Here is a 144,179-nt window from a genome sequence, read left to right as displayed (position 1 = left end):
AGAGTCACCCAAGAAGTCCCACCAAACCAGATAGAATCTGGAATTTACTCAAGATTCTTTTTAGTGCCAAAAAAAAAAAGAAAAGAAAAGAAAACAAGGGCATGGAGACCAATTTTGGATCTGAGTGATTTGAACAAATGAGTTTGTCACACAAAGTTTTGAATGGTCATGGTTCAGTCCATTCTGCCCTTTTTGGGCAAGGATGACTGGATGTGCTCGATAGACCTCCAGGATGCATACTATCATAAAAATGAACCGGCAGTTTAGAAGGTACTTGCGCTTCTGGCTGGGAGCCAGTCACTACCAGTCCAGAGCACTGTCCTTTGGCTTCACCACAGCCCCCAGGGTGTTCACCAAATGCATGGCAGTGGTAGCAACTCACTTGAGACTGCAGGGATTCTGGGTGATGCTATACTTACACAACTGGCTCATTACCACTCCGACAAGGCATCAACTAATAAGAGCAAGAGGTCAGGTATTCCAGATTTGCTGCCATCTGGGGATTACCATAAATTAGAACAAGTCTCACTTAATCCAACTCAAACATTCAAATTCACAGAAGCGGTTTGCAACACAGTATCAGTGACAGCTTCTCTTCCTCTCTCAGGTGTGCAAACTACCAGATTCCAGGTCAGGAAAATAGTTCACAGTACCAAGATTTCAGCCCAGCTGAATCTTCAAGCCTTGGGGTCAATGCCAGCTGTCATAACTTTAGTTCCTCTAACAAGATTTCATGTGAGAATTCTTCAGTGGATGCTAGCAACACGGTGGTTGATTTGTTTCAATGCATGTCAGCCCAATTAAAAATCACTCAGGTATGCAAGAAATACCTTTGGTGGTGGATTCAGTCAGATCAACTTTTACAAGGTCATCCTTTCATTCAGATTAGGTGGGGGGGGGTACTTCCTGGGGAAGATAGTCCAAGGTACTTGGTTCCCCAAGAGGCCAACACACGTAAACTGAGAGCAGTGCTGCTAGCGTTGCATGCCTTCCAAGACTCTATTTTGGGACAATTGCGATTCAGACAGACAGACAATATGTCAGTAGTTTGGTACATCAACAAACAAGGATGAACCAGGCCTTACTCCTTGTGTCGAGAAGCACTCAGTCTGGCAATGGGGAATCTCAGCCAATCACTTTCTGATAGCAAAGCACATTCTGGGGGAAGTCCAGTGTAATAGCAAACAAATTGAGCAGGTCCATTCTAATGCTCACCGGTGGTCTCTCAACATGAAAGTTTCAGAAATGATTTTCCATCAAAGGGACAAGCCTTGCTGTGATCTTTTTTCTTCTGTCCTAAACAATAAATGCAGCAGGTTCTTTGCCCTGATCCCCCCACTGGGGGAATCACCAAGGGATGCTCTACTCCACAATTAGCCCCCTGGTCTCCTCTATACCTACCCCCCCAACTCCCCTAATTCCCAAATTTCTACAGAAAGCTGCCTCGTTGAAGAGCAAAGTTATCCTCGTTGCACCTTAATGGCTTTGACAGATATGATTCCACTTCCTTTGGCCTCATCTACTTTACCCACCTTGGATTGTGGATCCAATTCAAGACCTCCTTTCTCACCCAACAGGTGTGATACATCCAGATTTCAAGCTAATAAGGGGGTTTCTCCAATTCCTTTAATAGCCAGACAGCCTATGCTATCTTCTCCTGTCTGTCATATACTTTTATCTTCCCATAAGGATTCTACAAGAAAACTTTACAGAAGTAAATGGAAAAGATTTGTATCTGATGTCTTTTTTCATTCCTCCTCACTGATGGGTCACAGGTCTGAAATTCGGATCCGTCTCGGCCACATTTTCCAGACTTCAGATCCTAGTCTTGAGTCCCTCCCTGTTCTAATAATGCACTACGCTACCTCTAACTCCTCAGATCTAGTTTGCCAATAAATGTGATAAGATGGAAGATTCTGAAATCTCAAGCTTTAAGGTGTTTATTTTTTTATATACTTTTTTCTGTTTATATAGTTTGGTTATTTGTTGATCATCCCTCTTGGCGGTTTATCCTGTAGTTTGTGGTTTTCGTTAACTTTCTTGTCTCTTCTATCTTGTTGGTTTCTTTCTGGCTGCTACATAGTACCTTGACAATTTGCAGCTTCTTTGCTTGCAATTGTTGGTTATGGATTCCTTTGTATCCACATTCATTCCTCGCTGTTGGTTCTTCACTGTTTGTGTGGTCTGGTTATCCAGTTCTCTCTGTGGGACAGTTAAAACTTTTTTGCCTGTCAGTAGGGGCTTCTCCCTATTGTTTTGTCTGAGAGTGCAGCTTGCTTTATTACTGTACCAGCGGTGTTTTCTCGGTCCAGGTGCTTCTTTCGGTCTGCCTCCTTGCCTTTGCAACCCTGGGACAATGAACTGTGTGTGACTTGTTTGAAACATATTCCTTTTCATGTTCATGTTTTATTAGCAGGTTTACATGCCTAGCTGACCAATGTGAACAGCTTTCACTAGTGATCTCCTCAGGCATTTCACTCTGTAAACAGCCCTCAACTTGGCCTTGGTGAGACGGTCTTTCCTTTTTTTCATAGAGTGCCTTGTATTTTGCTGCTGCTTACTAGAATGCTATTTGTTGGGACTCCTTTCCTTTTGGGGTGTATCATGCACAGCTGTATATTATGGACAGCTGACAAGCAGTTGGTCTTGTTCAGCCGTTGCAGTCATGGCTGGATAATGATTAGTGTTTACCGTGGAGACACAAGGTGCAGTGTTTAAGTCTCACTTGCCCTGTAAAAGCGTTCTTGATGTATTTAGTCATAACTTTGTTTTGGAGTTGTCCTTCTAATCCTACAAGTTCTTGTGTGTAATGCTATGTGAGGCAAACCTTGTGAATATTTTACTCATCAGAGAAGCACTGCTGTGCCTCAGTTATGGTTCCTTTAGGGTCTAAACCCCCCTTTTTCAAAAAGAAAAAATCAGAACTATCATTCTATTTCAGATCCCACTCCCCTTGGATCTGAAGTGCCTAGCACTACCTTCAGATCCCAAGTTCTCCTCAGATCTGAAAGGTAGGCCCATTAAACTTCCACTTCCCTCATCAGATCCTAGGTCTCTGGATCCGACTGGCTGAAGTCCTTCTCTGGAGGCATATATCTTAGACTGCTTTATCGGATCAGAATCCCTGCTTCTTACTTTCAGATCCAGTCAGTTCCAATATTCCTCTTCTCAATTCCATTCCCGGAGCTCTTAGGTGAATGGTACTCTTCTTGGATCCAAATATCTCAGATCCAATATGTGGCAGGCCAACTAGAAACAGCTAAGCTGTTCTCAGATACAGTGCCATCGAATCCAGAGCTGTTTTGGTGAATGGATCTGTTGTTGTCCTTTTCATTCTTCCTCACTGATGGGTTACAGATCCAATCCTCAGATCCGTCTCAGCAGCACTTTCCAGACTTCAGACCCTAGTCTTGAGCTCCTCCATCTTCCCATAATACACTACTCTATCTCTAATTCCTCAGATCTATTTTGCTGCCATAAGTGGCAAGACAGAAGAATCCAAAATCTTGAGCTGTAAAGACCTTAGCTTTGCTATATTTATTCTTTTATTTAGAGTTAGTTATTCCTTGATAGCCTCTTCCTCCCTATTGGTTATTTAACCATAGTTTGTCGGATGTCATTAATTTTTCTTTCTTATCCTCTTCCTAGTCTTTTGTTTTCAGGGCTGTTGGTTTTCCACTCTGGGTGTCGTGGTTGCTGACTTGGTTGGTTCTTCTGTCCAGTTTTCTCTGTGTGGCTTTGGAGGTTTCCCTTTCTGGCTCTCATCAGTATTTCTCCATCTACCTCTGTACAGCTTGTTTCCCTCTTGTTTTCCTGTGATGGCTTCCCAGTCTAGGTGCTTCTGCGGGCTTCCCCTTCCTATTTGGCAGATGATTGCTTTATGCTCAGAATGGGATATAAAATATAATTATGGTGTGATCTCCTTTGGCCATTTCTTTAGCAGATGCTTGTTCAGATTCTTCTGAGTTCAGAGTGCTACCTCGTGGTGCCACAGACAGCTGACGGGTGTGGATGGTTTGACTGGTAACTTCCATCTTCACTCTCTCTACCCTCTCTTAGAATCGTACTCAGATGGAGTTATGCGGCGAGTCTTCCCTGCTTGCCTCCATAGTGTTTTGGTTGGCCTGCCGAGCTTGGGAGCCGTGAAACATGTGAACCAGATGAAACTCTATCCACTGCAGAGCCCTTCTGTTTTGGATATATCACTGGATTCCCTTTGCCATACGTCTCAACCTCTAAGAGCAAGAAATTTAGACTAACACTCAAAACAGGGACAATTTTTAAATATTGCTCTTACAAACTTAGAAATTTGGTAGAATAACAGGTTTCACATTAGCACAAACTGTCTGAAGGAGTCTGCGGGTCAGAGTTTTGCCATTAATTTTTCAGACTCCACTTATCAATGACTTCCCGATGATTTGCCATAAAACTATGATTTTGTAAGAAAGGGGCCAGAAATATGACTCAGAAGCCTGGACATTATGAGAAAATCTGGACAGTTAAAAGCTATGCCCTTTGCCCATTGTGCTGCAATATAGCAATTCATTAGGGTTTGCCGTGCACACTCAGGGTACGGAATCTCTGAATCTTGCAGGCCCTGTTAAATCTCATCTTTGCCTTTCTTTGGAGACTTGGTGTTCTAGCTGTATTCTTGGGTGTTGATGTAAAAAAAGAAAATTCTCCGAGTGATGTAAATCTGAAACTCAGGTGATTAGTCTCTGACTTGCCAGAAAAACATATTTTCGGGACAGGTGGACGAGGAATGTGAAAGTAGGCATGTCACATTCTGCTAAAATCTGTGCAGCTGGAAAGTTGGTGTACCTCATGAATGGTTTCTTTAGGGATTCAACACTCCTTTCAAAAAAAAAAAAAGAGAGAGAGAGAGAGAATGGAATCACCATTTAGATTTTTTTTCGTATCTCTTTCCCTCAGATCCATAGTTCAGGCTCTACCTTGTAGATCTCCAGTTCCTCTCAGATCTGAAAAGTAGGTATAATTAGGTGCCCAACTTCTTATCTCCATCATTGGATCCTAGGCCTTCTGATCTGAATGAATGGAGTTCTTCTTGGGAGTATATACTGTGAACTGCCTTTCTCATATGGATCCCATGCCTATGGATCTGGAGCTGCAATGGGAATTTTTTTCCCTCGGATCCCAAGATCTTGGATCTGATGTATGGTACGTTATCAGGAAACTGCTGAGCTGCTCCCAGATTGGAACCCTTTGGATCCGTAGCCACTGGGCTAATAAATCTTTCCTCAGACCAGAGAAAAGAGTATCTAACAGGTAGCAGGTCAAGTTAGTCAGAAAATCCTATGACAGGAATTTTTTTTCCCCCTCAGATCCGAAGATCTTGCAGGTTAGGTTATCAAGAAACAGCTGAGTTGTCCTCAGATCTGAAGCCTTTGGATCAGTATCCACTGGGATAATAAATCTCTCCTCAGACCCAAGATTAAAGTATCTGATGTGTGTGTGTGTGTGTGTGTGTGTGTGTGTGTGTGTGTGTGTGTGTGTGTATATAAGGGTTAACATCATTTTCTTACCTGAAACTAAGTAGACAAGTAGGAAAAATAGAATAACTGTATATGTTTGGCATCCATACTGTGTAATAATTGTTCCATGACTAGTATAGCTGCAAGGAGAACTGCAGATAAGGATAAATTCCTGCCTAGTACAGCTGCAAGGGTGACTGGAGATGGGAACAACTCTCTAAACCTTAAAGAATGTCACATAAAGTACTTTGAAACAAAACAAAAATCAGCTTATCAGCAGACTGCATGGCATCAGGCAAATACCAAAGGGTATCATAAACAGAATCCAAATGGTACCAGAAAGTAGATAAAAAGACATGTAACTAAATGTTGTAGCTGGGTATTTTGTAGGAACACATCAGTTCCAAGGTAAATGGAGAATCATCATCTGTATCGAAAAGAAACCTTGACAGTAAAAGCTGTAAGCTGTAATGTATAGTACGTGTCATCTGTTATTTAGAAACGTTATTTTATTAGTAACTGTGCTCAAGTTGACTTCAGTAAAGTACAGTGCTGAAAAATATATATATTTTTTAAATTTATCAAGTCAGTAAATCCTTTGACAGACAACTAATTGTACTGAGGTAAAGTTTTTTGTTGCAAGACAGTTCCAATATCTCGATCTCCATACAGTATTTCTATTCCCCATCTTATATCCTCTATTCACTTTTAAAGAGCTGACAGGTTGAGTGGTTGGTCTCCCCCCACTTTTCTCTTCCCAGTAAGCATGATAACATAATTGCATAGTCTGTGCTATAAACTCCAAGGTCACAGTTAGTGAGCTGTCCTCCAATCACTGTCGGTGAGATGGCTGTTTCCATTAGATGAGGATATAAAGACCACTCTGTTAAGGCCCCATAGGATTGCTCCCTGAAGTTGGTTTCTGCCTTTATAGCTCATAATACAAGTTTGCTTCAGAGATTTGCCCTCAGCCCTACTTGCAATCCTCTACATGGTTCCACAGTGGAGTCTGTCTTTCTCCATCTGGTGTTATGAACAAGATGTAACCTGTTTTTTTCTCCTATCCACCTTAGCACTTTATTTTCTTCTCTCTCTCTCTTCCAGGACAACATGGATGGAAGAAAGCATTCCAGCTCCCACATTAGACCTCTCAAGCAGGGGGGAGGGACTCTCATTTTTTTCCAGCAGTATCCCCTTCCTTGTCCCCCATGGAATGCAACAGTCTAGCTGGATGTTAGCAATCGATCTCACAGCATGAAAGATGATGATTAATCCCAGCTGTCCTTCCCTAATCCTCATGTTGAGGACTATGATGTTCCTCTTTGGGACTACACAAATCTCTCTAAAGATACTCCTGTGCTGTGTTTACCAACTACTCTTTTTTTAATGCGTAGAATATTTTGAAATAAAACTATTATAAGACTGCCCCCTATGACATCTGTTATATAGAAGACTCCTTCAACCGCTTAGCCCTGACTAAATCGTGTTTCCCGATATTTTTGCATGACAATATTATACTTCAAACTGCTTGGCTTAATGTCCCTGTTAATGACTCCTCCTTGTTTAGAGCATCACTGATTATCCGATCAACAGCAACTACTAAAAACAATGGAGCAAGACCATGAATACCACCAGAATTAAAAATTTACAACTTCCATTCATGTATTTTTCCAGCAAGGATATATGAATATATGCCTAGAAAGGAGTAGTCCACAAAAAAAAGTTTGTAAGTACTTCTTTGTTACATCCCATCAGTGTCCTGATACACCTCTCAGGCAGCCATCCTCTTTAAAATGTTTAGAGGTCATGTTTTTCTCCCCATCTGGATGCCTATACTAACTTCAAACAATTATTGCAGTCTTAAAAATAGGTAGCTACATGTATCTCTTCCCTTTTATTCATAACAAAAGACTCAGTGGGTCCTGAGATCTATCTAATTATGGTAAACCTTAAGATAACCTATTTAATTTGAAGATGCTTTACAATTCAGTCCATTCTGTCTATCCCACACAAACTTTAATCAAGGTGTCCGTTCACCTCCAAGATGCATAATACCACATTAAAATAGATTAGCATTCTAGAACATCTAGAGCTAGTCATTATCCTTTTAGTTACTTCTTTACCCTCATCGTGGCCTTCAGGGACTTTACTTAATGCGGAGCAGTCAGCATAGCTCAGGGCACTAAAAATGCTACTACTGTGTTCATATACTAATGGTTACATTTTTTAGTTGTCTGACCTGATATCAGCCTTCTCTAATCAGGGCTTACTTATAGTTTGTACATTCCTAAATCGCCGGGCTTTTAGAACATATAGCCAAATCAAAACCTACACAGTCAAAGTTAAGCTAACTCCTGCACAGAACTGAATTTGTTTATTAGGAACTCAGTTGCTTACTTGTCAGTTATGACTTTCAGTTGAGAATCCAAGCTTAAAACCTTTATTTTTTCTTGCGTCTCCTTCAAAAACAAGCTGCAATTGTTAGACACTGTGTGTCAGTCTTCACTAATTTAACTCTCTAGCTACAATTTTTCACGTGATCCATTTCTTTAGACATGAAGATATAATGTTCTACTCTTTACCAGCCTGTATCTTCCCTTCAACATACATCGATCTGGCTGACGTTGTATTTGTTAACAACTATAGTTCATATGCTGGGACAGACCATTCTCTGTATTCCCCCCATTAATCACAGTATTTTCCAGTGCTATCCATTATGATAGGGGTACAAATTAAGTGGATGATGGTCCATCCTTACGACTCCCCCTGGAAAAATAATGGGATCATCACTCTTCCAGACATAACACCGGCTCTTCTAACATTGCAAGGCTCTCCAGAAACATTTCCCTTAAGAACTTCTTTTTGCAGAACATTCACCTCACTCAGACCCCAGTGAGAATATGGCTCCCACATCTATCCCCATCTACAATAGAACTAGAACTTTCTGCACAAGCCATCAGGATAATAAAAGAGAAGAATGAAACTCCATTAACATGCTTGGCACCTTCTGACATCACATTATTAAGAAATAGTGTGTGGGACTCACTGTCACTTCTGTCCCCCTCCAGCAAGATTAATTCTGCAAACTCATGGTTCTATGTTTTTTTCAGCCTCTATCTGTTCCTATAAAAAACAATTTACAAATGTCATCTTCACTGTTGGAACCAGTCAGACGACCTGTCCTAAGCAGATGGTTTCTTCTACCCCCCCAGCTGCAGTAACCACATACGCTTCCCATCCGGAGTGGGGAGAAATTTCAAGTGAAAGATGGTCCAAAGTACATGGTCTCCCCTGGAGACCAGGTTGCATACGAACAACCTAGAGTTGAGAGGTATCCTATTCATGTTACAAACCTTTCAGGATGTTATCCCTTTGGGGACTATCGCAATGCACACAGACATGTCAGTAGTTTAGTACATCAAACAAGGAGGAACCCATTCTTACCCCTTGTTCAGACAGGCCATGAGGGTTTGGGAATAGGCTATTTCTTCAGACCGCTTGCTAATTTTAACACATATACTGTGAAAATTCAGCATTCTTACAAACAGATTCAGTGGTCTAGTCCAAGGCCTCATGAGTGGTTCTTTAATCAGTTGCAAACCTGGTTTTTAGCCGTTGGGGCCAACCCTGTTATGGCTTTCTTGCCTTCCCCCCAAACAACAATTAGAGCAGATAGTTTGCTCTAATTCATCCTCTGAAGAATCCCCAAGGAATGCTTTGGTTCACAATCAGCCCCCCCAGTCTCCTATATGGTTATCCCCCTCTACCATTGATCTCAACTTTTCTACAAAAAATCCACAGGTTGAAGAATATCATCCTCATTCTCCTTTTTTTGGCCTCATCATGTGTGATTCCCCCTCTCTCAATTCTCATCTGAAATATCCTCCGTGGATTTTGGAGCCCATTTAGGATCTCTTATCTTACCCTTCAGAAATCCAGTATCCCGATCTCAGCTCCTATAAACTGACAATATATATTTTTTCTATTTCCAGTGATTATAAGACACACTTCCCTTGTTCGTGACATTAGCCAGCAGGTTCAGGACTTCTGCTATATCATTGCTTATCCTGACATACCATTCGTTTCTAATCTCTCTCTCTCCTTTCTGAACTTTTGAGAAGTTTATTGTAAAATGTTGACTGCCATGATTATGTTTACAATGTCAAATAAATAAATTACAGATATGAGCTTCCATTTCGAGCATTAAACCTTTGTCATCTACTATTCCTTTCCCATTCTTGCTAACCCTTTTAAGGAAAGGGCAATTTTTTCTCTACTATTAAACGTCAGTTAACTATATCGATTTCTATTTTTCACTATGGATACAAAGTCTTTGCCTTGACTGCTTCCAGATAATATTAAGTTTTTCCTCCTGAATGATCAGTTTTCTACTTCGGATCTCATAGTCATTCTTCAGAAGCTGACACAGGAATCCTTGAACAGGCAAGCAAATCTGATATGAAATTTCTTTCAAAACCCTTTTTTTTTGGTCATCTTACATGGGCAAAACAAATTTTCAGAGAATCAGACCTTAATTGCCAAGCCTCTTGTTTTTTGTCCATAAGATGGGGTGCCCCTCTGGACCAATCCCTAGAAACAGTCACAGAAACCAGTTTTTCTAATTATGGCTAACATGTTTCACCTGCTGGATATTCATAGACAATTATGTTTATTTTTTTTTCATGGGACCAAACAGTACAGAAAATCTGACCAGCTGTTTATCTTTTTTTCCTTCTAACCATTTAGGTTAAGCAGTGCCATATATTATCCTGGCCAAATAGATTATTGACCATTTTTTTCACAGATTTATTCCCAAAATGGTTTAGAATTGCCTTGTCATCCTAGAGTAATTCTACCAAATCTATGACTACCTTATCAGCCTTTCTACCACAGTTTCTTTTGATGATACTAATAATACAGGCACCTGTTTTACAAATCATAACCTTGTGATGCATTACAAACTGGGTATGTCTCCAGAAACAGACCCTCCTTTGGTTTGACAGTGCTCTGGCATATCCTTCCTTGAGGACCTCCCATGAATTATGTAGCTAACAACACTAACCCATCAATGAGGAAGAACAAAAAGGACAAAACAAATTTAGGAGTTATGTACTTACCATAACTTGGTATCTGTGTTGTCCATTTTCATTCCTCCTAACCTTCACTGCCAGCCTTATCTTTCTAGCAGGATTTTGGATATTACACAAATGTTTAGTTCCACATTTGAGTTGTATTTCTTACTTTTCTGTCCTGTCTCTATAATTCTATAGACATGGGCAGCAAACTTGACCTTAGGAGTTAGAGGTAGCATAATGCATTATGGGAAAAGGAGGAGCTCAAAACTAGGATCCGAAGTCTAGAAAATGCAGCTGAGACAGATCCGAGGATCAAAATCATAACCCTCAGTGAGGAAGAATGAAAATGGGCAACACAGATACAAAGTTTTTGAACATCTAAGGACAAAGAAGAAATACACCTTTAATGTCAAAGCCACTTGTATAACCCCCAGTGTGGTGTACATGGCTACCTGTAAACTATGCCCTGCATTCTATGTAGGAAAAACTAATCAGATGTTTAAAAATCGCATTTTGAGACATCAAAGAGACATTACCAATAAAGATCCACATAATGCTTTAGCAACGCATGCTGAAAGAAATGTCGGTCATTCTTTCACTTATAAGGTGATAGAGAATGTATATAGTGGAACGAGGAAAGGTGACATTGAAAATATTACTGAATGCAGGGAGAGTAAGTGGAGTGTGAACCTCCATGCTGATATTGAGTCAGGCTTGAACAACATCATTCCACTGAAACCTATACTAAAAGCTAGAAGACCAACTATCAGCTAACATGGAGGTGTGTCTGGCTTAATAATTCATGACTGGTCGCACCCCTCATAAACAAAAGGTATAGGAAATGGAGAGGAAAGAGGATTGGTGCATTCAAACAGCTGATTGACAGTGTGATGATTGAATGATTGTCTCAACAGTAACGGAAGCAAGCACTATAAAAAGAAACTTCCAGTCCCAATCTCTATGACCTGAAGAAGATACCGAAATCGCTTATCATTTGGAATACATAGGGACTGTTTTATTCTACATCAAGATTTTAACTTTTCCTACAATAAAAGGATTTTAACTGCCATTAAAGCTAGAAGCTTTTATTTGATCTGTTAGACTGGTTAAGCTGTTATCACAGTTCATCACAGTCACATAGCAGCTACTACATCTTCAGTGTGGATACTTTGTATATCAGACCAAAAAGATTGGATACTTTGAAGCCATCATAAGACTGGATACTTTGGAGCCATCATTTCGCTATGGTATAACTGCACTCACAGCGTGAATATCTTGTAAGTGTATTTAATTTAAGTAGTGGAAATGTATGCAAGTTTTTTGCTATATATGTTGCACTTTTAAGTTTTATATCATTTAACCACACTACCTATTCTCCAAGAGAACTTTACTTCATTGGCCATTGTTGTACAGCGTTTCATTTTGAATACTGCAGATACAAAGTTATGGTAAGTACATAACTCCTAATGTTTGGGCACATCAGAAACACACCTCATATATGCTTTGTAAGAGGAGGCTTTAACAGCCACTGAAAAAATGGTTTTGAGAGGCACTCTCCTGCTGAGACCTCCCTAAAAAGATTCTACTCCACCATGGGTTTAAATTTGGTACTTCAGGCCTTAATCCATTCCCCCTTTGAACCAGGAACAAAATGTGCTCAAATTCCTGACCTGGAAGAGCATTTTTCTAATGGCTATTACCTGTGCTAGAAGAATTTCAGAACTTCAAGCATTGTCCTCTGATCCTCCTTACTTGATTTTTCATAGAGAGTAACATTACATACCAACCCTTCTTAAGGTTGTATCATAATCCAGTATCAACCAATTCATTAATTTTCAAGTCTTCTTTCCTACATTTGCAACCAAAGGTGAATATATGTTGCATTTGTTGGCTGTCCATAGACAATTACATTTTACTTGCATAGGACAAAAGGAATTAGGAAGACAAATCAATTATTTGTCTCTTTTGCATATTCTAAATTGGTCAAACCAGTTGCAAAGGTGACTTTAGCCATATGGATGATGAATTGCATATCATTTATTTACAACAAATTGGATGGCATATGTGCAGCTGCAACTTGGCCTAATCTTCATACCTTTATTACTCATTACAAACTGGATCTTGGCTCAACTGGGCTCAGGAATATCCTTCCTTAGAGTCCACGCAGGAATTTAGGTAGCTGGGGACTCTGTCCCAACAGATGAGAATAGAATGAAAATTTACATCATCAGATAAAGTTATGTACTTACTATAACATTCCGCCTGTGTTGTCCATTTTCGTTTAACTCCCCACCCACCAACCTCCAACCTTTATCACAACTGATTTCTAGAAGAATGAGAATTTATAAGGACACCACTGTCCTTCATATTGAGCTCCAGGTATGCCTTCTTCTGACAGGAATTATATATTAGTACTTCCTACTGTATGGTAAACAGCAAACAAGATCTAAAGTATGTTAGGGGGTTGATGCATTATGGGTAAGGGAGGAGCAAGAGAGCTTTTTGATATCCACAAGCTAAAGTAACAGCCGAGTTAGATCAGAGCCCAACAGTTGAGGAAGAATGAAAATGGACAACACAGATGGAATATTATGTTGAGTACAGAACTTCTTTTTCTCACCAACACCCTGTACACATAAACATAACAAGTAGATGACTCCACACTCGTATGCACATCAGACAATCTGTCAAATCTCCACTAAATTAATCAGGAAGCTTTAACAGCCACTGAAACATGGTTTTCTGATTCATAATTCATCCTCAAAAAACAGAACTACTTGCATAAGTTATGAACAAACACAATTTAAAATACTTTTTCTTAATAATACAATCATTAAAGGCACTTCTCATGGAAAATTATTAGGATGAAAGGGGATAATACTCTTAAAAAAATTCAACCTCCATATACAAAAAAGAAACTCACTAAATTCAAGTGATGCTTCACAGAATCTAAAACTACACTTGCTTCCTCCCCTCACTGTTTTATGCCTCTACCATCCTTTCTAACCACCAGGCATCACAAAAAGCAGAACTTAAACATTGCAATAAAAGTGGCTAAATGTGCAGCAAATAACCTGTTCAGAACATACTTCCTAATAAACTACCCAGGCTCCATCCCAGGATCACAACTGATTAACTTATTTGTGAACAACCTAAAAACAGCAATCAGCCAAAGAGGCCAGCCCAGCATAGTACAATATGCTGAGGATTCCACTCTAATATGTGCTGTTAGGACACCACCCATTCTCCACTCACTGACCCAGAAACCTTCTCCTCCATAGAGGCTTGAGTCTAACTCAACTCATCTTGAATTAAAAAAAAAAACTATTGCTGTTCATCCTCAATTCTTCCTCCTCCCAAAAAAAATACCTTTAATATAGTGTCATCCAACAAAACCATTATAAACCTGGTATCCCCCACAAATCTACTAGGTGTGATTGTAAGTCACTTGAAATTTGATCTCCACCTTCAGCTAGTCATAAATAGGACACTAAAAGCTAGATTCTACAGAGTAACACTAGCTTGCTGGACAAAACATAACCACTTCTTCTCTGCTCCCCCACCATATTATATGCCTCTTCTATCTTACCTAAGTTCAACTCCTTGTCTTAACCAAACTAGAACAATGCTACAGTGACATAGCCAATTTCACAACCAAACAATATAAATCCCATAACTGCCTTACTCCAATTCAACTAGTGGCTCAAACTAAAATTTTCTATTGTACGTATAATTACAACCTTCAATCTATTGCACAACCCTGAAATTACCATCTGTTCACTCCATCATTCAACCTTGCACTACTAAGAAACCTCTCTGCTCCACTGACAAATCATTACTCTCTATAACTAAACCTAACAGTGCAGGATACTCCCTGTATTCAAATTGCACTGCTAATGGATGAAATACCATCCCACTCCACTTAAAAGGATAGTCTGTAGCCTGAAAGACTTTAAATGCCAACTGAAGCAACACGTGATAAATGACTCTGAACCTGCACCACCCATCATTAAACTGATGCCAATATAACGACTGGAATTTGCACCATAACTCTCTGCTGTTCCAAACTTCTTGTGCTGTTATCACAACTATACCCTCATCTTTAATGTCCTCTCCTTCATTTTCCTGGTGACTCCATCGTTCTTTCGTGTTGGCTGCTATATAATTCTCTCTTACCTTCCTGTATTCTAGGCTTTGAGCAAGTCTTCATAACAACAAATATTTATGCATAAAACCTGACGTCTGCCTACTGATTATATATTGCATTGCATTGTCAGAACATATTTAAGAGGTTTGTCATTGAAAGGGGGGAACTATGGTTTTATATTTCCTTTGTCTATTAAAAAAATTATATATTTCGCATACAACCCATGCAACCATTAAAACGGTTTGTAAACAACACTATCAAGGATGTTTGAATAATGGAACTGTTACTCACAAATGAAACTGACTGTTAGTGATGAAACAATGCAAATGACATCCATAATGTGTACATAATGGATCTTTCTCCCCACTAGCCACCACTGAAAAAGGGCACTGCTCGGTCAGACTTTCCCAGTAAACAAATGCCAATAAATAAACATTGTCCACAATACTACTACAGCTTAAGATTTCATTGCCAATCTTGTTGGCATGTTTTTTTATTGGACTTTGTCTCCCATTCCTATCCTTTGTTATACAGATACTGTATTGTATTTATGTATCTCATAACTTCACTTCCCCTTTTTGAGGTGGCATTCTTGCGACAGTGGCATTAAGATATTTCACCTATATTTTCTTTTTTCACTAATCTGCTCAAGTATGGAACTTTTCCAGTCATACCTTTGGGGGGGATTAGCCAGGAAATGGGCTGGTTCCTCTGCTCTTAAATAAATGCCATGGGAATCATAACTCTGTGAACTACCAGCCACTCTGACAGATTAGACTTCAGTTTTCCCTTTCAACCAATGAAAAATAGCCCCACTTCCTCATATGCCACCCTTTAAAAAATAAATAAAATCTGCATGCCAGGTATTTAGGATCATCTTCCAGTACTACTGTGTATTCATTTTGATTTAGGTTCATCTTCCAGTACTACTATGTATTCATTTTGCCCAGAGTGGGAATTCAGAATTTTTTGAATGTGAACAAACACAGACAGCATGGACTTAGTGCCATGTAGCAGCCAGGAACACCACTCCCAGAGTAAGTGATTCAAAAATCAGAGGCTGCAAGAAAGCTTTATATAAAGCATGAATCATATCTGCATATGTATAAAAATGTGTACAGCCAACAATCTATTCACGTTCATCTATGTAGTGTTAGGCAAACAGAGGAAATCACACTACAGTACATTAGAAGGATGACCTGGCCACATACATAACAGATTTCAGGTTGCCATGGTTAAGTCTACCCTAACACTTAATGATGTATCCATGTCACTGGGTCTGCTAACACCATGCCAAGTTTACAAGGAACAGTGCTCACCAGGGCAGCTGTCTGTGCACCTGCAGAGCCTATTGTCCATTCCTGTGCTATAGTGAGACCAAGTCCACAGTGACCAATAATTTTTCATAACTAGATGCGATCTAACAGAGATGCCCCATTTTATGGCCAAAGTGTACTGCATGGCACAATCTTTGTACTTCATTATGGGGACAAACGGAAGACAGGTGTGGTATTCACAGGGATTATGACAGCATTGCTGCTTATATATATATATATATATATATGTGTGTGTGTGTCTATAGGATCCATTATTTCCACAGGAATGCTCGTGGTTCCTTTTAAAAGGAGTGTGTGTCCTCAGAATATATTTAAGAGGTTTGTTATTGCGGGGGGACTATGGTTTTATATTTCTTTTGTCTAAGAACCTGTCTGTTATATATGTTTTTGCAAGGCAGGGTGTTGGTCTTGCATGTATAGTATTGTATACAATAAACACATCATGTACACCCACATTAGCCAGTGTTGCCAATGGACTGTTGACGTGTCTGAGTACCTGCTGTACACAGTTTAACATTATTAGCATGGTAACTGCCTATTTTAGTACAGGCACAGTTGTTATCAACAGCCCTGCTAAACAAGGCAGTTAATATATGCTGCACAAATCAGCAAGAGCTGCCAAGATAATGACTGAAAAGAAATACATTTTGTAAACCCATTAGGCAGCAAATGCCTCTTTTCCACTAAGTTGTATTAAGTGACTTTCTCAGTTTGACAAAATACAAGGTGATGCTGAGAGAATCAAACCTGGACTATGGGATAAGGCTTTTTCACAGTGGCCTTCACTGTCTGTACTATAATGCCAGATAATCAAACTGGTGTCATTTACAGATAGTCTAGCAGTATTAAAAAAAATGACAGCATATAGAGCACTGTTGCCAAACACTTGCTGGTAAAATGATATGGCAGGGCTGATACACTAGTATACCTTGGCCATCATGTCCACAGAACAAACACACTGCCAGTATTTGGATTAGGCTCTGAAGTTGAGTAATTTATTGTATCTAGTAGTCTGTGGCCTTTGCTCAGGCTTCAGCCAAGATGACAATCCCACACCTCACCCTAAAGCAGCTGCTTGTTCATTCCTCTCCCCACAGCCAACCCACCGAGCTCAGACCTCAGCAGTGCCAGTGAATCCTGTACCCAGAGGATCAGCACTTCTGGCAGGAAATAGGAGGTAAGAGAGTATTGTAGGATGATGTGGTGAGTAAATAAAGTTGATTGGAAGGGGGGCAGAGAGACTTGCTGGGGCTCCTCAGCAATTAGTTCTGTACAAAGAAGCAGACAGGATAGTTTCGGAACAATGGATACTAGGGTGTTGAGGGGAGGGTCATGCAAAATAGAAAAGATAAGAGACAGGGTGACATTACCCTCGAGCTGAGACACTAAAAGGTACAGTCTTTAGCTGCATCTAGGCCTGGAATTCACATAATTAGGAGGATATGGAGGTAGGAATGCAGTTACAAATGGGATGCAATTTGCATGATTCCCTATATGGGACACTAGCAAAGTGCTTGTTCCAGAACTTATCCTGTACTGTGGCCTAAGCTGTTGCTGCATGCTGCCTCCTGTGTACTTCAGGAATTACCCAGTAGGTGCATGGATGCTTAATGGTGAAGATAATGGCAGCATAGGTAAAAGGGTACCATTATCCTCAGTTCATGACAATAAGGTATAGTCCCTTACCAGTTTTTTTTCCTGCTGTAAGTTCACAATCATGCTTGTGTGTGAACAGTATCCATACTTGGATTCTCTGTTCTGCTAAAGGGCTTGACATTAAAAAAAACAATGGCGGAGAGTGAAGGCATCTTAGAAGGCCTAAGGGAGACATGCCAGGATAAGTATCCAAGAATAACAGAGGTAGTAGAGGCCCTTTTAAGAGAGCCACTTCAGTACATATATGAAGAACAGAGCTGAAATCTTAAGAAAAGGGCAACAGTCAGCAGTAGTTATGGGAAGCAGATATGCAGAGCAGGAGGTGAAAGTCTACCACCCTTCAATGCAGCTGCGGACGACAAAACTAGTACTATAATTGCAGTGGCTAGATTTGCTGTCTGGCAGCAGGGATTCACAAAAAGATCTGCATTTGTTACTTGTGGCCAGTAAAAAGGGAGCACTATGAAAACTATCTGTTCTCACACTACAGGTATTCACACAGGTCATTTCCAGGGATTGCTACATGCTCACCATTCTGCACAGGAAGACCTATCCCTTGGGAAGAATCCAGGTATCACTCTACTAACCCAGCCCCCAAAATCATGGCTACTGTTCACAAAGCTTCACAATGACAATCAGCCATTAAGACACAGGTCCAATGTTGGGGAGGGCTGAGTACTACATTGGTACAGTTATAGATGTAGTAGGATCTCCACTGTAGCAGACAGTAACATGGTATGGGCTATGATAGTAGAGAATAGGTTCATAGGTGTGCAATAGGCTAATGGCCCTGGGGCCTTTACAAGCCTAACCATAGGATTACCCTGGCATCGTGCCACCCAACCTTAGTTCCCAGTGCCTCTGTCGAGTAGAGGCACTGGGGTTATCCCCAGGGTGAATTTCCCATCCACTCACCAAGATTCCTCTTGAAGAGGATCAGCAAGGTGCTCTGCTTGACATGTGTGGGAAGTCTGTTCCATAGGTTGGGAAGTCTCTGGGTTATGAACCTGTCCCTCCAGCATGTTCTGTTAATTGTGGTAATGAGGTTGAGGTCACTGGAACGTGTGGTGCGGAGGGACTGGGATTTCTTTAGATGTAGCACTTCTAACAGAGCTGGGTCAGACATGGCTTTGTAAGTCAAGCAGAGATCACATCTAAGTAGGCGATATGAGACAGAGAATAGTTGGAGTTTTTTGAGCCTGTCCATATAGGACAAGTGTTTAAGGCCTAGGATCCACTTTGTGAGGTACTTTTGCAACCTTTCCAGTTGTTGCAGGTGTCTAGTGAGGTACATGACAAATGGGGCATTGTACACAATGACTGGCCTAATGAGGGAAGAGTAGAGGGAGACAATGACCTCTTTCTTCCTGGATTCAAAACCCTTAGTAATAAGATGTGCCACATAGGACTTTCTGACCACAGTGACAATGTGCTGATCAAAAGAGAGGTTGCTGTCAACCTGTGTTCCCAGATCTCTTACAACACCTTCTGCATTCAGTGGACTACCATCAATGTGGTAATTCATGGGAACCAAGTTTTTCCCAAAGGGGATAACATTTTTTGGCATCAAGCTTAAGGCCATGGTTCTGACACCAGTCATTGGTCTCAGTGAGGCCATTCTGTAGGATGTCAACATCACTTGGGGAGTTAATATCACCCAACTTGCAATCATCTGCAAACTTTGTCAGCCAGAGTCTCTTCGTGTTGGCCTGGACTTCAGAGAAGTAGATGCCAAACAGGAGAGGACCCAGGACCAAACCTTGTGGGACTCCACTCGTAACTAGTCGGCAGTCTGACTTGGGAGTCAGCTACTTTCACACTGTGGGTTCCATCTGTGAGCCAGTTTGCAACCAACCTAGTGAGTTAGGGGTTGATGCCTAGCTTAGTGAGTTTTTCTATGATTCCCAAGTGGGGAATGGTATCAAAGGCCTTGGCCAGCTTAAGGTAGGCTATATGAACCACCTTGCCTTCATCCACAGCTCTGGTGACCGACTCAAAGAAGTCACTCAAGTTGAGCAGGCATGATCTTCCCTTCACAAGAACAAACTGTGTGGGATCCAGAGTTTGGAGATTCCCTATATCCATGTTTATTAGGTCCATGATGATGCATTCCACAACTTTGCATAGCAGACTCATCAGGCTAATGGGGTGATAGTTCCCAGGGTCTGTAGTCACTCCTCCTTTGTGGAGAAGGATGACGGTAGCAATGTGCCATTCGGTAGGGACAAAGCCTGAGGTGAGGCTGTGATTGCCAGTTCACTCTGTAGTTCATGTAGAGCACAGCCAGGGATATTGTCAGGTCCCATAGAAGCTGTATTCTTGGCTTTGAACAGTGCTGTTTTAACCTGTGCCACAGTAATACTGGGTACCTGCAATCTACTGGTATTTTGATTGGTCCTTTGGGGGTGGCGGTAAAGTTGGCACTGAAACTGTTGGCCAGTATATTGACAATATCTGTTGGCTCAGTATAGGAGGTACCATTGTGCAGTAGCGCAAAGCAAATCCGGGCATTGCTGTGGATAACTATAGAAGGCCTTGTTGTTGTCTTTACTGTCTGCAGCAATTCTATTTTCATAGCTAGCTTTAGAGGATTTAATGAGGTATCTCAACTTTGTTGAGGCTACAAGGGAGTTTTTCTAGCCTTGGGACTTCACCTTATTCCGCATCAGTTTCCTCCTCCTGTTGTAGACTTTAGAGAAGCGGACTATTGCTGTAGAGCAACAGTAACCCACATTAGCAATGATCAGGTCAAGCATGTTGCTAGTCCATGGCATTGGAATTAATGAACTTCAGGAAATGTTGAGCAAGTGTATTGGTACACGAGTAGTTTTCCCAGTTAATGGAGGGGTGGTTGAAGTCACCTAGTACGAGACCGTTAGGTTGGAGCCTAATATTCTCCAGGGTGCTTAGGAACATGGACTGTGAGTCTTGGGACATGACTGGGGACCTATAGCAGGCTACAACCTGAATCACTGTCTTACCTAGTGTTAGCTGCACCTGAAGTATCTCTGATGCTTTATGTTGGGCTACCAGTCTAGAGGTGTGTGCATACATTATGAATATGGACCACCTTTGGAGCTTCGGTCCAAGTTCTGGAGTGGAAAGAGTTATAGCCTGGTAGTGTAGGGCTGCTTTCTGCTGCCTTGAACCAGGTCTCTGTTACAGCAAAAATGTCAATGTTCTCCATCTTAAGGAGTGCTTCAAGCAAGTCCATTTTGAGATTTAGACTTCTAGCACTGAGCAGCATCACCCTCAGATTGCATTTGTTTGTAGCTGTTACAGTGGTAATTTGGTCTTTGCAACACTGCCTAAAAAAAGGCACTATAGGGGGTGGCAATAGCCTTGGCCGGTATCCAGAAGCCCATTTCTGGCAAAGCATCGAGGTCTGTCGATCATGTCATCCGAGGCAAACAGATACTGAATCCCCTTAAGAGTGACACCAGAAACTTAGACAATTGTTGAAATCATTTTGCTTGTACTGTGGTATCATTCTGGGTGAAGGTAGGATGCTGCTCAGGGCTAGGGTCATACCCACCAGGGATACATTATCCAAGAGCTACTCCAGGTCTCTTTTCATGTAGTCCAGGGAGGTACAATTTCAGGTCATTCACACTCACATGTACAGTGACAGAGTCATATCTGTGCCTGTTGTTGAGGGACCTGAGTGCATGCATTATGTGGGACCAGACACACATGCAGCATATGACATTCATAAAAGGGTATGCAGCAGTATTGCAGTGATTTATCTTTAGGTAAATCAAAGCTGTGGTTTGATATAATCAACTCTTATTCATTTACTAAGCAAAGATGACTAAATCACTTAAAATGCATTATTGGTCTCCTCAGAAGTAGCTGGAATGCTCCAGCGAGAAGAACTTGTTACCATGAGAAAGATTTTACCATCTTGTTTTTTAAATGCCAAAATGGAGTGGAGTGTATGAAGGAAGAATCTATAGTGGGTGGAGTCAAAACATTACAAGAAGCTGCAATAAGGGCTAGATACACACTATGACTTGACAGATTCTTTGTTGCTCATCATCTTGGTATCTACCTATTCATTCTTTCCCAAGCTGCAGTATGCCAACAGTGCACAACAAAAACAGAGAGAGACTTGTGGATAAAGAAAACAAAATTACTAACAGGCTTCATGTTCAAGAAACTCCCTTCAACAGCAGTGGACAGAAAAAGACTAGTGATGAGTTGTGTTCTCACAGTGCATTCTTACTGATGTGTTCGGAACTGATCCTTGGCTCCATCTCAGACAACTGCAAAAGCTTGAGGTCTTCAACTAGCTCAAGGCCAACTCCCTACCCATGGTGCACCTTGTGCTTCCCTCAGATCTCATTTGACACTGCAACAGATCAGGAGTGTTTAGACAGCTCTGGCCATTGAAACTTTAATATTTCATTTAAAAAGAGATAGTTTAGCTTGGATAGTCAATTTTTAAGTTTTCTTTATCCTATTAACATAGCTAGTTAGGAATAAGTAGTGTGTGTTTTATTACTCACTGGTGGCCATTTTTTTTTTTTTTTTTTTTTTACGAGTAACAACCTGTATAATTTAGAGGGTTGTATGGATATTTCTTGCTCCCTATCCATAGTGTGTGTTAAGCCTGCTAGATTTTAGGCTAGTTGAACCTGGGCCCAAGTTTTAGGGCCAGTAGTTCCATATTTCTTAGTGTGTTTGCATATATTGTAGAAGTTAGAATATATAAGTCTGTGTGTTTTCCTTCTTTAACTAGTACATTCAAGAGTTCTATAGTGTTATTACAGTTTTAGGTTATACTTCATAGTTGGATACTTGATAGTTTGCCATGTCACAGCAAGAAAAGGCTAAGTCAGGATTTAAAAATGTCCCACATGTGGACAAAAAATGCCAACAGTCACACAGAGTGTGTCTATTGTTTTGGTGAAGTTCACTTACAGGAGAATTGTGGCATCTGTCTTTCATTTAGCTCTAGTGTTCTTCCTGAACACAAGAGTAAGCCGATAGCTAGCTAGATAGTTTCAGGAATCACTGGACAAGGCATCAAAATCTTCAAAGATCTTGTCTGTCTTCTTCTGGGTCAGAGCCAAAAAAGGGCTAATCGATCTCAAAACCAATTGAGACTCCTACCTCAGCTCCACTGCTTTTGGAACCAGAGGTTGTTAGTTTATAGGAGCCGGTCCCCAATACTGGAGCTGGCATCTCCTACTTTAAAGTTTAAGCCTTCAGTCAGTGGCCTCTTCCATAGCATCTTCCCAGTCCTCAAGCCTCTCGGATAAGGATGTGGATCATGTGGTGCAGAGACCCCCCCACACACACACACACACACACACCTGCACTTGCCAAACTTATCAGGGCTGATCCCTGGGACTACAGAACAGGCAAAATCCCCCCCACCATCTTCTGGTCCTCCTCCAGTCCATCTCAAAAGTTCAGATCTAGAGTGCTCAGAGTCAATGATTGTGGAGCCTTTGGCCCAGACACCTACTTCAGGCTCATCGGTCCTGACAACCCAGACATCTGCTGTGCTGACCGATGGGTCTAGGAGCAGACATTCGCCAGTCGGGTCCAGGGAGGATAGTCAGACTGATTTTTCAGTTCCAACTTTGCCTCTCAGGGCCTTGGCTCAGCTGAACTCTGCTCCAACCTCTGGCTCTGAGCCCTCTGTTTCATCACTGAGGGAATCTTCCATATCTTCAAAGCTGGGGGTTTATTCACATCAGGACCAAGGTGCCTTCAATGCTATGAGGAGTGTGTTGTCTGCACAGACAACCACACCATCAGAACCAGTAGCTCCTTCCCCCAGAGCATCAGTGTCTACCTATCACACATCCATCTAAAACGTAGAGACCCTGAGCCTCAGGAAGCCCCATTGGGCAAGCCCTGCTCTTCAGAGACCACTCCAGAAGCTCCCACGGGTTCCCAGGAAGAAACTCATCTGGACTCTTCCCACAGGAATCCATCACTTCAGACACTGACAGAGGAGTCAGAAGGGTCCCCCTCAGAGGATATCTCCTTTGCAGATGTCCTGGAAATTCTTAAGCAGAGAGAGGTGGAAGTCTTTTAACCTTACTGATGAGTCAGTGCTTATGAAGGAATTTGGGTCTCAGCCCTCCACCTCTTGGATGTTTCCACCCTTTTACGAGTTGATTAAGCTAATCTCTCAAAGGGGTTGGGAGTCCCTGGATACCATGGAGCCTGTCCCTAGGAGGCCTAATAAATTTATAACTTCCCCATGACAAGACCTTCCTGACAAAAGGAGTGCCCATTGATGCTATGGTGGTGACAGCAGCCACCAAGAAGAAACTCAGAAACTTCTAGGTCTGTCCATCCTAATAAGGATACTAGGATCATAGACAAATATGGTAAGTGCATGTTTAGCTCCGTGACTTTTGCTCTCTGATCACTGAACTATCTAATACACTTTACAAGGTTGCAAATGGATCTCCTGACAAAGTGTAGTTATGTATACTCACCATAAATGTAGTGGGTTCACTGCCGCAGTCCTAATCATTTTATCCATGTTGTGGTCACCCTCAGTCGGCCCAAATACCAGAATCAAGGTTTTGTGCATAGACTGCTGTCACTTGCTGAGTGATGTCAGGTCACCCAAGCTATAAAGGAGAGTAGGCAACACCATTACCTCAGTTTTTCTTGCCTTAACCAAAAGTTCAATGTTAATAATAATTAGTAGTCCTGGGGTCAGAGACCTCCATAGAAATGTCTCTCTAAGGAAAACGGATATCGGGGGGAAGGAGGGAGGGAAAGCATGACTGTAGCAGTGAATACACTAAGATCTACATTTATGGTGAGTGTACACAACTGTACTATGTTCTTCGTGTTTCACTGCTGCAGTCCTAACCATTGGGGAGATTCCCAAAGCTGAGCAGAAGGGTGGAAGGTTAATAGAAACTTAAGATTGGGTGAGCATGCCCTGCAGAATTGCAGAGGCTAAACCCACCCCTAGCTTTTGAGATTAGGTTCAGATGGTAATGTTTTGTAAAGGTGTGGGCTGAAGTCCATGCTTCCAGGATGTCCTTGGTGGGTACCCCTCTAAGGAAGGATGTGGAAGTAGAGGTTACCCTAGTGAAAAGGGTTCTGGATAGTCCTAGGGAGTGGTTTGCCATGCAAGAAGTAGCAAAATAGGCTGCCATGTGCTATCCAGTTGGAAATGGCCTGTTTGGATATTGGTTTGCCCTGTGCCCCTGTTTTAAAGCTGACCAAGAGTAGGTCAGTTTTCTTGAATATCTTTGTATGAGCCAGATAAAATCCGAACTGCCTGTGCACATCCAAAGAATGCAGTATACTTTCCCCCCTATTCTGAGGGTTAGGGAAGAAGGTGGGCAGGTGGATGGCCTGGTTGAGGGTAACATCCAAAACCACCTTTGGCATGAAGGAGGGATTGGTTCTCAGGGAGACCCTGTCTGCATGGAAGATAATAAATGGCTCAATGACCATTAAAGGCTTGAAGCTCTGACACTCTCCTGGCTGAAGTAATAGCCAGGAGAAAGGCAGTCTTCCAAGAGAGGCACTTTAGATCTGAGGATGCTGCAGGCTTGAAGGGAGGCAGAGTAAACTTTTTTAAAACATAGTTCAGGCCCCAGGCTGGGCGGGCTGTCTTCTGGGAGGCCTGATATTGGAGGCTCCTCTAAGGAATCGTTTAATAAGAGGGTGGGAGAACAATGGCTGTTCTATATCAAAGTGTGCCAAAATGGCAGAGGCACAGCTCTAACAGTCTGCATAGATTTTGCTTGGTCTTGCATCTTTTTAAGTACCTCTTCAGTTTTCGGTCTGAAAAAGTGGTCTTTGTCAAGAGGTACATCCTTGATTTTTAACTTTGACATAATCAGGGAGAGATTGTTCCCTTTAGCCATGCATGTCTTCTGATAGCAGATCATATCACTGCTACCCTGCTAGAAGCTTCTAGGGTGTCAAAACCACAGTGCAAGGAGTGCTTTGCCACCAGAGAAGAGTGCAGTAATTCTGCTATCTCCACTGTTGGTAAAACCTGTTAAAAGTAGAAATTTTCTGTTTTTAGAAGTTCCAGAGTGCGCTGTTGGTATTTTAACATATGAAACTGAGAGTTGAGAGGCTTATAGTTAAAGATGCAGAGGTATATAGTTTTTTTTACCCCATCTATCCAGGGCCCTGGATTTTTTGTCTGAGGGAGTAGGATTCTTTGCAGAGGTAGCCTTAACTCCCTTAGGTCCCCAAGTAATCACCTCTGGATCTGCTTTAGGATTGCTGTAGAGGAATTTGTGCGAGTCAGGTACCCTGTAGTACCAGTCAGGTTTTCTGGGAACAGGTGGAAGGGTGTCCGGGGTAAGGGTGGATTCTTGGTAAACCATCTACCACATCCAAGATGGGTGGGATGACCAGAGGCCTATGCTGGGGTAGGTCCAGAAATTCTTAGCCTTTTCTTGGACTGAGGGAAATCCGTTGATTTCCATTGGAAGTGTTTCCTGAGGGTATGGAGGGTTCCCCAAAGAAAAGTTCTCTGGAGGTGATGCAGAAGGACTAGATTATTCTGCATCTGAGTTTTCATAGGCAGCAAGAGGATTTTCCTCTTCAAAAACAGAGAAGTCATATCCCAGAGTTTAAATCCAATTGGATGTCTGGAGAAGGTCCCTTCTCCTTTGGCTGGAGTGGCGCGATTACTCAGGATGAAAGTGATGAGATCCTCCGCCATTTTAAGCATTCTAGTTTGAGGAGGGGGAGGAGTAGTGGAATGGAGACTTTTTGCTGTTTTCTTTGGAGTAGCTCTAAGTCTGGCCTGAAGAGTATCCCTCTGTGCTGTCGGTGTGCTAGTCAAAGAGAGGGTGAAGGCCCAAGTGAATTCCGAACTGCAAGCGGTCTCCTCAGAAGCCAGTGCCTGCATAGCGGTTCTGGACCCAAGAGGCAAAGACAGCCAAAGGCTCATTAGACGATGCAGTCATCTGTGGCATACAGGACTCCGAAAGGGTCTCAGTAGAGGCCTAAGTAATAGAGTTGGGCATCAGGGGCTGCGAAAGCACCTCACTGAATTCCAAAGTACTGACGACCCTTTTAGCGGTGGTGTCATCGGAAGGCTGGCCTTATGCGTTCTGTCTCTATCCTTATCTTTACATTTTTTTTTCAGAAGATCTGCAGTTTGCTGGCTGAAGAACACCATATTAGTAATTGGAGACAGAAGATGAAAATAACTGGCTACAAACAGAGCTCTACGATGAATAGGTCTAGCATTAAAGAGGGCACAGAACCAACAGCAGGGTACGTCATGATCTGGGCCTAAGCAAGTGACACAGTAAGAATGGAAGTCTTTGTGTGGTATTTGCTTTCCACAGGCAAGATAGTTATTGACTTTTGTCGGACATATGTTGGTGCAAGAAAAAGGAAGGATCCCCAACAGGATATTTTAGACGTTTTCAACTGAGGTTCGAAATCTGAAAACAGCCGACCGGCACTGTTGCAAATTCCTTCTGCTACAGGCTCCACGGCAAGAAAGACTGAGGTAATGGCATCGCCTGCTCTCCTTTATAGCTCTGACAATCTGATGTTACCCAGCAAGTGACAGCAGCCAACACACAAAACCTTGACCACAGCATGGATAACCCAATGGTTAGGGCTGCAGCAGTGAAACACTAAGAACATCTAGGAGATGCTCTAAAAAAGAGTCAGTAGCTGCAGGGGTCTCAGAGAAAGTAACTTCCCAGCTCACTACCCTAAATTCTCTTGTAAGCTTCTCAATGAGTCTAGTCTCCTATGCAGCTGATAGGATAAGTAGGGCAGTGGGGACAGGAATTGCTCTTGGGAGACATTCCTGGATGCACTTGTGTTCCTTTGTGTGGAGCCATTAAGTCATCCTTTATTAAACACCCCTTTTGATGGCTCATTCCTTTTTCGGCCCAAAGTGAAGGAAACCCTTACCAGGAGTTCAACAGGATGGAAAGACTGTCTGCCATCGGAGTCCACTTTTCCACCCCTACCAGACCTTACCCCAAAAGTAAGAATAGAGGGAAGATGTGGTTCTGTAAAACTCAGAGCTTTCCAGAACACTCATGGTCAAACTCCCCCCCCCCCCCAGAGACAGAGAAGGGGGGAACAATGGAAGACGCCACCCACGAGGCAGAGGGGTCCACAGAACCAGGGAGACAGAGACCAGTTCTTTGGCAAGCCCTATCAGCACTCCTGAGAGGAGGCCCGCCTGTCCATCTCCGGAGGCAGTCGGGGGGGATGCTTCTCTTTGTACCCAGATGCCTGGCTAAAAATAACAAGACAGCTGGATACAAAGCATCATACCCAGAGGATTCTCAATTCCCTTTGCCACCCCCCAATAAGGAAAATCCCAGACGTTCCACCCAGTCACAGGGAACAGGCAAGCCTTAGAGATTCAAGGGTTACTGGGAAAGAATCATCCAACCAGTCCCTTCAGACCAAAGAGGATCTGGAACTTCAAGGTTCTTTTTGGTTCCAAAGAAAACAGGGGACAGGAGGCCCACTTTGGATCTCCGCAGACTAAAAGTCGGTAAGAAGACAAAATTCCAGATGGTCACGCTAGTGTCAATTCTTCCCTTTTTAGGGAAAGGCCATTGGATGTGCTCGATTGCATCTACCACATAAAAACAGACAGGCCATCCAGAGTTCATCTGCACATCCAGCTGGGAGCCAGTCATTATCAATTTCGCACTCTGCCCTTTGGTCTCACTACAGCCCACAGTGCATTCACCAAATGCATGGCAGTAATCACGGCTCATCTGAGACATTTGGGATTCCAGGTGTTTCTGTACCTAGACGAATGGCTCCTCACTGCCACCACCAGGCATCAAGTCATACAAGCAAGGGACACAATTTTGAACCTCTGCAGTCAGTTGGGGATTACTATAAATTCAGGAAGATCTGGCTTGTCGCCATCGCAACATACCAGTTTTATAGGAGCAGAGCTAAATACCATTACTATGACCTTAAAACTCTGCCACCAAAAAGAATTTGTATTCTAGAAAATCAGGTTCTGGACCTGCTTCTTAGAGAAAAACCCCCTGTGTCAATGGTACTCAAATTGCTGGGGACAATGTCTGCAGCAATCATTGCGATTCCCTTGGGTCGGATGCATATGCGTGTACTACAATGGCTCTTGTTCATGCAATGGTCTTTTCAAGAACTCCCAATGTCACAAAATCCTGATAATGAATTCCTGCAAAAAGACCTTCAGTGGTGGCCGACATCTCACAAGTAACTCTAGGTCGCCCTTTTGTTCTGCCCACTCCCATAGCCACAGATGCCTCCCTGACAGGGTGGGGGGGTCATTATCAGGGAATAACAGCACAAGGCATGTGGAACAGATATGAGGCTCACCTGCATATCAATGTTCTGGAGATGAGAGTGGTACTTCTAGCATTGCAGTCCTTTCAAGACTCTCACTCTGGGAACTATTGCAGTTCAGACAGACAATAGGTCAGTGGTCTGGTACATAAACAAGGATGAACCAGATCTTAACCCGTGTGTCGAGAGGCTCTGAGAGTATGACAATGGGCAACTTCCACCCAGTGCTTTCCGATAGCAATGCACATCCTGGGGAGATCCAATGTGATAGACAAGCTGAGCAGGGTGATTCTACTGCCTCATGAGTGGTCCCCTAAAAGAACAAGTAGCGGAAAGGATATTCTGCAGATGGGGCCAGCCTTGCTGCAATCTCTTTGCAACACAAACACGAACTGCAGCAGCTACTTCACCCTAATCCCCCATCTGGGGGATGCCCCAAGGGATGCACTTGTACACAATTGGCCCATGGGTCTCCTGTATGCCTTCCCTACTTTTTCCTCCGATACCCAAAGTTTTACAGAAAGCCAATGCTCTGGGAAGGACCATCATTCTAATAGCCCCTTACTGGCCTCATCAAATTTGGTTCCCCTTCCTCCAGCTTCATCTATTGGAAGAACCTTGGATTCTGGACCCAGTGCCAGGTCTCCTGACTCATTCATCAGGGGCTCTCCTCCCTTCTCTTCAGTCCCTCAAACTGACAGCTTGGCTGCTCCAATTCCAAATATAGCCAGGATTCACAATCAGCTGTGGCTCAATATATTTTAACATCCTCTCATAAATAGTCTACCAGGAAGTTATGTCTTAGTAAATGGAAAAGGTTTTCTATATGGGCACTTCAGGACAATATTGATCCATACCTGGCTTCAATTTCATGAAGGGGCAGCAGCAACCATTAGTTCAATTGGCAGCGATTGCCAACTTTTATCTAGGTGACCAGGGATCACAGACTCTCCAAAGCCTTTCAAAAGGGTACTGTCCCATTTGAGACCATCCAAAGCTCCAGTTATGCCATGGAACCTAAATTTTGCTCTTTTCCATATACTCCTACCCCCCTTCAAACCAGCCCCATCTTGCGACTTATTTTAATAGCTATTACTTCTGCTCTGAGGGTTTCAAAGTTACAGGCCTTGTCCATTAAACCTCCTTATTTGATTTTCCATAATGACACTCTCACTCAGGACAAATCCTTTATTCTTACCTAAAGTTTGCTCAGAGAAATCTATTGAATTGCCCATAGTTTTCCCAAATACACTAACAAGATGGAGCTGTGCAAACTTGATGTTCACAGACCACTTCAATTCTATTTAGACAGGACCAAATATATCCGGAAAACAGATCAGCTCTTTGTTTCCTTTTCAGAGTCTAAAAAAGGCACTCCTGTGGTGAAAACCACTATCAAAATGGTTAGATTTTATATCCTTCAATTACAGTTCAGTGAATACACCCATTACAACAGAAAATAAAGGCCCACTCTACTAGAGCTGTATCTACTTCATTAGCCTTCACAGCTAAATCATTAGATACCATTTGTGCAGCAGCTACTTGGTCAAGGCCTCATACCTTCATCACTCATTAGAAAGTAGATAAGGCCTCCAGGGATAGGGCTTCCTTTGGTTCCACTGTCTTGAAGAACATTCTCCCGTGAGCCACCAGAGAAAGATGGTGCTTGGGACGCTACCCATCACTAAGAATGCATGGCGAGATAATAGAACAACTTCACATAAAGAAGTTGTGCGCTCACCACAACGTTCCATGTGAGTTATTCATCTCACCTTCATTCTTACGTCCCATCCTCCTACCCTCATCCAGTCTTCTTGAGGGCCAAGAACTCATTTATGTCATGATGTTATTGTCTCTTATCCAGTTTCCAATCTTAGCATATTATCTCTTATCCAGTTTCCAATCTTAGCATATTACTAGTAGTATGTAGCCTGTTGGCAGCAGACAAGATCAGAGAGAACCACAAGGTGCATCATGGGATAGGGAGTTGGCCTAGAGCTAGTTGAAGACCTCGAGCTTTTGCAGTTGGCTGATAATTGCCTCCGAACCCAATCAGTAAGAATGAAGGCAAGATGAACAACTTGCATGGAACATTATGGAGAGTACACAACAACTTTTTTTTACAATGATGCAGTACTTTCAAGGATAATTTAATGTAACCAAATTAATCTTAGCAATACATAAACTCTTCTGCGAGAGCAAGCTGGTTAGATTCACATAGAAAAATACATATATGTTACAAAATTAAACTATCACAGAAAAAAAGGGGGGCTGGTTTCATCTCACGTTCAGGTGAGACATTTTGTGATGCCACAAAAAACCCTCAGTTCCAATGCCATTTTGTTCCTGGATTCTGAAATTGCAATTAGTCTTGTACATCCATTTCCAGTGCAAGGTAAAACAACTAAGGGTATCTGTCATTTCTAGGCCCATCAGGTAGGCTGGAACGCAAGGCAATAATACAGGTTGCAGCACAGCATCCAATCAGAAGCATCGTACCAAGTAAGATGTACACAAGTGTGGTGGTCCAGAAAGCATACAGGTACAGAACCTTGTTGCAGTAATTTTTGGATGAAGCATCTTCATACTCTGGTTGAAAAATGGAGTAGATCCATACGTTACCTGAAACAAAAGAAATAAAAGTTTAATAAATTTAAAACATTGTACAAGTATTAAACATATGGATCTTATGTAAATTTTCATTCATTACTCAAACTAATGGGTTTGGATCCAATCCTCTGATCCGACTCTGCTGTTATAATAGTTCGTGACCTCAAAACTCTGGAGCTTCTTCTCTACCCATAATGCACCACCCCTAACATCTGTCAGCTCTCCTTTACCACTTAGCACCTAAATGTGGTAGTCCCAACTCTTGAGTTTTTTTCAGAGGGAGATTAGGTTTTGAAAGGTAATGTGAGAAAAGGACTTAAACATTAAATATTAAGGTAGTAGAGTAAACACTGGTTTGTAATAGTAATTTTTGTTCTTTCCTCTTTCCTCCTTACACAAGTACAACTCTCCTACCATCACTGGTAGGCCTAGTTCACCCTCACCTTACCTTTTTTTATACAATTCATATATCCTTCTTTAATCATCATAGTGGGTATTTTCCCTTTTTACAAGAAAATTGTAATTCATATAGTCGATATTGTTCCTCTTCACCCTCTCTCAAGGTAAAAGTTTTAGTTTAACTCTCTCAGATGTCAGAAAACCAGGATTAAAAAAAACATGAGAAGTATGGACATAAGCTGCCATTGTTAGCTGGCCAAACAATGTGTATTGTTTAGGTCTGGAACATCTACAACAGGACTGCTCTATTGTGGATTCAACCCATGCACTCTAGCAGACAGAGAGCATAAAAATTTTAAAAGAATTATTACCTTCTTTTTTCTGAAGCCATTGCTGAGGTTCAATCCCCCAAATACAAATCTAAAGACTACCAAGAGGTCGAAGTCTGCTCATCTCCCATCTTTTTCTGTGGAGCATATGAAGAAGCAGACGTTCGATCTAAAGTCTATTACAGTCCAGTCCTCATCAGATCTGGTTGAGCCAGTGTCTGATCAGATATCATTGGATAAGAAACCTTCGCCAAGTGTGGATCCAGTTGGATCCAGTTGCATCCAGAGTGCCCTCTCCCTTTCTGGAGAGGTGCTCTCTCTCTCTATCCCTAGCATCTTTGTCATTCCTCCAGGTCTCTCAGAAGCAGACATGGAGAGAATGATCAGGAAATTCTTCACTGAGTAATCTCAGAGTTTTCATGGTTCCTACCCCTTTGGGGAAGTCCAATTAATCATTAGTCCACCTATTACTGCTGCTTTTCTAACCCAGTCGGATTGTCCAGTACTCCACTTATTACTGCTCCTTCTCTAATCCAACCTATAGTTAGTCCTCAAATCGGATTCTTCAGGTCCATCTGGTTCGGATCTGAATACTACTGTGAGTGGACTGGCTCAGACATCCTTGGAGCTGAAGCATCCTTGTCAGTTCCAGGAGGATGGAGACAAGAGTGGTCTAAAAACATCCTCTCGGAGCTTCAGCACTGGATAACTCAGACTTCCACCTTGAGTGGATTGTTTCTGGAATGGAGAGAGGGGACAAGCCAGAAACTCTGTTTCTTGGCTCCATTGTTTTCCTTCTCATTGGAGCACCTGCTTTTGAGGTCAGGAAGATAGGTCCTACCCCCTCGGCTCCACCATCCACTTCTTAGACGACTCTGCATAGTGTTCAACATTCTACCCCACAGGGACAGCCAGCCCAAAGCTTCCAGCCTACCGAGCAGGGTATTATCTCTTATACTTCACTGGACTACCCCACCAATAAAGTCCCTAGGAAGAGGAAGTGTAAAAGGAGGCACTTGGACTCAAGAATCAATCACTGTGGATACGGATTTCAATGAAGGAGACGGGTCCATAAAAATCACCGGATGACGTCTCATTTGAAGACATTTTTGAGATCCTTAAGCAGAAGGGTGGCTGGTCTTCCCAAAGCCCTACTATTGAAGAATCAGTATTTCTGGAAGCATTTTGTACTAGCCCATCTACCTCCTGGGTACTCCCATCTGCCGAACGCATTGATTAGATTTCCAAGCAGGAGTGGAAGAAACCAAATATGATTGAGCCGATCCCCAAGGGATCAGACAGGATTCTGGCTCCACCAGAAGGCCGAGAACATTGCAGTAGACTGAAGTTCCCTACTAAAAATCAGCAAACTCTTAAAATAGAAAAACGCTGCTTAAAAATTGAATGTTTTTGTTCAAAACAGGGAAATCCTGAACGCACAGAACAGTGATTTTTTCCCCAGGGAAGAAAAAAAAAAAAAAATCACTGGGCACTTTTCAGGACTTTGCAATTTCCTCCACTATGGTGCAATCTTGAGTTAGTATATTTAAGTAGGGGCAGTCTGGGGGGGGGGGGGGCACAGCTCCCCACTTTATTTTTTTTAATGGAGCAGCAATTTTTTTCCCTGGGGGGGAAAATCACTGTTCCGTGCATTTGGCATTTTGTCGTTTTGACATTTTAAGGTCAATTATACAGCATTTGTTGTTAAAATATAGACCCTAGAAGGGACATGGTTGTGGCAGTGGCTAAAAAAAAAAAAAAAAAAAAAAAAAAAAAGGAACTTGCCAAACAGAGTTCCACTGCCCATACTCCTAATAGAGAGGATAGGGCAATTTATTTGGGAAACATGTTTATGCTTCAGCGACATTTGCACTCTTTGGCATGCAATCAAATCTCTGTCCAAACCTCTTTCTGCGACCAGAACTGCTGTGGTTCAATCTTTAGTGGTCTCTCAGCTAGCTACCCTACAGACTATACCCAATTTGTCCCAGAGGCTCATCTCACATGCTGCCATAGGTGCCTCTAGGCTGCAGGTTCAGGCATTTCCAGGCCTTCAAGTCATTGTTCAGTGTCCCTTTTGATCAGTCTTCTCTGTTTGGCACCAAAGTAAGTGACACTTTCCAGGTACGAGAAAGATGGAAAAACCCTTTCTGCAGTGGGCGTGCATTTTTTGATCCCTCAAAGGACCTGTTCCAGGAATGTCAAAAAATGTGGTTCAAGAAATCTCAGGGTCCTTTCCATGATACATGTGAAAGTAGCTCCCCTACAGGCAGGGGGGGGGGATAATGGCAGACAATGCCCTCGTGGCAGAGGGGGCCACAAAATGGGGGAGGTCTAGGATTCCTTTTCTGACAGACCCTTTCAACACTCCTGAATGGAGGCCAATTGCCTTCCTTTGGAGGCAGTAAGGGTTCAATTATCTCTGCACTGAACAGCATGGCTTCAGAGAATGAGAGAGAGCTGGGTGCAGAGAATCATTTCCAGATGTTCTACAATTCCCTTTGCCTTTCCTCCTCCCTTGGTAGAGAAAATTTCTCGATGTCCCACCTAAATCAGAAGGAAGTAGTAGTACTAGATTTAAAAGCTGCTAGAAAAAGTCAACCAAGAGTCCCACCAGAACAAACAGAATCCAGAACTTACTCAGGATTCTTTTTAGTGCCCAAGAAAATGGGGGACTGGAGACAAATTTTGAATCTCAGAGTACTGAACATATCGGTTCAGCTCACAAAGTTCCAGGTGGTCACAGCTGAAGTCCATTCTGCCCTTTCTAGGCAAGGATGACAATGTGCTCGACAGACTTCAGGGATGCTTACTGTCCCATAAAGATGAACAGACAATCCAGAAGGTATTTAGACTTAATGCTGGGAACCAGTCACCATTAGTTCAGAGCACTGCCGTTCGGTCTCACCACAGCCCCCAGGGTGTTGCATCCCAGTGATAGCAGCTCACTTGAGATTGCAAGGATTCCAAGTGTGTGTTTCCATATTTAGAGGACTGGCTCCTTACCGCCCCAACCAGGCATAAACTGATACTGACCTGTTCACCTCTCAGAATTACAAGAGTCTCTCACAACCGACCCAGACATTAGATTTCATAGGAGCAGTGTTCCCACAATTGATGGTAGCCACTCAAGAGTGCAAACTATAAGGATGCAGGTCAGGAATATAATTTGCTGTACCAGTATTTCAGCCCGTGTGGTTCTACAAGTCCTAGGGTTGATCTCAGGGACAGTAACTTAGCAACACTGATCAATGCTTACCTCAATTGATGTCAGCAAAGATGAGAATTACCCAGGCATGCAAGTGGTACCTATCAATGTTCTGGATACGAGAGCGGTGCTGTTAATGTTGCAGGCATTCCAGTACTCTCTTCCCCTCTTGGGACAGTACAGAGTGACATGTCAGGTACATGAACAAGCAAGGGGGAACCAGATCATATTCCTTGTGTCAAAAAGCCCTCAAGAGTGGCAATGGGCAATATCTTCCAACAGCTTTTTAATAGCAATGCACATTCCAGGGGAAGTCCACCATGATAGACAAACCAAGCAGGTCCATCTTGCTGCCTCACTAGTGGTCTCTCAATGACAAGGTGAGAGAAGGATTTTCACTCAGGGGGGCGAGCCTTGCTGCAATATTTTTGCATCTGCCCTAAACAATAAGTGCAGCAGCTTCTTTGCCCAGATTACTCTACGATTGGGACCCCCCAGTCTTCCTTACACTTATCCTCAAACTACCCTAATTCCCAAATTCCTTCTGCAAGCAGCCCAACTGAAGAGCAAAGTCATCCGCCCAATTCCAAAATTCCCTCTGAAAGCAGCCCAACTGAAGAGCAAAAATCATCCGCATTGCACCTTATTGGCCTCTACAAATCAGATTCCCATTCCTTTGGCCTCATCTAGGACACCAACTTTGGATTCCAGATCCATTTCCAGACCTTCTTTCTCCACAATACAGGCATGCTTCATGTAGATATCGCAAATCTGAAACAACAATGTAGTTTCTCCACTTCCGTTACTAGCCAGGCAACCAAAGCTTTCTTTTCCAGTTTGTTCAATACCCCTTCTCAGTTGCAATTCATTCTGTTCTTGAATTTTTAGTGAGTTTGTTTAATGAGGTTGCTAGTTCATCAACTATTAAAGTTCAGCTCACAGCAAATGTTTAAACTTATGAGGTGTCTTTCGGCTTTTCCCGGTTAGGGGTCACCACAGTGGAACTCCGGTCCGCTAATGATTGGTAGTTGATTTTTACGTGTCGAGTTACCAGCCCTGACGCATAACCTTCAATGAAGGTACGCCCATTCACGCAGGTCTTGTTTAAACTTTTGTAAGATTTCAAAATTCTGGTGTCCACTAAACTGTGCAAAGCCTTTTTTTTTTTTTTTTTTTTTTTTTTTAAAAAAAAGGTACCCTTTTGCTGAAACCCCCTTAAAAAGATCCCATTCCACCGTGGAATTTAAATTTGGTACTGCAAGCACTGGTACATTCTTCTTTTTGAAACAGCAGCTAAATGTAACTTCAAAGTTTTGTCTTGGAAAACTATCTTTTTAGTTGCAATTAAGTCTGCTAGAAGATGATTTTCAGAACTTCAAGCACCATCTTCCAAGCATCCATATTTGAATTTTCATAAGGACAGGGTCACATTACATAATAATGCTGCTTCCTTCCTAAAGGGGAGGTTATGATGTTTAGATTTAGTTCATAATTCACAATTTAGTAACCTTATTTATGTATAGGATGTATAGGATGTTTATCATCTTTATGAGTTTCAAGATCTTTAATTTTGTAGTTGTGTAGCTTATTTAAATTATATTAGGTGTACTTGTAATTTCCACAGGTATAAACTGTTTCAGTCTATAATTATTAGAATCATGAAAAGTGTAACATGATTTTTCATTAAATGTGAACTATATTCAGTAAAAAGCTAAAGAGTAATAGTTACAGTCACAGGGTTTATACCAAGAAACTTGCTTATTTATATTTCAGCAGTTAAGTATTCTTATATTTAATTATTTATATTCTCATATTATCTAGTGTTTAATTAAAATTTTAATATATATTTTATGTAATAATGTATATATTTAATACTATACATTCTTTGCTGAGAAATGTTCTTTGTTAAAGGCATGACAGTAATAGCAAATGCACTTTTAAGCTGATGGTTTAGCTTTTGCAGTCTATTCATGATGCGATTGAAAGAAGCTTCAAGCCTTTTGATTAGTTGATGATAGTAATTGATTTATTGAATTATGAAGTTGCTTTTAACTATATAACCTCATGGTTTCATTTCAATGTTCATGGTCTGAGGAAGCGTATCAGGAGATACGCGAAAGCGCTTACCGTTAAATAAAACGGTCAACAATTTTTCTAATATTGGTCGTGGTGAGTCCGAAGGAGGTCAGGCCATGCCTTTGCCCAATCTACCACTACAGTATTCATGCAGATCACCCCACTTAAGTTAGACACAAGTGCAAGAAATAAAGTGCAACTGTGTTTTTCACACAATTCCAAAAAGGTGCAAATCTGAGATTTCCCTTTACTCCTTGGTACAGCAATCTGAATTATTATATACAAAGTATAAATTATGTATATCTGCTCCATGCAGAGGAGTTCTTGTCAAAGTGGGAGTATCCCACTATTTCAAAGCATTACACAGCTGTATCTTATATGAGAAACTGTCACAGGAGCAGATCGACACGTTTATCTGATCAAGACAACCCCTACTATTAGTTATGCTTCCACAGAGATGGTAGTAAAATGGTCTGTATGTGCAGTAATTTAGCATTCTTTTATTAGTAAACTGGCAACTCTGGTTGTGAAAGCAAGTCTTCACATTACAATAAGACCAAATTCAGAGTCCGGGACTTCAAATAGCTTATTCATGTTAAGTTTCCATTCTGCAAATCTGCCATTTGGACTATTCAAAGCCCCTATAGCATTTATTAGCTATTTCACATCAGGTAATGTGTGTGCGCCTTAAAAAAAAAAAAAAAAAAATCACCATTTTTCCATACTTTGAAAAGTGGCTGCTAATAGCTCAGTCAGAATAACAGTTATATTACATGAGCCTAACCATTTCACTGATGCACCTTCTGAGGACTGACAATTTATGCAACATCAGAACAACTTTTTAGAATCAAAATAATGTTTGATAAGTTATGCCAGTCTCATGCTCAGTCAAGAATGTTTGTCCAGATGAATGTTCTCCCCCTCAGGACAAGCAAAAGATCCTTATTTTGATGTCAGATTTTCTGTAACAGATGCCTTTACAGTGAAGCAGGACCCAAAGGCTCTGCATTATGCATCTTGTATTCTTCTAGGTTTCTTACTCCAAGCTGCATAGCATGAGACCAGACTGTACTCAACATTTCAGACCAATTCTTAGATTTGCTGGAAACAGAGTTCCTACTGCCATGGCCAGTAGAAAATTAGTTTCGTCAGTGGATGCATCCATTCAGTGGATGCATCCATTCAGCATTTCCAAATGGATACTTTTCTTACTTTGATAGTACATTAGTGTCTTGGTAGGGGACATTCTAATGATGTTTGATAAACCTGTTCCAACAGTCAAATGAAATTGAAGTAATAGCTGTTCATGTCAGCCTGCAGGAAATGAGAGCTGTTTTACAGAGCATATACAGCCATTTAGGACATCGCAAGACAGTTACTTTCAAATCAGTGTACAATTATAATATAACACGAGAACAATATAACATGAGAAAAGGAGCACCAGATCATTCCATCTCTACAAGGAGGTTCTTAGATTTAGCACTAGGCTGCTCAGCACAACCATCTGATCTCAGCCAGGCGTACACAACCAAACTGACAGATTCTCTTGGCAAACTGTTAATTTACAGTGAAATGTAAACTTGATATTCATGGGAAATTACAGCCAGACATTCTAGAAAATTCCCATAACAATGGGGAATACTGCAGACCCCGCTTGCTACATTAAAATCTGCAAACAATTTTTCCAATATCCATCACAGGATAACAAAAATTGATGGCTTTCCATTTTCATAGACCAAGGCTATTTGTATGCCTTTCATCCTCTCTCATTAATTCTTGAATTACCTTTTAAAGAAAAAATGTGAAATAATTTTATTACCCTCTCTCTTGGTCAAAGCAGCCATAGGTTTTCTGTTTTAATTCAATTAAATCACTCTTTCCCATTATACCCCGGCCTCTAAAGAGACTACAAACTCAGAAGCAGGAAGAATTATACAGCCCATCCTCAGGGCCTCAGAATTTTAAATGTATTTGTATACCAGGGTAGTGCACTGATCATAATTGGACAGCTCCAGGCACAGCCCAGGTAAAAAACAAACATTCACAAACACAATGTAGTGGCAAATAAGGCAGTATAAATATATTCCAATGCAGTGAAAGTGCAGTATATCATATTACAATGCAACAACACAGGTGGTAGTATAAAAGGGGAAAAAATAAAAGGGAAAAAAAAATGAGGGAGAATGTTGAGTTTGTATGTATAAGGCAGTAATTAGTTTACCCATGTACAAAGTTAATGGTGAGTAGGCACATGGAGAAAGAAGGGTAAGGCTGAGAAGAGTGTTGACTTCTCACATTAGTTCTTTTTCAAGCAGGCATTAAATCAGATAAAAGCCAGTTAAATGAAATGGAAGAGAATTTTTGGCCATCCAAAGGTCTAACTTTAACCCGTTAGATGGCCAAGCAATTCTATAAAGTGACAGTTTTCAGTTGTGCTAGAATACTCAACCATTTCTAGGGTTTCTGCTTGTACTGCAGATTTCTCCTTGGATTGTACCAAACAATTCTTCTGCATTTACTTAAATTATCAGACATCTCACTCTCTTCCTTGTGTCTTGAGCTTTAACAATAGAAAAAGTTATAACTTTGCAGAGTTTGAACAAGCCAATTCAGTGGACATACCTTTTCTGGAAGATCCCTTTTACTAGTTGCAGCATACTGGAAGATCCCTTTTACTAGTTGCAGCATACTGGGGCAGAAGAGTCAAAGCCCTATTATGAAAGCCATGTTATACAGTATTCCATAATGATATGAAAGAACAACCAAAGATCAAGCCTTCCCCCTCCCTCCGTCCACGCTGAAAGTCTTTTCTATTGCCTCACCATAGCTATTCAGCTTCTAGGTTTTTCCAAACTGTCAGAATAAAGGCAAGCATCTAGTAGATACCAAAGATGTCCACAGGAAAACAAATTTCTTCAGGAAGACAAACTGCCTTCTCTCATTCAGGATAGGAAGGAAGGTTCATTTTTCCAACCAGTCCTTGTCCAGTTCATTAACTGACTGCATACTTGCCTTTGTTAGGCAACACTGAACGATCAAATTACACTAAACAGCTACTTTGGCAGCATATTTTAGAAATGTGTCTGCTGAAGAGAGAGTTCTTAGAAACTACAACACTGGCTACCATCCTCACTCTTACTTTCACCAGACATTACAGGGCACAAGACTCTCTCCATAGGCAGTACATGTTTTGCCAAATCTGTAGTAACTCACTGGGATTCCACCCAAAATGTAACTATTTACTATTCCAGTTACTGCCAAACAGGACAGTAGAGTTGGGAAAACATTTACCTCACAACAGTGACAGATCTGTTAGCTACTCGTGTACCAACACCTTTGCCCAACGGTTCTTGGAATTCATAAATTCCAATGCCCTGGATCAACTAATCCTTAGTACCACCAGGGGCTTCAATATCCTAGACCTGGTCATTACCAACATGATGCTCCACACCTATGGTCACCTCCTCATTGTTCTGGTTTGACCACAAGCTAATCACCCTTGGCTTTCTTACTGGGGGTGGGATGTGGAAACCTCCGTAAAACACTTCTCCAAAGCCAACTTCATGCTACTCAAGTCAGAAGTGACAAGCTTCATGACACCCATGCAGACGATAAAAGTTAGACTGCTGAATCCTATACTAAGGCACTGTACGAGCACATCCACTCATGCATGAATTGCGCCATCCCCAACAGAACAAAGACGCTATCCTCCCAAAAAAAAAAAGGAAGCCAATCTGGTGGTCCCTTGCCATAAACAAACTTTACAACAAAAGGAAGAAACTGTTGCAGAAGAGAGGAAAATCCCAAGTTGCAAAAAAAAACCCCTTACCAGCCTCGGTAGGAAGCGGAGATCCTGCATAAAATCCTCCAAATCTAGTTACAAAAATAAAATTGCCAAAGATTCCAAAGACAGCTATTTGTTGACTGGGAGAGTCCGACTGGACACAGGTCCATTTTCAGCAGAGGCCCGGGGAGAAGCTCCACATTAAGTATTACTTGCATTATACAGTTAAACATAGCATTACAAGGCATTCTATAGCTATGTCAAGAATCTAAATGGCAATGCTCAGATCTGCTCTGAGCTACAACAGAATGGCATTAAATATACCGATCCTAAGGATATTGCCAATATCCTGGCAGATTAATTCAGTGCAAACTTCACCCCCTCAAGGGCCCATCTCAATACCACACAATTGCCAAATTCCAATGGCCACTCAGGTAAAAAAAAATGCACTCTTCAAAGCTAATACAGCATCCATGGGACCAGATGACATCCCAGGCTGTGTACTACATGAACTACAAAATGAACTGGCACCTCAAAGTGTCATGTTTAAATCATAGACTCACCTCAGGCTTCGTGCCCACTGAGTGGCACACAGCTACAGTTATCCCACTCCACATGGGGGTGGGGGGGTCCACCTTGGATCCCAGGAACTACCATCCCATCAGTCTGACTAGCCTGATCTGCAAGGCCATGGAACGCATTATCATGGAACTTATAAACAAACAAACAAAGACATTGGCAACCTTAAACACTGGAACCCAGAGTTTGGGTTCATGAAGGGCCGATCTCATCTCCTGAACCTGACTGACTTATTTGAATCAGTCTCCAGAGCCATTGACAAGGGTAAGGTGGTCAGCCTATCTGGACCTCGCCAAGGCCTTAGACACCATCCCCCACTCTGGAATCATAGATAAAACTTACTAAGCTGGGAATTAATCCCTACGTCACTCGATGGGTTGCCAACTGGCTTACTGACAGAACCCACACTGTAAAAGTAACAGACTCCAAATCCAGCTTGTGACAAGTGGAGTGCCTCAGGGTTCAGTCCTGGGACCGCTCTTGTTTGGCCAACACTAAGGGACTCTGGCTAATAAAGTTAGCCTAGTTGGCCAAGCTTAAAATGGCTCACAAGGGCAGTTAGCCTAGTACTAACCAATGAACCTATGACTGCAAACTGGGAGCCATTATTGAATCCCCAAATGATGCGGATATTCTACAAAAAGGGCCTTATGCTTGGTGTCAGAGCCATGGGCTCAAGCTCAATGCCAAGAGATGTATAGTCATCCCCTTTGGGAAAAAAAATATGTACCTGTGAATTACCACATAGGTGGCAGTACACTAAACACCAAAAGTGTGATAAGACACTTAGATAACCACATCACCACAACAGTCAGGAAATCCTATGTGGCACACATCACCAAGGGCTTTTCATCCAGAAAAAAAGGAGGTCATTGTCCCACTGTACTCATCCCTCATTAGACCCATTATAGAATACAACACCCCGTTTGGTATGTACTTCTCAAGGCATCTGCAACAACTGGAAAGGCCACAGAAATACCTCATTAAAAGAATCACAGGCCTAAAGCAGATGACCTATGCTGACAGTCACACTATATATATATATATATATATATAAATAAATAAATAAATAAATAAATAAACACACACTCCATACTATACTGTCAGATAGGTCAATCAACCTACAAACAGCCGCTGACATGCCAAAATCCCAATCCCTCCACACTCCAGGGATCTAACCTTGTCATCACAATGAAAACATGCTGGAGGGATAGGTTCCTGAACCAGAGACTCCCCAAACTCTGGAATAGACTGCCCATACATGTCAAGCAGAGCACTTCTTTGGCCCTCTTCAAAAGGAACCTTGATGATTGGATGGGAGATAGGAAATTCAGCCCGGGGATCACGTCAGTCGCCCTGCTAGACAGGAGTCCAGGGAAGTAAATGCTGTTGGAAGAAATAGCTAGGGAAATGTTATGGCTAGGCTTGTACAGGCCCTAGGGCCAATAGTATGAACAGTATCCGTATCAACCTATGAATAGTAAACGTAAGAATATTTTTTATGCTTATGAAAACTTTCTAGGTGTATTTCTTTTGTAAGACATAAGATATCCATCTTAAATTGCTAATGAACTAGATAAAGAAAGCTGCATGCCATGTGATGCAACTTGCTTGGAGATTTTTCTAGAATGTAAACCTCTGTGAGGTTAGACTACACATTCAGCATTTTTCTTACAATCCAGACACCACAAAAACATCGATACTGGAAAAGTCTGACTGGGGTCCTAGGACCCAATTTTCAGCAAAGGCCCAGGGAGAAGGTACATGGTATTTAATAAAACTTTAAAGATTCAAATGGACATTCCCACTAGGGGTGACAATATCCTGGACATGGTTTATACAAACTTAGAAAACCTACAAGGCAGTGCAACTTCCACAAATGGGAAGCTGACCATTATACCATCTTCCTATCACCAGCCTACAAACCGATACTGATTAGAGAGAAATCCACAAACAAATAAATCGGAGTCTTGCCAAAAGGAGCCATGGAGGCCCTCCAAGACTGCTTTGAAAGAAAAACATATCTTCAAGGAGGCAGCCACAGCAAATCAGCATCTGAACACTGATGAATACACAGGGTTGTGATGTCATACATTTCAAAACTGCGATGAAGTAACAAGCACCAAGAGCATCATTATGAGCACTAACCAAAAGCCACAGCTCACCCCAAAGCATACAAGCTTCTGAAGGTGAAAAATGCAGCTTACAGGGCTAAGGACAAAGCAGCCCTAAGGGAAGCAAGGGGCAATCAGAAGAGAGTTATAAAGGGGACAAAGCAGCCCTAAGGGAAGCAAGGGGCAATCAGAGGAGAGTTATAAAGGAGCCAAAGCAGGAGTATGGCAGAAAGGTGAAGAGCCACTTTGACGACATGAGGGATGCAAGGAGATTATGGGCAAGGCATGCAGGAGATCACCGACTACAAAAAAAAAAATCAGGTCAGCAGTGTGAAGACAGCACTGAATTCCTGGACAGTTTGAATACCTAAAACAGGCTGGCACTAAAGCTACCCACTGATGAAAAGGATGCAGTCCTCAAACTCGGTACACAGGTGGTGAGAAGAGAGCTAAGGAAGGTGAATCCCAGGAAGGCTGCTGCCCAGACAACATACTGGGCAAGGTGTTAAAATGCTGTGCTGATCAACTGTGCACAGTACTCCGATATTGAACACCCCTCTTGCTATGGCAAAAGTACCCTCATGCTACAAGGAAACAGTCATTCCATTGCCCAAGAAAACCTCCATCTCCAGCCTTAATAAATTACAGACCAGTTGCTCCGACATCCACTGTTATGAAATGTTTTGACTGGCTAATCAAAAAGCATTTGTCAGTGGGCCTACCTCCCGATTTTGACCCTCTGCAGTTTGCTTACATAGCCAACAGATCCATGGCCAACACCATATCATTAGCACTACACAGCTCTCAAACATCTTGAGGGCAATGACAACTATGGGAGGATGCTGTTCATAGATTTCGGCTCAGCATTTAATATGGTGGTACTAATGCAGCTGACAGAAAACTGGCACATATAGGAGTCAGTAAACAAGTCTAACTGGATCCTGGACTTCTGACTGAGGGGTGAGTTTGGGTAAGAGCACAAAGTGCATCAGGATTAATACCACTGCTCCACAAGGATTTGTTCAGTCCACTGTTATTCACCATCCTGACTCACTACTGCTAAGTCCAAACGTATCAAGTTTGCTGATGATACAACTCAGGTGGGGCTTCACAAAAAAAGGGGGATGAAAGAGCATTCAGAGAGGAGCTGACATCTATGATCAGTTGATGTGAGGGGAACAATCTTGACCTGAATGTAAGCAAGACCAGTGAGATCATCTTGGATCTAGGAAAAAACATCCAGTGCTCATGATCAATGGTGAGTGCACAGAATAAAGTGTACGAAATTTCTAGACGTACACAGAGGATCTCTCATGGTCAAGAAACACCAGCCAGCTGGTCACGAAAGTGCACCAATGACTTCATTTTTAGACAAGGCTGAAGAAGCTAAGATCCCGCCTCATGACCTTCTACAGAGGTACCATTGAGGGTATCAGTATCCTTGCCAGCAACTTCAGAGTGGTTTGGAAGTTGTACATCTACAGAAGCCACTACAGAGTGGTGAGGGTTGCAGACAAGTAACATAATACAACAACTTTACTCTGCAAGAAACATCAGAAGGGCCACCAAAATAATACAATATACCACGCTTCCAAAGCGCAGACTGTTTAATCTGGCATCGGGTAGAAGATAATCACAGCATCCACTGCTGGACTACCAGATTCAACTAGTTTCTACCAAACAGTGGTCAGACTTCTGAACTCGGGCATAAGTCCCAGAGAACTGTACATTAAATCAGCTTTTTTTTTTCTTCCACAAATAGTCTGTTGTACAACATATACCACACAAATTCCAAGTCAGTCAAATATTTAATCTGATGTCAGCCTTCACAAATCCTTGACTGTGGGCTCAGTTGTTTCGAGCACCTGAACCAATTCAGCAGTTTATTTCAGCTTGCACCTTCCAAAGTCTCGAGCTAAGCTTTACCCATAATGCTCCTCTTTACCTCAGATCTCATTTGCTGCTTTGTGTGTCAGACGCATACAAAAGCTCTCAAGCTTTGGCTTATAATTTTTTTCCTTAAAAATCTCTCTCATAAATCTTCCTTCAACCTCTAGTGTCTTACTTCTCTACCCACTCCTCTAGTTATAGCTTTAACGTGTGTGGGCCTCCCTTACTCTCCTTTTACTACCATTGGTAGTGCTTTCCTTCATACAATTGTTGATACTTTTTTGTACCTATTTAGGTATCGTCTTGAATATCATGTTTTGGTCATCTTCCTTTCTTTTCTCGGTTAAAAAAATTTTTCACTGTTCTTTGGGTGGCAGGTGTGTGTTTGCTTTCATTATGGCATTCAAATGCAGATCTCCCCAGCAAAGTCATCCAAAGGCACCTCAGGGTTCAAAATGTGCCAAAAGTGTGAAGAGGAAAATGCCCAACTCAAGACAGGATTGTGTGGTGTGGTTATTGCCTGGGTAAAGTTCACCTGTAGGAAGACTGTTCACTATGTCGTGTTTTCTGCACCAGGACACTCACAGAATGGAGAAATAAACAAACATTCTTAAAAGGACGGTTAAAAGGTGACTCTAAAGAGGCCATTTCTGGGTCCAAGACAGAAGTCAGTTAATCTTCCTCTTCTGGGAAGTGAACTTGGTTCCAAGCACTTCTGAACCACAAAGATTTCTAAACAGTTTGCGTCAACAGCTCTATCGGCACCAAATGGCAAAAAAGATTTGGCACCTACCAAGACTTGAGTCAACTTCAGCTGCCTCAACACCAAGAGAATCATATGTAGCAGAGCAGTCAGATGGTATTTTTGTATCTAGATATTCTCCTTCTATAGATCACTTAGAGGATAGACCACTGGGGCCCCTTTACCCATGTCTAAACTTAAAACCTGTGTGTCTTTTATGAAGAGAAAGGTCTTTGGCTAGTGCATTATTTTTACACCCAGAGCGGTTTTCTGACAGATGACATGAAACCCTACGCTTAAAGTTAATTTACAGTCTTTCCCACATAGAATGCATCAAATTCATTGCACTGTGCCCTGTAAAATTATGTTTGTAGTGTTACAGTCACCTCCTGCACTGGTCTTAAGTTTTTATTGCCCTTATTTAAAGAAAATCATTATCACCTTGCTGTATAATTAGCTTCACATCTTTTAGGGTCTCTCTCGCTCTTATATGATCTAGGTTTAAATTCAACAAAACTTCTATGTTCCTGGCCTTCCTATAAACAAAGGATGGAGCTTCACCTAAGATGTTAATCAAAAAAGTGTTTCCTGTGACAATGGCCCAGTTAACATTTTTGATACTGTGATAATCCAAAGTGCATGTCAGGATGCAGCTATTTTTGCATTGGTTATTCTCTGTGGAATTTAACATTGGCCTACTGGGGAGGTTGAGTGAAGGTGCTTCCGTCCTTTTCAGTTCTATAATGGGTTCCAGGAGCTTTTTTTTAACATCCGACTTTCATAGCCTCTCACTAGAAAATCATGCTCGAAGTTATTCAGGTTTCTCAAAAATGGTTCCATCTCTGTGGTAATTCTAGCTATCTATAGCCCTGGGACTTCACTACATTATACTTGTTTTTTGTAGGATGTAGATTTTTACTGTGGAGTAATAAGTTAACCCTCATTGGTTTTCTGAATAGATCAGTGGCAATTCGGTTATTGTTGGTGTCCTTGGAAATCTGCACATCTAAGAAAGTGGTTGAAGTATAGGTATGGGAAGAGGTAAACTTCAGGAAGGGGGTTGTTTTATTGAGGTAAGTGATAAATCTCCAAGCTGCAAGGTGTCAACTTTCCACACAATCAAGATGTCATCAATAAAAAGTAAATAGCATGCGATATACTGCATGCTGTGTTTAACCCAGAGTCCTCCTCCCACTTGCCCAGGGCTATGTTAGCTATGCTGGTAGCCATGGCAGCCCCCATTGCTGTACCAGTTTTTTTGTTTGTAGTGTTTGCCATTGAAAGTAAAGAAATTGAAGTCCAATACAAGATTAATGAGCTTGCTTAACTTTTGCAGTTGTGCCCATGTACCTTGTTTAATGTTGTTTGAGACTTCGGGGATACCACAGAGATTACTCTTTAACCATAATGACTGGGTCAACAATCTACCAGGCTTCAATTTCTCTGTTTCTGAGGCAGAATCTCTGTAGCCCCCACCAAGATTTAACACCACAATTGAAACTGGAGAAATCTGCTAATGCCTGCAGATCGTAGTGGTAGGGAATTTGGGAGAAGTATAGAGCATAATCATAGAAATGGTACCTGGCATCATTGCTTGTGTTGGGGCAATGTATTAAGGGGCAGGCACAGGTTTAGGGTTACACTACAGCTTCACCAACACTGTAAGAAAATGGAAATAGGATGCAGGCCTTGGTGGAAGCAGCCCTGTGTTACTGGATACAGGGGTGCAGCCAGGCATACTCTGTACTCTACCAAGTACACCCCCAAAGCTAGAATCAGAGGGCTGCAGCCCACAGGCATAGAGTGTCAGGTGTAGTTTATGACAGAATACCAAAGAAGCTGAAAAGTAAGGTGTACAAGACAGTGGTGCAATCAGTACTACTGTAGGGTTGAGAAACCTGGGCAGTAAAGGCAAAGCAGATGAAGAAGCTAGAGGCGATGGAAATGAAGTGCCTGGGACAGATAAAGAAATGAGGACATAAGAGCAGAAGCCAAAGTAGCTCCAACTGCAGAAAAGATCAAATAAAATGGATGGTTTGGACATGTGCAGGAAAACATAAGACAATCTGAAGACTTGAGGACATTCCGCAAAGAGGTAGATTGATTGTGTGAAAGATCTGCGAGTCAGCCATGAGTGTGGCACTTAGAGAGACACGGTGACAGCCAACACAATTCCCTGACCCCATGTAGAAAATGGGAATGATGATTCTTTAATGAATTATAAGGATATATGAGCATTTTGCACCCCTTTTGAGCCTCATGAATCCTAGCATACAGTCATCTATATTTACATAATTAAATTATCCCATCAGCTGTTTGTTGCGTCCCCAGTGGATGGAACACACTAGGACCAAAAATAAACCTTAATACCATTTTGTAGAAAGCAATGTTTTTGTTACAGCTCTGAGGCAAGTCTTTTAAGCCAAGATGTGGAGGCTTTAGTACCATCATCTTCCAAACTGGCAAAGACCTTCACCCAACTATTGCATGTTAAAAGTTTAGAAATATTTTCTTAAAACTACTATGAGGACAAGGGACACAGAGTACTCAAGCATATCAGAAAACGCAGGCAGGCTGTTTTTCTAGTACAATGTCACCACATCCTTATTTACATTTTTCAAAATTGGCTTGGGATGAGTGCAGTTTTGAGAAAGGCTGGCTAGACATAAAAACAACTTTAGAATTCTACTACTTTGTTATGCTCAACATAAAAACCATTCTATCCCACCTTCATGAGACGAGATATAATGTACTTGCAAGGTAAGACATGCCACTTTTGGCAAATATTTGTGGCAGAATGCCTATAACTCTGAAGTACTCAACCTGGACTGTAAGTGGGGAGCCCTTTCTAACATTCCATTTTATTTTCCCCACCCCCTCAAACTTGTATCCTCTCTAAGGTAGTCTGGTCTTCCTTGCCCACGGTCTTCCTTGCCCACCATTGATTGACAAATGAAGCCACTACAAAAGGTGTCCGCTGCTGTGCAGTACTCAAAACTGCGATAACAGCCATCATAAGCACCGAATTACTTGTATAAGAAGGGTTCCATCATCTAGCATTGAACTGCTGAGGTTTCTGTCCAGGAATCCTATTGCTGACACACACACAAAATATACATGTCTACTTCTGTTGATCAAAAGCAATTTTTTCCGAATAACAGAAGTACAACCCCACTTCAGTAAAAGTGCACTTGGAGCACTTTTGCAAACATGACTGGTCTGTTAATGCTGGATATGAGTCAATATTTTTCTGTCAAGTTCCCAGTCATTCCCATTTTGCACAGGCACAAAAACCCTGTGGATCCACCTATGCGACCCATATTGTCTAGTCGTGAATGGGCAACTGAACCTTTGTCTAGAGACAAAAAAAGAAAGGATATAGATATATAAAAATTATACTTTGTATAATTGGGAACAGTTGGGTGAAGATATACTTCTTGTTACCCTGGACCTAGTGTCTTTTTTCACCATAATTCCTAATGAATTTGGCATAGATAAGGATGAGCTCCAGGCAGTATGACCAGATAAATACGCTCTGACCCGAGAATAATATAAATCATTTTCAATGACAAATATATCTCCAATGTGTTGGAGTGTCTATGGACACGACCTGTGCCAATATATGCTAATCTTGTCCTAGCCTGTGCCAATATATGATAATCTTGTCCTTGCCCAGTAGGAACATTAACATGTTTTTAGAGGCAAATCATTTATGTCTTATTTCAGATGTTTTGTTGATGACATTTTTCTGGTGTGGAAGGGTACCAGTGAATATTTGATGTCTTTTGTGAATTACTTACATACCACCACTTTTTTTTTTTTTTTTGCACTTTACCCGTTAATTATTCAAGAGAATCGACTTGCATTCCTCGATGTTACTGTGAGTATAGTTATGTTACTACCAGGATTTATAAGAAACCACGTAAAGGAAATCATATTCTTCAAAGGACTAGTATGTATCCTAGGAATATCAGTAAAAACAAAACGCCAGATGCTTAGAACTATGAGATTACATAATGAGGACAGTCATGCACTAGAGGCAGTGAATACGTTAACTAATGATTTTTGTGGCCAAAAGTTACTTTGATGAAGTCAAGACAGCAGTTTGTGAAGTCACATCACTTAGAATAGATTTTTTGCCCCCAAGGTTCAGAAAAATCACTTTAAAATGTAGTTTTAGAAGTGCTTGATGTTATTAGGGGAGGTGATTTGATTAATAGGACTTTGTGTACTTTAAAGCAGATACTTTTCCAGGTCAAGTCACGTCATTGGATACATTAATTTCATTGGCTGACAATGAGATTGTTTTGAAAGCCTTCCTTGCCAAAGCAAAGAAACGTTGGGTAGATTTGCTTGAATGCAGTTTAATAATCTGTTCACCTGTTCTCCAGAATGAATATCATATCTCTCCCAAAAATAACCAAACTGGTATATTATGATAGGGACAGAGCAAACCTTATTATGAGGGCATTTTAGTTGACTGAAGGTTATAGTATTCTACTTAAAATGAAGCTTCATAAAACCTTTACACCATACTGCTGCATAAATCACTTCAGATCCAAATAAGCTTCCAAGAATAGCTTAGCTGTCATTTGCCAAATGCTGACCTTTGTTATGTTTGGAAGGGTTGAACTTCCTCATGCTCAAAATTATGCAGAAAAGAAATTTGACTAAGCCTTTAATGCAAAAATTTTTAGGACTTTTAAGACATGCTCAGCCAAGCCAGACCTCAGACATAAGAGTCAGCTCATTCAGAAGGTAGTATGGCCCTTATAAAAAAAAAATCAGATTAAAAGTGCTGAAAGCCACTGGAGATAATTAATGTAGCACTTGTGATATTGAGTTTTACATTTTCAGATACACCATGTACAATTTACGTCCTGATATTTTCTGCCTCCCATCACAAGTGGGTTACATACTGTTCAAAATGACTGCCTCCTACCTAGAAGACATCATTTAACCAATCATTAGGAATGCAACAGGCAGTTGAGCTCTTCCATTATGTTTCACCACTTCCCCCTTCTTCCTGAGGATTTTAAACACGTTGGTTTAACAAGTCTCCAGAACAAACAGCTATATTTTTTTGAATCAGGTTAAAATACACTCACCTGCAATAAACCATGCCAACTGCAGCAACAAAGGAAAGGACCGGCAACCCCATCTGTATTTGTAGCCTTGCTCGTTTTCGCTCCAACAGACTCCCAAAATACAGGAACAGCCAAGGAATGTAATATACACTCCCCCAGAAACAATGAGATATATTGGTATCATAAACTGCTTTGGACAAGAATCTAAATAAATGATACCTGTCGTAAAAAAAAGACAAGAGAAATAATCAGCAGATAGCAAGCAAGAAGGCAGGTTATAGACTTTACATCACAAGCCTAAAACATTTCTCATTTCAAGCAGAAGGGATATGGTCTTGTTAGCACACTAAAACTGGAGTGCTGGTAGGACATTACCAACAGCAGCAGGTACAGCACTAAAGAGGGGTAGCAATAAAGCAGTAATATTAATGCAATGGGAACACAGTGATCCTCAACCTCTGTCTTTTCCTGGTTATTGGTTTTGCTTTCACAACAGTGTAGGTTTTCTTGGGCTCAAAAGCAATGGGAACATTATAACTGTATTGACAACCACATTAGTACCTACACAATTTCTTCAACGTTTACGACTGCAGAACAACCAGTGGAAAACAGAAATAGCACAGTCAGCAGTAGAAACAATATTAATTGCGACAGCTATTCTAGAGACAGAGACAGAGACAGAGACAGAGACAGAGACAGAGACAGAGACAGAGACAGAGACAGAGACAGAGACAGAGACAGAGACAGAGACAGAGACAGAGACAGAGACAGAGACAGAGACAGAGACAGAGACAGAGACAGAGACAGAGACAGAGACAGAGACAGAGACAGAGACAGAGACAGAGACAGAGACAGAGACAGAGACAGAGACAGAGACATTTATCACAAACAATAGTTGGGAATTAGAGCAACATATGGAAAAATAATAAAGAGGAGAAAATAGCGGCCATTTTCAGAAACTGGAGCCCCCCCAAAAAAAAAAAAAGGTTGTGTAACTCATTCACACCTACACCACTTTTTCTTTTTTTGGCACTTGTTTGTGCGGGCACAACACACACACTCAATATGGTATAAAAGTCTTGTTAATATTTTAATTTGTTGGTCAGGAAGGCTCACTGGACACAAATACCCCTTTTCAGGAGCGATCCTGAATATTTGTCTGCTAAAGTTAAAATTTCTTGCTCAGAGTCAAATGGAATCAAACCCTGTGCCATTTCACACAGGAAGCACGCAACAGCTCTGGGCCTTAATCTTTTCTACTAACTGCCAAATATTGGATAAATAGGAATAAAAAATGTTTAAATTGAACAACTAAGACAAACAAATTAATTTACATTCACTATAAAAATATTTTCATGCATTAAAAATTTACTATAATTCAGAGTTCAGAGAAATTGATGACTAAGTTTGCCAGCAGGCAGATGTCTTCTTTACGGACTTCCATCAAGTGTGCATGAGGTAATGGAAATGATACGTCTTGACACTGGAGAGTTTTCTTTTGGTAGGATGACCTATGCAATCTCCAACCCAATGGCTGCTGCAGGATAAACCTTTTAGCCACAGTGGTTAGAAAAATGGACTAAGAAGCTGTTCCTTCAGCAGCAAAAAGATCCCTGTAAATTGTACCAACCCGAATGTAGAAAATGGCACTTGCACAGACCCTGTAAATATGTGCTTCCAGGAATATGAAAACTGGCTCCATTGTCAAAAGTGGAGGCATAAACATGGTGTTCTGTACTACTGAGAAACAATTACCAACAGGCCAAACAAGTACTACAAAAGCTCTCTTATACAGAAGATGCAGCGAAAACAGAACTCCTAACCCAATATCTACCCATGCAGAAGAGTTTGCCGCTTGCTTAGTTGTGAATTCTGTTCGAAGAGAGGAAAACACAAGAAACTGCTTGGCCTGGAGCAACATGAGCTGGCTTTTATGTTAACTGCTGCAAAAAAAAACACAAGCATAGTACGCAGGTTTTGAAACCCATGAAGTGCAGTTTCTTATGCCTAGGTACATTTCCCCACCAAGTGCTTTATGTTCATGTCTGCAGTCCTTTCCAACTCTCAGGGTTCTGAACCAGTTTCAGTACCACTCCTTCAGGCTGCATTCAGAAGGCTTCCCAGTTTTCTAGAACCATGATCCAAATATGGATTCTGAAAAGGATGCAGTCTTCATCTAGTCTGCTAGTTGCACTCAAGATGGAGGTAGTCGAGTAGACCAGGTTCTCATCTTGCCCTAATTTAACTTATTTTCCTCGCTAGTTAGATGTGGAATCCATATTTCAAGGCATTTAGGGTTAGGATAATAGTGTCCCCTCAAACAAGGGTGCTAGGATGTCACCTGGATGGGCACTTGTGCTTCAGCTGCATAAATGCCTGCAAAGAGCTTCCTTATCCAAAATTTGATCCAGCCCGGAGAGGTATACAACACAATGCCTATGCAGCGGCCTCCTCCCCCTCCTCCTTTCCAGGGAGCAGAAATAGGAGGTCAGCATATAACCACGTACCCCACCTATATACCTGACCCTCTACTATTATTACCATGAGGCACAAATTCCATTATGGAGACACTATCAAAAGGCAAAACTGGAATGATCAGGCTCTTACCTAGTATCAGACTCGTCACTGGGATTGCTGTAGTCAGGACCTTTCCAAGAGCTAGTAAAAGAGAAAGAAAAACAACATTATGAAAATGTTATGGTATTCAAAGATACACACACACACACACACACACACACACACACACACACACACACACACACACACACACACACACAGAGTTTGAATGCATAAGCAATCTCTTCAGGGCATGAATGCATGTAGCCCCTAACCCTAACTCAGGGTGTACCAAATATGACTGACACAGAATGTGACACCAATAAAGTGGTAGCCTCCTGCATCCTTCTGACATAGGGATGTACCCTCATACTACTGCACAGTTGTCAAAAAATTACTGTTACTTTGTGCTTTCTGGAAAAGGCACACTCAACCTTAGTATATAAAAGGTTTATCGGTTGTCATTTTGAGAGTCCTTGTCAGGCTTGATTACTTCAAAGTCTAAAACCAAAAACATATACTGTACTGTTAGTTGATGCTTAGATCTCTGTTGAAACAGTTTTGTCCACCCACCCTCCTTATTTTTGGCTTGTAGTTTGGATTTGGTGGCTTTTGCAGTTGCCTGCCCCAATGTGGATTTGATCTGGGACACTCCCCCAGTCCCATCTCTTTACCACATTCTACCTAATAAACTCTTTCTGCACTTACTTTTAGTCTTTTTTAACTTAATTGCATTTTTTTAAACCGTTTGGTCTAATATTGCTACATACTCAGGTGTGCTGGCTTACACTGCATGTGAATTGTTTTAACTACTTTTCTGTAAAAAAGTACCTGCAAGCTTGTTTCCTACCTTTCCTGTAACTAGTGTTCCAGATACAGATTTGCTGTATCCAGAACCGTATGTAAGCTTCTGAGCCCCCCCCCACAAGCCTTTCCGTGTTGGAGGGAAGCCTTCTAGCTCATCAGTGGAAGTGGTAAGCACTAGGTAACCTGTCTACCACATAAGGAGTGGTTCTGGCCCAGAAATTGTAGTTAATGGCAGTTTGGGCAATCATCTCTCTCAACTTTCTGATTTGAAAGCCTGCCTTTGAACTTGTTTCTGTCCTGTAACTAGTCTAGCGCAGATGCAGATTTTTAGGCTTTAGCACTTAAATTTGCTTATTCATGCTCAGCACTAAATAAGCCACTAATTACTATAGCACTCAATCTTCCTCATTACCTAGAGGAAAACAGTTTTTGTACTTACTTTTCTCATTTGCTTAGACAAAAACAGCTCTTGTACTCAACTTTCCTCACTTATCTAGAGGAAAATAGTTTGTTTTATTCAGGCATGTCCAAGGGTCAGCACCCAGTGTTCTCTCCTGTCTATCTGATGAATCTTGGCATCTTGAGGTAATGTAGAAATTGCTTCATGTACACAGACAACCCTCTCCTACTCCCACCCAACACTACAACCTGTGAGAGATGCACAGATCTAGCCAAACTGGAGGTAAAGCTCTCTCCAACCAAGACTGAACTTGACAGTCATGAGGAGAAGGTAAACACTTGTACCACACCAAACTCATAGTCTCACTAAATCTACACTACCAAAATCCACACATAGTAACACAAAAACATTCACAGAGGCTCTCAATAATAATCTAAGCAACAGAGACCTCCAAAAGCAGAAACGCAAGCAACCTCCATCCCCCAACACAACCCAAATGACACAGCCTACAGACTCAGTGTGCCCCTCGACCACAGCCAATAAGGTAAAACAATGTACCCAACACACTAGTCATAGGTGACTCTAGTCAGATACACCAATGTCTCTCACCAGGCTAAACAAGAAGGTTACAGTCAGCTGCCTGTTGGGTGCTAGGATCCGCCACATAACTCACGCACTCAGGTCACTCCATAACAAGTACAAATATGACTTGTCATTGTCCATATTGGTGTGAATGACCAGAGACGTACCTCCCTGGACTACATGAAGAGACATGAAAGTGCTCTCCAATCTTGTAGCCCAGGCAGATATGACCCTAGCCCCGAGTAGCATTCTGCCATCTCCCAGAATAATACCGCAGTACAAGGACAAAATGCTTGACTTCCAACAATTGGCCAAGCTTCTGCTGTCATTCTAAGGGGATTCAGTATCTGTCCACTTCAGATGACATGGTCGACAGACCACAATGCTTTGCCACAGATGGCCTGCACTTGTCACCCCTGGGATACCAGATACTGACTAAGGCTCTTGCTGCCCCTATAGTGCCTTTTTTAGGCAAGGTTCAAATAAATTCACCACCACAATAGGAACAGGCAAGCAAAAACTGAGGGTAATGCTACTCAATGCTAGAAGTCCAAATTTCAAAATGCACTCACTCAAGGCACTCCTTAAAATGGAGAACATGGATATCTGTGCAGTGACCAAGACCTGGTTCAAGGCTCCAGAGAGCACCCCTGCACTACCAGGCTATAACTCATACCACACTTTTCAGCCATGTAACCTGGACCAAAACACCAAAGGTGGAGGTGTGTCCATATTCATTAAGGATATCCACACCTCCAGGCTAGTTGCTCAGCATAATGCATCCGAGGTTATCCAAGTGCAACTAACTCTGGGCAAAACTACAATCCAAATTGTAGCTTGCTACAGATCCCCCACCATGCCCCAGGATTCCCACTCTTTTCTTGATGTACTGGAAAATATTAGGGTTCAACCAAACACTCAATAATGGGCGACTTCAACTACCCCACCATTAACTGGGAAAACTACTCGTGTACCAACTTCTTAGCTCAACACTTTCTGGAATTCATAAACTCCAATGCCCTGGATCAACTTATCCACACCCCCACCAGGGGCAACAATATCCTGGACTACCTAGTCATTACCAACATGAGTGACCTGTGTTCCATACCTGAAGTCAACTCCTCGGTCTGATCTGACCATAAGCTAATCACCCTTGGTATCCACATCCTGCCCCCCCCCCAATTAAGGAAACCACTGTAAAAATTTTCTCCAAAAGCCAACTTCATGCTTAAGACAGAAGTGGTGAACTTCATGGCACATCTATGCAGATGGACAATACAATTACAACTGCTGAATCCTACACAAATGCACTCTATAAGCACTTACACGAGTGCAAGGATCGTGCTACCCAAACTGAACCAAGATGCTATCCTCCAATTAAAGGAAGCCAATCTGGTGTTTTCCCTGCCATAAACAAACTGTACAACAGAAGGAAGAAACTGTTGCAAAAAGAGAGTAAACTACCATGAGTGGAGGAGCTCCCTGGTCAGCCTCAGTAAGAAGCAGAGATCCCTTATAAAATCCTCCAAAGCTAGCTATGAAAACAAAACAATTGCCACTAATTCTAATGACAACCACAAAGCATTCTATAGCTATGTCAAGAATCTCGATGGCAACACCCAGATCTGCTCCGAGTTACAGCACAAAGGCACGGAAATTACAGAACCAACTGATATTGCCAACATCCTGGCAGATATAGTTACCCCCCACCCCCTTAAGGGCCCATATCTATACAGAAGAATGCAGAGTCCCTGTAATCACAATTATGCAGGTAAAAGCTGCACTGTCTAAAGCCAAAAACACAGCATCCATGGGACTGGATAACATGATGATCCCAGGCTGCGTTTTACGTGAACTTCAGAATGAACTGGCTCCCCACTTAAGCACCATGTTCAATAATAGCCTCACATCAGGCTTTGTGCCCACTTAATGGTGCACAGCAACAGTTATCCCACTCCACAAAGGAGGAGCCATCACTGATCCCAGGAACTATCAACCTAACTCATAAACAAAGACATTGGTAACCTCCAAACTCTGGATCCCACCCAGTTCAGGTTTGTGAAAGGCAGATCATGCCTCCTGAACCTGATCGACTTCTTTGAGGCAGTCACCAAAGCTGTAGATGAAGGTAAGGTGGTTCACACAGCCTATCTTGACCTCACCAAGGCTACCATCCCCCATTCTGAAATTACAGCTAAACTCACTAAACTAGGTATAAATCCCTAGATCACAAGATGGGTTGCCAACCGGCTCACTGACAGAACCCACACTGTAAAAGTTGCAGACTCCAAATCTGACCTCAAAGCATTGACAAGTGGAGTACCACAGGGTTCCGTCCTGGAACCTCTCCCGTTTGGTATCTACTTCTCTGAAGTACAGGTTAACATAGAAGGTCACTGGCTAACAATGTTCGCAGATTACTGCAAACTAGGAGCCATAGTCAAGTCCCCAAATGATGTGGGCATCCTACAGAAGAGCCTCACTGAGACAGATGCCTGGTGTCACAGCCATGGCCTCAAGCTCAATGCCAAAAAGTACAGTGTCATCCCCTTTGATAAAAACTCTGTACCCATGAACTACCACATAGGCAGCAATCTATTTACCACTAAATGTGTGATGAGACCTTAGTACCCAGGTGGACATAGTCTCTCCTTTGATGGTCACACCACCACAGTAGTCAGGAAGTCCTTCTATGTGGCACACATCATAAAAGGGTTCTCATCCAGGAAAAAAAAGGGGTCATTGTTCCGACACCAATGCCTTTTGGAATGTACCTCGAGACATCTGCAGCAGCTGGAAAGGCCACTGAAGTACCTCACAAAGAGGATTACTGGCCTCAAACAAATGCCCTACACTGACCGCTTCAAGCTTTACTCCATAGCATATCGCCTACCCCGAGGTGATCTCTTGCCTAACATATAAAGCGACGTCAAACCCAGAGCTGTTGGACATGCTATACCTAAACAAATCCCAATCACATCATAAAAGGGTTCTCATCCAGGAAAAAAAAGGGGTCATTGTTCCCCTCTACGACACTCGTACAATGCCCCTTTTGGAATGTACCTCGAGACATCTGCAGCAGCTGGAAAGGCCACTGAAGTACCTCACAAAGAGGATTACTGGCCTCAAACAAATGCCCTACACTGACAGCTTCAAGCTTTACTCCATAGCATATCGCCTACCCCGAGGTGATCTCTTGCCTAACATATAAAGCTATGTCAAACCCAGAGCTGTTGGACATGCTATACCTAAACAAATCCCAATCCCTCCATGCTACACGCTCTAGGGACTTAAACCTTGTCACCACAATAAACAGGACATGCTGGAGGGATAGATTCCTGTTCCAGTGACTTCCCATACTCTGGAACAGGCTACCCATCTATGTCAAGCAAAGTTCTTCATTAGCACTCTTTTTTTATGAGTGGATGGGAAATTGGAAATGCACCCCAGGGATCACTTCTGTGTCTCTGCTCAGTGGCACAGGAAAATAGCTTTCTTGGGTGGCGTAAGCCAGGGAACCTTGTTGACTAGGTGTATGTAGGCCCTTGGGCAATAGCCTAGTACCTACCTATGAACCTATTACTGCATGACACCCTTCGATGTGGATTACCATTTAGAGACATGCCTCTCGGCCAGTTTGTCAAAGCCAGAAATATGTACATACTGGGCTACTGATCCCAGAGGATCTTGCTTGCAGTATGCATACAAATAACTTAAAAGATATCCTTGTTTGGTCTATACCGACACATTTCCATGCTGCCCATATCACTGGGATACGAGTGCTAACCAGGGGTGCATTTGTGGTCAATTACATCTGAATAATTCATTTTGTGCTTTGTAATTAGAGACTAAAATCCTCTGATTTTGGTAAAAAGCCATATGTTTTATGAGAACAGAAAACTAGGAGGCAAATAAATCTGGACATTCTACCAAATTCTGGACATTTGAGAGGTATGTTTGGAAAGGACTGCTATGCAGCCAAGTTGTTTTCATCCTAGAGATGATAGCTCTCCAGGTGCTCTCTTGAGATCCAAGCGCATTTGAGATATTTACTCACATTTTGTTGAGCAGGTTACCCATACCCATCTTTTCAGAGGAGAATTGTCCAAAGGGGTTGCTAATCAAAAAATTCAGCAGTGGTTTACTTACAAAACAAATGCAGAAATTATCAGCATGCGAAATAAAAGTAAAAAAGTAAGTAAGTGTGTAAATTCTTGTGCAGCATAGTCATTATGAAGAGGGAAGTAAGACTGGATAATGTTTAGTGGGTAAGGTAATGGTTAGTTTTGTGAAGGTAAGAAAGGGGGATAGTAGATTGGAGAGGAAAATTAGTACAAGGCTTGGTTACTACTTGATTTATGAGAATAAGGATGCTGTGGGTAAGGAAAGAGTTTGATGAGAGGAAGTAGGAGCCTCCAAATACCAAACGAAGTTTCACAGTATAAAAACTGTAGGTTATACTGGTGACTTGGATAAAAAAATAAGTCACCAGTATGACCTACAGTTTTTATACTGGTGACAAAAGCTTTTTTTTTTTTTTTTTTTTGTTTTATCTGAAACTCCGTTTGTATTTGGAGGCTCCTACTTCCAGATTCTGCATGGTGTTTTTCAAGTGTTTATGCAATTTTGTGCCTCTACTTTGAGGCCCAGTTATACTGGAAGGTGAAAGCACGGCATATTTAAGTGTATGCATGTTTATCACACGATCTTTCGAGTCGTCTTCTCTGTGATCTATTACATGGGCCTTGAAGGTAAGAGCACACTAATCAACTTGTCAACACAAGACCCTTCATTCCCTTACTTACACATGTTGAACATGTAGCCTGGCAATTAGTGCAAGACAAGCATGCCGTCATACCTCTCAACTGTCTGGAATTATTTTTGTCCTACCCATTGTAATTTTTTTACATGGAAAGTTGAGGATTACAGCGTAATTTTTTTTTACTTGGAAAGTTGACTATTACAACCAGTCAATGCCAGACAGTTTGATAATTTCTTACTATTCAGGAAATAAATTAATATTCAAATACTGTTGTACTATTAACTTTGAGTTAGAGTAAACATTTTTCCTCTTATTTTTGGCTTTGTCTAATATTCTTGAGAAAAAAAGTGGACAGATATGCCTCCTGTCTTTGACAATCCCCCCCCCCCCATATTTTCTTCCTTATACCCTAGATCAAATGTGACAGCTATCATCCAAATGGCTATTCACAGCACTTCCATTTCAAACTTCTCTCATAACAACCAGGAGGCCAATTAATCTGTATTTGTGGCAGAGCGCTAGTGACTCCCTAACCCCTTTTGCACAGCAACCAAATGGACAAGCTAGTGTGTTTGAGGTAGCACTTTTCAGTTGCTCTATCTGTACAATTTGTTTAAACCTCCATGTAGTCTTATAGAATTGATCAAGCATGATTCAGTGCTGTGAGGAGGGCTGACATTAGGGGAGCTGGGAGTCTTATCCAATACTGTGACTGGGTCACCCTCACCATCAGGTCGTCTGGAATACCATATTGTATTGTGTGTCTGGCCTTTTCTTTTTAAAACAAAGCTGAATATGTGTAATGGATGAAAATGTCAGGTAGGAAACTAGTTGACAGGTAAAGAAAGGCAGGTAGTACTACATGGGTGAGGAACCATCAAAGCACGTTTTAAGAGTGGCAAGCAGGGTTTGAGAGTTTTGAAAAATCATAGCAGTTATTGTCCTATTCGATAACACTATTTAGCCCAGAGAACACTTATTTAACATGCAATAAATGTGTATTTCACATTCTCCAAAAGCACTTCCTGTTTTAATGAGACAGCTGTAGTATTATTGTCACAAAGTGGTGTTCCTCTCCATGGTGCTTGTGCTATCCTCATTGTTTTGCAGCCCCCATGGAATTGGAACAGAAGTACCAAAGTACACGAGAGGAACACGGAGTTTTAAAACTCACACGTGTGTTGTAGTATTAACTACTTAGGGCTTAGTAGAGAAACCTGCCAGAATGCTATACAGATTTAAGGTGCCAAACCATAACAAAAGTCTCTGTCTCAGCATAGTGTGTAGGGAGTAAGGGATGGGGGAGGGAATAATTCTTGGAAATAGTTTTAAGTGCAACTGGCAAAGACGGGGGGGGGGATCACAGACAAGTAAAGGGTTCATGTTCAGCACAGATACAATACATACCACTTCATTAGAGTGGGCCATAACACAAAAGGCTCAGAATACTAGGCAAGTTGTGGGGGTCATTTGGAGAAGAGACAGTGGTACAGGGGCTAGTTATATATTACCATACCTTTCTACCAGCCTGTTCATGTTGGCTTCACCACAGAAAGCGCTCCATCTCCTATGAAGGTCTAGATATTTACACTAAAAAGTGGACTAAGACACATACAAGATGGAATAAGGATGCGGTTCATTGCTACAGCAGTCATTATCACTGGACTGATGACAGGGCCAGTCTTGGGTCATCAAGCTTAGAATTAAGTCTGCACATCTCTAAAGAAAAAAAAGTGCTCTAAACTTGAATCTTCCTTAGTGCAGTATGTTTGGCGGGGGCAAATTCAAACTTCCAAGCAGTCATCTTGAGAGTTTATAACCAATAGCTGCAATACCACTGGTTAAGACTGCATTGTCTACAGCAGGAAAATGACTAAAATCACCAAGACCTCATTAGCAGGTTCATGAATGCCACTTTAGCTAATCACCTACAGCTCTTTTATAATGGTCCATGCATCACATTGGCAAAAAGCAAGCCCAACAAACACACACACACACACACACACACACACACACACACACACACACACACACTCACTATTACATCCCCTCACCCAGATAGATAGTCACACAAATCACACACTCATGCAGCTTCATTTACGTCCCTACACACGAGCATAGAAGACACCTTGCTTGCATCACCTCAGTTGCTGCCATAAGAGTGAATGGCTTATGAAAGTCAACAGTAAAAAAGTTTACACTACTGCGATTCTTTGAATTACTCGGTAGTTTAATATGCACTGCTGGCATTTTTTTTGGGGGGGGGGGGTGAGCACACTGTTCAGCAGCATTTTTATTAGCATGCGGTTCTGGCAGAGAGACTGTCCTGCATGTTAAGGCTTCTGTTAGAAAGAAACCTCAGCAGGTTTCTTTCTAAATCAGAACAGCTTACCGTGAGGAGAAGAAACAGCCAATTTAAGGCTCTCCCTTGCAGTAATCCTTTTGGAATCCCAACCTATGCATTTATAGTATTTTCCTTAAGATTTTGTCTAACAATACTTAAACTCAAAGCCCTTAAATGTGCCACCATGGAGCCTTTCTTCACGTCTCATTAGAAAAAAAAAGTGATCTCTGCCCACCGAGGCACACCAGTTATCAAGATTAAACAAACTATGCAAAAAGCAGCACCCCGGAAACAATGTGTATTAATTGGGGAAACTTCTGGCAGTTATTTGTAGTGCAGCATGTGCAAAAAGATTTAAAAGAAACTCAGTTCCATACTCCTGCACAGGTTTCAGCTACACACACCCACATGCATTTTCCAGGTTAACTACAAATACTGTTACCACTACTTCACTGATAAAATTATTCTGTAGCTCTGTGACCGCAGGCACACACAGATCAACAGGTTACTTCAGTATCATCAATAGAAACATAACTATGATCCAGACTTCAGAAATATGTCCCTTGCATTGCACAAACATGTTGAAAGTCAGTCAGGTACATACATATCTTTTTCTCCCAGTAAGAAGCACTATTAAAAAAAAAAGTGCATGATTTCTGACACTGTGACCTCAGTATCCCCTTTTTTCAAGTATAGGATCCATGTCACAGAAAGGAAGCCTTACCAGAAAGACATGGGTTTACCGGGGGGTCATCGATGGTTTTGAGGAGAGGCGTGTACACACTGGATTCCCCTTCATCTGCCATGGCTTAATCTTCTTTGTTAACTTTCACCTAATTTAAGAACCTAAAAAGGAAATGGAAAGGACATTTAAAATGACAGAACATAAGAGAAAAACTCCTTCCAATCACCCAACTGAGAGGGAACACGTGTGCAGTTACTGTGTATAACATAGTAAGGTAATCCTACATGCATACCTACACAGATGAAGACATACAAGAAGACTACATTTCACCAGACAAAGCGAAGGTACAGCTTAGTATCCACAACAACCTTCTTGGATTTAAGAGGCTCCATAGGCTGACTACAACAGTTAATCATAATTAGGGATGAACTCACAGGCAAGTACCCTTCTACATGAGGATTACTGCCACTGGGGGTGGCAGGGGTAAATTAAGTACATAGTATTAACACAATGTACACATTTACAGTACAGGCCTGCAGAATTTACTTATTAGCCATGCAACACAATCCAGCATTTTCAGTCAGAATTGTAACTCACTACATATATGGGGTCTGAACAACACTGATGTTCAAGGCAGCTGAGCATGTACTTTATTTTAAGTGGGTAGCTGCAATGTGTGGGAGTGAATGGCAGACAGTGGAATCAAGAAATGCCACCCAGACAGCCAACACAAAGCAATACTTATTTTAGATAGAAGTTACTGCACAAACAGACCTCAGAGATTCATGGTGCCCCCCCCCCCCCCCAGTAAGCACTGGTGAGGGGTGTGCTTAGTTTCTGTGCTTTTTTCACAGAATATGTGCCTCTTTACAAATATTCACATTCCTGTTTGACTTCAGAAAACATTCTCATGTACTTTAGACACTAAAGTTTAATAACCTAGTAGGTGGAGGAACACTTTATAATCACAATCTGATAAAGAGCAGAAAAAATAACAACAATACATGTAAAAGCATTACACAGTGTAGTTTATAAGCCAAGCCTCTATAAACAGAGATTAGAATACCCTTTAAAAGTAAAAAATACAAAAAGAGGAAAAACATTTTGCAGCAATTCTCCATCTTGTTTCCTAAAAATGAAGGCTACCTACATATACTGTTTTCAAAGTGTTTTCTCTAACGGCTATGGTAAGTTTTGCTTTCATTTATTTTCATTCCAATTCAGTAGACATTTCTAGAATCTAAATAATAAAATAAATAAACGTGCATAACTACTGCTAAAACATTCACGATAACAGTTCTAATACACCAGTCCTGTAGTTACACGCTACTGGCTTAGCTCTCTTACCTGCATACACTTACTGCAAAGATGTGTTCACTAACAGCAGACCCCAGTAGTTTCAAGCGAGAACCACAACCACAGAGCTACTTCCTCTTCTATGTATGTATGTATGTAAAGGTAGTCTGGTAGTAGTGAAAGTTCCACATTAAACACAGTCCTGAACATGTAACACACAGCAATTAGGAGAGGAGGGGTTGAAGTATTAAAAATGGTTGCTGTATAAACACACTGACTTAAGATATTCTCTATTTTCACTTTACATGATGTTGATTTGTGAGAGTCACAGGCTATCAGCTGATTAGCAAAAATCCACTTCCTCAAAAAAATGCTCAGTTGCAGAAATGCTCAAGTATATAGTGTTAGGTCAATTAGATATGAACAGTTATTACAGAAATGAAAGTTTCCCTTTCACTGAAGTGAACATAATGCATGCTGTATATATGAGGTAACAGAGGCAGTTTTATTTTTTATCCTTTTATATAAGACAAAAATGTAAAGCGGTTTCAATGTAACAAACTTAGTTTATATTCTAGGGCCACCTTAACAAAGTCCTTGTTAAGTCAGTGCAAAACTATCCTTTAATTGGGGCTTGTTTAAGGCAATGAGAAAAAAATAAGATAAATCAGATAGTTGTTTTTCTGATGTTTTAATCATCCCCTGCCAGTGTGGCTATAAAATCTGATGAGAACCGTTTTCAAGGTGAATGTGATTTTAGCATGTTTATCTGTTTTTGCTGTATTTTTTAAATTTACTGAGCTCTGCTTCTATTCGGTTGTTGTGTCAACAACTTTGATCAGTTAATTTGACTTGCACTGTATCTGTCTGCACATATTTTATTACACATAAAAAAATTAAAAAAATTTTAAACACATACAGTAATAGAAAAAAGCCATCCCAACATGTATTCTGTTATTTTATGCACTATATATTTTAGTAGTTTTTATTCACGCCAACATTATATAAGTTGGTCAATTCCTGCCTTCCCTTAAAACCTACTCCTGCTGAACATTATTCTGCATGTATTGTTCTCACAATCTCCATTAATTTCTATGTAATTTGCTCCTTCCCTTTTCTAAAGTGCCCACTTCCAGTTGTGACAACTTTGGTAGTACTATTATTCAGCCGAAAACATGGGACTGGGGAATGGTTTCCCCTGGCATGCAAACTGTGTTGGTGTTCCCCAGTCTAATGTTAGTTTAAATGCATGGTTAGATGGTAGTGTGGGTGCTGGGTACATCCCTATACATGGCACTGTCAACATCTACGGTCCTTTATCTCCACTGGGAGAAAGGGAAGTTCTTTGCTCTGCCTCTACCTGTGGAAAAGGTCCTGTGTTCATTTAAATCCCACCAGCTGTTATATGTGTGCTGTCCCCTCATAGCCTGACAGATTCAAGCTAGCAACACCACCATCAGGCGACGTATACTGGAGCATCAGCACCACCACCATGAATCATGCAACAGTTGGGGGGATTGCTACATGATGGCACCACAGTCATTTCTGTTACTGTGGTGTAGCGTGCCAGCAGCATCCAAACTACAACTGGGTAGTAACATCAGCAGTCAGGCAACAATGTGGTGGCCATACTACTAGCAGTATGTTACAACGGGTCCCCTTCAAAACATCTAAAACCCGTAACATCTAGTTTCATAACACTGAGACCAGAACATCTAAAACCCAAAACATCTAAAACCCATAACATTGAATTTCATAACATCTAACAGTACAAATCACATGAAAATAGCATCCCCTCCACATATAATGACACCAAACTACCAGACACACTTTTTACTACATTTCTGCAGGGTGGGTTTGATGCAGTGGGATTAGGAAATTAACTTTCTCCCACTGTAGTGCAATCTTGGAGTTGGTATATTTAATTTATGGGGGGTGGGGGGCAGAGCCCTCCATGTGGGGGGTGCAGGGGGTCTTGCCCCCCTGCAGAAACATAGTAAAAAGTATGTTTGGTAGTTTGGTGTTGCTATATTTGGAGGGGATATTATTTTCTTATGATTTGAAGTCTTAGATGTTATGAAATTCGATCTTATGGGTTTCAGATGTTTTGGATTTCAGATGTTCTGGTCTCAATGTTATGAAATTAGATGTTATGGATTTTAGATGTTTCAAAGTAGACCAGTTACAACTGGGTGCCAGTGTCCCCAGTAGCAAGGCTACAGATGGATCTAGCTTGTAGATCTCCAGTCAGGTTTTATTTTATATTTTATAGTTTAGTTTGTGTTTTGGTAACAGATTAAGACTTGAGAAGCATCAGTGTCTGCTTTCACAGGTAGATCAAGAAACCTTGATGAGGACTAGCTGAGTGGTTCAAAGGCATGCAATACGACTGCATCACAGATAACAACAGAATCATTTAGCAGCCTTGACGGGGGAGGGGTCAGCTTGCAAAGATAGGGGGTAAGGAACTGTCACCACCTGTCCCATGCAAGGGAGAAGGGGGTTGATCCATTGAGATACTGACTCCTAGCCAGGGTTGCCAGATGTCCCTATTTGAGCGAGACTGTCCTGGGATTAGCAACCCAATCCCGAATCCCGCACTGCCTGTTAAAATCACATTGAAACAGCCTCTGCTTTGTATTTTTTTGATTGGCCCGTATGCCGGTATACGAGCCAGTCAAAAAAATTGCAAAACAGAGCTACTTCTGTTTAATACCATAGCCGGCCTTAGGCATAGGCCAACTAGGCGGCCGCCTAGGGCGCCGGTCTAGCAGGAGCACTTTTCTAGTATTTATTTGATGTAGTTAGACCAGGATGGGGGCACCAGATAGTGTGGTGGGGACGCCGTGGAGCCCTTTTGCCTAGGGCACCAGTTGACCTAAGGCCACTGCTGTTTAATACGGAACTGCCTGATGTTCCACATTGAACAGAAGAGGGTCCACGCTGCAATTTTTTGATTGGCTTGTATACAGGCATATGGGCCAATCAAAAATCACCAAACGCTGAGTTACTTCTTGTGTTTAATGCGAACTGCAAGGTGTTCCACATTAAAGACTGTTTTTTTTTGTTTTGGGTCTCCACTTCTTCACTTAGTGTGAAGGACATTTTTTTTTCTTTTTTTTTTTTTTTTTGTCTCTGCCTGTCCCGTAAGAAATCTGACATCCCTGCCCTGCGCCTAGCATTTCTTTGCTTGTCCATCACATAAGTAACATACCCTGTAGCTGGGGTGGGGGCATGTACAAATGCTTGGGAGTTTGATATTTTTAGCATTCTACTCCATTTGAGCTGCCAAATGGAACAATGATAGGAACAGGGATGCAAAGCAGAACATCTGATGGCTGAATGCATGATGCTCCTTTTTGGGAATCAAGAAAAGAGAAAAGTGATGGTTGGCAGGTGGGACACACACACACACACACACACACACACACACACACACACACACACACACACACACACACACACACACTCTTCATGTTTACTTGACTTGTTGAGAATCATATAGGAAGTATTCAAACACTGTAAGAATAAAACCCAAGTCCATATTATGTATTCCTGGCTGGATAGTATTACACAAAGGGTGGGGATGTAAACTTCCATTCACCATAGTCCTGGGTTTGGCTCTTTCACGTTTCATTTGCATACAGTGCAACTCTAAACAACATTCTGACCCAGGCCAGTTTTCCTTGCTTGCCCATGAAAAGGGACATTTGATTCTAGCAGTTCATTGCTCATCAAAGAAATATTTAGATTTGTTTATTTTCCAGCTGATTACTTTAACCACTAAGTTGTACTACAAGTCAGTGAAACATGTATCTTGGAAATGTTTTGTACAAATGCTATTTAGAAACGCATTAGCATCTTTCCATATTGTCATTATTGATCTTAATTTTTGGTTATGTGCATCTGTTATCAGCAGGTGGGTAGTCTAACACCTGGGCATGGTTACCACATTCCATTCACCTTTCAATCATTTACTTACCCCAAGCTTCCCCTTGGGTTATGGGGCAGTCCCTCTGTTATGGAGGGACTGGAGCAGGAGGAAGGCTGAGCAGTCACCATTGTGAATTTCCACCATCAGTTTGCATCCAGGTCTTTTCTTTGTTTCCTGCCTTCCTTCCCACATTCCTGTACATGAGATAGCAGTCAGAGCTTAACAGGTATTCCGTCCTTCCACAGACACGTGTTCCGCACTGCTTTGTGAAAGTCTCTTTTAATAATTGAATGTTTATAGGTTCATAGGTTGGTACTGGGCTATCTGCCCGAAGGCATATATTAGCCCAGCCACATTGTGCAGTATTCACCGCCCCTTTAGTAGGTCACTAGACCCTTGTACTAGCAGCTAGTACCCTTGGCCCCTATCTAGTAGTGCTGTTGGTGTGATCCCGGTGTGAACTTTCTGTTACCCATCCATTCATTAAGGTTCCTCTTGAAGAGTGATAGTGAGGGGCTCTGTCTTATGTAGATCTGGACCCTGTTCCATAGGAAGGGAGGTCTCTGCGAAGGGAATCTACCCCTCCAGCATGTTTTATTCATTGTTGTGTTGAGGTTTATATCCCTAAAGCATGTAGCTCGAGTAGATTTGGTTTTGCTAAGATGGAGCATGTTCAACAATTCTGGGTTGGACATGGCTCTGTATGTTAGACAGAGATCGCCTCTGAGAAAGCGGTATGCAACAGAGAACAGTCTTAGCTTTTTCAATCATGCTGCATAGGGCAACTGTTTGAGGCCAGTAATCCTCTTGATTAGGTACCTCTGTGGTCTCTCCAGCTGCTGGAGATGTCTAGCCAGGTACATTCCAATTGGTGCATTGTACTCAATAATGGGTCTGATGAGGGAAGAGTAGAGGGGCAACATTACATCCTTAGATCTTGATGCAAACCCTTTCTTGATCAGATGGGTCACATAGTAGGATTTTCTAACCACTTTGGCAACATAGTTATCAAAGGAAAGCTGACTATCTCCTTGGGTCCCTAGATCCCTTATTTCTTCTTCAGATTTCAGGGGATTACCTCCTATGTTGTAGTTTGTGGGTACTCTGTTTTTTCCAAAGGGGATTACTACACATTTTTTTGCATTTAGTTTGAGACCATGGCTTTGACACCATGCATCAGTCTCATTTAGGCCCTTCTGGAGGATCTCCATGTCGGCCGGAGACTCTATTATAGCACCCAGTTTGCAGTCGTCTGCAAACTTAGTCAGCCACAGCCCTTCCGTGCTTGCCTGTACTTCTGAGAAGTATATGCCAAACAGTAGGGGCCCCAGGACAGAGCCCTGAGGTACACCACTCATTACTGGTCTGGATTTGGACATAGATCCCGCGACTCTTACTTTATGGGATCTGTCTGATTGCCAGTTTGTGATCCATCTTGTAATTATATTTATTTGATCTGTAGAAGGCACTTCAAATGTACAGAACCAATTGTCATACTAACATAATTAGTTACCTTAATTCCCCAAATTACTGGTTCCAGGAAAACAGTCATGCACCTACTTTGTTCCACAAAATCCATAAGGGTAGCTGTGTCACCTGCTGCACCCCAAAACACACACAATTTTATAACCATTCCCAAAGCTACACACACACACACACACACACACACACACACACACACACACACACACACACACACACACACACACACACACTTCCTCTAATGGAGTGACAACAGAACACTCCAACTTCTCCTGACCCTTCCATTGTGCTGTGCACAGATAGTGAAACATTTATTCGGAATGATGCAACCATTCTGAGATCTGGATAGCCAGGTTCTTCATGCCTTTTCACATCATCACTTCTTAATATCTACTCAGAAGAAAATGCCAGAGACTACACGGGAGGCTCTTGTGTATTATCTGAGATCCCACCATGTTGCATAAAGTTGGTTTGTGCTATTAGTTTCATTATTTGTGATTATTTCACAGTTGGGAAGCCCATAACTAAGTCAGTTCTGCTCTCACTGAAACAGATGTCCTTTGGTGCTGTGACAAAGCCTCAGCAGAGTTAGCGAGGACTTTTGAAAGTGAATGAATTAGTATCATATAACTGAATCCATAAATAACAACAAAACCACAAATCAGCAGACCTAAACCCTGAAAGGAAGTAAGCACAAAAAAGCACTATAAAAGAACAAACATAAAAATAAAATATTATTCCTAAACTACTTAACAGAAAACCTTGTCTGCAGTTGTGAAACTCCATGGACTGTCACAACCATTACTTAAGCATACTACCTTCATTATCACACAAGGACAGGGAAAGGGCAAACAATACCCCCTTTAAGTGCAAAATATGCAACAAAGCATAAATTGTGTCTCTCTTTACACCCATTTCCATTATAAAATCCTTTTCTGAAACAGGCAGATACTCAGTAAGATTATTCCAATATCAAATGCAAATAAACAAGCAAATAAATAACGATCGTAGATATGCAACAATGTGCCACTTTCCTCAAGCACATAAGGCATATGTGGATTTGAAACCTTAGCCAGAATAATTGTGGCTTTCACTAAAATCAGATTTATTTATATGTTTAACAGGTTGAGGCCCATTTCATTGAAGATCTGAGAACAATGTCTGGTTAATTGACTTGTACATTGTCCAACAGTAGGCAAACTGAGGTCCTGGGAATCAAACCTGTTAATAGCTTGTACCTTTAATACCCTGTACTAACTACCACAGCAGCTTTATGGTAAGTACATTGATATATGTAATTGACTAACTGCCACTGACTCCATGAGATGCTCCAGGGTAGAAGAAGCAAATGCTGCAGGCATGGCTGCCATTTTTGATGATGGTGATAGTTAGGTTCAGTGTGTAATGCAGTGCTACTTCAAGTGGGAGCAGTCTGTGGTTGGGTGCAACCCACTTAGAAGAGGTAAGGTTACAGGACTTATTATAGCATTACATTTCCCATTTCATTACAGTGACAGAAAAAATTATATTATTTCTATCATATTATCACAGTAGCATCCTAACTTCTGACAGATTCTGTAATGGTGCCTGTGAAGGCTGCTGGTTGCTGGATATACAGCCAATGATTCAGACTGCAAAGGCAAACTGGAACTCTGCTTGATGTGCATGGTAACAAAAAAATGACTGTTGGTTGAGCTGTGTGTGGAAACCATCAGCCATCAAATGAGGGTGGAGGTCATGAATGCAGACACTATGAAAAAAAAAGATAAAATAAGGAAATGACTTATCAGTGATGAATTGGTAAATATTGCAGATAAACAGGAAATGAAGGCTCACTATTTTAAATTACTTGTGTATCTGTGAGATTTGGTGGCCACGCTTCAGAGATATGGGAGTGATGCTTATAAAATGAGATCACTCCCAAATATCTTCATTGCAGAGTGTTGGTGGATATCTGCAACTAAGTAAGGTAGGCAGATAGTGGTATAGGTTACCGATAACATGATCATTTCCACCATTAGGCAACATCAAGAACTTGGGTGTACTAGGGAAAACTCACTGAGAAGCAATGTTGGTAGCCAGTGAAAAAGAGCTTTTTATGTCTATTATCTTATGAAAATGGAACATGGCAGGCACTGTCTTCTGGTACAAAATAACATTTGCATTGTATTAAAATTTTCTGTTGAACTTGTTTTACAAACTGGTGATAGGGCTACCACCATTTCTTTGTCGTTTTACTAAATATATAGCTGTCATTTCATAGTAGGAAACCATGCTTGCCCTGTTTTGCTTTTCATTTTGTTTGTGGTGTGTAGTCTACTTTGGTCGTCTGTAATTTAATACATCTTCATTGTGTTTAACTATGGCAGTCTGAGCATTTAAGGGAGTGCCTAGGGGATGCCTGTCCACTTCTACTACCCCATGTAAGACATTGAACAAGTTACAATCACATTAGTAAAGTACTTATGGTATGAGTCAGTGGTAAATTATGCAGATGTTGGGGTGGAATTCATGAGACAAGGGATTAAAGGGGCAGAGGAACTATCATAGACAAATTAATCCTTCACCCAGGATAAAATATAATAAGAAATGCTAGAGTATACGAAACGCTGGAGGGATTGCAATACTTTAAAACCACACCAAACATCACCAGATACTCACCAAGTCACCCCAACTATCCCAACACAGAAATATGTATTACCTTCCTACACTGAACAAGCATAAAACTATTTGCATAGCTGCCTTATAAATCTCCTAGGCAACACCATTCACATTCTCAAAGATATCCTTCAGTGGTTTTCCACTAATGTAAATAAAGAAACTATTATACTTGGGGATGTGAGTATAGACTATTTACTTGTAAACATTCACTCTCCTACCCTCTCTATTAACCTATTAAATTTCATTTGATGAAATCCCTCACCCACTGGAATCAACAAATACATTAACAAGTACTCGCTACTAGACTGGATCCTTACCACCTCACCGGCAAACATAAACACTTTGGCTGTATCCCAGATATCAGTGACCATCTCTCCCATTTATTGCAAGACAAACAATCACAAACCATGTCTCCAACCATGTCCTAAGACTCTCACTCCATGTTCCTAAGCACCCTGGAAAATATTAGGGTCCTACCCAACACCCTCATACTGGGTGACTTCAACTACCCCTCCATTAACTGAGAAAACTACTCCTGTACTAATACACTTGCCCAACATTTCCTGGACTTCATTAATTCCAAAGCCCTGGACCAGCTCATTCTTGGAGACCATTGCTCTACACCAACTGTCAACTCCTCCCTGGTTAGATCTGACCACAAACTAATCACCATGGATATCTACATCCCACCCACACTCCCGTAAAGGTAACCACCATGAAAAACTTCTCCAAAGCTAACTTTGGACTCCTAAAAACAGAGGTGGCTAACTTCACAACACCCATGCAGATGGAGAATGGGTGCATGACTACCAAATCATAACCATTGCACTGTACGAACATGTACACAAATGCATGGAACTTGCCATACCAAACAAAACCAAGACGTTCTCCTCCAAAAAAAGAAAGCCAATCTGGTGGCCCCCTGCCATAAACAAACACTACAACAGAAGAATGAGACTGTTGCCGAAAAAGGTGAAGTCCCAAGACTGGAAAAACTCCCTTATTAGCCTCAACAAAAAGTTGAGATCCCTCATCAAATCTTCTAAAGCTAGTTATGAAAACAAGATTGCAGCAGATACTAAAGATAATCACAAGGCCTTCTATGGTTATGTCAAGAATCTCCATGGCAATACTCAAGTTTGCTCCGAGCTACTGCACAACAGTACCACTTATACTGAGCCAACAGATATTGCCAATATACTGGCTTACAGATTCAGTGCCAACTTTACCCCTCTCCACCCCCAAAGGACCAATCACAATACTAAAAGAATGCCAGGCACCCAGTATTACTGCTGCACAAGTTAAAACTGCACTGTCCAAGGCTAAGAATACAGCTTCCATGGGACCGACAATATCCCTGGATGTGTTCTACATGAACTACAAAATGAACTGGCACCACACCTATGTGCCCTGTTCAATAAAAGCCTCACCTCAGGCTTTGTCCCTACCAAATGGCGCACTGCTTTAGTCATCCCTCTCCATAAAGGGGGAGCAACTACTGACCCGGGGAACTATCGCTCCATTAGCCTGATGAATCTGATATGTAAGGCTATGGAGCACATCATCATGGACCTAATAAATAAGGATATAGAGAATCTCTAAACTTTGGATCCCACAATTTGGCTTTGGGAAGGGTAGATCATGCCTGCTCAACCTGGTCGACTTCTTCAAGTCAGTCAGCAGGGCTGTGGATGAAAGCAGGGAAGTCCATACAGCCTACCTTGATCTGGCCAAAGCCTTTGATACCATTTCCCACTCCAGAATCATACATAGTCTCACTAAACTAGGCATCAACCCCTGTATCACTAGGTGGGTGGCAAACTAGCTCACACATAGAACCCACTGTGTGAAAGGAGCAGACTCCAAGTCAGACTGTCACCCAGTCATGAGTGGAGTCCCACAGGGATCGGTGCTGGGTCCTCAACTGTTTGACATCTACTTCTCTGAAGTCCAGGCCAACATGAAGGTTTTCTGGCTGACCAAGTTTGCAGACGATTGCAAGCTGGAAGCCATTATTAATTCCCCAAGTGATGTAGACATCCTACAAAAAAAGGCGTCACTGAGACCAATGATTGGTGTCAAAACCATGGCCTTAAACTCAATGCCAAAAAATGTGTTGTCTGAACACTGAAGGTGTTATAAGAGATCTAGGAACACAGGTTGATAACAACCTCTCCTTTGACCACCACATAGCCACTGTGGTCAGAAAGTCCTTCTATGTGGCACATCTCATTACTAAGGGTTTCACATCCAGGAAGAAGGAGGACATCATCTCTCTATACTCCTCCCTCATTAGATCAGTCATTGAGTACAATGTCCCATTTGGCATGTACCTCATCAGACACCTGCAACAACTGGAGAGACCACAAAATTACATTAAACACATGTCCTATACGGACAGACTCAAAAAACCTCCAGCTATTCTCTGTCTCATATCGTCTACTTAGAGGCAATCTCTGCTTGACTTGCAAATCCATGTCTGATCCAACCCTGTTAGATATGCTACATCTAAAAAAATCCCAGTTCCTCCACACCACATGCTCCAGAGACCTCAACCTCATTACCTCAGTCAACAGAACATGCTGGAGGGACAGGTTCTTAATCCAGAGACTGCCCATGCTCTGGAAGAGACTTCCACTACACGTCAAGCAGAGCACCTCACTGGCCCTCTTCAAGAGAAATCTTGATGAATGGATGGGAAATAGAAAACTTCACCCCGGGGATCACTTCAGTGGCTTTGCTCAATATAGGCACTGGAAACTAACGTCAGGCGGCACAATGCCAGGGCAATCCTATGGGCTAGGCTTGTAAACGCTCTAGGGACATTAGCCTTGTACACGCCTATGAACACCCCAAAACAAAGATAACTTTATAAACTACTTCTCCCAATACAACTGGGATACTCTAAAAAAAACATACCACTAGAAAATGTTGTTGCCCATTTCAGTAAAACAGTCCTTAACATACTAAATGAGTTAGCTCCCATAAGAACAAAAAGAACAAATTGTAACCCTGCTCTATTGCTCAACAAAGAAACCAAACAGCTCATGCTAAATAGAGACAAAGCCTGGAAGACATGGTATACAGATGGAACACAATAAAAGTGACAAATTTGTAGACAACTTAGAAATCAAAGTAAACAGGTCAAACTAGATAAAATCACATTTTCCCTCACTTCAAGGCAAACATCAACAGTTCTGGACAACCTTAAAAACCCTACTTTACTCTGGTCAAACCACCATCCCATCTCCTACCTCAAACAACAACACAGGCCCCTTAGCCACCCAATTAAACACACTTCATTCAATCTATCCTGTCTCTTCTAGAATCTAATCCACTCTCCCATCTCTATCCCCATCAGTAATACTCATAATATTCCTCTCTTTTCTTTTCACCAAATACCTACTTCAGCTATCAAAAATTACATTCAAAAACTGAAAACCACTGCACCAGCTGCTGACAAACTCCCATCCAGGTACCTTAAGTTATTTGCCGATGTTTTATCATACCTCATCTCAATACTCATGAATAGATATTTCAGAGAAAACTATGTACACACTATCTGGAAAAAGTCACATATTATACTACTTTACAAAGGTGGATTAGCAACAAACCTGTCCAACTACCACCCCTTTGTAATTCTGACCTCCCTGTGCAAAATCTTAGAATGATGCATACACTCCCAACTCCTAACCCCTCTCATAAACAAGAAACTACTTTCCCCCATGCAGCATGGCTTTCAACCACATCACAGCACAACACAGCTCTGCTTAGTTTCTCAGAAACCATAAATGCCAACAGAAACAATGGTAACCTAATATCCTCCCTTTTCCTGAATCTGTCGAAAGCATTTGACGCAGTATCCCACTAACTCCTAATATCCCCCTTCCTCCCTGTTTTCATTGGTATGCCACAAGTATCAATTCAATGCTGAGCTCAGTACTTTCAATATTTTCACAAAGCCAGCAAACCTGCCACCTTAGTACAATATTCCACCATCATCTACTCTGCCTCAACCCTTCCACTAGTTCAACAAATGATTCAAGAATCCTTCACTTGCATAATCCTAAATGCAAAATAAAACAAAATGAATACTTTTCATACCCAGATATATTCAACAACCTGTAATCTGTACACCCTTTAATAGTACTTCAATGAGCAACATCACCATAAAAACTTTAAGAAATACCAAAGTATTAGGAGTCACAATGGACAGTAACCTAAAATTTGACCTGCATATCACCCAGGCCATTAAAACAAATCATCAAAATCTGGGATTCTTCTACTGAAACAAATCCTACTTCTCAGACTCATTAGGAAAATCAGAACATCAACCTACTGTCTCCCCTCCTTTCTCAATGCACCAGCCATATTAACCAACATTCAAACTATCCTACTAAGCAAATGAAGAGGTATGCTTTAACAAAAAAGTGAAGTTTGCAGGTAATGCATCCTACTGTACATATCAGTGCTTAACACTAAAGAAGCTGAACTGTCTAGAACTACCTAATTGCCTTACATTCACTCAACTTCACATTGCTCACGAGATAATACACAAGCCACAGATATGACCTTGTCTGCAAAACATTCTCTAGCACTACTTCCAACCACATTAACTTCGCTCATGTAATCAGAACCTATTAATTACTTCTAAATCCCATAATACAGCTGGAGACTCACTACACTCATCCTGTCACCAGACAGTGGAACTCCCTGCCTATGCCACTAAAATAGGACAGCTGTGCATCTAGCTTTAAGCATAACCTAAAACAGGACCTAGACTCTTCCAGACGGTGTGCTTGTTTACACCCTGACTGACATTCTGTTTGATCTATAGTAGGCTTGCAACCTATCTGGTATTTTTCTGGACCATCATTCTGATTCTCCAGTAGTCCTGAAAGCACTGTACAAACTTTGGTACTCTGTAGAAGCATGAAGAGAATTCTGGAGTTTGTTAAAAAGCAACCTCTGTCTTTTTTTCCCCCAAAAAGCATCTCTAAAGCAAAGCAGTGAAGTCTGAGATACTCCACAACAAAGAGAAAAAGAGTAACGCTACATAGATTATGCATATGAAAATGGACTTAAAGGGATGTTCCACCCTAATTACATATGTATTTACATCATAAAATGGGTGTGGTTGTGGGTGTAGATGGGCTGGACCTTGGTGGGGTCATGGGCAGAACAGGGGACGTGGCTTCTGTCTGGTTTTTAGCATCGCAAATGGTGGCACCGGCAGCTCTAATCTCTAGACTATCACCAACCCCTAACATTCTGGCTCTCCAACCTTATCCTGTAAATGTAAATAAATCCTATCTACATTTATAACTGTACTCTGCTGTTCATTGCCCCTTTGTAAATGGAATGTGTATATTGCTGTATATGTAAATGCATGCTGTTTATTATTGTGTAACACTCCTACAGAAATCAAATTGTAGTAACCTCTGAATTGATTGTATTAGCCAGTAGATGATACTAAAACCCATTTCTACTGTTAAGAAACTGATTTTTTTTTCTCTTTAAATTTTTTGTAATTTTTTTGTAACTCAAATGGAGCTTTTCTCCCCAGGCCTTTGCTGATAATGGGCCCGATTACAATAAATAGATGAAAAAACAAACAAGTGAGCATAAGTTCATGCAGCATACCTCTCAACCATACCAAATTCCTTGGTAAATAACTGTTTTGAGGGCAAAATATTGGGATGCCATGAATTTCCGAGTGGCACCTTTAATTTCCGAATTTCTCAGGGTTTTTTTTTTTTAAGGTTTTTTTTTTGAAGATTCTTTCCTGACGTCATCAAGTGCAGGCCATGCGCGATGATATCAGCATAGCCGGCCCTAGGCATGGGGCAACTAGGCAGTCCCCTAGTAATCTGGATGGTGTAGGTAGACCAGGATGGGGGCACCAAGTAGTATTGAGGGGGCACTGTGGCGACCTTTTGCCTAGGGCACCAGTTGACCAAAGGCTGGCCCTGGATGTCAGCATTCATGAAGCAGACAAACAGCCTGTCAGAATGCTGACCCATAATTTAATTTAACTTACTTGCTGCACTGCAATCGTCAGATGATGCCTGACATGCAACACTAGGAAGATATGCTTTAACAGAAGTGGGTGTAGTCATCCTGAGCATGTGGCAAAACATAACAATGGAGAACAGTCGTCTCTGTAACAAGGAACAACAGAAATTTTTAAGGAACTAAAAACTCAGAAAATCCTGCTCAGAACGAGATACCTTTTTATACTTGTCAAAATGTTACAGTTCAAATATGTTTCTTTTGCTAAACAAGCAATGCCTCTGAAGCACTACTGTATCCTCCCTGGAATAATTCTGATCTAGTTCTCCAACATACAGAGTAACAAAACTAGAAGTAAGGGCTGTGAGAGTTGAACCTTGGGTTTTGTATGTAATAAGCTTATTCACAGCTCATTAGACCAACGTTTTTGGTTATGCTCGCTCAAGCATTGAACAAGGATGTATGACATCCAGATAGGACTAGTGTCTTTGACAAAAATGATTATAGGGGGAGTAGTGTGTATAAATGAATACATTCTAGGTGCAGGATCATGGTTTCTTAAAGGTATTTTAACTGAAACAGTTCATAGTATCCACTTGCAGATAGCCATAAGATGCTACTAAATTAAAGTAATTACTGCCTGCATTTTTAACTACAATTTGAGAAACATGATAGAAAGACTATGGTACATAAAATAATTGCCCAAAGATGTTTTCTTTCTGTCTTGTACTACTTTCTGCACTTCGCTCATAATATTTCTGCTGTGAGTCTTTAGATGATTTATGCACTATTTAGAGTCAAATAGCATTGTTCTTGTTTTCCTGAGCTGATTTGTAAACCCCCAGTAAATGGAAGAGTCTGTTAAGTGCCAGCATAACTACATCCTTTGTTTCCTTTTTCACCTAATAATGTGAACAAGAGCAGCAGTAAATGAGAGAAAAAAAAGTATTATGGTGTTCCTTATTAAATATCTACATTATCTTTTTTCATTCCCTACTTCCCTTGTAAACTGTGGATGGCAGAGGGTGTTCATGGGGTTGCTGCAGGAGTCAGAGGTGAAACGACAGCATCAGAGGGATAGACTACCATTTATTTTTATTTATCATTTGTTAACTGGGTTACTCCTAGTACGCTGCTTGCCTGTTATCACAGAAGGTGGAATATATAGTGTCAGTGGTGCAACAGACGCTCACCTTTTGGGGCATTCACCTTTGGTGCAAGGTAGTGGGTTCTATTCCCACAGCAGGTAGTTGGGTTGTTGGCACTGCAGTACAACATAAGGAAGGTGCTGCACTCCTTAGTGTGCCACCCATCTGCTTGAGTTGTTGGCTTCTCAGGTGAATGCAAAAGATCCCATATCACCCATCGCAAAAGTAGGGAAAGTTCCCCAATACCCTCTCCAAATTTCCCCTGGTAATATAACTACCTCCTTGGATCTCTCCTAAAAAGAAGCCACTAGCCCAGTGGGACTAATCTGGTCAACAAAGAATAAAGACAATAAATAAATAAATATATATATACTGACTAGAGGAATTTTGCCCAGCTCATCTGGGAAATTCTCTTACTCTTTTCGATAAGTGGAGTGGGATCTTTCACATCCACCTGAGCTACCACCTACTGAGGCAGATGGGGCCTCAGTTTTATGTCTCATTCTTGCTGGCTGTTACACCAGTGGAGTTACCCAATAACAGTACTTGCAAGATCAGAAGGGGCAGGGATAATATGATATAGGTGAACAAGATCTCATTAGGGAGATATGAAAGGGTCGCCATAAACAGTAAAGATGTGAGGGAACGAAGGGGCACATGCATCTAATTGTAGGGAGCAACTACCATCTGGAAACATATAAGTACGTCTTCATGGACAGACTTGTAGACTTGCAAAATATACTACCAGAATGGATATCCACACTAGCATTCAAGAGAACATATAACAAGTGGAGAAAGTGTAAACAGGAAGTGAAGTGGAATATTAAATGTGTTTAAAAGTAGACTAAATAGGCAAATTTGCTCCTACCCCTGACAAACAAATTTCATGTAATGCTAACCAGAGCAGTTTTTGGTATATAGCACACTTCTGAGTAGGCCTAACTTTGCATTTGAAGTATAGTTCTGCCTTGCATATATTACTTGCCAAACGATGCTGTGTGTTGTCTCGGTGACCACTAGCTGCAGGCAAGGCAGTAAGAACATTTTTTCCTTTTTTAATGAAATATCTCAAGGGAAGAAGTTGTTTGTTTTTCTGCAATATAAGGCTTTTTTGGGAATCTTTGCAGTCCTTGAAGGATCCATGTTTTATTGCTGGGGATAGATGTACTCAGTAGTCAGTACACTTCACAGCATGTTTAGAAATATGATGTTGTTTGTGTTATATGTCTTAGTCTGGGCAGAAAATACAAATGCAATTAATTATTAAATGCATATCCCCTCAGAAACAATGTAACAGCTTTTTTTAGCAGTTTCTTCTATCAATTTTGTAGCATCTTTTCTGTTTAAAGAATAACCTAGATAGTAGACATTGTGACAATAAACATTCTGTTTTGGAGCACATTACTTTGGGTAGCCCTCTCATATCTCAGTTTAATTCTGCTACCTACAAAGTTATATTTATTTATTTGTTTGCAATTGTTAAAGGGATAGTTAAGATGATCATGACCACATGCCATATTGACAAACACAAAGAGTGATAAGACAAATGATAGTAGCATATATATTTACTGTAACATGATGGACACTGGAGAAACAATATACAAATTGTGTTAAAGATACAAAATTAATATGCAAGATAACATAATAGCGACATCTGCAAACAGCCTATTTACATCAACTAGGCACTGTTATTCAAAAATATCATATTATAAGGCAATTAAACAAAAAGTGTAGAGCAACTTCTGAGTAAATGTCTGTAACAGGACTATTCCTGGAATTTAGAAACAAGCCTATCTTAGTTCTGCTGAGGCTGTCACTGGCAAGCCTTTATAGCATGATGTGACCCAAAGTTAATTATCAATTAACCTGAGGACATTTTGTGACCTATGCTGGTACTAATTAAAAAAAATGCTTTCTGCAGATAGATCATCGCAACCTCCAAGTGACTTTTTCTGGTTAGGTTTGTAGTATTACATAATTTCTCATTTTTATGCTTCTAAAGAATAGACCCTTATGCAAGGTCTCACTGGAAATGAAGTGTGTTTGAGCTTCCTTCTGAATACGTTGCTATGACCACCTATTGACGTCTTCTGACTCGTTATTGCCATAACCATTCCAAGTTAATTATTTACATCGAAGTTCTGTAACCCTTCCTGAAACACCAGAGTTTGCTAAGCTTACAGAAACAACTGGATACTCCAGTGATTTCTTTGGCAGTTGCATTACATACATCTTGCATACTTTCCTAGAGTTACTCTGCTCCACTTGCATAACTGCTGCAACTTGCTCTTTAATTGCCATTCTCAGGATGCAGCATTCAGTGCCGACTCTGTATGATAAGCCTACAAGGCAAACAAACAAGTATCTCCATTGCTGATTCTACTTTATCAAACTGCAACAATCTTTATTTATTATTGTTTTTAAACATTTACTATTTACACAGCTAGCTACATCTTAACAACAGGCTATAGCATCACCCTTGAGTAGCTTATCTTCCTTTTATGGTCTGCAGACCTCTTTACCTTATTACTATTACATGCTGTAATACCAGGAGTATGTCAACTCATGGTATTTGGGTTCTGTGCTGTTTTTTGCTTACCAAACTTATTTCACTAGGCAACTCGGTTTTTTTAGGTAACTTAGTTTTTGTATTTTTTGTGTTAGCTGTATCATGCTAACATTATCCACAAAATCCTTTCCTTTCTACTTGGCAGGTAAAAATTAAGTGTGGTGCTCAGCGCAATCTGAGCAAAGGAACAAAGTCAGTGTAAAAAAATCACAATTTTTCTGTTTAAATTGCCCTATAGTGAGCATATATTTGTGATCTGTGCATATGCTGGCTGGTTACGCAGCTCAGCTTACCATTGGGATTGATTATTTTATTTATTAATTTATTATTATAATAATATGATTATTTTAACCAGTTGGTTTGGTCAGGATTTCCAAAATGCTTATTAACCCAATTTGGGGTTACAGTAGCTAAATATTATTCTTATCCAGCTATCAGGGCAATTAGATGGGCTTTATGAGGTTTGATAAGTAACATTTAACAGTTTTCTGTTTTTAATCCTTATGACTATATTTGTAAACTACTGTGTTTATGGTAATACCTTGGTTAGTGGCAAGGACTGCTCTTATAGTCAAACAAACCATATGAAGAAAAGCAACATAATTACTGTATTTGTGTTAATCTCACTATTTTACCTGGCTACTGACAATGCATTAGAATTCAGTCTGTTATTTTGTACAATTTTATTTTCACATTCATTTTACTGATGAAATTTAGATCTAATGATGGACAAACAGTTTTATTATATATATATATATATATATATATATATATATATATATATATATATATATACATACATTACTCTTGACTCATTCATATCCTATGTTCTGTTTTAGGATGTCTTGCTACCTGTCATCTCCAAATTATGCAGTCTGTGACTTACAATTCTTCCATCTTCCATGAACTTCAAATCCTCAGTTCTTTAGGACTGACTTGCTCCTTCTTCTAATGCTAATCTCCATGTCTATTGTATCTTCAAATTCTCTCTCTCTCTCTTTCTGTCTCTGTTCCCATTTCAGGTTAGTACATTAAATATTTAGTAACCTTTTCCCTCTCTCATTTCAGGTTTGCTGTATTACATAATTCTGAATTTTAAGCTACAAAAAGAATAGACCAATCTGCAAGGTCATAGCAGAACTGAAGCAGGCTTATGATTGTTTTCAGATACATCACTGCAGCTATCTAGTGACTTTTTCTGGCTCAGTATTGTAATATCTATTGTGAGTTACTTGTTTGCAACAAAATTCTCTAACACTTCTTGAAACACCAAAGTTTATCTAGTTTACTGTAGTAGTGAGATACTTCAAGGACCCTTTTGGCAGTATTACATACATCGTGCATACTCTCCTATTGTCCTCTGTCTCTCTTCACTCACTTAACTGCTGTAAATCAGCTTCTAATTCTCATACTGACACATGCAAAGCAAGCATACATGTAGTTTAGTTGCTGCTCTTACTTTATCAGGCAACAGTAATCCTTATCTTTCAGCCCCCTACCTATTTACACTGCTGGCAACATCTAACCAACTGGTTGTACGGTTGCTCTTTAGCATATCTCTCAACTTGCAGCCCTTGGAAAAAGGGTACAAAAGCCCTTGAAAAGTAGGTAGTGACAAAAATGATGGCAAAGTATAGGTACATTATCAAAGAGACTGCATGCAACAATGTCTGATGTTGTTCTTTTCAGTCTTCCTCAACGTATGGGTCCAACTCTGCTACATATCTCAGACTTACTTATCCAACTCTTGAGCTCCTCCCTCTACCCTTAATGCCCCACCTAGCTGCCAGTACCTCAGATCTTGTTTCCCATCTTCCAGGGATGCAGATCTCTCAGAAACACTTTTTCAATAAAACAAACATTTGTTAGTAACTTTTTATTTAGAAAGACTTATCCTAAAACTTTTTTCTGCAATCTCCCTCTGACTAGCTTTTTGGAGTTTCTATATATTGGCTCTTTTTGACTACTTTTCCTGTCTTTTTAGGCATCCTTTCTTTCCTTTTTCTTGCAGTTATTAGCTATGGCTGAGAAGCTAACAAGTTTTAAAAAATGCATCTCACATGGACATAAAAATCCAAATTTTAATGCCCACAGGGAGTATGTTTATTGCTTAGGAGAGGAACACCTGAATACTAATTGTTCTGTATAATTCTAGGGCAGTTGCAGATAGGAGGAGCAAGTTGGTCCTTAAGGGATTGCTATCCCCTTCTTTATCCAGGCTCAACTCCTCCATTAAGCATTCAAAATCTCCTTCAGAGTTAAGGTAGAGATCCTGCCCTCAATATGTGTAGACTCCTTTTACCACTGTGATTTCAGAGCATTCTCTAAAGATTCTAAGCTCCTCAGATCCTACTTTGTTGGATCCAAAAAGAAAAACATTGGATCCCAAACATTGAATCTGATCATTGTACCAGATAAATCTCTGAAACAGCTCTTGGATCCGAAAACCTTAGATTCCACCATTCATTTTTCAGAGTCCTAGAACTTGATCACCCAAGTTTGTGATCAATCCAGTGTCTCCTCATCTCCATTCTCTCTTTCTTCAAACTGCATCGTGGAAACACTCTAGGCCACAGTCCAATACCTTGTCTTTTAGGTCCTCCAGAAGTCTTTCCATAGCCGATGTGGATAGGATGATGAGGAAGTTCTTCAGAGCTCATATTTAGATGGGGTGTATTCTATCTTCATCTCCTGTTGGATCCTTGAGCCTCCCTTCCACATTCCATGTAGTGATATCTCTTTCTCCAATTCATCCCATGGCTTTGGAGCCCTCAGATCTGAGAGTCCCAAGAGAGTTGGTGTCTGAGAGCTGAAGACAATTAGGTCTTTGACTCCAACAGTATCCCTGACTGGTTCTTCTTCTGTGCCCTTGGATTGGGATGAGTTCCAGAGCCAAAGCATTGGTGTTGGATCTGGGGGACTAGGATCTACTCCAGTGTTGTCAGAGCTGGCCTTGTCTCTTGGAGCTATGGCGCTAGATAGCTCAGGTCAGGCTCCCTCCTTTTTAAGCCTTTGATCAGGACAGGGTCGAGGCTTGGCTGCTTTGGAAGTTTCAGCTCCGATGTGGCCAGTCATGGCTTCACCCAGTCCATCCATCTTCAAAGTAGCGGAGAGTGTTTTCTCTTGTCAAGAGATCCTATCTCTCTTCCTTCCTTGGACCCTATATCTATTCCCACAGTGGGTCCAAACTCTGATCCTATCATACCTTCTCCACAGGGATTCCCAGTTCCAACTAGCATCCAGACAGTTTCCTTAGAGGAACTTTCCTTCTCTTTGGATACCTCCCCAGAGCATCCCACTGAGGAGGTTCCCTGTAATAGAATGTGCAAAAGGAGGCACATAGATTTCCCTATGAAATCTCTCACAGAGGATACTGACTTTGAAGAAGGGGAAGGGTCCTACAGATCTCCACCAGATATTGTCTTATTTGGAGACATTCTAGAGATTCTTACACAGAAAGGTAATTGGTCATCAGATACTCAATCCCCATCCCCAGAGGAATCAGTATTTCTGGAAACTTTTTGTTCTAGTCCATCTGCATCTTGAGTGACTTCCCCGGCTGACTAACTTATTGACCTAGTCTTTCACCAGGCATGGAAGGAACTGGACTCTGTTGAACCAATTCTGTTTTGCCCAGACAAAATTTTGGCACCACCAAAAGACAGACCCCATTGGAGCAAAAGAGTCTCTGTTGATGCTATGGTCATGGCAACAGCCACAAAAAAGGAGCTAGCTGAGCAGAGCTCCTTTGTCCATCCCCCTAATAGAGAGTCAAGGCCATTGGACAGATTTGGAAAGTGCATATTTGCCTCAGTGACCTTTGCCTTAAAGTGCCTTGAAGTCCCTGTATTATTTAGCACACTTTACAAGGCTGCAGAGGGATTTGATGAGGGAGCTCTCCAAATCCCTCTGAGTCCATGTCTGTGGAGGACTATAAAAGAAAATCCTCATAACTGGCCACTCTGTTATCTATTTCCAATGCATCCAAGAGGTTGATATCCCATTCTGCACAGGGTACCTCATGAGCTGCCAGTTCAGGCATTGTCATATGGAGACATGCCTGGATGTGGTTGTGCGACTTTCAAGTCTTGTTTCATCAATGCTTCTTTTGCTGGAATGTCCTTGTTTGGCCCATCTGTTAAATAAATGCTTTCCCATAGTGAACAGGAATGAAAGACCTTGTCTAGTGTAGGGATTCACTTTTCTACCCCTCAGTGATCCTTTAACCAGAATCAAAGAGAGGGCAAGAAAATGTGGTCCCAAAAATCACAGAGTTCTTTCCAGGATTCATGCAGAGACAAGTCCTCTAGGAGTAGAGGGGGGAGTGTGAATGGAATGCAGCAGAGGAAGCCCATAAAACCACGGTTTCTGAGATTCCTTTCTGGATAGACCCTTTCAGTGGCCCTGAAGGGTTGCCTGACTGCTTATCTCTGGAGGCAGTTGGGAGGGCACTTGTCCTTGCACCCAGATACCTTGGCTGTTATGACAAAATATTCTTGGGTACAAAAAATAATATCCAGAGGTTATTTCATACTGTTTTTCCAGGGTCTCCCAACCAAAAGAAGAAAGCTTCCCAAAGTTCCACCCAGTCAGAGAAAGAAGCTGCTGCTCAATAGATTCAAAAGCTGCTGGACAAAAGAGTCATTCAGGAAGTCCCACCAGACCAATGATGATTTGGAACTTAATCAAGGTTCTTTTTAGTGCCAAAGATGACAGGGGACCTGAGACCAATTTTGGATCAATGCAACCTGAACCAATTTGTGAAGAAGTTAAAGTTCTAAATGGTCATGGTTCAGTGCATCATGTCCTTTTTGCACAAGTATGATTGGATGTGCTCAATCAATCTTCGTGAGGCATACTATCATGTCAAGAAAAACAGACACTCCCAAAGACATCTGTGCTTTCGCTTGGAAACCATCCACTGTCAATTCAGAGCCCTACCCTTTGGTCTCACCACAGATTCCAGGGTGTTCACCAAGTGTATGGCAGTGGTAGCAGCTCACCTGAGACTGCTTGGATTCTGAGTGTTTACTTATTTAGACAACTAGCTGCTCACTGCCCCAACCAGGCATCTTGTAGAACAGAGCAGGGACTATTTGTTCCCGCTTTGTCAAACACTAGGCATTACAATCAACATCTCCATATCCATACTACAACCAGTACAGAGTCTGGAGTTCATCGGTGCCCAGTTGAGCACAGTAAGTCAGACTGCCACCCGTACCAACGGGAGAGTTTAAGAGACTCTCTAGGTTGGGTAATAATAAGGACAATTTGGATGTAGAAATAAATAAAAGTATAGAAATGTTTAAAAAGAAAGGTTTTAGTACTCATATGCTAAATAAAAGTATAGCTAAAATTTTAAATGATAAAAGAAATAACTCAAGTAAGGTGCAAGCAAGGGAATGATTTCATAGATGAAAGAACAAACGTACTTCACCACTACTTATAGTAAGTTTAGCCCTATTATGGTGAAAGTGTTACATTTTTATTGACGTTATGTGTCCCAGTTTAAGGAGATTAAAGAAAATATAAAGGGAACACCTATTATATCATATCGAAGGGGAAGAAATCTTAAAGATTTTTTAGTTCCTGTGGAAAGAGTAAATAATGGTTTAATTAATCATGGAACAAGTAGTTGTGGTAGGTGTAAAATTTGTAAATATATGACACAAAGCTTAATAAAATTAATGGAATAAAATTTCAGGTCAATGGCAGTTTTAGCTGTAATACGGAGGTATTATTTATGCCCTGAGCGGTTCTTGTAAGAAGTTTTATATAGGACAGAGTAAGAGAGCTTTTAAGGTAAGACTGCTGGAACACCTCAGGGATATAAAAAAATGACAAGCAGGAGAGTTCTGTAGCAATACATTTTAACCAAGTACATGGGGGTAATATAGAAGGTCTTAAAGCATCTATTTTAGAAAAAATAAAAGTGTATGCTGATGGTGATGAATTTTTTAAAAATGAATTGTTGGTCAAATAATCTATTTATATTTTAAAATATAACACTGTGTTTCCTAGTGGGTTGAATGCAGAAATTAATTGGAAGTGTTTAATGAATTGAATAATTGTTTTATTGATTAATTAACTGGTGTATATATAGGCAGGTGTATTATCTTGTAACATTGCACTCCTTGAAGGCTATTGTAGCCAAGACGTCAGAGCCATTAAAGCTAGTGGTGTGGATTTCCTTGCCCTGTGGTCTTTTTGTGCGTTTGGATTGTGCTGCATCTTTTGTGGTTTTACAGATTGCCACCCTGCCTGCTCATCATATAGATGCATTCAAGTTCCAGTACAGCAACTCCTTGTCCGTCCTGCTCCCCCAGCCAGACTTATACTTCAGGTTCTAGATTTGATGGCAGCTGCTAATAGTCTTAGTTCCTGTGTTCTGCAGTGGACTCTACCTGTTCAGTGGTCTGTTCTGCAACACCCTCTATCCTTCCCAGTCCAACTCGGTTGGGAATGCAGAAACCTCTTTCATTGGTTGAGCCAGTTGGATGACATTTACCTGGGCCACACCTTCGTTTTGTCTCCTGCAGTAGCCACTGTTACAACACCTCCCAATAGGGGTGAGAGGGCATTTCTTGGGAAGGATTGTCTAGGGACAAGAGACCAATTTGCACATCAGTGTCCTAGAGATAAGAGCAGTCCTGCTAGCATTGCAGGCCTTTCAAGATGTTTTCCCTCTGGGGACTATTGTGATTCAAACTGACAACATGTCTGTGGTCTGGTACATCAACAAGGGGAAACTTGATCTTATCCCCTTTGTTCAGAAGCTGTGAAAGTGTGGCAGTGGGTGATCTCATCCAACCGCTGTCTTGTGAAAATGCACATTCCTGGGAAATCCAGTGTACAAACTCAGCAGGTCCATTTTGATGCCTTATGATTGGTCTGGCAATCAATCAGTGGCGGAGAAGATTTTCCATTGTTGGGGCCAACCTTGCTGCAGTCTGTTTGCGTCTCCCCACAACAGCAAGTACAGCATGTACTAATTCTCCCTCGGAGGAGTCACTGAGAGATGCTCTAGTCCATGTTGGCCCTCTGCCTCTGGTCTCTTTCATGCCTATTTCCTTTACCTATGATTCCAAAATTATTACTGAAAGACAGTCAGTTGAAGAGTTCAGTTATGCTCGTTGCTCCCTTCTGGCCTTGTCAAGTATGGTTCCCTTTCCTTTGGTCTCAGCTTCGGTATCCTCCATTGATACTGGATCTCAGTCCAGACCTTCTCTCACATCCCTCTGGGATAAAATATGCCAATATTTTGGGCCTCAAACTAACTGCATGGCTTCTCTAGTTTATTTAATAGCCAGACAGCTCAGATATGTTCTTCTATCTTCCCAGAAAGCTTCTACAAGGAAAATCTACAAGAGTAAATGTAAACGATTCTCAATTTGGGCTCTTAAGAAAGAAATTGATCCCTTCCCTTCTATGGTTTCTTCAGTTCTGGAATTCTTACCATCTTTTTTCCAACAAGGTGCTAGTTTCTCCACAATCAAAGTTCAATTGGCAACCATATCAAATGTTCATTCAGGAGATAAAGCTTCCTCCTTAGCTTCTTCCAAACTGTGTAAGGCCTTCCTAAAAAGCACCTTCTTACTTAGGCCCTCAGTCAAACATTCATCTTCTCTTTGGGACTTGATGGTAGTGTTTCAGGGCTTAAGTGAGCAACCCTTTGAACCTGCAGCCAAATCTGATTTAAAATTCTTGTCCTGGAAATAGCATTTCTGGTAGCAGTTACTTCTGCAAAGAGAATTTTTGAATTCCATGCTGTGTCACCTAAATCCCCATACAATGTTCTTCACAAAGACAAAGTTACTGTACATACAATCCTTTTTTCTAGAAGTAGCATCTGAATCCAATAGCAATCAAACAATTAATTTTTCAGTTTTCTTCCCCAATTTTTCAAATAAGGGAGGGTACATGTTACATCTTTTAGATGTACAGTTTTATCTGCATAGGACTAAGGATTTCAGGAAAAGTGACCAGTTTTTCTTTCTCACCGAACAGACTGGGATCACCAGTTTTGAAGGTTACCCTAACCAAACAGATTACTAATTATGTGTATTTTGTATATACTCAGCAGGGTTCTCTCTATCAAAGCCTCCCAAGGCAGATTCAACTAGAGCTATGGCCACTTCTTCTGCCTTCTGGTCTACAACTTCCATTGATGACATTTGAGCAGCAGCTACCTGATCTAATTTTCATATCTTTATTACTCTATCTTATTGACTTCTAGAAGCAGAGCTGCTTTTGGTTCGGCAGTTCTTCATGATATCCTTCCATGAGGGCCATTCAAGATTCATGTAGCTGAGGATTCTCATATTTTGAGGAAGAATGAAAAGGACAACATTAGGTATTAAAGGTATGTGCTTACCATAACTATGCATCTGTGTTGTCCATTTTCATTCTTGCTCAACTCCTCCCCCTCCTTCCCCCTTCCTGTTTGCTTTTGGAGTGATCTCATGGACTGTTCGGAACCTTTTCATTCCATTCGTTTGATTCTTGGCTTACTGTTACTTTCCTTCTTCCTAATTTGTCATATATATGTAGAAAGCAGCAAACTCAATCTGAGGTATCGAAGGCTAGTTGGGACATTGGGGGTAGAGGGAGAAGGTTGAGAGTTGGAGCCATAAGTATGAGATATGTGGAAGAGTCAGTTCTGTAACCCATATGTTGAAGAAGAAAGAAAATGGGCAACACAGATGCATAGTTATGGTGAGTGCATAACTTTAATTTTAAGGAACTGTATTACAGTATTTTAACAAACAAGGTCATTTGTCATTGGTTCTGCGAAAGGGAGATGAAAAGATGTGTGTCCTCTCTCATTAATGTATTGGTGCCACTAGTATGTCGATCATGTAGTGTGGTTTTCTTTGTACTAAGCAGCTTCAAAAATCACACATGAAGAGTGGTTACAGGAATTGGTATGAAGGGGTACATCAAGCCTGAAAATAGAGACATGCCTCCAAAAATACATAAATTTGACCTAGAAATGGATACATTCTGTCCATCAAAATAGGGACAGTTGGGAGATCTGCCCTTTAGTTGCACATCTTCTCTTCATGGACTACAGACCTCATACTTTAAAGTATGGTCCTGGGTAAAACACTACATACTGAGCAAAACAGTCACCATATATTCCCACAAATCCTACTTCAGTCACATACTCACCAACACAGATTTGAAGCAACAAATACAAAAAGGAGATTGTTACTTGGACGTTCGCGATCTCAAAAACAAAATTATGTAATGGTCCTAACAGATTTCCCAGAAGGCTCAGTTCTTGGCACTCCTATTGTCCCTGTTTATTAGTGACCTCTCTTGGAACCTTTCTGATCTCAAATGCATACTTTTATACAGATGAGCTAGTTATTACTAGAGCCTGACCTTCACTAAATAAAATCAACAACTAGCTACAAACTGACTTCAAAAGTTTTGGGAACTGTTTGCAAATAAGAGATTAACACTTGATATGGCCAGATCCACAGTAGTGCTAATCGGAAATAAAATGACTCTTGGACAGTAACCATAGCCCCTTCATGTTGTCACTCAACAAAAATACCTAGGCCTAACACCAGATCAAACTTGTCTTTACTACTCCACAAACAATGACAATCCATTAAGGTAGTGATCCAACTTAAAGTTGCCTATAAAATTTCACACCTATTTACTAAAGAGGCTTGAAAATCCATTTCTTACAATGCTCTCTTACATTGAGAATATTCCCTTCTTATCATTGCCTTACATTCTGCACATTAAAATTAATCCAAAAGACAGAGAGACAGACTTTTCTGTCTCCTGAGTAGTAGAATTTTCCAGATGTTGCCATTGTCCTAGGTCTGTGAAAAGACACAAGGGGAAATTCAATAAAGCCTACATGGATTAATTTTCCATGTAGGCATAGTGGCATGGAGCTTACATGGAAGTAAGGAGCCGTGCAATCCAGTAAATGGAGCTGAGGGGCGTGCACAAGTTTGTCAACATGGAAGTGTCTGTGGTGTGTAAATCAGCTCATAAACAGGTGAAATGCATGCAAATGAGGGTATTGGAGTGATTCAGCAAGCAGATAGGCAGTCCTGCAGACCCCGTGTTGGTGTCCAAAGTGTGCATGGAAAGATTACATGTATATGAAATAATAAAATGAACAGGGGCTGTAAAAGCCCATGTAGAAGGACAGAAATAGCATAGCAGATACAGATATCTGCAAAATGATGCCCTGTGTGTCCAAAAAGTAATGGCAAATAATTTAAAATAATCATTTTTTTTAATACTCATATTATGCTTGTGCAGCACCTAACAGTGTGCAAACATGCCATTATGCCAAAAAAAAAAAATTAAAAATTAAAAAATAAATGTGTGACAATAATGCATTATAGGGCCTTGCAAGGAATATGTACAATGTTAAATTTCTGTCTCTGCTAAGGAGGCAGGGCCAGGAATAGTGTAGTTTCCAGTTTGTGTACACAGATCTGTATGCATAAGAGCTGGGGTTACTGAATAGCAAGAATGGGTATCCGTGCCCGCAGATCACATCTGTATAGCCCCAGAACAATGTTGATGTCCACAGAAGAGGTAGCTGACATCAAAAGAGGGTGTGTCTCTATTTCTTTAAGCACAATTGAGCTCATTGGCGCCCGTTTCTACGCCACGCCTCCGGGCAGTGGGGTGTGTCCAGCCTGCTGTCCTGTTTACCTTTGGGGCATGTGTTTTAGCAGGTTTGAGCGTGTTTGCATGGCACACCGCTGTGCTGAGTGTACCCATCCATGGGAGTGTGTCTACTGACTGCTGAGCATTGTTTATACCTGCCACACAGGTTTGCTCACCGTGCAGCAGTGCTTAGCAAGGAAGGCTGTCAAAAAAAGAAAAACAAATTGGCTGAGGAAGCCAATCAGATATAAATTACTGATGACCCCTGTTCCACTTAAACTGAGCACTGAGCCATTCAAACCTCTCAATGATGTACTTGACAGGTGTAATGCATCATAGTTAGCCATTCACATAGGCTGCATCTGCAGCAGAGCACTATAAAGTATGCATACACCCTACAATCTGATTTTCCACCCATACTCTGCACCATTGGAGTACAGACTTGGGAATTTTAAATGAGAGAATGCTAGGGGCTACTGCAGCTCTGCTGTATCTGTATGTGCTACATGCTGAGGTCAGTGCTGATGCAGCTGCTGACTATAGGCCTAGACTGAGAAGGAGAAGAGTGTACAGGCCCAGGGTAACCTTCCAGGAGCTACATGAGTTGGAGATTGTAGAGCGCTACAAGGTGGACAGGGACATACTACAAGAACTCACTGAGCTCTGCTACCCTCAACTCAGACCCAGAAACAAATGTATGTGTAGCTCTTAGGTTACTAGCTACAGGTACATTTCAGAGATCAACTGGAGACATGATGGAGGTCTCACAGGCATCAGCATCCAGGGTACACCACCAGTTTCTGGATGCCATGCAAACACATTCCAGTGAGCACATTTATTTACTCCGCACCCCTGAAGAGAGGGATAGCAGTATGTATCCCTTCTGCCATGTTGCACACTAACCGGCAGTACTGGGTGGCGTAGACTGCAGCCATGTACACATCAAAGCACCACCCAGTGAGGAGGTTAGAGTCTAAATCAACTGCAAGGGCTATCATTCCATCAACTGCAAGGTCATGGGCACTACCAAGGGCATTATCTTAAATATGTGTGCTGGCAGCCCTGGCAGTTATCACGACTCCCATATCTGTCTCATATCACAGCTCTACCAGTTGTTTGCCAGGGAGAACATCCTGTACGGCTATCTATTGGGGGATGCTGGCTATGCACTGGAACCATGGATGATGACACCCATCAGAAATGCATATACACCTACCGAGGAATGCCATAATGAGGCACATGCACAAACTAGGAACATGATAAGAGAGTGCGTTTGGGCTGCCCATGTCACGGTTCTGGTGCATCGATGTATCTGGTGGAGCCCAGCAGTACTCTTCAGCCACATGTGCACAGATGTCCACAGTATGTGCCACGCTACACAATATGATCCTGCGGAAACAGCTGCAGCAGGATCATCGGAGGGAAGGGTACACAGAACTCCACCAGTCCCTAGATCCCCACAGCCACACCCACAGAGGGACTCTGAGGAGGAACCCCCTGAGGCCGTCCCTGTAGGCAAATGTAGGCATGCCCAGTATACCCTGGCTTTGGCCAAGAGACAGCGCATAGCACATGCACTGACAACATAGGGTCCTAGGGACTGACACCTTACTCCGACTTGCATACATAGTAAAAAGGATGCCAGCCAGACCACACAACCTGTACCTAACCATGTATTGGCTGTGTACTGTGTGCATCAGATAGAGTCAGCCCTGAAACACTGGTATCTCAACCACTGCGTTCACAAGGTAGTCACTCTCCTATACAACAAATGCACGAGGTACTAGATGGTAACATATGTATGGACCTACTGCATGTATGCTACTTGCAGAGAACTAACAGCTACTTGGGACAACAAGTACTTTCTCCAATACTGAGTGCCCCATAATATGCATTAGGCCACATGGCTGGAAACCCCACTGCATTATGCAAGGGAAATGCTAAACAGTGGGGTCATAGGACAGACACATGACTGTCATTGCCAGAGTCCCCACCCCCAACACATCAGTGTTCCCATACAACTGCCATAGGAGTATGTTTGCAAGGCTATATCAGCAGACCACACAATTCCAGCGCTGTCACAAAGAACCTGTCCATATGTTTTATTTTCCACAAAATGCAGGGGCCACAGCAGGGGTCACAGTGATGTCTGTATGCTGTTGATAGTGTGAGGAATTAAACCTCTCTTTCTGGTGGCTGGTGTGGCTCACAGGGCTAAGGACATTCGCATGGGTGATGATGTTGATGGTTCGAAGCTGGTAGCATCTACAACTTTTGAATGTCAGTTACTCGTATGGTAGGAGTTCCACAGACTGTCAAAACACTGCAATCTGTTACTGCAAGAAAGCTGCTCAAAGCCAGAGAAAATGGGGGACAGAGGACCAAATCTATAGATATTATACATACTCTGAGTAACCTAAAAGGTGGCTAGTATAAGAGCAGGTTGCAACAGGTCAGATTAGCAGCAGGACATAAAGGCCATCACTTAAATCTGTCAGTACTTACAACAATTCAGTGGACTGTATTTAATACAATATTACTAGAAAAACATAACTGTATGAGAAACAGAGCAGACATACTGGGTGGAATGCTGGACATTCTGCAAAAACATGTACAGAGGGAGGTATGAAGACTGTCACCCTGTGTGTGATGTTACATCATGTACCTCAGTCATATCATACCTCTCAACCACTTACAGCAGGAAATCTGGACAAAGCTATGAACAGTAGTGGGACAAAGGCCCAAATATAAGGAGAAGGATTAACTACTGGCCAGACAAATGTGGAAAGTTTAGAGAATTACAGGTCATACATTAGCATGAATCCCCTGGGTCTATATTAGAACATCGACAAAGCCATTATTCAAACAGCTTTATAATCGAAAATACTGTGCCCCAACACCCCCCGCTAATTATATATACCAACTCCAAGATCGCACTACAGTGAGGAAAGGATCTTCACTGTACCACAGTCTCACAAAACACACTTCTATTACCAGCATTTTCGAGTATAAAACTGTTCGATTAATGGCTTTATCTATGTTCTAATACAGACACAATCCCCTGATGTGTATGAAGTCAGTAACTCAAATGGCTGTCATTTCCTAATGTCAATCTATAATGATTTGCCACTAATGTACCTGAAAATCACAATGCTATGTAAAACTTACCAAAAATATGATGCAAAACTCTGTACATTCTATTACAATCTGTACAGTTGATAGGTATAAGTCACATATTACATTCAGCAAACAGCTTGGGAATGCCTTGAACAAAATAACAGGGAGGTGCTGGACTGTGTAAACAGGTGCAGCAATCAATTGGCTGTAGCACACAAAATCCCTGAGTGGAGTACAGGTAGGTCTGGCCTGGAGTCACCTTATAAGTACTAACTGTCACACTGGGCATGCTCCTACACTTAGCTAACTTGAACCCATGTCTGTTGCCTCATCTGGCCAGAACTGCTATGTGGAAATATGCCTGTGCATACAGACAGCTATGTATACGTATCTTTCTCTCCCTATCCCCCTCACACACCTTATCTATCACTGTGTGGCGCATATATATATATATATATATATATATATATATATATATATATATATATATATATATATATATATATATGTATAAATAAATGTGTAGACTGAAATAGACTCTCCACATATATCTACATAACACAGTTACATAATGCACACACACAGCTACAGTTAAGTTGACATCCCTGTTTATATAAATATATACACATGTGTATATGTGTGTGGGGATGTACGAATGTCCCCATTTACATGCAGAATGCTGAGGTTATCAGCACTACACACACACAGCAGTTGTCTGATAGCAACAGACCAAGGCCACAAAATGACATAATCCTCTCACCCACAGAACCCTGTGCCTGCGGAATGTCACCCTGTAGACAGACAGTGGTGAGCAGGTGGTGCAGCCCAGGACTTGCACAGGCCATATTGTCACTGGCCAATTGTCCACCTGCCAAACTGCAACTGGCCAGACATGGAGATACTGGTAACTGTACACACATAGCAAGGGTATTAATAGGTAATGTGAAGTTGTTCTATCATGCCGTTCATTTTTACCGATGGGTTCGGAGCCGATCCTCAGCTCTGAATCGGCCTACTACAAAGCTCAAGGTCTTCAGAAAGCTTGAGGCCAAGTCCCTATCGCATGATGCACCTAGAGTTGCCTCAGATCTAGTTTGCCGCTGCAATAGATCGGAGATTCTCACTAGCTCGGGCCAGTAAAACCTTATTTTTTCAAATATTTCTTCATTATATTGATACTTCATAATTAATAGTAGTTTTAGATACTTATATAAGCGCTTACAGCTTTATTGTGTAATTCCCTTTCCCTTGATGTGCTTTTCTTAAATTACTAGTTGGCCTCATTTTTCCTAGGCCTAGTTTAGATTATTAGAGTGTGTTTAATCAGTGACTTTTCTGTCACAGCTGTCTTTATTAATAGTTTAGATTTAGTGTGTGCTTAGTTAGTGACCTTTTTCTCACAGTTTAAAATAATTAGAGCTAAGGTTTAGTTTTCAGTGTGTGAAATAACATATAGTATTATTGTGTACATTTAGACAGTGACTTTCTGTCACAACTTGATACTTTATCTTTGTTTAGATAAATACTTTTGTGTGTGTGTGTGTGTGTGTGTGTGTGTGTGTGTGTGTGTGTGTGTGTGTGTGTGTGTGTGTGTGAGACTTTTAGCCCATAGTTTTCAAAGGGCTTGTTGATTGTTGTTAATGTTCGAAATTGTTTGGGAGTGTACAGTTTTACAGTAACCTTTTTTGATACTGTGGTTTGTACAGTATGGCTGACCAAGACAAACACCCTAAGTCAGAATTAAAAAAAAATGCCCTAAATGTGGCCAGAAAATATCTGTCACTGACAGTCATGTTAACTGTGTTTATTGTTTGGGAGCATTGCATCTCCAAGATAGCTTCTCCATATGTCATTCTTTCTATTCTAGGGTTCTCCAGGAGATAAAGAGGAAAATGATCGATAGAGGTTTGCTAAAACTCTTTTTCCAAGAAGCTTTGAGTGACCAAGATGGATCCAGTAAGTCTTCAAAGTCTTCCAAGACTTCTGAAAGTAAGAAATCCAAAAAGTCTTCGATGTCGGCTCCACAGACCTCTGAGCCGACCATCTTATTTTTTCGGAGCCAGTCCCCAGTTCTCGAACAGGTATCCAAAGTACCTAAGTTTCCTCTGTTACAGTTGGTACCACCCTCTATCCACTCATCTTGGTCTTCGATCAGCCTTTCCAATTTGGATGTGGATCATGTGGTGCAGAAGCTTTTACAGGCACTGGCCTTTGCTAAATTTTTATCGGCTCTGACCCAAGCGGCTTTGGAGCCGAAGACCCTTTTGCCAGATACTTCTCTTCCTACTCCAAGCTATACCAGTCCTTCGGAGCCAGAGGAGTCAGACTTGTTGATCGTGAAGCCTTCAGAGCCGATGCCTGCTCCAGTGTCTTTGGCTCCATTTACTATTATGTCCTCATTGCCGATCGAGGAATCTAGGAGCCAACACTCTCTGGCCGGGTCCAGGGAGGATAGTCGGATTGACTTGTTGGTTCCAACTCTGCCTCTCGAGGCTTCAGCTCGGATGAGCTTGGCTCCTACCTTTGGCTTGTAGCCCACTGTCCCAGTGCCAGAGGTATAGATGGTTTCCTCTGATCCGTTGGTCCCTTAGTAGTGGAGCAGAGGTGCCTTCAAAGCCATGAGGAGAGTTATGTCTCCTAAGACATCTTCGACCTCAGGTCTGGCTTCTTCCTCCTCTAAAGTGCCTGTGTCTGCTTCTGCTTCACAGATCCTTGCCAAACGTAGAGACCCAGAGCCTCAGGAAGCCCCATTTGGTGGCCCATACTCTTCTGAGACCTCACCAGAAGCTCCCACTGATGAGGTTCCCAGGAAGAGAGTTTTGTAAGAGGAAGCATCAAGACTCCTCACAGGAGTCCCTGACATCTGATACTGACATGGATAAATCAGAAGGGTATCCACGGTCCCCCTCTGAGGATATCTCATTTTCTGTGATACTAGAAATCCTTAGGCAGAGGGGTGACTGGCAGTCCACCAACCCTACTGAAGATGAGTCGGTTCTCCTGAAGGCTTTCGGGTCTCAACCCTTCGATGAGCTTATGCAGCTGGTTTCATGAAGGGCATGGGAGTCTCTGGACACCATGGAGCCTGACCCTAGGAGGCCTAATAAATTAATCTCTGCTCCCCAAGACAAATCTTTTCTGACCAAGGGTGTGCCAGTTAATGCCATGGTGGTGGCAGCAGCCACCAAAAAGGAAATTTCAGAAACTTCCTCTTCTAGCCATCCTCTTAACAGAGATTCTAGGATCATGGATAAATATGGGAAGCGCACTTACAGTTCAGCGATGTTTGCACTGTATTCGCTCAACTATCTAATCCATTTTACTAGACTGCGAAGAGATCTCCTTAATGCGCTGAGAGATACTCTTCAGGGTACAGTAGCTGCAGGAGCTTCAGATAAAGTTGCCTCCCAGCTTGCTGCCCTCAACTCCATAGTTAACTTGCCCTTGCACCTCATTTCGTATGCAGCGGATGGAATGAGCACGGCAGCTAGTACAGGAATTGCTCTTAGGAGACACTCCTGGATGCTCTTGTGTTCCTTCATGGAGCCCTTCAAGTCATCCTTTGTAAATACCCCTTTTGATGGCTCGGCCCTTTTCGGGCCCAAAGTTAAGGAAACTTTGACCGGGTGTGAGCAGGAAGGAAAGACTCTGTCTGCTGTCGGAGTCTGTTTTTCCACCCCTAGCAGACCCTAACCCAAGGATCAAAGGGGAGGAAAGACATGGTTCTGAAAAGCCCAAGGAGCCTTTCAGGACACACGTGGTGAACCCCCCTCCAGGGGCAGAGGAGGGGGCAATAATGGAAGATGCGGCCCTCGTGGCAGAGGGGGTCCACAAAACCAGGGTGACAGAGATCACTTTTTTGAGAAGCCCTACCAGCACTCCTGAAAGGAGGCCCGACTGTCCTACTCTGGAGGCAGTCGGGGGTTGCTTATCTTTGTATCCAGACGCCTGGCTCAAAATAATAAATGACAACTGGGTACAAAGTATCATTTCCAGAGGATATTTCATTCCTTTCTCCACACCCCCTCTAGCAACAAGAAAAATCCCAGACGTTCCACCCAGTTACAGGGAACAAGCAACAGTAGAGGTCCAAAACGTTGCTAAGAAAAAGAGGCATCCAACCAGTCCCAGCAGACCAGACAGGATCTGGAACTTACTCAAGATTCTTTTTAGTTCCAACAAAGACAGGGGACTGGAGACCTATACTGGACATCAGCAGGCTAAACAAATCTGTCAAGAAAGAGAAGTTTCAGATGGTCATGCTTTAGTTGATACTTCCCTTTTTAGAGAAAGACAATCGGATGTGCTCGATAGATCTCCAGGATGCGTCCTACCATATAAAAATGGCCAGACCATCCAGAGATCATCTGCGCTTCCAGCTGGGAGCCAGTCATTACCAGTTTCGAGCCCTGCCCTTTGGTATCACTACAGCCCCCAGAGTGTTCACCAAATATATGGCAGTGGTCACGGCTCACCTGAGATGTTTAGGATTCCAGGTGTTTCCATACCTAGATGACTGGCTCCTCACTGCCACCACCAGGCATCAACTCATTCAAGCCAGGGACACCACTCTGTCACTTTGAAGCTGGCTGGGCATTACAATAAACTCAGAAAAATCTGCCTTGTTGCCATCGCAACATACCATTTTTATTGGAGCAGAGTTGGACACCACCACCACCATGCTGAGACTTCCAGTAGAAAAAGTCTTATTACTCTGTCAGCAGGTCCACAATCTGATATCCAGAAACAAGGCTCCAGCATCAGAAGTACTGAAATCGTTAGGCATTATGGCAGCTGCAATTCTGGCCATACCACTGGGTCGCATGCACATGTGGATACTGCAATGGCTGTTGTTCACTCAATGGTCTTACCAAGAGCTCCCCATGTCTCACCTTATAATGATCACGAACTCTTGCAAAAAGGATCTTCAGTGGTGGTTGACCTCTCTTCATGTCATGATAGGTCGTCCCTTTGTTCTACACCCACCAGCAGCCACAGTGACCACGGACGCTTCCCTGATAGGGTGGGAGGGCATTTTCAGGGAAGAACAGCCCAAGGCACATGGACCGATCAAGAGACACACCTGCATATCAATGTCCTAGAGATGAGAACAGTACTTTTAGCATTGCAGTACTTCCAGGACACTCTTTCTTTGGGTACAATTGTGATTCAGACAGACAACATGTCAGTGGTCTGGTACTTGAACAAACAAGGAGGAACCAGGTCATATCCCCTTTGTGGCAAGGCCCTAAGCATATGGCAGTGGACTATATCCACCCAGCACTTTCTGTTAGCAATGCACATCCCGGGAAATCCAACATGATAGTAGACAAGCTGAGCAGAGCAATTTTGTTGCCCCACAAGTGGTCCCTCAAGAAAGAAATAGTGAACAGGATATTCTGCAGGTGGGGCTAGCCTTTCTGTGACCTTTTTTCCAGTCACATGAACATGAAATGCAGAAGCTACTTTGCCCTGATTCCCCCTCCGGGAGAAGCCCCAAGGGATGCACATGTACATGATTGGCCTCCAGGTCTCCTGTATGCATTTCCACCAATCCCGTTGATACCCAAAGTACTACAGAAAGCAAAAGCCCTGGGAAGGACCATCATTCTAATAGTTCCTCATTGGCCTCATCAGATTTGGTTCCCCTTCCTTTGACTTCATCTTTTGGAGGACCCTTGGATTCTGGACCCAGTTCCAGACCTTCTGACGCACTCGTTGAGGGAACTTCATCCCTCTCTGCAGTCCCTGAAGCTGACAGCTTGGCTGCTCCAATTCCCATCATAGCCAGGTTCCATAACCTTTCCAATGAGATGAAGCAAATTCTCTTATCCTCTCATAAATCTTCTACGAGGAAGCTATATCTTAGCAAATGGAAAAACATTTCTATATGGGCCTCTAAAAACAATATTGATTCTTACCAAGCCCCTATGGCCTCCATTTTAGAGTTCTTGACTATAATTTCTAACAAAGGAGCTGCAGCAGCAACAGTTCATGTTCAGCTTGCTGCCGTTTCTAATTTTCATTTTGGATTCGAAGGATTGAACATTATGTCACACAGACTATCCAAAGCCTTTCTTATATCTCCCTATACCCCATGGAATCTAAATTGTATGCTTTCTCACATTATTCTTCATCTATTCGAACCAGCCTACTCATGTGACCTCAAATTTTTGTCATGGAAGACTATTTTTCTAGTAGCTATCACTTCTGCCCGCAGAGTGTCAGAGCTTCAAGCCTTGTCCATTAAGCCTCCTTATTTGATTTTCCATGCTGACAGAGTTTCACTTCGGACTAACCCCTCTTTTTTGCCTAAAGTTAGCACTGAAGGTAATCTTAATCACATTATTGATTTGCCAGTTTTCTTCCCCACTCACTCCAACAATTTAGAATATATGCTGCACAAACTTGATGTTCATAGACAGCTCAAATTTTACTTGGATAGAACAAAAGATTTTAGGAAATCTGAACAGCTTTTCATCTCCTTTTCAGACTCCAGGAAAGGTATGCCAGTGAGCAAAACAACTCTGTCCAAGTGTTTATCTGATTGTATCACTTTTGCTTATTCAGCTGCTAATATGCCCTTACAACATAAAGTTAAGGCTCACTCCACAGAGCAGTCTCTACATCCTCTGCTTTTTCTGCCAGACTTCCTATTGATAACATTTGGGCAACAGCCATTTGGTCAACACCTCATACCTTTATCACTCATTACAAAGTTGACAGGGCCTCCAGGGGCAGAGCCTCCTTTGTGTCTACTGTCCTGAAAAACATACTCTCATGAGCCACCTGAGATAGATGGTGCTTGGGACGCTACCCATCTGTAAGAATGGACAGCGAGATAGAAAAACTTCACATAAAGAAGTTATATACTTACCATAACATTCCATGTGAGTTGTTCATCTTACCTTCATTCTTACTACCCCCTCCTGGGTTTTTCGAAGACCGAGATGCTGGATTCTTCCTGGTTGCTCAACCCTTCTATAAATTTCTCTTATGGAGTGATAGAATGACACATGGTATTATTATGCGCAGCAAACAAGATCTGAGGTAACTCTAGGCGCATCATGGGATAGGGACGAAGGTGAGATGAACAACTCACATGGAATGTTATGGTAAGTACATAACTTCTTTTTCCACTCCTAGAATACTAGATACAATAACATCATCAAGTAGGTTCACTCTGCAGGTCACACATGCAGTGTAATATTGAAAATGAGTTTGTCTCTATTAAGAAGCTACAAGACAATAATGACATAGTGATTAGACAGGCCGATAAGGGATGTGTTATTGTAGTTTTGGATTATGACATGTATTCCAATACTATGATGACTATGTTAGATGATGCTGACACCTATCTATTGTTAAATAGCATGTCACTAGATAGATTGATTAAAGACATGCATTCTGAACTGTATGATTCATTTTTATGTAGCACTATAGATGGTGAACTATACAAATACCTTTTGGTTGAACAACCAGTGGTCCCCACTTTGAGGGGACTTCCCAAGATACACAAAACTCTTATGAATCCACCTATGAGACCTATAGTGTCAGATGGTGGTTGGCTCACCGAACCTGCATCTATTTTTATTGAAAAGCACCTTAGACCAGTTGTTGATAATACTACAACCATACTAAAAGACACTCAGGAGTTTCTAGAAAGTTATGGTGAATATCTTTCTTCCAGCAATGATTTGAATGATAAGTTATTAGTTACATTAGATGTCGTATCTTTATTTACAACAATTCCCAATGACACAGGGATGGAATTTGTGAGACTCTATTTGATTGAGAAAGGGCTACCGAGGGATCAGATTATTAGGATTCTAACACTATTAGAATTAGTATTGAACAACAATGTGTTCATATATGATAACATATACTACTTACAAAGAAAAGGGGTTGCCATGGGCACCCCTTGTGCAAATTCATACGCCAACCTTGTGCTGGCGTATTGGGAGAACACATAAGTTATGGCTAACACCTTATATAGTAAAAACATCAAATTCTACAAACGTTTTGTGGATGATGTGTTTTTATATGGAATGGAACTGTAAGTGAACTTACAGATTTTATCGATTATATAAATGGCACGACTCATTTTTTGAGTTTTGAGAACAAGAGTTCAGATGTTATGATAGAGTTTTTAGATGTTCAGATACTGAAGAAAGGTGATGTAGTGCACTCTGAGATATATAGAAAGCCTTGCTAGAGGAACAATATTTTACATTGCAGCAGTATGCATCCACAGCATATTTATGAAAATATAGTGAAAAGTCAGAGCCTTAGAGTATCACGTCTCACAACTGAAGATGAGAGTTACAATTTGAAACAAGAAATGTTAGTAGATATTTTTTTAGCAAGGGGATATAGTAAAAAGGAAGTAGAAGGTGTATATCAAGTTAATAATTTTATGAGAAAGGGGAAAGGCAAGCCCTATTTACATAAGCACCAAGGCCATGATGCACATGTGAATAATGGGGGGCAGCAGATTAATGTAAATAGGATAATGATTCCTTATTCTAATAAGAATTTGAAGATTAAGGACGTTATTAACAAAAATTGGTGCATCCTTACCACCGATGATAGAATTGCTGGGATAGTAGGAAGTAAACCAAGTTTTGCCTATAGGAATTCAAAATCACTGAAAAGGCTGCTGTGTTATGAAAGTGATGCGAAGGGTACAATTTTATCGAATAGACAAGGTACCTTACCTTGTAGAAGTTGTAATCAATGTATTTATATGTCTGGTAGTAACTGTTTCACACACACAGATACAGGGGATGTATTTAGATTTAATTTCTATGCTGATTGTAGATCTAGAGACTTAGTATATTTGGCTGTTTGCCAGGTATGCTTATGTTTCTATGTAAGAAAAACTAATAGAAGTCTGAGGGAACATGTGAGAGCATGTATATGCTATTAATAGGGAGGATGATCACAATGCCTTAGCCAGACATGTATTGAGTGTAGGTACATCACATAAATTTAAGTTTAGTGTGTTGCAATTAATTAAAAGAACAAATAGATTAGGTAATGTAAAGAACCATACAGAAGAATGTGAAAACAGATGGATTATCAGACTTCAGGGATATAAGGGACGTGGACTGAATGAAAAGGTTACTTTGAAACCTTTTCTAGCAGCACGCCCCTTTAAAAATTAGTGTTAGGTTTTTATGAAAGCATTTTATATGACTATGGTTTTATTTAAGTATATTTATCTGTATGTATTATGTGATGGATGTAGTAGTTTATGTATGTATACACTTTGTTTTAACAAATTTTATGTGATATAACATGTGATAATATTGAGATAGTTGTGATTGGTTGACTTCTTTAAGCATCACTATTTGAACGGAAAATGTTTGAATGCAATTGTTTGAAGTCTGAAGAAGCGTTGGTAAAACATGAAAAGCGCTTACTTTTACTGCAGTTAATAAATAGTTCTATATTGGCCGTGGTGAGCCTCATCTGTTTTTTTGATATAGTTGCTTGTTCTGAGGAGGCTGTTTATCCAGGACTGTTTTGTGGTGTTTTTTATATACTTACCATAACGTTCCATGTGAGTTGTTTATCTCACCTTCATTCTTACTACCCCCTCCTGGGTTTTTCGAAGACCAAGATGCTGGATTCTTCCTGGTTGCTCAACCCTTCTATAAATTTCTCTTATGGAGTGATAGAATAACACATGGTATTATTATGCGCAGCAAACAAGATCTGAGGTAACTCTAGGCGCATCATGGGATAGGGACGAAGGCGAGATGAACAACTCACATGGAATGTTATGGTAAGTACATAACTTCTTTTTCCACTCCTAGAACACTAGATACAATAACATCATCAAGTAGGTTCACTCTGCAGGCCACACATGCTGTGTAATACAAGGACACTTTGTGTAGTCCACAGGTACTGTGGCTGCATCCACATATACAACAGCTATAACCTGTGTGAGCTATAGTGTGTAATAGTAGGTGGGTAGGGGTTCTAATCTCACATTAGCCACTGTGTGTGTGTGTGTGTGTGTGTGTGTGTGTGTGTGTGTGTGTGTGTGTGTGTGTGGAGATATTCTCCTACAGCAGTACAGACATGCCCATCTGGCCTATGTCTGTGAAATGGTTATTAATTTTATGACCCTGTGACTAGTGTCTTCCTCAACATTGGCCTCACAACACCTGCTGATGTCATCCACCTTAGCAGCACTGCCTGACAATCTAATAACAGATAAGCTCCGTGGCATATGCAATAAGCACTCAACCACAGCCCATAAGGGAAAACAACGTACCCAACACACTAGTCATAGGTGACTCTATAGTCAGGCACACTGATGTCCCATTCACCAGGCTAAACAAGGAGAAGGTTACTGTCAGCTGCCTGTCGAGTGCCAGGATCTGCAACATAACCCACGCACTCAGGTCACTCCACAACAAGTACAAATATGATTCTGTGATTGTTCATGTTGGTGTGAATGATTTGAGATGTACCTCCCTAGACTACATGAAAAGAGACATGGAAGAGCTCTCCGATCTTGTAGCCCAGGCAAGTATGACCCTAGCCCTGAGCAGCATCCTGCCATTGCCCAGAATGATACCGCAGTACAAGGACAAAATGATTGACTTCAGCAATTGGCTAAGCTTCTGGTGTCATTCTAAGGGGATCCAGTATCTATCTGCCTGGGATGACATGGTCGACAGACCACGATGCTTTGCCAGAGATGGCCTGCACCTGTCACCCCTGGGATTCTGGATACTGGCAAAGGCTCTTTCCACCCCTATAATGCCTTTTTTAGGTAAGGTTCAAATGGCAAGTACACCACCGTAACAGGAACAGGCAAGCAAAAACTGAGAGTAATGCTACTCAATGCTAGAAGTCTAAATCTCAAAATGCACTCACTCGAGACACTCCTTAACCTGGAGAACATCGATGTCTATGCAGTAACTGAGACCTGGTTCAAGGCTGCAGAGAGCACCCCTGCATTACCAGGCTATAACTCATACCACACTTTTCAGCCATCTAACCTAGACCAGAACAACAAAGGCGGAGGTGTGTCCATATTCATTAAGGATATCCACACCTCCAGGCTAGTTGCTCAGCATAATGCAGCCAAGGTTATCCAAGTGCAACTAACTCTGGGTAAAACCGCAATCCAGATTGTAGCTTGCTACAGACCCCCCACCATGCTCCAGGATTCCCACTCCTCTCTTCTTGATATACTGGAAAATATTAGTGTTCAACTAAACACCCTAATATTGGGCAATTTCAACTAACCCACCATTAACTGAGAAAACTACTCATGTGCCAACTCCTTTGCTAAGCACTTTCTGGAATTCATAAATTCCAGTGACCTGGATCAACTTATCCACACCCCCACTAGGGGCAACAATATCCTAGACCTAGTCATTACCAACATGAGTGACCGGTGTTCCACACCTGAAGTCAACTCCTCGTTGGTCAGATCCGACCATAAGGTAATCACCCTAAATATCCATATCCTGCCCCCACCCCCCATTAAGGAAACCATGGTAAAAATTTTCTCCAAAGCCAACTTCATGCTTCTTAAGACAGAAGTGGCTAACTTCATGACACCCATGCAGATGGACAATACAGTTACGACTGCTGAATCCTACACAAATGCACTTTCTAAGCACTTAAAAGAGTGCATGGATCATGCTATCCCAAACAGAACCAAGATGCTATTATCCAAAAAAAGGAAGCCAGTCTGGTGGTCCCCTGCCATAAATTAACTCTACAACAGAAGGAAAATGTTGTTGCAAAAGAGAGTAAAATCCCATTAGTGGAAAAGCTCCCTGGTCAACCTCAGCAAGAAGCTGAGATTCCTTATAAGATCCTCCAAAGCTAGCTACGAAAACAAGATTGCCACTGATTCTAAGGGCAACCACAAAGCATTCTATAGCTATGTCAAGAATCTCAATGGCAACACCCAGATCTGCTCTGAGTTACAGCACAATGGCACAAAAATTACAGAACCAACTGATATTGCCAACATCCTGGCAGATAGGTTCAGTGCTAACTTTACTCCCCTCTCACCCCTAAAGGGTCCATATCTATACAGGAAGAATGCAGAGTCCCTATAATCACAACTTCACAGGTAAAAGCAGCACTCTCTAAAGCCAAAAACACAGCATCCACGGGACTGGACAACATCCCAGGCTGCATTTTACACGAACTTCAGAACAAATTGGCTCCCCACCTAAGCACCATGTTCAATCATAGCCTCACATCAGGCTTTGTGCCCACTGAATGGTGCACAGCAACAGTTATCCCATTCCACAAAGGGGAGCCACCACTGATCCTGGGAACTATCGCCCTATTAGCCTGAGAAGCCTGGTCTGCAAGGCCATGGAATGTATCATCATGGAATTTATAAACAAAGACATTGGTAACCTCTAAACTCTGGACCCCACCCAGTTCAGGTTTGTGAAAGGCAGATCATGCCTCCTGAATCTGGTCTACTTCTTTGCGGCAGTCACCAAAGCTGTATACGAGGGCACTGTGGTTCACACAGCCTATCTTGACCTCGCCAAGGCTTTCAACACCATACCCTATTCTGGAATTATAACTAAACTCACTAAACTAGGTATAAATCCCTATGTCACAAGATGAGTTGCCAACTGGCTCACTGACAGAACCCACACTGTAAAAGTTGCAGACTCTAAATCTGAATTCAAACCAGTGACAAGTGAAGTACCACACGGTTCAGTCCTGGGACCTCTCCTGTTTGGTATCTACTTCTCTGAAGTACAGGCTAACACAGAAGGCCTCTGGCTAATGAAGTTCATAGATGACTGCAAACTAGGAGCTATAGTCGAGTCCCCAAATAATGTGGACATCCTGCAGAAGGGCCTCACTGAGACAGATGCCTGGTGTCAGAGCCATGGCCTCAAGCTCAGTGCTAAAAAGTGCATTGTTATCCCCTTTGGTAAAAACTCTATACCCATGAACTACCACATAGGCTGCAGTCTTCTTAACACTGAATGTATGATAAGAGTACTTAGGACCCAGGTGGGCAGTAGTCTCTCCTTTGATAATCACAGTGCCACAGTAGTCAGGAAATCCTTCTATATGGCACACCTCATCACAAAAGGGTTCTCATCCAGGAAAAAAGAGGTCATTTTTCCCCTCTACTCAACACTCATTAAACCCATTATAGAGTATAATGCCCCTTTTGGAATGTACCTCACAAGACATCTGCAGCAGCTGGAAAGGCTACTGAAGTACCTCACGAAGAGGATTACTGGCCTCAAACAGATGCCCTACACTGATCATCTCAAAAAACTCCAGCTTTACTCTGTAGCATATTGCCTACTCCAAGGTGATCTCTGCCTAACATATAAAGCTATGTCAAACCCAGAGCTGTTGGACATGCTACACCTAAAGAAATCCCAATCCCTTCAAGTTACAAGCTCTAGGGACCTAAACATTGTCACCACAATAAATAGGACTTGGTGGAGGGATAGATTCCTGTCCCAGAGGCTTCCTGTACTCTGGAACAAGCTACCCATCTATGTCAAGCAAAGTTCCTCATTAACACTCTTCAAGAAACATCTTGATGAGTGGATGGTAAATAGGAAATACACCCCAGGGATCACTTCTGTGGCTTTGCTCGACAGGGGCACAGGAAATTAACTTTCATGGGTTGGCATAAGCCTGGGAACTTTGTTGGCTAGGCTTACTTAGGCTCTTGGGCCTATAGCCAAGGGACCGATAGCCTAGTACCTACCTATGAACCTATCTGCTATAGTATATACTACTAGATCTCACAACAGTCAAGTGTGTGTGTGTGTGTGTGTGTGTGTGTGTGTGTGTGTGTGTGTGTGTGTGTGTGTGTGTGTGTGTGTGTGTGTGTGTGTGTGTGTGTAAATATATCCCCTTGCAGCAGAGTAACCATGCCTGTATCCCCTATGTCTGTGCAATGGTTATACGTTTTAAGGCCCTGTGACTACCTGCCAGCCTCTCTATTGGCATCCTTTACAACACCTGCTGATGTCATCCACCTTAACAGCACTATCTGACAATCTAATAACTGATAAGCTCTGTGGCGCATGCAATAAGTACTTTGTGCTATAGTGTATACTACTAGATAGGTAGGGGTTCTAATCTCACAACAGGCAACTGTGTGTGTGTGTGTGTGTGTGTGTGTGTGTGTGTGTGTGTGTGTGTGTGTGTGTGTGTGTGTGTGTGTGTGTGTGTCTAAATATATCTCCTCGCAGCAGTGTAGACATGCCTGTATGGCTATATCTGTGCAAAGGTTATACATTTTAAGGCCCTGTGACTACCTGCTGGCCTCTCCATTGGCCTCCCTTACAACACCTGCTGATGCCATCCACCTTAACAGCATTGGCTGACAATCTAATAACAGATAAGCTCTGTGGCACACGTGATAAGTACTTTTTGTTATATTTTATACTATTAGATAAGATGAGGTTCTAATCTCATAAGTCAACTGTGCGTGTGTGCATGTGTGTGTGTGTGTGTGTGTGTGTGTGTGTGTGTGTGTGTGTGTGTGTGTGTGTGTGTGTATGTGTATACAAATATATTCCCTTGCAGCAGTATGTACATGGCGATATGGACTATTTATGTTCAGTGGTCATGCATTTTATTGCCCTGTGACTCACTGCTGGTCCTAAATATCCCTAATCTACCAAGCCATAACTGCTGTCCACTGCCGCCTAGATTTGTATGCACGAAACACCCAGGTGACATGTATCAAGGGTAGCAAACCTTGTCACAGAGTATGCATGCATGATTACACTGACTGTCCCCATTGTCCCTGAAACACTGTTCTACACATATTCACCTAGGTAGCCATGCACATATACAGCCGTACCCTGCTGATGTCATATTTCTGCTGTGCTGACATGCCATCCTGTGCCACTATATTGCTGCTAAGTCTCCATAGCTTAGCCACTCAGATGCCTGGAACAGAAACATACACAGGTCTGTGAGACACCTGTCATTCTGTAACATTACTGCCAATCTAACATCATGCAACAAAGATGCACAATGTTTGGTGTGTAGTCATGACACATGCCAGCATACAGCACCTGTCATGGCCCACAACACCTGCCATGGCATAACAATACCATACTATACAAGTATATGTAAAGTAATATAGTCACCGTGCGCATTAGATACATATTCCCATGCCCCTGCATCGATGGCAGTGATGTGGCTCAGGTATCATCACATACACAGGGTATGGTGTGGGGGTGCCAGAGGCCTAGTCTTTGCCAAACAGTTGACAGCATGTATGTGAGTCAGGAAGGGCTGCTGGTTAGATGGGCCATGGAGAGGGTACCATGTGTGTCTGTTGGTGACATGCATGTGACAGTGATGTTTGAGTGTGTGTGTGTGTGTGTGTGTGTGTGTGTGTGTGTGTGTGTGTACATAGTCAAGCCCAGTGCTGGCCCTACGTGTGTGTATGTTTGACAGCTGTGGAACACATATGGCAGAATGGACAGTTCACTGTCTCCAGCCACAAACACTGGAACTGGCTCTGCCAGGAGTGGCACTGGCACCACCATGCCTAGGGTCAGGTGTGGTGCTAGTAGCTGACAGTGAATGCTGTCTGCTGACCTGTGTCCTCCACAGAACTGCCCAGGATGATGTGCCCATGGCCTGCCATGTTGTGGTGTGGACAGCACACTTTCTACTCTAGTGCTGGAGGTACTGCCACTACAGGAGCATAAGTGTGCATGACCACATGGCATCTCAGCAGATGGTATTGCTGAACTATGTCCACATGTCTGATCCCCTACTCCAACCTGATGTTCCAGCACAGAGAACGTGTGGTGAAAAACTGACACTGTCTCAGCCCATCGTCTGCCCAATACATCAGTGAAATGATCCATGGTGTCGCCAATGCAGTGGAGGCAGTCATGGATGTCAGACTGTGCTGCATCCATAATCCTGAGCATCTGTCTGGTGTTGCATTCAGAACGTGCCTGTGCCTCCATGATGGAATGAAACATGCAGTGAGTAACCCATGATGTGACGACTGTGACAGGTGGTGGACGAGCAGCAGTCCCCCTTCCAGCACCCCTGTCAATCTGCCTGTGTGGGACCTCACCAGCTCTCTGGCTATGGCCAATGTCTACAGTCACTGATGCCATAGTTGCCACACTGTCCTGTTCAATGTTGCCACCCTATGACTGTCTGATATTTGTGGCCTCAGGGGACTGGGTATGTGTGGGCATACTGATTGTGTGTGGAGACAATGGGGGAGGAAGTGGGATGTCAACCACTGGGACAGATCCAGCCCCCAACAACCACACATGTGCCTCACTATGGCCACCATCGTCGTCAGACTTCAATGGGACACTGACATCAAGTTCTGAGTGGGACAGACTCCAACCCCCACGTTCAGTTGTAAGGAGAAAGACAAAATCAGTACATTACTACCTGCACTATTATGTATGGTAATTCACACAGACACACAGAGGTGAGGAGCCACAACTACAATACACATCCCACATCTTATTTCTGATCCCATGCACAACACACAAACACACAACATACACAGGCAGGCTAGGCCCTTTATAACATGCACTGCAGCTACATCTGGTTAATGTTTCCAGCACAATACACCTGTGAGGTAAGCAGTATGACATTGTATCTGATAGACCTACACCTAAAACCCAATGCAGGTTTCTTGACCATAATATGCCAGTTGTAGTATCACTGCCTCAGGTAAGTATCATCTCCCTATTGTGTGTGGACAGACATCTTGGAGTGATTGCCTCCTGTACAGCAGGCTGCATATTTCTTCTTAACAATAAGTTCAAATGTGTTAGTGTTCCTGCAAATACACAGCTGTGATTACTCATTCTATGTATTTCCATTAACTGCTCCAAAATGGAACATACAAGTATTCTACTCTGGTTAAGCATAACAATTGTGACTAGGGCAACATGGCAGCCCTTAACATTCTTAGGATATATATGATCTGTAGAACAACAGTAACATACTTACCAGGTACAGGACCACGGATTCCAGCCACACCTAACGGACCTATGAAAATGTGAAGGAGAGGGATTGTCAGCATTACCAAATGTGTTGTTACAAGGTAATATGTGCGTATAGCTTATGTGCTACTGCCTACATTGCTGAGATTCTGAGTGTGTGTGCACAACTGTGCATTAAAACCAAGCCCCTCATGCGTATAGCCCAGACACCCATGTACTGGTATGCAGAGCCTGCAAAAATGACTGCTACAGTATTACACTGAACACAGTAAGCTTACTTGGAAGCTCCTGTGATCTGGACACTGTGGCACCCACCTCCAGGATGTATGGGGTGATGAATGCCTGGGAGTTGGTGGTTGATCCCAGGTTCAGCAGGAATTCTTCTGTGGCTAAGAGTGGTTGTTCTGTTGCAGGCCCTCCACCAGTGGCAGCATGATCTCTGGCCACAGCAGCTGCCCTTTGTCCTGCAGCATTGGCCACATCTGTGGCCCGATGTTAGACCTGCTCATAAGTCCTGTCCTGTTGGCCAATTTGGTTCACTGACAAGGTCAGCCCACTGTGCTGCACATTGGTCACAATTTTGTCATCTCCTGGGCAGCAGAATGTGATGATGCAGTTTGAGGCCATTCAGGATAACATTATTTTCTGTAGCTGTAAATGGTGGATGCCTCCTGTGATACATTGTTCCTGAAAAACAACAAGAGGGGTACACATCACAGGACCAAATATGTGAACATCCACTATGTACAGACCCTGCACAACCAAAACAGGCTGCATTATCCACTGCTCCCACACACATCATACCCCGCAGTCTATCAACACACTACGTGTGACTATCACCAAGGAAGTAGCAATACTGGTTATGTCCCTATGTGCTGTGACAAAGTCTGCTGTATGTCTCCACACCCATCACTGCAGTCTACTGTATTGTGTCCCTTAGAGACAAAGTCCCACAACTATGCCATACAGCCACTGTCAGACAAATAGCTTGTGCTATTACAACAACTATATGGGAACGGTTCAGCAACACCAGTGTGCCACACTGACAGACAGCAATGCAAACCTGCTGTAGCATATCTTCCCTGTAGGCATCATACCTTTCCACTACACAAATGTTTGCAGAATGTGAACATGTGCCTCATAGATGTGGTCTTTTTGGCACAAACATGTGGATGTCTGAGAAACGGTTGGTCAATCACTGATGGTTGTTGTCAACATTTAGAGACTCTGGCTGTCACATACCAGATCCCTCAGAAAAGAGTTATGCTACAGTAATATCTGTTAGTCTATTCATAGTCTTACTTTGTTTGGCCAATATGTATACTCTATCGCTGAGTTTGGCCCTGTGTCCCCCCTCTAATTATAGCTATGACCTGTATTCCTGCTGTGAGGGGTTTACAGGTATGTTAGCCATAGCTGTCAAACAATGAGGCACGAATGTCAACAAAACAGTGTCAGAACTATTTCTGTGTGACATTGACACACTGAGAGGAGGTGAATTACAGTACATAATTTGATATTACAGCTGTGTACGCCCTTACTTACTGTCAATATGTCTAACTCATATTCCACTAGCTTTCCTACAGGAGCCGACCATTGTAGGAGGGAGTAACAGGGGCAGAGCTGTGATTTGATTCAAAGCAGAGAAAGTTGAAAGGCATGCCTGTAGCTGTTGGACAGCACAGTACCACAGACATGTCACTACCACAGATGTACTACAGGCCTACTGTTGTAATCACTATTCTCCATACCTCCATCTTCCCATTTGCATCCCATTATATGGGGACATGTATTATATACCTGACAGAGTGAAGTTATTCTTTTTTTACCAGAACCTCTGCAAACACCTTGCAAAACAGTTGTCTATCCGAGTGAAGCAACATACAGACCTGTTCCCCATAAGCAGTTGATTGCCTTCTGTAGGGAATGCTCGTTAACAGGTAATTGCCCATGCACCAATCTGTGGCTCAGACTTGTTAACTGCATCCAAAATTGCTGGGTTGCACTTTCATGACATGGCACCACAGTGCAGTACTTAAGGCCTTCATGTAGGCCTTGGCCCCTTCTTAGTCTTTGAGATGGACAATAGTGAGAAGTGGAGATTAAAACATCACAAAGGATAGGGACAAATACTGTCTACTATTGAGATTATGAGGTATGTCCACAGTTTTGCATGATATGTTAACCATTGCAAATAAGATAAAAGATAATCCACAGACAGGAAGAACTGAACCAAAAAGCACAAAGTGCAGCTTTATTGAACAACAAACAGGTCACTAAATCAAGCGCTTTCGCCAGGCAAATACCTGGCTTTCTCAAGATAAAAAGTAGTGTGACTGAAAAGTTTAAATACTTAAGCATCTGATCACATGGTACTTAATTAGTTCAACAAACATCCACTTAAGAAGGCAGTTAATTAGTAACTGAACTCAGTGAGTGAAAAGTATGCATATGAAAATGCAGAATAAAAGTTCAAATAGTGAAAACACTAAAAAATCATTTAACAATTATTTAAAAATCATTTAAAAATGATGTACAAATGTGTGCATAAAAAATCACAAATGTGCAAGATAAAAGACATTTACTAATTGTAACAAGAAAATCATAGCCTAGCCCTTCTCAGCTTTAGTACACTGGATATATTAATGGCCTCATTGAGACCAGGGGATTTTGCAGCATTAAGTCTAAGCTGCCATAAAAGTTCTTTATATTCAAGGCGGGCTTCCCAGTCACCTCCTCTGGCATCCTGGGTCACCTGTTCAAGAACCATAAACTTAAGTTTCATGTTAGGGCAAGAAGCAAGATGTTTAAAAAAAGCATTAGTGTCCTTCTTTTGTAATGTCATATTGATGTTCATAAATTCTTTTCTAAGGGTCTCTCAGTCTTCCCTATGTAGAAACTGCAACATTCTGTGCATAATCCTAAATACACCACCCCTTTGCTCTGCAGTTGTAATATCGGTCAGCGTCAAATCTAAATTTTCTAGATGGAAGATAAAAAGAACTATCATTCATGATAAAGGAACACTGCTTGCATGCCCCACATTTATAGGTACCAAGTTTAGGGGAACAATGCCTTGAATCTGATAGATGCTTTCTTTCAAATAACCCTTTTAGGTTAATATCCCTTCTAGTCACAAATATGGGACGTTCCTGGATTATACCTTTAAAGTCATCATGTAGCGTCAAAAGTGGCCAGTGTTTAAGCACTGTGTGTTCCACCAGTTGGGAATCCTGTGAAAATGTGTGAATAAAACTATTATGCAAGTTAAAGTATTCCAAATTCTCAAACTGCTCAACTTGCTGAAAGCCACTACCTAACAGCGGAAAATACTTGGTTTGTCTATTATCTGTCACTTCTTGGGCCATGTTGTTAACCAAGGAGGCAGGGTAACCTCTTTCTAAAAAAGTTTTTTTAAAAACTCAACTTCTTCAAGAAAATATTTATCAGTGCTAGACATCTTAGATGCATGAATGAATTGCCCCTTAACCAAGCCCTTCTTCTGGTGAAATGGGTGACCACTGTCAAAATGAAGGTATGAATTAGAAAAGGTGGTTTTCCTAAATACCTTGGATTTAAAGGTGTGATTACAGTAGTCCTTCTGTATTGATATATCCAGGTAGTTCAGTACGTCCTTACTAACATTATAAGTGAAAGATAGAACGTTTGTGGTAGAATTAATATAACTCATGAACTCAAGAAAGTTGCTCAGGGTTCCTTTCCACAATAGGCAGATGTCATCAAGGTATCGCTTATAATGGACTATGTATTGTACCTAATGTGTGGAAAATATAAAATTGTTCTCCCAGTAATGCAAAATTATGTTGGCGTATAATGAGGCACATGCAGCGCCCATCGCAACCCCCTTTTTCTGTTTAAACAGTTCTCCTATCAAAATAAGAAAATTATTTTCGTGAACAATTTCCATCAAGTGATCAATTAAGCTGATTGTGTTGGAACTAAGGCTGGATTCAGAGGCCAAAACTTCATTGAACCACTCTAATCCAATAGAGTGTGGGATGCTGGGGAACAATTCTACAATATCAATGGTTGTCATAAGTAAATCAGGATGAAATAACCTAATTTCTAAACCCTTGAGAAAATCCCAAGAATCCTTGCATACATGCTGTAGCGTAGAAGAGAATTTCTTTGTAATGTGGTCAATAAACTTGCTCAACGGTTCAGTGATACCTTCAGCCCCCGAGACAATAGGTCTAAATCTCATGGGGTCTAAACCTTTATGGGTTTTGGGTATTCCAAAAATTACCGGAGTCCTAGGTTTATTGACGTGTAAATAGTTGTATAACCTTTCGTTAATAACTCCCTGTAATAGGTGGTCCGATAACAAAAAATTGATCTTGGAATAGGCTAAATTTAACTCGTTCCTAGAAATCAATTCATACTGCTCAGGATCCTGCAACATGTTGTGGAGGTAGGTGTCATATGCCAGATTATACATCAGGACCCCTTGTCGGGTTTCATTATATTCCAACATACATTAACACCGTCCTGAATAAGGGACTTAATTAAATGCTGTGACTTAGAGTCCAAATTATTAGATGGGAATGTGTTCTGCTAAACACTGCTTTCTTAAATCCATTTCCACCACCTCCTCAAAACCTTAAGAGGTGTAGTAGAGGGATTGTAAGTACTAGCCCTTGCTAGCTCTTCTTTTGTGTGTGGTTGTCCCTTAAATTGTAATGCTAGATTTAAATGTCTGACAACTTTAAATCCACTTAAGCATCAGTCAACTTATCTTTTTTTATTATAGTGTACTTGTTGTCAGATGATTCAGGATTTGGCACCAGTGGCAAACTTTGTGATTTTGTTATAGCAGAAAGCTAGTTTAGTCTTTAGACTGGATTGGAGATTAGTAAGGAGGGGGGCACCATACAAGTGGGAGGGTAAGAAGTAGGTGTAGAAAGGACATGTTTGGTTGAGGGAGTAAGAAAGTGATTGTGACAGTAGAGTAAGCCTAGCTTTTGGTGGGTTTCCTTTATATTTGTTTGGAGATGCATGTCAAATTGAAACTATTCATTGATAGTGACACCTGGGTCTATATTAGATCACTGAGCGCTTAAAAAAACGAACGGTGATTAATCGACCCTATGTAACTGAAAGCTTACAATTTTGAACTGTCAGAACAAATCACTGTTCCAAAAAAAAAAAAAAAAAAAAACTTTAAACATTTGCCCCCCACACACCCCTACTTAAATAAACCAACTCTGAGACTGCACTACAGTGCCACAAATGGCAAAGTAACGAAGCAGCAAAGCAAATTCTTTCCCAGGGAAAGAATTCACTTAAAAGCCGCTTCGATATTTTGCCGTTTCAGGCTTTTGAGTTCAACCATGCGTCTTTGGTCTTGTAATAGGGAACCTAACACCTAGTAGCTTTGTATGGGATACAATTTCTGTAGGGGGTCCTGTTTTGGCTAATTATGGAGAAAGAGATCTTGTCAATTTTAGTATACTTTGGGGGGCGAGTATCATAATTTTGGATTTGGAAGAATTTAATGCTAGATTATTGTTTAACATCCAGTTCTTGGTTGATAGGGAAGGCTTCTTGGGTTAGTTTCTGTAGTATGGGGAGGGTTTCAGCAGAACAGATTATCGTAAAGTCATCTGCATGTTTGACGAGCTTGGCATTAGGAATACACTGGTGAAATTATAAACATATTAAATAGTAGAGGGCCTAATATGGACTCCTGTGGTACTCCTGTAAGAGTGTTAAGGAAAGGGGAAGTACAGTTTTTCCACTTGACCAATTGCTGCCTATTGGAGAGGCAAATGGAGAACCACTTGCTAGAGGAGGTGGATATGTTAAGATGAGAGAGTTTATACAAGAGGAAGCAGGGTGAAATTATATCAAAGGCCTTGGATAAATCGAGTAGGAGGGCAGATACAATGCTGCCAGAGTCACGTGCGGAATTGACAGTTTCAAGGAAGGAGAGTAGAGTGGTGGTGGTGTTGTGTCCAGGCCTGAAAATGTGTTGTGTGGGGGGGTAAGCAGATGGTTATCAAGTAGGTAGGGTAGTAGTTGTAGATGAATGCATTTTTCTAAGATTTTTGAGCTAGGGAAGAGAATGGCAGTTGGCCGGAAGTTACAAATTTCAGTATTGTTTCCCCCTTTATGAAGGGGGATCATAAAGGCTTTCTTCCAGATTATTGGTACATAAGATTCTTGGATTAACTGGTTTATTAGGATGGAGATGGGGAAGGATATGTTGTTAGCAGTTAGCTTAAGGAAGTTAGATGGAAGGTCATCAGGGGCATTTGAACATGGTTTCAAATTATATAGGAGTTTTTTTATGGTAGAGATAGGAACAGGTTGGAGAGTGAAAGGATGGAGTTGAGAAGTTTTGTTGCTCGAGGAGGGTGAATTAGGGGAGATAGAAGACTGTGGGCTAGGTATATTATTTGTACAAGATTTACTGAGTTTAGCTATAGAGTCAATGACAAAGGAGTTAAATTAGGTAGCTAAGGAGAGGTCAGAAGTGTGAGGGTCAGGGCATGAGTTTACTTTTTTATCAGGATGGAGGAGGGTAGAGATGCTATTCCAGAACTTCTTAGGGTTAGTTTTGTGTGGAGGAGGGTAGAGGTACTATTCCAGAACTTTTCAGGGTTAGTTTTGTGGTTGTTTTGTAGTAAAGAGTAATAGGATTTTCGGTCACAGGCTATATGTTGTTTGATTTTGTTTCTAAGTTGCTTATAGTCAGTTAGGGAGGAAAAAGATTTGTGTTTCTTGTAGTTTTTTCATGCTTTGTCCTGGAGGTGCATGAAGGTTATAGTCTATTTGGTTAACTAGGGGGCTGTATTGTATTTAATTGTTTTAGTTCTAATGGGAGCAAAGCTATTTAACAGGTTGATGAAAGTAGTATTGAAGTAAATCACTGCGTCATCCTAGGGGAGTGATTTTAGAAGAACCCAGTTTTAATGAATCAGAGAAAGATTGAGGGTTGAAGTTTTTAAGAGAGAGCGAGTGAAAATATACTTATGAGATAGGTATAAAGAGGTAGGTGAGTGATGAGCGATGGCAGGGAAGAGATCCCTAAGAGAATCAGGTAGGGTACCCTTATCAGAGGATAGTATGGGGGTGAGAGACTAGTATCCAATCCAGGGTGGTTCCAAAGGACCTGTCTATAGAGGGTCTAGTAGGTGAGTTGATTAGCAATGCAAAGTTATAGAGCTTTAGATTGTGTGAGTTAGTGGGAGGGAATGAATGGTAGCCCAATTTATATTAACGTCACCTAGAATTATACTTTCATTGCTAATGTTAGATGAGAACCAGGAGAGGATTTCCTCATGAATAGGTATGTTGTCACTGGTTGGAATGTATAAAGAATAAATACATATCGTTTTGTGTTTATTTATATTTAAGAGGGCCAGGGTTAGATCAGCAGTACCAAATTGAGGTACAGGTTTAGTATAAGGAGTTACAGATAGGGAGGAAGAAAACAGTAGGGCTACCTCACCACCTTTCTTGTGAGTTCTACCATATCTTATGATGTAATAGTTTGGAGGGGTAATTTGGGGGTCTTTAATATGAGGTTTTAACCATGTTTTGGTCATAGCTAGGATGTTGGGGTGGTTGTGGAGGAGCCAGGCATGGAGGTTGGATATTTTGTTACATAAACTTTGGGTGTTCAATGTTGCAAAGAGAAAGTATTTATTTGTGAGGTGATGAGGGTGGGTTGGAAGATAGATTGACAGAGGGGCCAGGATTGGGTTGAATGTCACCTGAGAGGAGAATAGAGATAAGTTGACAAGTGTGGGAGAATGGGAATCTGGAGAGTTTAGTATTTGTTTTGGGGTCAATGTGGTGTTTAAGTTAGAGTGTGACTAAGAAGGGGGTTGAGTTTTTATTATCAGTAATAAGTTTAGCAGGAAAGAGAAAAATTGCATGGTGACTGAAGAGGTATGGAGAGATAAAATTAGTGGGGAGTGACTCTTGTACATGGTGTGAAATGGTGGTGTGAAAGCGGGGGGGGGTGTATGGTAGGGAGGCAAGTGAGGTGGTGAAGGCAGGAGAGGAGGAGGGGAAGTAGTATAAGTGTAAGACTAAATGTATGCTTGAGTGGCATGATGATGCAGGTGTGTAAGGTGTAGTGCAGGTAAGAAGAACTGGTGGATATGTGTAAGATATAGTTAGCTTATAAAGGCAGGACTAGTGAGAAGAGTAGTATGTGGGAAGGGCTGGAGAGGTGTGGGCAGGGTTTTTTGTAGAGAGTGGGAAATAGGAAGAGAGAAATGAAGGAGTGGGTGGGGAGAAGTAAGAGTAGGATGGGGAAATATGATTGAGTGGTTTAGAGTGGGAGTGGTTGTGGAGCTATAAGGGTAGAGGTGCTGGGGGCAGGTGGAATTTGGGGGCAAGGCAGGGGAGCAGAGTGAGCCCAAAGGGTGAATGGCACAGGCTGAGCCAAGGAGGAGTGAAGTTACATTAGGAAATACACTATGTTAGAGCTTTTAATCTTACAGAAAGCAAATGTTGTTAGCAAGCTCTTTAAGGATGAATAGAGCTAAGGGAATTGAGACTGAACTAAAGTTTTGTTGTGGAATAGTTTTAATCTTAGACTCTGGAGCTTACCTATTTGCATACAGAGGGAATAAGGGTCTTAGACAATTAATAGGGTATGTTGCTAGTGGCTGACTTGATTAAAGCTCTCCAAGTTGGAAGCTGAATGGAGCTCAATGCAGCTGTGCTCACCTCACAATGATAGCAACACAGCTGTAATTCCACAATTATTGCAGTGGAAACTTTATTTCATTTACTTTATCAGGGTTAATGCTTTAGTCTTCTCTGGTTATTGCACAATAGTTGGCAGTAGTTAATTATTGCAGTTCAAGTCTATGTCCACATTCATTGCAGTACAAACATCTTTACTGTATATACCTATTGGCAGTTAATGCTTTACTCTTTCTTGCTTATTTGACTACAGATGGCAAATTAGTCTGTACTCTTGGCACAACCTGGCCAAGTGCCCAACATGTGCCTCTAGATTGCAAGCTCTCTCCTCTGCAGCTGTAGGGAAGAAGCTCACCATTATGCATACCTGTCTATCAAACATTCAGGTTAGGTATTGGTATAACAATGGTAACAGTAGTTACAAACATGTGAGGCATTCTGTGCCCGAGCATTTCGGACCCAGGTGGCCAAGAGATCCCCCTTCTGACACTTCAGGTCATCATAGTGATGATGGACTTGCTCACCTGTGTGGGGGACACCTGTAGCATTGGTGCGATCACGTGCCAGCCAGCCCCAGGCCTCCGCCTTGCACTGTGAGCCCTGGAACTGTCCCTGCAGCTGGTAGACATCATGGTCTTTCACCAATAGTCCAACCATGACCCTGGACTCCAGAATGTTGCACTGCTACATTAGGAAGCATGCACCCTCTCTAACACCAGCCATAGTTACTGCACAGTTCAAACTCCAACTGGTACTGCTGTATTCTTTCACGCCCTTTAATGCCTTTGGGCAATATTTAAAAATGTGTTGTGTTGCTCAGCACCGAGCAAACCAGTGCAGCTGAGCAGTGCTGAAACTGGCAATGCTTAGCATTGTTTAGCAGTGCACAAACCAACTAAGTGAAGCCAAGCAGAGCCAAGCAATGCTAAGTATTGCCAAGCAGTGCCCAAACATAGATTAGCTGAGTGCAGCAGATCAGGATTTAAAAATAATTAGCATAATTTGTATTTTTAAAATAAATGCTTAATTTCCCTTCAAACCTTGCATCTAAGACTGTAACTCGACCCATCTAGCTACATGGATATGTAGAATGCTGCTATACTTTTGCATATACGTCTGAGCTAACTTTAAGCACTGCTAAGCACCGCACCATGCAAACTCACGCAGCTATGCTTAAACTTGACCTTTGCATCAAAAATTGAATGCATCTGGTTTCTATTTTTAGATGTCTGGCACTTGTCAATTTCTGAATTCCACGCCGCTCAAACCTGAAAAAAAAATTCCACTTAAATACATTGAATATAATGTACATGGACAGTACATGGTGTGTGTTACTCATCTGCGGACACAGTAATACACTACCTACACTGATCCAGTAACCGTGTTCCACGGCTCTCCCTCAGCACCACTCCATCATTAATATGCATGGTGCGTTACTGAGGGGAAACCGCATACACAGACATGGTGCCTTCCGTGTAGGCTCTACTCTATGCCTACACGGATTTTATTAAATCTAGGGGATACTCGCGTGTGGGTTACACAGGTGGATCTGTATGTGTGCTTATGACTACTCTTCGCAGATCCCAATGTCTCATCCCTTTCCCCATGTTTCCAGTTGATGCCCACATATCTGTCTGCTATTGTGATGTCACCATTCCCACCCGGTCTCATACTCACAGGAGCAATGGGCATGTTACCACTTCACCCTTCTTACAACCTTTTGCTGATCGCCATTGGTGCTGCACACATCTTGTGCTTCTCACCTCCCTCTCTACACATGGTCATGCCATAAGTATTGTACAGAAGGCATTGTTTCACCTCTAGTCTTACAGTCTGGGTACAGTGGCCAAAGTGTGCTCCTCCTAGCTGGCCACAGTAACCCCTCATGCTCTTGTGTTACGACATCACACCCAGCTTAATGATTCTTGTTTGTTTCAGTTGCTTCCATGTACCACTAGTGCTTGGTGTTCATAGACCCATAGGTGTTTATTAGGCTAATGACCACAAGGGCCTTTTTAAGCCTAGCCATGCATCCCAAATCTCTGACAAGTCCTGGTACACTTGATAAGTGTAAGCAGGGCTTGGGTGATGAAATACTTTCAAGCAGAGACCTGGGAGATGAACCATTTACAAGTTGCCTGTGTCAATTAGGGATATAGGTGCCAAACCAGGGATGAATTTCCTGGTCCCCATCTAGTTGTCTATTACATTTGAATTGGGTTAGGGAGGAATTCTACTTTACATGGATAAGGAGCCTGTTCCAGAGATGGAGTAGTCTCTGGGATACATACCTGCCTCTCCAGTAAGTCCTATTTATATCACAAGCAAGGTTTAAGTCCTTAGAATGGGTAATTCTGGTGCTGTTTATTTTGTAGATATACAGGAGGCCGATCAGAGTGGAGTCTGACAATGCCCTGTATGCCATGCATAGATCTCCCCTCAACAGTCTGTGGGAGACCAAATACAGAGATAGGGCCTTGAGGTTGTCTGCATAGGACATGTTACTTACACCCTGTATTCTTTCACTGATGAACCTGTGTGAACGTTTCAATTGTTGGATATGCCTGGTTAGGTACATAACAAAGGGGGCATTGTACTCAGTGATATGTCTGATGAATGCTGCATACAATGCAGCAATGGCTTACTTGGACCTAGATGCCATAGATTTGTTTATAAGCTGTGCAGCAAAGAATGATTTAAGTCCCTGACTACTGGGCCGACTCTAAGGGGTGTGTTGTCAAATTGATGGTAGCCAGGGGTGGAAGACTTCCCGAAGGATACTATTATGCATTTCTTGTCTTTTAGCTTTAGTCCATGGCTCTGACACCAGTTGTTTGTCTGTGTCAGCCCTTCCTGGAGAACATTTGTGTCGATGTGGGATTCAATGAAAGCTCCTAATTTGCAGTCATCTGCAAATTTAGTCAGCCAGAGGCCGTTGACATTGGCTTTGACTTCAGAGAATTAAATGCCAAAAAGGAGCAGTCCGAGTGTAGCACTAAGGTACACCAACAGCTGTCTTATCTTCTCTCATTATGCCTGTATTACAGCACAAAGTCTTCACCAGTGAATTCATATTCATGACTTGCTAGTATGGCAGCCATGTATTTTGTATCACAATACATCTGGTCTCATAGCATGGTGATTATGATGATGAGGTAATTTAGTATGATCATCTCTGAATGACTGTTATTACTCATTGTGCTACACCTAGGTAGTGCTGCCATGTTCCTGTATGCTCATGCGTGAACACTGCAGACTGTAACACCACCACTCTGCACTAGTGTTACTTCCTAGAGTGCACCACTGCTTCCTAATAGCACTTATTACATAGTGTCCATAACATGCTGTTGTGGGCATGGAGGGGCAACCATGTTGCTCCTCATTCTGACCTATTTGAGTGATCACGGTCACTTCAGGCACCGATTTCAGCAGTGTTCCTCTCTGTTGTTGCATCCAGTAAACTACAACCTTTTTGTATCTTCCGCATAGGGACTTTGTGCCTTCTCGGCTATTATTGTAGTCCCTTATATACATTAATGCCCAGAATCACCTTGCCCTGGCAGTGAATGATGTCACTGGTGTTAACCACTCTAGTAGGCATCAGTATAGTGACCTGAGTAGGCACCACTCTGACCTGCTGCACCAGTGGGGTGCAAAGTTTAGGAGGACTGAGCCAGTATTTTAAAACCAGTATTGGATATAGAATTTTCCATGTATTTTTCTGACTATTATCTATTGATTTCTTTGCCTTGTCTTGGCAGGGTCACACTGTATTGACTAGTCTCTCCTTTCTTTTTAGAATAGCTGAGGAGATCGCTTTCAACAGGGAAGCCTATCTAAGGAGGTGTGACAGGTGGTCCAGATGATGCAGTATGTATATGTTGCCCATTTCAGTCATGTACAATTGAAATTCTGTTTGAAGTACACAAGTGTACTAATGTGCTATATTTTTTCTCTTATTGTTTTGTTCTCCACTTTCTACAGGTTCAGCTGGCATGCAGGATTTGGAGTGGTGATGGCACTTTGTTATGCTGACTTTCTATGGTTTGCTCACAGAGCTTATGTTGCACCTGTGAGGTACTTCCTTGCATGTGTGTAAGCACATAACCTTAAGCAAGCCATCTTAATGTGCTTGTCATATTGGTCATATGACTGCCTGTAACATGGACCCTTTGCTGGAGTTGCTATAATTTCCTCTGCAGCCCTTACTGGAGTACAAGTGTTACGCTGGCTGTACAGCATACCTAAGTGGCATTGAGCTGTTTTACACTATGATAGCTTTAACATTTAGAGATGTGCCATAGTGTTGTGATCAGTTTCTGAATGCCTCCTATAGAGGTACTAAGCACCGACTCTCCCCCACAAAAAAATTGAGTTGTTACATGTGAGGTATTACTACTCCTGCACTGCAGCTGCACAAGCATAATCCTTTACTATGAACATTTCTTCATGTCATAACCTTATTGAGAAGTGTTGCTAAAGTAGTTACTGATAAACTGCTAAAAATATCACCTTGTGCTACCACCAAAATCAGAACTGTAAGGACTTAATGTCTCTACAGTATTAACAAATCAGTCATTCATTTCATCTCTATTACATTATTTACATGTTCTATTTAAAATCTACCTTGCAATGGAAACAGTAAACTTTATGTATATATGTGTGTACACGTGTTTAAAGCAGTACATTTTCTTTGTAACTAGTGCATTTGTCTTTTAAAACAAGGTGTCTTTGTAAACACTGCAAGTTCATTTAAATTTGCAAATGTTCCATTAAACAATTGTATAATTACAAATTCTGAACTATATAATGCAGGCATATGTCAGACAATAAAGATTTCACAAGACTTTGTATGACTCAGTGTTTTTGAATTTCTGAATACCTGCCGTACCTGTGTATTTACAACAGTCTGTAACTGCCGGGTACTGGACTTACTGCATTGAAATATTCTCCAAACATTTGCTGGGACTACGCTCCACATACTGTAAGAGTACCCTTCCTGTAAAATGTGAACCCTAACACCTGCTCCATCACCCCTCTAAGCAGTAGCTACTTCTTGCTTTGGCCCCCCTCTCCCCATTCAAATGAAGATCTGGTAAGGTACAACCGGTGCAGCTTTGGTCCTGTTAGCTACAGGTTGGTCTCTACTGATATGGGAGTCTCACATGACATATACATTCTTTAGTTAATTTAGCAGGTTATGTCATCCACCCTTTTCTTTAGCTGGTTTTGTGTGAAGAGTTATATGGCGGAAAAACACCACCCAACAAGTAATCGCAAAAGGTGACAACCGTACATCTACTAGCAATACAACTGCCTTTAGTTTCAGGAAAGCTGTAAAGGCTTTCTTAGCTTATTTTAACAGAGCATTTGAACTACTCCCACAGGCCTTCTCAGGCACAAACTTATGTAGAGATAATACAGATTAATAATACGCTCTGCGTATATTAATCTTTTTATCAGCATGTAAAACCTTACAGAGTAATTATATTATATACTTTGGACGTCTCTGAAAATCAATCCTGTCAACAGATAGCGGCAATATAAACAACATCAATCTACAGTGGGATACACTTCCTCAAAAAACATCCCTCCTTTTCCCCTAAAGTGGGCTCTAATCCTCCTCCAGGGGATTTCCCAAGGGACTCTCTGGTGCATGCTTGGCCTCCCGGTCTGTCACGCATACCCCCTCTTCCTCTGATGCTCCAGGTTCTTCAGAAAGCCTCTCGGTTGGGGTGCAGAATGATCCTCATAGCCCCATTCTGGCCTTGACAGATCTGGTTCCCTTACCTAAGGTCTCACTCAGTGAATCCACCTTGGATTCTAGATCCCATCCCGGATCTGATAACACATCCATCAAACCTACCATCTCCGAACCTGGACAACCTGAAGCTAACTGCTTGGCTGCTCCAGTTCCACTCCTAATTAGGACTCCCGGTATTTCTTCTCCTGTTAAGGCTATCCTGGTAGCGGCGCACAAACCCTCTATCAGAAGAACTTACAGCAGTAAATGGAAGCGATTCTCTATCTGGGCGGAGCGGCAAGGTCTAGATCCCTTCACGGTACCCCTTCCCATGGTCCTAGATTTCCTTACCACTCTTTTTAATGATGGCGCCAGTAGTTCCATGGTCAAAGTTCAGCTAGTGGCCATTTCTCATTATCATGTTGGTCATGACTCTGGACCTCTTATGTCTGCCAAGTTATGTAAAATCTTCCTAAAAGGCACCTTTCTGCTTAGACCCCCGGTCAAACAGGCGGTTCCACCATGGGATCTTTCTCTGGTTCTTCAGGCCTTGACCGCTCCTCCCTTCGAGCCTGCGGCCACTGTAGATCTAAAATTCTTATCTCTTAAGACTGCATTTTTGGTAGCCATTACTTCAGCAAAAAGAGTTTTGGAACTTCAAGCCCTTTCCATAAAGCCGCCTTACTTGATCTTCCATCCGGACCGTGTGTACCTCAGGATCAATCCCTCCTTTCTTCCTAAGGTAGCTTCAGAAGCAAATATTAATCAGTCCATTAATCTCCCCGTTTTCTTTCCTAATTATCAGAACAAAGGCGAGTACAAGCTGCATTCATTGGATGTTCACAGGCAGCTTCGTTTTTATCTTAACAGGACAGCTAGTCACAGGCAATCCGATCAGTTGTTCATTTCCTTTGCCATATTTAATCTAGGTAAACCAATTTGAAAAGTTTCCTTGTCACGATGGATTTCCCAGTGTATTTTATTAGCTTACCAAGCTTCTGGGAGGCCCTTTTGAGACGGAGTTCATGCTCATTCAACCCGCTCAGTTTCTACCTCAGCAGCCTTTAAGGCTAGGATACCTCTGGATGACATTTGTTCAGCGGCCGCTTGGGCTTCATCTCATACCTTTATTTCTCATTACAAGCTGGATATCCGTCTAGAGGTAGAGCATCCTTGCGGCTCCGCGGTGCTCCGGAATATCCTTCCATGACGCGCCCAAGAATCAGGTAGCTGGGACTCTGTCCCACAGGTTGCTGACAAATGAATCTCCTACTTCAGATTTAGAAGTTATGTACTTTTTATAACGTTCCATCTGAGTAGGTGTATTCATTTGTCTGCAACCATCCCGCCCTCCTATCCCCCTGGCCTTATCAGTTTCCTGCATAGAGTGTGTTACCCTTTATTAGGGTATTTGATACAGGGCAAACTCGATCTGAGGTCATGTAGGGAGAGCAGGGCATTATGGGTGAGGGGAGGAGCTAGGAGCTCGGATCCATAGCTGGATAAACCATGCCGGTTCAGATCCGATATCGGATCCATACCCACAGGTTGTAGACAAATGAATACACCTACTCAGATGGAACGTTATGGTAAGTACATAACTTCTAATTACAAACTTGTGAGGCATTCTGTGCCCAAGCATTTCGGACCCAGGTGGCCAAGAGATCCCCCTTCTGACACTTCAGGTCATCATAGTGATGATGGACTTGCTCACCTGTGTGGGGGACACCTGTAGCACTGGTGTGATCTCGTGCCAGTCAGCCCCAGGCCTCCACCTTGCACTATGAGCCCTGGAACTGTCCCTGCAGCTGGTAGACATCATGGTCTTTCACCAATAGTCCAACCATGACCCTGGACTCCAGAATGTTGCACTGCTACATTAGGAAGCATGCACCCTCTCTAACACCAGCCATAGTTACTGCACAGTTCAAGCTCCAACTGGTACTGCTGTATTCTTTCACGCCCTTTAATGCCTTTGGGCAATATTTAAAAATGTGTTGTGTTGCTCAGCACCGAGCAAACCAGTGCAGCTGAGCAGTGCTGAAACTGGCAATGCTTAGCATTGTTTAGCAGTGCACAAACCAACTAAGTGAAGCCAAGCAGAGCCAAGCAATGCTAAGTATTGCCAAGCAGTGCCTAAACATAGATTAGCTGAGTGCAGCAGATCAAGATTTAAAAATAATTAGCATAATTTGTATTTTTAAAATAAATGCTTAATTTCCCTTCTATGTATTCAAACCTTGCGTCTAAGACTGTAACTCTACCCATCTAGCTACATGGATATGCAGAATGCTGCTATACTTTTGCATATACGTCTGAGCTAACTTTAAGCACTGCTAAGCACCGCACCATGCAAACTCATGCAGCTATGCTTAAACTTGACCTTTGCATCAAAAATTGAATGCATCTGGTTTCTATTTTTAGATGTCTAGCACTTGTCAATTTCTGCACTCCACGCCGCTCAAACCTGAAAAAAAAATTCCACTTAAATACATTGAATATAATGTACATGGACAGTACATGGGGTGTGTTACTCATCTGCAGACACAGTAACACACTACCTACACTGATCCAGTAACCGTGTTTCATGGCTCTCCCTCAGCACCACCCCATCATTAATATGCATGCTGCGTTACTGAGGGGGAACTGCATACACAGACACGGTACCTTTCATGTAGGCTCTACTCTATGCCTACATGGATTTTATTAAATCTAGGGGATACTTGTGTGTGGGTTACACAGGTGGATCTGTATGTGTGCTTATGACTACTCTTCGCAGATCCCAGTTTCTCATCCCTTTCCCCATGTTTCCAGTTGATGCCCACATATCTGTCTGCTATTGTGATGTCACCATTCCCACCCTGTCTCATACTGGCAGGAGCAATGGGCATGTTACCACTTCACCCTTCTTACAACCTTTTGCTGATCGCCATTGGTGCTGCATACATCCTGTGCTTCTCACCTCCCTCTCTACACATGGTCATGCCATAAGTATTGTACAGAAGGCATTGTTTCACCTCTAGTCTTACAGTCTGAGTACAGTGGCCAAAGTGTGCTTCTCCTAGCTGTCCACAGTAACCCCTCATGCTCTTGTGTTACGACATCACACCCAGCTTAATGATTCTTGTTTCTTTCAGTCGCTTCCATGTACCACTGGTGCTTGGTGTTCATAGGCTCATAGGTGTTTATTAGGCTAATGACCACAAGGGCCTTTTTAAGCCTAGCCATGCATGCCAAATCTCTGACAAGTCCTGGTACACTTGATAAGTGTAAGCAGGGCTTGGGTGATGAAATACTTTCAAGCAGAGGCCTGGGAAATGAACCGTTTACAAGTTGCCTGTGTCCATTAGAGACATAGGTGCCAAACCAAGGATGAATTTCCTGGTCCCCATCTAGTTGTCTATTACATTTGAATTGGGTTAGGGAGGATTTCTACTTTACATGGATAAGGAGCCTGTTCCAGAGACGGAGTAGTCTCTGGGATACATACCTGCCTCACCAGTAGGTCCTATTTATATCACAAGCAAGGCTTATGTCTTTAGAATGTGTCATTCTGGTGCTGTTTGTTTTGCAGATATACAGGAGGTCCATCAGAGTGGAGTCTGACAATGCCCTGTATGCCAGGCATAGATCTCCCCTCAACAGTCTGTGGGAGACCAAATACAGAGATAGGGCCTTGAGGTTGTCTGCATAGGACATGTTACTTACACCCTGTATTCTTTCACTGATGAACCTGTGTGAACGTTTCAATTGTTGGATATGCCTGGTTAGTTACATAACAAAGGGGGCATTGTACTCAGTGATATGTCTGATGAATGCTGCATACAATGCAGCAATGACTTACTTGGACCTAGATGCCATAGATTTGTTTATAAGCTGTGCAACAAAGAATGATTTAAGTCCCTGACTACTGGGCCGACTCTAAGGGGTGTGTTGTCAAATTGATGGTAGCCAGGGGTGGAAGACTTCCCGAAGGATACTATTATGCATTTCTTATCTTTTAGCTTTAGTCCATGGCTCTGACACCAGTTGTTTGTCTGTGTCAGCCCTTCCTGGAGAACATTTGTGTCGGTGTGGGATTCAATGACAGCTCCTAATTTGCAGTCATCTGCAAATTTAGTCAGCCAGAGGCCGTTGACATTGGCTTTGACTTCAGAGAATTAAATGCCAAAAAGGAGCAGTCCGAGTGTAGCACTAAGGTACACCAACAGCTGTCTTATCTTCTCTCATTATGCCTGTATTACAGCACAAAGTCTTCACCAGTGAATTCATATTCATGACTTGCTAGTATGGCAGCCATGTATTTTGTATCACAATACATCTGGTCTCATAGCATGGTGATTATGATAATGAGGTAATTTAGTATGATCATCTCTGAATGACTGTTATTACTCATTGCGCTACACCTAGGTAGTGCTGCCATGTTCCTGTATGCTCATGCGTGAACACTGCAGACTGTAACACCACCACTCTGCACTAGTGTTACTTCCTAGAGTGCACCACTGCTTCCTAATAGCACTTATTACATAGTGTCCATAACATGCTGTTGTGGGCATGGAGGGGCAACCATGTTGCTCCTCATTCTGACCTATTTGAGTGATCACTGTCACTTCAGGCACCGATTTCAGCAGTGTTCCTCTCTGTTGCATCCAGTAAACTACAACCTTTTTGTATCTTCCGCATAGGGAATTTGTGCCTTCTCGGCTATTATGATAGTCCCTTATATACATTAATGCCCAGAATCACCTTGCCCTGGCAGTGAATGATGTCACTGGTGTTACCCACTCTAGTAGGCATCAGTATAGTGACCTGTGTAGGCACCACTCTGACCTGCTGCACCAGTGGGGTGCAAAGTTTAGGAGGACTGAGCCAGTATTTTAAAACAAGTATTGGATATAGAATTTTCCCTGTATTTTTCTGACTATTATCTATTGATTTCTTTGCCTTGTCTTGGCAGGGTCACACTGTATTGACTAGTCTCTCCTTTCTTTTTAGAATAGCTGAGGAGATCGCTTTCAACAGGGAAGCCTATCTAAGGAGGTGTGACAGGTGGTCCAGATGATGCAGTATGTATATGTTGCCCATTTCAGTCATGTACAATTGAAATTCTGTTTGAAGTACACAAGTGTACTAATGTGCTGTATTTTTTCTCTTATTGTTTTGTTCTCCACTTTCTACAGGTTCAGCTGGCATGCAGGATTTGGAGTGGTGATGGCACTTTGTTATGCTGACTTTCTATGGTTTGCTCACAGAGCTTGTGTTGCACCTGTGAGGCACTTCCTTGCGTGTGTGTAAGCACATAACCTTAAGCAAGCCATCTTAATGTGCTTGTCATATTGGTCATATGACTGCCTGTAACATGGACCCTTTGCTGGAGTTGCTATAATTTCCTCTGCAGCCCTTACTGGAGTACAAGTGTTATGCTGGCTGTACAGCATACCTAAGTGGCATTGAGCTGTTTTACACTATGATATCTTTAACATTTAGAGATGTGCCATAGTGCTGTGATCAGTTTCTGAATGCCTCCTATAGACGTACTAAGCACGGACTCGCCCCCACAAAAAAATTGAGTTGTTACATGTGAGGTATTACTACTCCTGCACTGCAGCTGCACAAGCATAATCCTTTACTATGAACATTTCTTCATGTCATAACCTTATTGAGAAGTGTTGCTAAAGTAGTTACTGATAAACTGCTAAAAATATCACCTTGTGCTACCACCAAAATCAGAACTGTAAGGACTTAATGTCTCTACAGTATTAACAAATCAGTCATTCATTTCATCTCTATTACATTATTTACATGTTCTATTTAAAATCTACCTTGCAATGGAAACAGTAAACTTTATGTATATATGTGTGTACACGTGTTTAAAGCAGTACATTTTCTTTGTAACTAGTGCATTTGTCTTTTAAAACAAGGTGTCTTTGTAAACACTGCAAGTTCATTTAAATTTGCAAATGTTCCATTAAACAATTGTATAATTACAAATTCTGAACTATATAATGCAGGCATATGTCAGACAATAAAGATTTCACAAGACTTTGTATGACTCAGTGTTTCTGAATACCTGCCGTACCTGTGTATTTACAACAGTCTGTAACTGCCGGGTACTGGACTTACTGCATTGAAATATTCTCCAAACATTTGCTAGGACTAAGTTCCACATACTGTAAGAGTACCCTTCCTGTAACATGTGAACCCTAACACCTGCTCCATCACCCCTCTAAGCAGTAGCTACTTCTTGCTTTGGCCCCCCTCTCCCCATTCAAATGAAGATCTGGTAAGGTACAAGCGGTGCAGCTTTGGTCCTGTTAGCTACAGGTTGGTCTCTACTGATATGGGAGTCTCACAAGACATATACATTCTTTAGTTAATTTAGCAGGTTATGTCATCCACCCTTTTCTTTAGCTGGTTTTGTGTGAAGAGTTATATGGCGGAAAAACACCACCCAACAAGTAATCGCAAAAGGTGACAACCGTACATCTACTAGCAATACAACTGCCTTTAGTTTCAGGAAAGCTGTAAAGGCTTTCTTAGCTTATTTTAACAGAGCATTTGAACTACTCCCACAGGCCTTCTCAGGCACAAACTTGTGTAGAGATAATACAGATTAATAATACGCTCTGCGTATATTAATCTTTTTATCAGCATGTAAAACCTTACAGAGTAATTATATTATATACTTTGGACGTCTCTGAAAATCAATCCTGTCAACAGATAGCGGCAATATAAACAACATCATTCTACAGTGGGATACACTTCCTCAAAAAAACATTCTCGTCATTTATATGCTGTGTCATCTAAAGTGTTCCTAAAAATCCGTACAACTGGAACACTCAGTTAAATATCTTTGCAGCTTACTTTTAAACAGCTTTTCTCTGTAAAGTGCCTTAACTTCAGCAGGAATCAAGTTCTACACCACTGTGCCAAGATTAGAACCTAAGTAACTGAAGTAAGATGGGGAGCTGATTTAATCTGCACAATTAAGATAGCCATAAAGTTTACAAAAGTGAGACTTAGCATGCACGACTGGTAGATCAGCATTTGATGTACTGTGCTCAGAGGCTTGCAGCTTGATTTTATCTCTGTAACAGCAGCTCATGTGACTCTGACGCAATGTCCCTGTCTTGTGAAATGTGAAAAGGTAGGGGAAAGTGGTTTTCTTTGTGTTTGCCATGTTACATAGTGCCCCACTGTTCAAAAACTACTGAGTCAGATGTCCAGTGCAGTGATCTCAGAATAGTATTTGAATTAATAAAACATTTATTTGTTTGTTTGTTTAGTGAGTATGTGAACTTTTCAGCCACAACCTACAGCAAAGGCAGGAAAACAACATACATACTTGACATAACAGCAGTATTTTGAAATTACTGACCTTATGTTTGCAAAGATAAAGAAATTAAACAGGAAGTAACTTGACCAGAATTAATGTAGGAGCCAAATATACTGTTGATGTGTTTTAGAAATTCAGAAAATATGTCAAGTTTTTTTTTTAAACAAGAAGCATCTTTATTAAACCATCACTTATGACATAAGCAGTCATACATTTACATAAATGAAAACAAACCACATCGACACAATCCTAGTTGCAAGCATTTTACATCACAAACCATAGTGACTCACTCCCAGTTTCAAACATTATATATCACTTATAATCTACCCAATCATTTTCAGTGAAACATTACATAGCTCATTTAAGTCCTGCCTTCTTTTAACCTCATTCCTACCCTGTATGAATTGTTCCCACAATTCCAATTTTTCCTGTGTATTCTGTTCCTACCCTTTTCTAATGATCTCAATTCCAGTTGTTTTATCTCTGTTACTAAAAATGTCAAGCTTCCTTAAGGAATGTAGACATATAGTGAGAAGTGAAAAGTACAAACTCAAGGAGCAAACATTAGATTAAATGTAAAGACAGTAACTAGATGTGCCATAGTGGGTGTACTGCCATGCTTGAAAAGTCTATGTAAACAAATATTAAAAGAAGAATAAGGAAAGAACAGAAGAAAGATAGGGTGCCTTCATACCTCTCAACCTGTTAGCACAGGAAATCTGAAAGAATCCTGACATAATGGGACAACAAAGGCCCAAAAATAGGGACAGATTTTAAATATTGCTCCTATAAATTTATTTGGAAGAATAACAGGATTTGTCTTAGCATGTATTTTTCTGAAGAATATTTATTTATTTAACATTTATTTACTGGGAAAGTCCAACTTGGAACAAAGCCAATTTTCAGTGGAGGCCTGGGGAGAAATGCTCCAGACACATGTTTTTGTGATGTAGGAGGAAACTAGAGCACCCAGAGGAAACCCACATAAACGCAGGGAGGATGTGTAGACTCCACACAGAAGGCACCCCAGCTAAGAATCGAACTGGAGAACCTCTTACTGTGAGGTGACAACGCTACCACTGCACCGTCCAAATATGAAGTCTGAAACTCAAATATATGTCATTATTTAGTGGCTTCAGTCCTCAGATCATCCCAGTGATTTTCCAGAAAAACAGGGATTTTATGAGAAGCAGACCAAAAATATGAGGCAAAAATCTGGGCAGTCTGAAAATCCAGACAGTTGAGGGGTATGGGTACATTGTAGAAGTGATCGATAGAGTAGCATTCTGCTTAAGTGGAATGAGATTTCAGAAGAGCAAAAAGAGCAAGAAAGGGAAGGGAGAAGAGGTTATGACTTTCAGCAGGGCTAGCAGACATGGACATTAAAGGGGGAATGGAGAATAAATGGGACTAAGGAAGAGGGGATGCACAAAATATAGCAAGATAGTTAAAGAAGATCAATGCTAAGAATAAAAACAAAGTTGTGCAGTAGTAGCTACCATGACTGAACCCTGATTATGCATGCCCCAGATGATCTAGGTTCAGTTAGTGGTCCTTGTGTTGAAGCTGCTAACCAGGGAGGAATAGAAGTGAGTGGCTAGGGCAGGCTTACCCACGGTGGGCAGAAGGAGTTAATACAAGTCCTAGTGCAGGATTGATACCTAGGGGAAAAGCCCATTACTGCATACCAAAGCACGTAGGATTTCAGCCTTTTGCCAAACACCGCATTCACTCCAGCCAAATGTCAAGGACATGCAGAAGCACTCATACATATCAGCTCCATGTCACTATAGATTTCATTTTGCATGCTGGCTAACAAGGAGACGGTTGTTAAAGCATCAGAAATGTCCTAACCTTCTGAAGAATGACATCTGCTACCCCAATTCTTGCCTCTTTCTCCTTGTGTTTCTCAGTATCAAGAGTAGGGATGAATTAATGGGTCAGTGAGATATGTAGCTTGATGGTTGTAATGTGAAAGGGTGCTGTGACAAAAGGGGGTACTACCAGCACAGCTAGCTGGAATTTTGTGGTAGCGTTGTCGCCTCACAGCAAGAGGTTCTCCCATTCGATTCTCAGCTGGAGCACCTTCTGTGTGGAGTCTGCATGTCCTTCCCACGGTCGAGTGGCATTCGAAAGACATGCGTGAATGGGCGTGCCTTCATTGAAGGTTGGGCATCGGGCTGACACCTTGGCACCGTAAAAATCGACTGCCAATCATTAGCGGACCGGAGTTTCGCTGTGGCAACCCCTAACCGGGAAAAGCTGAAAGAAAACATTGTACGTCATTTGTGAATATCAGAATGATTTATACAAGATGCTGGTGTTACAAATGTATTAGAACTGTGGGTCATATAAGATGTTGGTGTCACAACCGTATTAGAACTGTGTGTCATGTGTATATCAAACTGATTTGTACAGACGTGAGTATTGAAAAGGTATTTTGTAAAGTGCTTGAGTTTGAAATGTATCTACAGTGTGCTGTACTGGAAGAGAACAGAAATGTACATGCACTATTGTAACTGTTTAAATGTATATGTTTTAACAGAGAAATCTGGAAAACTGGAGATTAACCTCAGTCCAGCATACTTTAGAAAAGTATCTGAAATTAAATCACCATAGGCTAGGCCATAAAGATGCTATCTCACAGGTTTCAAGGCAGCCAGAGACGCAAAGTCTGTACTAGGAAGATTTCTGTATTGTCTTTGGGGCGAGCTAATTGCCACTCAGGAAGTGATTAGTTGTTTTACAATGTCCAGAAGCTCCACAGAGCTGAGCAAAAGCCCTTGTGTGTGTGTATTTTTACTGGTAGGTACACCCAGCTGGGTGTTTTGCCTGGGAACTAGAAGTCAAATAACCAGAAATAATGTCATGTTGCAAGCTATCCCAGCAGCAATATTTTAGATATTATTTTGGAAGGTCTCCTAGTGAGACAGAGCATTCTGTATTCTGTCTTGGACCTGAGAACAAGAAGAAGCATTCATCATTCCATCTGCCTTGCTTTATTAAGTAAGCTGCTAGGGAATAGTATAATTCTCTTAGAGTCAGTTAAGAATATAGTGAAGCTTAGTTTAGGTATTATTTTTCTTTTTTTGTATGACACTGTCCTTCAATGTTGTTTTAAATATTTCCTGTGACTTCGAACTCTGATGTCACTGTGAATATATACATAGTATTTTCTTGTTCTTTTATTATTTATTATTAAATATATTTAACTTTCATTGTGGCTAAGCTTTGTAGAGATATTTAAGTTTTGAGAGAACTTGCATTTTTATTTGGTGACACTGTGCGGGCCATTCCTAACAGCCTTGCTCTTGGTCAATACTACATAGTAAGATTGGACACCCTTTGTTAAGGGCCTTAAAGTAGCTGTCAAGGGGTTCTGGAGGCAGTGGTAACTATCTTATAGTCTGAGTAAAAGGGGGCATAGCTAGTAAACCTGTGCCAGCCTTTCCCAGGTGTGTGTGTGTGTGTGTGTGTGTGTGTGTGTGTGTGTGTGTGTGTGTGTGTGTGTGTGTGTGTGTGTGTGCATGCACAAATCAAAAGCTGAAAGAGTGTGTGTGTCAACTTGGGCAGGGACACAAAGCACTGGTTGGACAGAGAGAGTGTTGTAGGACTTGGCCTGCAACCTTGGCTAAGGACTCAACTCTATAGCTGTACCAGTGGGGATTCTTACTGTGGATCTGGAGAAAGAGAGTGGAACCAGCTCCAGACTGACTGTGGTCTCTGTGTGCTCTTAAGGGAAATTGCACTTGATGCAGAGAGCTACATCTGGAAATACCATGTGTGTTCCTGTTATCCTCCCAATGAGCGTCCCCCCACATGTGCCAGTGGTGAGAATTGAGGCTCCTTCATTACTGGTCCAGAGCTGGGATATCCATGTCACATTGATTGGCAGTGGTGGATCATCACATATTAGTTTTCAGTGGTGGGATATCCACATCACATATTGGTTGGCAGTGGTGGGATCACCATATAACATATTGGTAGCAGTAGTGTGAATACTGAACTCCTGTAGCCTGTAAACAGTGGTCACTAAAGAAAGTGTTTGTACTCTCAAGCAGCCACTTGGTAGACATTCAGAGTTTTATATCACAATAATTTTATTTATTTTTTTGTTAGCTTAGTTAGTCAGGGAGAGCAGGCAATGATGTCAGGGGAGGATTATGGCAAGCTGACAAGAAGCCAGTTGGTTGAGATGTGCCAAGCCAAAGGACTGGGGCATGACAACCTGACTAAAGGGGAAATTATTGCAACCTTAACCACAGCTGCAGAGCAGACCAGCAACCAGGAAGACATCCAGACTGGCCTTGGGGGTGTACAACTTTCAGGAAATGGACAGTTAAATTTTTCCTCCGAGGACTTAGAAATCCATCTGGAGTTAAAGTGACTTGAACTGGAGGCCAAACATTTAGAACTAGAATCAGCAGAGGGACTGCGGCATTTGGGGGCTGAAGAAAATGAGAAACAAATGGGATTATAATCAGCGGAGAGAATGAGACATCTGGAAGCCAAAGAAAATGCTGACTCTTTACCAGGGTCATGGAAGTAACAGGGAAGGGAGTAACCAAACCCCAGAAGCAATAAAGGTCAGTAAACTTCTTCCACAATTTACACAGGATGATCATTTTGATAGTTTTATTTATATGTTTGAAAGGTATGTAAACAGTATAATGTTGACCAAGGGCTCTTGGTACGGTCCCTGACCTCCTTACTCCATGGTAAAACTGTAACTGCTGTTTCTAAGTTGTCTGATATTGATTGTCTAAACTATAACCAAGTAAAGAAATGTTTATTAGAGTGTTTTAAGTTAACACCTGAAGCTTATAAAAAAAGTTTCATGAGCATAGACGTAAGGTAGATGAAAGTGTGTGTAATAATATTGCTGAGTTAAGCACTCGTTTTCATAGATGGGTGAGTGATTGTCAGGTCACCACTTTTGAAGGGCTGGCAGACATTTTGGTGAGGGAAGAAGCCCTTAACACTTTGCCTGAGGACATGAGAATCTGGTTGGCAGATAGAGAATGCAACACCACAGATAAGTTGGGGAAAAAGGGAGACATATACCTAGCAAGCAGGGCATCACTGCAGAGGAAAGGGATACCCAGTGCTGCACATTGGTCTAAGGGAACCCATGGTGGGCAACCTAAACTGCCTCAACAGAGTCCACCAGTAACAGGGGAAGTCACTAGTTCAGTTACATGGCCAGGATCAAGTGTTAAATGTTTTAAATGTAATCAGTGGGGCCATGTAGCATATAGATGTTCAAGGAGGCAAAGTGGGGGAAAAAAGGCAGGGGAGCCAGCAAGTGGGAATAACAGAATGTCAGTGGTAAGTTGTCTGGAGACAACAAGGGTACCACACTACCACAAGAGGTTATATCCTATCTTAGTAGATGAGAAACAGGCCACTGCTAAGAGAGATACAGCCACTGAGCTAATCATTGTGAAGCCTGCAATGGTTAAAGAGAAGCACTACTTGCTTGGGAGGTCTACTCCAGTCAAAGCTTTAGGAGGGACCCCATTCCATATACCTTTGGCTAGAGTTCACCGTGACTAGGAGGGTTGAAAAGAAAGCAAGAAAGTAAGTGTGTTCAAGGATATCCCTGCAGATGTCCTGATGGAGAATGATTTTGATAATGCAGTACATTGTGTGGATGCAGTGACATGCAGTCAGGCTTGGAGACAAGCATGTGGATCTGGTAGCCTGGGGGGGTGACCCAGACAGACTGCACACTTGGAGCCAGGACTGGTGAGGTGGCTTTTTCGGGGAGGGAGCTACCTTTTAGTAGTGAGATGGAAGGTGAGCCACAGCTGCTGGTAGGTACTGATGTTCTCTCAGACAGAGTGACTGCAAGGGTAGAGGTGAGTAGTAGTACCTAGGCTGGCAGTGAGACACCGCTGTCAGACGATACCAGACTTCCTGTGGAAGGGGAGCTGGGAAATGGTACAAAGGGAGAGCTGAGGCAGGTTCAGCTATCAGACCCTACATTACAAGGCTTGAGGGAGGTAGCTAAGGAGGTGCCTGATTCTCAAGGATAAGGGGATTCTGTACACTGGAACAAAGGGTTACTGTTTAGAGAATGGACCCCTGAGGGAGGATTAGAGGGTGAGAGAATACAGCAGTTGGTAATGCCCAGAGCCTACCAACTGGGTCTTCTAGCCATAGTCCATGACATTTCCTTTGCAGATCATATAGGCATAAAGCATACCAAGAGACTTATTATGCAGAACTTTTATTGGCCTGGGATTGCAAGGGATGTAACAGAGTACTGCAGGACCTGTAAGCAGTGCCAAAATGTAGGCAAAACAGGAGACAAGGTCAAAGCTCCTTTGATGGCTTTGCCTGTGATTGAGGAGCCATTTCAGAGGGTAACTGTGGATATTGTGGGTCCTCTCAGTACCCCAAGTTCCACAGGGAAGAAGTATATCCCAGTGGTAATGGATTATGCTACCATATACCCTGAGGCAGTGGCACTGTCCTTCATTGAGGCAGAAAAGGTGGCAAATGTTGCAGATTTTCAGCAGGGTAGGTTTTCCAAATGAAATACTGACTGACAGAGGTGCCAATTTCATGTCAGACCTGTTGGCTTGTCTGTGGGGGTGCTGTGGGGTGAAGCACCTAAAGACTACCCCCTACCACCCCCAGACTAAGGTCTGGTGGAGAGGTTAAACTCTACACTAAAGACCATGCTACAGACATTTGCAGACCAGTTTAAGAGGGAGGAGGACAAATATTTGCCCTATCTGTCGTGTGCTTAGGCAGAGATGCCCCAGGAATCCACAGGTTTCTCACCTTTTGAGTTTCTATATGGGCATAGGGTGAGGGGACCACTAGATCTAATTTGTGATGTGTGGGAGGGTGAGTGTGAACCCCACAAGGAGTCTGTTGTGGCATATGTCTTAAGCCTCAAGACAAGACTCAGGAAACTCATGGGCTTGGCCCAGGAAAACCTGGCAGAAACCCAAAAAAACGTTTGTTATAACAGGAATGCTCAAGCTAGAGAGTATGCTATGGGGCAGCAGGTTATGGATCTCATTCCTGTCAGACACAATAACCTGCAGGCAGCTTGGGAGGGACCCTTAAAAGTGGTAAGGAAGGTCAGTGATATTAACTACATGGTAGAATTGCTGGGCAGGAGGCATGGGGGCAAATTGTACATGTTAACACCGTGAAACCTCACCATAATAGGGAGCCCCTGGTGCTAAGTATTTGCAGTAGGAGGCAGGAGGATCTATGGCTATAGCAAGCCAGTCAGCAAAATCCCAAGTTACTATGGTGGAGTCTAGGGTTGCAAGCATATGAAATGACAGTGCAGCAATGTAATGGGGTCAGCAATGCCAAGGCAGCTGGGATCTCAAGACAAGGTATGGGGTAAGGTATTCCCAGATAGGCTCTTCCCTCTCAAACAACATTTCTCAAGGGCCATTTGAAAAACTAGCTTGAGTCTTCAAAGTGGGGGAAGAGTGTAACAAAAGGAGGTACTGCCAGCACAGCTAGCTGGAATTTTGTAAATAATGATATGTCATTTGTGAATATCAAAATGATTTATACAAGTTGCTGGTGTTACAAATGCAGTAAAACTTTATGTCATGTGTTTATCAAACTGATTTGTACAGATGTGTGTTAAAAAGGTATTTTGTAAAGTGCTTGAGTTTGAAATCTATCCACAGTGTGCCCTACTGGAAGACAACAGAAATGTACATTCACTATTGTAACCTTTTAGCTGTATATGTTTTAACAGCAGAATTTGGAAAACAGGAGGTTAACCTCAGTCTAGCAAACTTTAGAAAAATATCTGAACTTAAATCACTTTATAGGCTAGGCCATAAAGATCCTATCTCACAGGTTTCAAGGCAGCCAGAGACACAAAGTCTGTACTGGGAAGCTTTCTGTATTTTGTTTGAGGTGAGCTAATTGCCACTCAGGAAGAGTGGAAGTGTTTAGTTGTTTTACTACCTCCAGAAGCTCCACAGATCTGAGCAAAAGCCACTGTGTGTATTTTTACGGGTAGGTGCTAAATACTGCCAGCTGCCAGCAATGGGGGTTTGCCTGGGAACTAGAAGTCAGATGACCAGAAATTATGTCATTCTGCAACTATCCCAGCAGTCATATTTTAGATATTATGTTGAGAAGTCTCCTAGTAAGAGAGAGCATTCTGTATTCTGTCTTGGACATAAGAAGAAGAAGAACCATTTACCACATCAGCTGCCTTGCTTTATTAAGTAAGTTACTAGGGAATAGTATAATTCTCTTAGATTCCATCAGGAATATAGTGAAGCATAGTTAAGATGTTATTTTTATTTATTTGTATGAGACTGTCCTTCAATGTTTTAAATATTTCCTGTGATTTTGAATTCTGATGTCACTGTGAATATATACTTAGTATTTTCTCATTCTTTTATTATTATTAAATAGACTTAAACCTTTCATTGTGGATGATCTTTGTAGAGATATTTATGTTTTGAGAGTACTTTACTCGCATATTTATTTGGTGACAGTGTGTGGGCCATTCCCAACAGCCTTGCTCTTGGTCAAACTACCATTTATATTAATATTAGTATTACACAGTAATATTGGATGCCCTTTGTTAAGGGCCTTAAAGTAGCTGTAAAGGGGTTCT

The 144,179-nt window shown here is 41.7% G+C and overlaps 1 protein-coding gene and 2 long non-coding RNA genes across 5 annotated transcripts; 2 read left to right on the top strand and 1 right to left on the bottom strand.

Moving 5' to 3' along the window:
- Positions 1 to 31,124: 31,124 nt before the first annotated feature.
- LOC122806658 (transmembrane protein 272-like) lies at positions 31,125 to 135,196 on the bottom strand. Of its 3 annotated transcripts, none has more exons than XM_044077262.1 (5): positions 135,088 to 135,196; positions 63,984 to 64,105; positions 54,416 to 54,466; positions 51,830 to 52,027; positions 31,125 to 31,612 (listed from the first exon to the last, which is right to left on the bottom strand). In XM_044077262.1, exons 2-5 carry the CDS (start codon positions 64,063 to 64,065, stop codon positions 31,395 to 31,397), a joined length of 549 nt encoding a protein of 182 aa, XP_043933197.1. In that variant the 5' UTR covers positions 64,066 to 64,105; positions 135,088 to 135,196; the 3' UTR covers positions 31,125 to 31,394. The 3 variants fall into 3 exon arrangements, with proteins under 3 accessions (XP_043933197.1, XP_043933196.1, XP_043933199.1); XM_044077261.1 differs by lacking the exon at positions 135,088 to 135,196 and adding an exon at positions 65,292 to 65,512; XM_044077264.1 differs by lacking the exon at positions 135,088 to 135,196 and adding an exon at positions 65,095 to 65,167.
- LOC122806660 lies at positions 64,880 to 127,329 on the top strand. Its single transcript, XR_006365532.1, has 3 exons — positions 64,880 to 65,131; positions 126,280 to 126,350; positions 126,465 to 127,329. It is a non-coding gene; the product is annotated as an uncharacterized LOC122806660 (long non-coding RNA).
- On the top strand, positions 133,212 to 134,268 carry LOC122806661. The gene is made up of 2 exons (XR_006365533.1): positions 133,212 to 133,289; positions 133,404 to 134,268. It is a non-coding gene; the product is annotated as an uncharacterized LOC122806661 (long non-coding RNA).
- Positions 135,197 to 144,179: the final 8,983 nt, after the last annotated feature.

Source organism: Protopterus annectens, chromosome 7.part0, assembly GCF_019279795.1.
Source record: "Protopterus annectens isolate FY-2018-M chromosome 7.part0, PAN1.0, whole genome shotgun sequence".
NCBI classification, from domain to species: domain Eukaryota; kingdom Metazoa; phylum Chordata; order Ceratodontiformes; family Protopteridae; genus Protopterus; species Protopterus annectens.
This window is presented reverse-complemented; position numbering and strand designations above follow the sequence as displayed.

Bases quoted from the DNA above. Each gene is read 5' to 3' on its own strand.
- LOC122806658 (XM_044077262.1), bottom strand. From the start codon at position 64,065: ATGGCAGATGAAGGGGAATCCAGTGTGTACACGCCTCTCCTCAAAACC. The intron at 54,467-63,983 runs GTAAGGCTTCCT...CTCTTTTACTAG, and splicing joins GGTAAACCCATGTCTTTCTG to CTCTTGGAAAGGTCCTGACT. The intron at 52,028-54,415 runs GTAAGAGCCTGA...TTTTTACGACAG, and splicing joins AGTGACGAGTCTGATACTAG to GTATCATTTATTTAGATTCT.